At 60.5% G+C, this 134,603-nt stretch overlaps 15 protein-coding genes, 10 non-coding genes and 1 pseudogene across 25 annotated transcripts in view; 7 read left to right on the forward strand and 19 right to left on the reverse strand.

The window, feature by feature from the left end:
* The window catches only part of TRIM28 (tripartite motif containing 28), a 13,984-nt gene extending 1,206 nt beyond the window's left edge, over positions 1 to 12,778 (reverse strand). The window contains exons 1-13 of the mRNA XM_088539064.1: positions 12,574 to 12,778; positions 10,899 to 11,002; positions 10,272 to 10,404; positions 10,061 to 10,196; positions 8,403 to 8,519; positions 8,207 to 8,321; positions 7,974 to 8,120; positions 5,502 to 5,616; positions 5,345 to 5,418; positions 5,028 to 5,250; positions 4,743 to 4,782; positions 2,755 to 2,956; positions 1,044 to 1,261 (exon numbers count right to left, since the gene is read on the reverse strand). Coding sequence (XP_088395190.1) covers positions 1,044 to 1,261; positions 2,755 to 2,956; positions 4,743 to 4,782; positions 5,028 to 5,250; positions 5,345 to 5,418; positions 5,502 to 5,616; positions 7,974 to 8,120; positions 8,207 to 8,321; positions 8,403 to 8,519; positions 10,061 to 10,196; positions 10,272 to 10,404; positions 10,899 to 11,002; positions 12,574 to 12,778 — 1,829 coding nt within the window. The remainder of the gene's footprint in view (positions 1 to 1,043; positions 1,262 to 2,754; positions 2,957 to 4,742; positions 4,783 to 5,027; positions 5,251 to 5,344; positions 5,419 to 5,501; positions 5,617 to 7,973; positions 8,121 to 8,206; positions 8,322 to 8,402; positions 8,520 to 10,060; positions 10,197 to 10,271; positions 10,405 to 10,898; positions 11,003 to 12,573) is intronic.
* Positions 12,779 to 15,665: 2,887 nt separating this feature from the next.
* Positions 15,666 to 20,333, reverse strand: ZBTB45 (zinc finger and BTB domain containing 45). The gene is made up of 2 exons (XM_088539065.1): positions 19,335 to 20,333; positions 15,666 to 16,078 (listed from the first exon to the last, which is right to left on the reverse strand). Exons 1-2 carry the CDS (start codon positions 20,320 to 20,322, stop codon positions 15,666 to 15,668), a joined length of 1,401 nt encoding a protein of 466 aa, XP_088395191.1. The 5' UTR covers positions 20,323 to 20,333.
* Positions 20,334 to 24,330: 3,997 nt separating this feature from the next.
* Positions 24,331 to 28,423, forward strand: THAP7 (THAP domain containing 7). Its single transcript, XM_088539083.1, has 5 exons — positions 24,331 to 24,378; positions 25,186 to 25,265; positions 26,734 to 26,889; positions 27,680 to 27,820; positions 27,910 to 28,423. Exons 2-5 carry the CDS (start codon positions 25,186 to 25,188, stop codon positions 28,421 to 28,423), a joined length of 891 nt encoding a protein of 296 aa, XP_088395209.1. The 5' UTR covers positions 24,331 to 24,378.
* Positions 28,424 to 29,351: 928 nt separating this feature from the next.
* On the reverse strand, positions 29,352 to 41,130 carry SLC27A5 (solute carrier family 27 member 5). Its single transcript, XM_088539079.1, has 10 exons — positions 40,641 to 41,130; positions 35,573 to 35,782; positions 34,604 to 34,762; positions 33,083 to 33,207; positions 32,807 to 33,001; positions 32,144 to 32,234; positions 31,834 to 32,032; positions 31,540 to 31,637; positions 30,561 to 30,691; positions 29,352 to 29,533 (listed from the first exon to the last, which is right to left on the reverse strand). Exons 1-10 carry the CDS (start codon positions 41,128 to 41,130, stop codon positions 29,357 to 29,359), a joined length of 1,875 nt encoding a protein of 624 aa, XP_088395205.1. The 3' UTR covers positions 29,352 to 29,356.
* A 4,687-nt stretch (positions 41,131 to 45,817) lies between these two features.
* LOC104577736 (platelet glycoprotein VI) lies at positions 45,818 to 49,748 on the reverse strand. The gene is made up of 6 exons (XM_088539066.1): positions 49,664 to 49,748; positions 48,862 to 49,137; positions 48,223 to 48,561; positions 47,911 to 48,024; positions 46,705 to 46,742; positions 45,818 to 45,946 (listed from the first exon to the last, which is right to left on the reverse strand). Exons 1-6 carry the CDS (start codon positions 49,746 to 49,748, stop codon positions 45,818 to 45,820), a joined length of 981 nt encoding a protein of 326 aa, XP_088395192.1.
* Positions 49,749 to 51,961: 2,213 nt separating this feature from the next.
* On the reverse strand, positions 51,962 to 57,898 carry LOC148590397 (leukocyte immunoglobulin-like receptor subfamily A member 3). The gene is made up of 7 exons (XM_088539068.1): positions 57,814 to 57,898; positions 57,006 to 57,281; positions 56,428 to 56,754; positions 56,009 to 56,104; positions 52,972 to 53,247; positions 52,394 to 52,720; positions 51,962 to 52,071 (listed from the first exon to the last, which is right to left on the reverse strand). Exons 1-7 carry the CDS (start codon positions 57,896 to 57,898, stop codon positions 51,962 to 51,964), a joined length of 1,497 nt encoding a protein of 498 aa, XP_088395194.1.
* Positions 57,899 to 60,031: 2,133 nt separating this feature from the next.
* Positions 60,032 to 65,195, reverse strand: LOC148590398 (leukocyte immunoglobulin-like receptor subfamily A member 6). The gene is made up of 6 exons (XM_088539069.1): positions 65,042 to 65,195; positions 64,474 to 64,800; positions 64,055 to 64,150; positions 61,042 to 61,317; positions 60,464 to 60,790; positions 60,032 to 60,141 (listed from the first exon to the last, which is right to left on the reverse strand). Exons 1-6 carry the CDS (start codon positions 65,178 to 65,180, stop codon positions 60,032 to 60,034), a joined length of 1,275 nt encoding a protein of 424 aa, XP_088395195.1. The 5' UTR covers positions 65,181 to 65,195.
* A 3,052-nt stretch (positions 65,196 to 68,247) lies between these two features.
* On the reverse strand, positions 68,248 to 74,136 carry LOC148590399 (leukocyte immunoglobulin-like receptor subfamily A member 3). The gene is made up of 7 exons (XM_088539070.1): positions 74,052 to 74,136; positions 73,249 to 73,524; positions 72,671 to 72,997; positions 72,280 to 72,375; positions 69,309 to 69,584; positions 68,681 to 69,007; positions 68,248 to 68,357 (listed from the first exon to the last, which is right to left on the reverse strand). Exons 1-7 carry the CDS (start codon positions 74,134 to 74,136, stop codon positions 68,248 to 68,250), a joined length of 1,497 nt encoding a protein of 498 aa, XP_088395196.1.
* A 2,150-nt stretch (positions 74,137 to 76,286) lies between these two features.
* LOC104577747 (leukocyte immunoglobulin-like receptor subfamily A member 2) lies at positions 76,287 to 78,224 on the reverse strand. The gene is made up of 5 exons (XM_088539071.1): positions 78,194 to 78,224; positions 77,996 to 78,031; positions 77,415 to 77,693; positions 76,693 to 77,025; positions 76,287 to 76,396 (listed from the first exon to the last, which is right to left on the reverse strand). The coding sequence occupies exons 1-5, from the start codon at positions 78,222 to 78,224 to the stop codon at positions 76,287 to 76,289; spliced, it is 789 nt and encodes a 262-aa protein (XP_088395197.1).
* Positions 78,225 to 83,240: 5,016 nt separating this feature from the next.
* Positions 83,241 to 87,665, reverse strand: LOC148590400 (immunoglobulin superfamily member 1-like). Its single transcript, XM_088539072.1, has 6 exons — positions 87,635 to 87,665; positions 86,873 to 87,148; positions 85,234 to 85,566; positions 84,462 to 84,740; positions 83,793 to 84,079; positions 83,241 to 83,252 (listed from the first exon to the last, which is right to left on the reverse strand). The coding sequence occupies exons 1-6, from the start codon at positions 87,663 to 87,665 to the stop codon at positions 83,241 to 83,243; spliced, it is 1,218 nt and encodes a 405-aa protein (XP_088395198.1).
* Positions 87,666 to 92,190: 4,525 nt separating this feature from the next.
* TRNAQ-CUG (transfer RNA glutamine (anticodon CUG)) lies at positions 92,191 to 92,262 on the reverse strand. Its single transcript has one exon. It is a non-coding gene; the product is annotated as a tRNA-Gln (tRNA).
* A 151-nt stretch (positions 92,263 to 92,413) lies between these two features.
* On the reverse strand, positions 92,414 to 92,486 carry TRNAK-UUU (transfer RNA lysine (anticodon UUU)). Its single transcript has one exon. It is a non-coding gene; the product is annotated as a tRNA-Lys (tRNA).
* A 996-nt stretch (positions 92,487 to 93,482) lies between these two features.
* On the forward strand, positions 93,483 to 93,872 carry LOC148590403 (histone H2A type 2-B). The gene has a single exon (XM_088539078.1). The coding sequence runs from the start codon at positions 93,483 to 93,485 to the stop codon at positions 93,870 to 93,872; it is 390 nt and encodes a 129-aa protein (XP_088395204.1).
* A 1,675-nt stretch (positions 93,873 to 95,547) lies between these two features.
* On the forward strand, positions 95,548 to 95,937 carry LOC148590404 (histone H2A type 2-C-like). The gene has a single exon (XM_088539076.1). It carries the CDS (start codon positions 95,548 to 95,550, stop codon positions 95,935 to 95,937), a length of 390 nt encoding a protein of 129 aa, XP_088395202.1.
* A 414-nt stretch (positions 95,938 to 96,351) lies between these two features.
* TRNAG-GCC (transfer RNA glycine (anticodon GCC)) lies at positions 96,352 to 96,422 on the forward strand. Its single transcript has one exon. It is a non-coding gene; the product is annotated as a tRNA-Gly (tRNA).
* A 236-nt stretch (positions 96,423 to 96,658) lies between these two features.
* On the reverse strand, positions 96,659 to 96,732 carry TRNAN-GUU (transfer RNA asparagine (anticodon GUU)). Its single transcript has one exon. It is a non-coding gene; the product is annotated as a tRNA-Asn (tRNA).
* Positions 96,733 to 97,038: 306 nt separating this feature from the next.
* TRNAS-GCU (transfer RNA serine (anticodon GCU)) lies at positions 97,039 to 97,120 on the reverse strand. Its single transcript has one exon. It is a non-coding gene; the product is annotated as a tRNA-Ser (tRNA).
* Positions 97,121 to 97,218: 98 nt separating this feature from the next.
* Positions 97,219 to 97,290, forward strand: TRNAA-CGC (transfer RNA alanine (anticodon CGC)). The gene has a single exon. It is a non-coding gene; the product is annotated as a tRNA-Ala (tRNA).
* Positions 97,291 to 97,681: 391 nt separating this feature from the next.
* On the forward strand, positions 97,682 to 97,753 carry TRNAM-CAU (transfer RNA methionine (anticodon CAU)). The gene has a single exon. It is a non-coding gene; the product is annotated as a tRNA-Met (tRNA).
* Positions 97,754 to 98,109: 356 nt separating this feature from the next.
* Positions 98,110 to 98,181, reverse strand: TRNAD-GUC (transfer RNA aspartic acid (anticodon GUC)). Its single transcript has one exon. It is a non-coding gene; the product is annotated as a tRNA-Asp (tRNA).
* Positions 98,182 to 98,382: 201 nt separating this feature from the next.
* On the forward strand, positions 98,383 to 98,456 carry TRNAT-AGU (transfer RNA threonine (anticodon AGU)). Its single transcript has one exon. It is a non-coding gene; the product is annotated as a tRNA-Thr (tRNA).
* Positions 98,457 to 98,726: 270 nt separating this feature from the next.
* Positions 98,727 to 98,798, reverse strand: TRNAE-CUC (transfer RNA glutamic acid (anticodon CUC)). Its single transcript has one exon. It is a non-coding gene; the product is annotated as a tRNA-Glu (tRNA).
* Positions 98,799 to 99,360: 562 nt separating this feature from the next.
* Positions 99,361 to 99,750, reverse strand: LOC148590413 (histone H2A type 2-C-like). The gene has a single exon (XM_088539077.1). The coding sequence runs from the start codon at positions 99,748 to 99,750 to the stop codon at positions 99,361 to 99,363; it is 390 nt and encodes a 129-aa protein (XP_088395203.1).
* Positions 99,751 to 101,260: 1,510 nt separating this feature from the next.
* On the reverse strand, positions 101,261 to 104,671 carry JOSD2 (Josephin domain containing 2). Its single transcript, XM_088539073.1, has 4 exons — positions 104,532 to 104,671; positions 104,322 to 104,447; positions 104,048 to 104,242; positions 101,261 to 101,396 (listed from the first exon to the last, which is right to left on the reverse strand). Exons 1-4 carry the CDS (start codon positions 104,669 to 104,671, stop codon positions 101,297 to 101,299), a joined length of 561 nt encoding a protein of 186 aa, XP_088395199.1. The 3' UTR covers positions 101,261 to 101,296.
* A 1,145-nt stretch (positions 104,672 to 105,816) lies between these two features.
* LOC148590415 (aspartate dehydrogenase domain-containing protein-like) lies at positions 105,817 to 114,893 on the reverse strand. The gene is made up of 7 exons (XM_088539080.1): positions 114,808 to 114,893; positions 113,734 to 113,875; positions 111,378 to 111,462; positions 109,598 to 109,747; positions 108,416 to 108,648; positions 106,718 to 106,869; positions 105,817 to 105,945 (listed from the first exon to the last, which is right to left on the reverse strand). The coding sequence occupies exons 1-7, from the start codon at positions 114,860 to 114,862 to the stop codon at positions 105,908 to 105,910; spliced, it is 855 nt and encodes a 284-aa protein (XP_088395206.1). The 5' UTR covers positions 114,863 to 114,893; the 3' UTR covers positions 105,817 to 105,907.
* A 4,343-nt stretch (positions 114,894 to 119,236) lies between these two features.
* Positions 119,237 to 121,222, reverse strand: LOC148590416 (leucine-rich repeat-containing protein 4B pseudogene; annotated as a pseudogene).
* Positions 121,223 to 134,603: the final 13,381 nt, after the last annotated feature.

Raw genomic sequence — 134,603 nt, forward strand, 5'->3', positions numbered from 1 at the left:
CCTGGGGCATCTGGGAGCACAGGGTAGATCCCTGTGTGGATGAGGCATGCCAGGCTCCTATGGATTTGGGATCAACAGGGGGATGCTAACATAGAAAAGGACCATAAAATTCCAGAGAAATCTCTGCTAGGAATCAGAGAAAGGAAATCCCCAGATCCCGGGAAAAGGGAGAATATCCAGGGGAGCCAGTGGCACCCAAGCACCTCCCTAAAAAGCCACCAGATCCCAGGGGAGAGAAGCAGATGGGGGTGGGAAAGATAAATCTTGGGAAAAATTGGGAAAAAAAATATTTAGGGGTCCAGGGATCAGCAGGGAATCTGGTGGCACCAGTGAATTCCATAAAGGATCATGAGGGCTCATAGGAACTTTGTTCTCTTCCTGGTACAAGGAAACTAGGAGCATCAATAGGAGGGGATATCCCAAAATCCAGTGGCTGCAGGAGATCCCTGGAGATCCAGGGAGCAGCAGATGCCAGGGAATCCCAGGCGAGGGAATCCCAGGCGAGGGAATCCCAGGCGAGGGAATCCCAGGCGAGGGAATCCCAGGCGAGGGAATCCCAGGCGAGGGAATCCCAGGCGAGGGAATCCCAGGCGAGGGAATCCCAGGCGAGGGAATCCCAGGCGAGGGAATCCCAGGCGAGGGAATCCCAGGCGAGGGAATCCCAGGCGAGGGAATCCCAGGCGAGGGAATCCCAGGCGAGGGAATCCCAGGCGAGGGAATCCCAGGCGAGGGAATCCCAGGCGAGGGAATCCCAGGCGAGGGAATCCCAGGCGAGGGAATCCCAGGCGAGGGAATCCCAGGCGAGGGAATCCCAGGCGAGGGAATCCCAGGCGAGGGAATCCCAGGCGAGGGAATCCCAGGCGAGGGAATCCCAGGCGAGGGAATCCCAGGCGAGGAACAGGGGATCCTGGAGCTCTAGCAGGGACCATGCCTAAGCACAGGGACCCTCAGATCCCAGCGGGATGGGACAACCTGAAGGCCGGGGGACACAAATGTCACTGTCCCCTGTTCCGGGAGGGATGTGATCCCGGGATCAGACCTACCTGGGGACCTCCTGCAGGGCGGGGAGGTGACAGTCGAGGTGGTAGCAGTGCTCGCAGCGGTAGCACATGACCACGGCGCCGGCGCGGCGACACACGCGGCAACAGGCGGCCGCCAAGGACCCCGGCGCGGCAACAGGCGGCACCCCGGGGTGCTCGGCCACCGGGCCCGGCGGTTTGGTGTCCTGGGCGTCTCCGATGGGAGCCTCCTGCTCCTCCTCCTGCGGGACGGATGGACGGGACGGGTGACGGACAGACAGGAGACACCGGGGGACGGACAGGAGACGCTGGGGACAGACGGACGGGAGACAGGGGTGATGCTGGGGGATGACGACGGACGGACACTGGGGGACACCGGGGGACGGACAGGGGACGCCGGGGGACACGGAGGGGGGACATGGACCACGGATGCCGGGGGACATGGACCGGGGATGGACGGGTGACGGACAGGCGACAGGGACGGGTGACGCCAGGGGATGGATGGGCGACACTGGGGGACGGACGGGTGACACGGATGGGTGACGCCAGGGGACGGACGGGCGACACCGGGGGACCAGGGTGGGGGACGGACGGGTGACACGGACAGGTGATGCCGGGGGGGGATGGACGGGTGATGCCAGGGGACCAGGGTAGGGGACGGATGGGTGACACGACGGGTGACACTGGGGCAGTGGGGGACACGGACGGGTGACGCCGGGGCGGGGGAAACAGGTGACGCACAGGTGACACGGACAGGTGAGGCCAGGGGACAGACAGGCGACACCAGGGGTGACGGACAGGTGATGCCAGGGGACCAGGGTAGGAGACGGATGGGTGACACAGACAGGTGACACAGATGGGTGACGCTGGGGGACACGGATGGGTGACACTGGGGCGGGGGGGGGAAACCGGTGATGCACAGGTGACACGGACAGGTGATGCCAGAGGACAGATGGGCAACACCAGGGGACCAGGGCGGGGGACGGACAGGTGACACGGACAGGTGATGCCAGGGGACCAGGGTAGGGGATGGATGGGTGACACAGATGGGTGACGCCAGGGCGGTGGGGGACACGGACGGGTGACATCGGGGCAGGGGGGAGGGGAATGGGTGACGCACGGGTGACATGGACAGGTGACGCCAGAGGACAGATGGGCAACACCAGGGGACCAGGGTGGGGGACGGACGGGTGACACGGACAGGTGATGCCAGGGAACCAGGGTAGGGGATGGATGGGTGACACAGACAGGTGACACAGATGGGTGACGCTGGGGCGGTGGGAGACACGGATGGGTGACACTGAGGCGGGGGGGGGGGGGGGGGAACGGGTGACACGGACAGGTGATGCCAGGGGACAGACGGGCGACACTGGGGGACGGACGGGTGACACGGACAGGTGATGCCAGGGAACCAGGGGAGGGGACGGATGGGCAACACAGACGGGTGACGCCGGGGCGGGGGAAACAGGTGACACACAGGTGACACGGACAGGTGATGCCAGGGGACAGATGGGCAACACCAGGGGACCAGGGCGGGGGACGGACGGGTGACACAGACAGGTGACGCCAGGGGACGGACGGGTGACACGGACAGGTGACGCCAGGGGACCAGGGTAGGGGACGGACGGGTGACACCGACAGGTGACGCCAGGGGACGGATGGGTGACACAGACGGGTGACGACACACGGACGGGTGACGCATGGGTGACACACGGGTGACGCCGGGGGGACTTGCCTTGACAACGGCGGGGCCCGCGGGTCCCTGCTGCGCCCCCCTCTCGATGACGATGAGGTTGAAGTCCTCGGCCGACGTCCCCGGGAAGACGCGGAACACGGGGGGCTGCGCCGCCCCGGACAGGTCCAGGTCCAGGCGCTCCAGGCTCACCCGGGGCACCTTGCGGAGCAGGACGGTGGCGCGGCCCTCGAGGGGACGGCTCCTGGGGACAGCGAGGGGACATCAGGGTGCACCCCCCACACACACCTCCCTGGCTGCAGCCCCTTGGGATTCGGGGGTGCGAGAAGCCCCCCTGGGAACAGGGTGGCACCAACAGGCCTTGAGGCACCAGGAGCTCTTGGCTGAGGGGGCAAATTGGGGAGCTGGCAGCGCCGGTCCCTTGGGGACAGAGGGGACAGAGAGGGCCCCAGCGTAGGGGACAGGATGACAAGGAACAGCAGAGCCGTGGTATGAGGTGACAAGGGACAAGAGGGTCGCCCAACAAAAGGGGGCAAGGGACAAGAGGGTCCCCCAACACAAGGGGGGCAAGGGACAGGAGGGTCCCCAACACAAGGGGGGCAAGGGACAGGAGGGTCCCCCAACACAATGGGGGCAAGGGACAGGAGGGTCCCCCAACACAAGGGGACAAGGGACAAGAGGGTCCCCAACACAAGGGGCGCAAGGGACAAGAGGGTCCCCAACACAAGGGGGGCAAGGGACAAGAGGGTCCCCAACACAAGGGGGGCAAGGGACAAGAGGGTCCCCCAACACAAGGGGGGCAAGGGACAAGAGGGTCCCCCAACACAAGGGGGCAAGGGACAAGAGGGTCCCCAACACAAGGGGGGCAAGGGACAAGAGGGTCCCCCAACACAAGGGGACAAGGGACAAGAGGGTCCCCCAACACAAGGGGGGCAAGGGACAGGAGGGTCCCCCAACACAAGGGGGGCAAGGGACAGGAGGGTCCCCAACACAAGGTGACAAGGGACAGGAGGGTCCCCCAACACAAGGTGACAAGGGACAAGAGGGTCCCCCAACACAAGGGGGCAAGGGACAAGAGGGTCCCCAACACAAGGGGGCAAGGGACAAGAGGGTCCCCCAAGGTGACAAGGGACAGGGGAGACAGAGCTGCAGGAACAGAAGGGTCCCAGCTACCCCTGAGCACAGGGTGACCCAGGTGACAGGCGAATGCCAGGTACCGGGTGACACGGGAGTCCCAGTCACCCTTAGGCATGTGGTGACAACAGACAGGGTGACAAGAGACAGGCGGGTCCCTGGGCACAGGGTGACAAGGGCCAGGAGGGTCCTGGCTACTCCTGGGCAGAAGGTGACAAGGGACTGGAAAGCCCTGGACAGGGGGTGACAGGAGGGTCCCAGGTCCCCCCCCACCATCGTCATTACCGTTTAATGAGTGGGTCCTTAATGACCTCCTCCTCCTCCTGGGGGGGGCTAAGCCGCTTCCTCCTGAATAACGAGTTCATGAGGGGACCTTTGAGGACCCCCAGTGACAGGGACACGGCTGGTCCTGTCCCCTCATGCTCTGGGCCTTGGTACGAGGTGACAAGGGACAGGGGAGTGTGTGGGATAGGGTGGCAAGGGATATGGGGGGGACCTGACCGCCCCCGGGCACAGGGTGACAAGGGACAGGGTATAAGGTGACAAGAGAGTCCTAAGTGCCCTCTAGGGTAAGGGACATGGGAGCCCTTGGTAGGCAGTGACAAGGGGCAGAGTGTCCCCAGGTCACCCAGGAGGTGACAAGGGGTACAGGGGGGGCTGGAGGGGGGTCCCACAACACCCAGAGCACAAGTGGGGTGGGGGGGAAAAGCCTTGGGAAGAAGGTGGCAAGTGACAGGAAAGGCCGAGTGACCTTGGTGACAAGGGAAAGGAGGGGGACACAGGTACAGGCAGCTGGATAAGGGCAGGGGGGAGCCATCCACCTCCCCATCCCAAAGGTAGGGGGTGACAAGAGGCGTGGGTGGCACGGGGGGGTGACAAGGGACACCGCTACTCACCTCTTGGCTACAGTCACAGTCGGTTCAGGGGGGCCGTGAGCTGCAGAGAAAAAAGTACAAAATGCCAAAAAAGGGGGCCAAATGCCCCAAAAAGGGGTGCCCAGTGCCCCAAAAAGGGCGCCCAGTGCCCCAAAAAGGGCGCCCAGTGCCCCAAAAAAGGGGGTGCCAAAAGCCCCCAAAAAGGGGGTGCCAAAAGCCCCCAAAAAGGGGCACCCAATCCCAAAAAAGGCACCAAATTTGTCAGGCGTCTTCCTCCCCATCCTCCTCCTCCCGCTGGTCACTCACCCGTCTCGGCGCCGGCAGCCGCGTCCCGGGGGACCTCGGCCGGCTCTGGGGGGAGACGCGTGGGGACAAGGAGGGGACAGTCGGCGCCCTCGGTGCTCCGGGCCAGCGGGGGGGTCCCCGTCCTGGGGACGGCGCCCTGGGGGGTGGCCGGTCCCCTGGGGGGCTGCAGGAGGGGACCGGGGGCGTATTGTCCTTTGCTGACCACAGTGGCTTGCAAGGGAGCCTGGATGGGTAGAGGTGGCTCCGTTATCACAGGGTGGGGGGCACCCATGGGTGCCAGCACCCCCGTCTGTCCCCTCGCCAGCACCCCAAGGTACCTGGGAGGCTCCTTCAACGGGGCTGAGGCCGCAGGTTGGCGGTTGGGGACAGCCCCACTCCGAGACGATGGTCCCTGCGAGGAAGAGGAGGGTGTCGGCGGAGCCGCCGGCTCCCAGGGCGAAGGCGGGTGTCCCCAGGGTGTCCCCGCGGGCTCACCGAAGCTCTCGGCGCTCTTGGTCCAGGCGTGGAGGTCCCACTGGAACTTCATGTCGCCCTGCGGCTCCACGGGGTCCACGATGGCCTTGAGGGCCCGGTGGAGCTGGAAGTAGATCTGGGGGGCGCAGGGGACAGAGCGGTGGTGTCACCGAGGTGCCCGGCATGGGGACATCAAGGGGACATGTGACAACAGCCTAGGGGTGTTAGACTGTGGGGACACCTCGAAGCAGCACCCTGGGGACACCCAGCGTGTCCTGGGGACATCAAGGGGACATAGCGGCACCCTGGGGACACCCATGGTGTCCTGGGGTCATCAAGGGGACATAGCGGCACCCTGGGGACACCCACCGTATCCCAGGGACCCCAAGGGGACAGAGCAGCGTCCTGGGGACACCCACCATGCCCTGGGGACCCCGAGGGGACAGAGCGGCCTCATGGGGACACCCACCGTGTCCTGGGGACCTCGAGGGGACAGAGCAGCACCCTGGGGACACCCACCGTGTCCTGGGGACCCCGAGGGGACATAGCGGCACCCTGGGGACACCCATCATGTCCCAGGGACCCCAAGGGGACAGAGCAGCATCCTGGGGACACCCACCGTGTCCTGGGAACCCCGAGGGGATAGAGCGGCCTCCAGGGGACACCCACCGTGCCCTGGGGACCTCAAGGGGACAGAGCAGCACCCTGGGGACACTCACTGTGTCCTGGGGACCTCAAGGGGACAGAGTGGCCTCCTGGGGACACTCACTGTGTCCCGGGGATCCCGAGGGGACAGAGCAGCCTCCTGGGGACACCCACTGTGTCCCGGGGTCATAAAGGGGACATAGCTGCACCCTGGGGACACCCACTGTGTCCTGGGGCCCCGGAGGGGACAGAGTGGCCTCCTGGGGACACCCACCGCGTCCCAGGGACCTCAAGGGGACATAGCGGCACCCTGGGGACACCCTCTGTGTCCCAGGGACCCCGAGGGGACAGAGTGGCCTCATGGGGACATCCCCTGTGTCCCGGGGACCCCAAGGGGACAGAGCAGCCTCCTGGGGACACCCATGGTGTCCTGGGGTCATCAAGGGGACATAGCTGCACCCTGGGGACACGCATCATGTCCCAGGGACCCCGAGGGGACAGAGCAGCCTCCTGGGGGCACCCACCATATCCTGGGGACCTCAAGGGGACAGAGCGGCCTCCTGGGGACACCCATGGTGTCCTGGGGACCCCGAGGGGACAGAGCGGCCTCAGGGGGCACCCACCGTGTCCTGGGGACCCCGAGGGGACAGAGCGGCCTCCTGGGGACACCCACCGTGTTCTGGGGACCTCAAGGGGACATAGCGGCACTCTGGGGACATCCCCTGTGTCCTCGGGACCCCAAGGGGACAGAGCAGCCTCAGGGGGCACCCACCGTGTCCTGGGGACCTCGAGGGGACAGCAGCACCCTGGGGACACCCATGGTGTCCTGGGGACCCCGAGGGGACAGAGCTGCCTCCTGGGGAGGCCCATGGTGTCCTGAGGTCCTCAAGGGGACATAGTGGCACCCTGGGGACACCCACCGTGTCCTGGGGACTTCGAGGGGACATAGCGGCACTCTGGGGACATCCCCTGTGTCCTGGGGACCCCAAGGGGACAGAGCAGCCTCAGGGGACACCCACCGTGTCCTGGGGACCCCGAGGGGACAGAGCAGCCTCCTGGGGAGGCCCATGGTGTCCTGGGGACCTCAAGGGGACATAGCAGCACCCTGGGGACACCCACTGTGTCCTGGGGACCCCGAGGGGACAGAGCAGCCTCCTGGGGACACCCACCGTGCCCTGGGGACCCTGAGGGACCCCACAGCAGTGTCCTCAGGGAGCTTGTCACAGCATAGGCAGAGGAAGGGGACAAAAGGCAGCACCTCGGGGCACCCGTCAAACCGCAGGGACCCCGATGGGACCCAGGGGTGGCATCTGCCACCACCCAGGGGACCCGCTGCACCATCCCAAGGGCACCCATGGGTGTGGGAACTCCAAAGGGACCCGCTGCAGCACCCCCGGAACGCGGAGCGGGAGCCTGGGGACCCATAAGTGCCACCTTGCAGCACCTTGGGGACATGGGCGGGATAGGAGGGGACACAGGGGCATCCCCGGGATGCCAAGAGGGGGGATCTTGACACTGCCAAGGGCAGCCGGTAGCTCCGGGCACCCCTCACACCGCAGAAACAGGCGAGGAAGAGCAGGGGGTGACAGCCAACACCCCACAGAGACCCCTCACAAGCCAAATGTGGGTGACCTGGGGTCCAGCCACCCCCACAGGTGACCATCCCGTGTCCCCACTCGATGACAGGTTTCTCCAAGCTGGGATTTTTAGGGCAAACGTGGGCACAGACAGCCCTGGAGAGCAGAGCGAACAAGGGGGAACCGGGTGGCCCCACGAGGCGCCCCGGGAGGGGGTCCCTGTCCCCAAAAAGGGTGTGACGAGGCGGGTGACGTCCCCTCGGGGACTCACCAGCTTCTTGGAGAGCAGCAGCGCGGTGCTGTTGTCGCTCTCGAGGGCCCAGGAGGCGAAGCGGAGCACGTGCTCCTGGTGCCGCTGCAGCTTGGTCATGGCCCAGTGCTGCCGCTCCAGCTTCTCCTGCTGTCCCTCCGTCACCTTCTGCGGGAAGGGGACGAGCGGGTGACGGGGGGGGGGGGGACGGAGCGGGACGCGGTGGCTACCACCGCCGCGGGTGACGGCCTCACCTGGGCGTCGCTCACCAACACCTTGCCGCGCTTGTTGAGCTCCTTCATGATCTGCAGGATGGCCATCTTGATGTCCACCTGTACCCGCTTCTGCACGTCCGTCACCTGGCGGATGCTGCCGGCCGGGATGAGCCCCGGGATGAGCCGGGAGCTTCCTGGCGGCGCGGAGACCCCCCTGCATTCCCGGGATACGTACGAGCTGCGCACTTCCTTGGTGGAACGCTGTAGGCTGGCGTGTTTGTCACCCAGGCGCTTCACCAGCGACGCCAACACCTTGCGCTGGGTCCTCACCGCGTCCTCCAGGAACTGGTACCTGCGGCGGGGGGCGGGAAACGGGGTTGGGGACAGGCCCCAAAGGGACAACGCGGCCTCTTCGGCACCGATCCATGTGTCCCCCCAGGAAAAACGGCCCTTGGGGGGTCTGGGAACAGCCCGACGACAACCCAGTTCCCTTGGGGTGTTCTGGGAACAGCCCGGCGACAACCCAATCCCCTCGGGGGTCTTGGGAACAGCCCGGCGACAACCCAATCCCCTCGGGGGTCTTGGGAACAGACCGGCAACAACCCAATTCCCTCGGGGTGTCCTGGGAACAGCCCGGCGACAACCCAATCCCCTCGGGGTGTCCTGGGAACAGCCCGGCGACAACCCAATCCCCTCGGGGGTCCTGGGAACAGCCCGGGGACAACCCAATCCCCTCGGGGGTCTTGGGAACAGCCTGGGGACAACCCAATCCCCTCGGGGGTCCTGGGAACAGCCTGACAGCAACCCAATTCCCTTGTCGGGCTGTTCCCAGGACCCCCAACAACCCAGTTCCCTTGGGGGAACTTAACTCTAGTTAAGTTAACCTGATGCTTAGCCAACCTTTGCCATATAGTTAAGCCCCCCAAAACCCATTAAAGCCATCAAAAAAACCACCTATAAAACGCCATTAAAATAAAACCAAACTGGTTAAAAACCTGGGAAAATTAGTCAGCTGGTCAAGCTAAGAAAACCCACAAATCACCTATTAAATATTGATTTAACTTAAATCCGCTATCTAGCTTAATTAAGTTTCACGTATACTAAAACTATATACTATTTTTTTACTATATATACACACACACTACTTTATATACTACATATATACTATTTTTAAGGTCTGCTTAATCAAATGGCTTGAAAACCATATGATTAACTAATCACTTCACTAACTAGATAACACAAACTTCACTTAATAAGTAAAAGTGACCATAATTAATAAGTTAAATTACCTATCAAAACAAATATCAAATTAAGCAAAAAACTAAACAGATAGCTACACTAACCAGGCAGTATTTTAATGTAAAATGATTTAACAGATAAAATTTTATGCTTATCTTCTAAAATAACTAATTGGCTTGAAAACTAATCAGATTACTTAGCCATTAACAGTCAAGTTAATCTGATTATTTAATGAACTGGTAAACGACTGGTTAGATTTTTAATGGATAACTCATTGGAATCAAGCAGATAGAAGACTAAATTCCAATGTAATAAACTGGTAACCAACTGGTTAAATTTTTAATGGATAACTCAAGCAGATTGAAAACTCAATTCCAATGTATTTTTAGTGGCTGATTAGTTATCCAATTTCTTAGCTCTTCCTTAAAAACCAGTTTATAAACTGGTTAAAACCAATTTATTCAGAATCAATTAAAAGCATTTTAATGATAAATTAGGGAATGGGTGAGAATTAAGGTTTAATTGATGAGTGTGATCAGTTATTGGATGTGAGATGAAGAGAGGGAGTTTGGTAACGGAATGATTTGGGTGGGAAAAGTGATGTCAGCCGCGCTTAATTGCGGTGTTAATTGGCAAGGGGGTGTCCCCACTCACTGGTGGTCCTTGTGGGCGCTGAGCTGGCAGTCGCGGCACGTGAGGGTGTCACACGTGTCACAGAAGAGCACGAGGGGCTCCTGCTTGTGCACGGCGCAGTGCAGGGCGCGCTCGGCCTCCTTCACCCGGGAGCCGCCTGTGTGGGGAGGAAACCGTCACCGCGGCGTCACCCGGAGCCGCGCGGGCGTCACCCGGCGCCGCGGGGACCGACCGGTGGCTCGCACGGTGTGGTCCTTGGTGTACTTGACGCGCGCGTGGGCCTCCACGCACGTCTCGCACAGCGGCTCCGAACACTCCACGCAGTAGCTCGTGGCCGGCGCGTTGTCCTCGCAGCTGGTGCAGCACTAGGGGACAAAGCCCCGGCGGGTGACAAGCGCCCGGGGACAACAACACCCCTCCCCAAATCCCCACCTCCCTGGCATCTCCTAGTGAGGCTGTGCCCTCAATCCCACCTCTCCCCAGCAAGTCAGAGCTCGTTTTAACCTTTTTAATTACATCAGCCACATTATGTCCCATTTCCCCCCCATCGCCCCCATTTTCCCCCCCCATCGCCCCCATTTTCCCCCCCCCATCGCCCCCATTTTCCCCCCCCCATCGCCCCCATTTTCCCCCCTATTTTAATCGCTTTTTTTTTTTAGCTGTTAGCACAAGCACAAAACAGCTCCAGTTTTGCTCAGCTGCCCCAAAACACACCCAGAAAAGGGGTATAATTGACCCTAGGCCCACTGCAATAAACCCAAGAAGAAATACAACGCAATTATTCCTAATTAGATCATTTGGGCTCCTGCGACATTAAAAGCAACTCGTTAGCGTCTCATTAATGAGCGCGGGGTCTCACCTGGCTCGAACTGCGGTTGTCATCGGTCCCGTTGTCCCTTAAGAAATAGTTTTCCACGATGTCCTTCAAGTAACACTGATGTTTGCAGATGGGACAGTCGATCACTGAGGGGAGAGAAACGGCCTCAAAACGCTGCATTTTGCCCCAATTGCCACATTTTGCCCCTGTGGATTCCCCTGATGACGGTTCCTCGTTCCCTCTTCGCCCTCCAAACCTTCCTGGGCTCCAATATCCAAACCAGGGTGGGATAAAGAGGCTCCGAGAAGCCCCAGCTTCTCCCATCATTTTTTTTCCGGCCCATCCCATGGAGGGGGAGAAGGAAGAGCCCGGAGCGGATGGGAACGCCTCAAAAAACGGGATGCCCCTCACTCCAAACCCAAACTCCTAATGGGAAAACGTGGTCCGGGTGCCGTCGCGCCAGGAGATCCGGATATTGTCCACCTTGGAGGGGAGAAGGTTCCGGCTCCTATCCGAGCCCATTTGGACCAGGTCCCTTAAGGCCACATCTAAAGGCCCAGCACATTCCCGGGATGCCAAGGATGGGATTTTGGGGGTGCTCCTTGGATAACAGCCAGGCAGCGCAGTCTGCCCTTCCTTCTCCTCCTCCTCCTCGCTGGTGACAAAGCCACCAGCGACGGTTGAGATGCCATCTGCCCCAGGTGGCAGCGAGAGGAAGCCGAAGCTTTTGATCTCTCCGGAAATTTCTCCGCCCGGGAGGCGCCGGGGACACAAAGGAATGGGGGGCTCCAATCCCCCATAGGGAGGACCGCGATGAGCAAGGCCAAGCGCTACCGCGGCGGGGACAATTCCGGGCTGGAATGGGTCCGGGTGTCCGGGTGCAGCACGGAGGGTCGGGAGGATCCCAAGGATCCCACCGGACATCGCGGCACATTCCGGGACACGGCGCGGATCGAGGGGAGAGGCTGGGGGCACCCAGGAGCTCTAGGGCATCACGAGCAGCTTCCGCTTCCCCCCACCCCAAAAAAACATTAGGGCGGCCCCTAGACCCCCTTATTATAGGGAACCCCCCCATGTCCCCCTTACTATGGGGCTACCCCCTCATCCCCCTTATTTTAATGCCCCCCAACCCCCTTACTATAGGGCTGCCCCCCCGACCCTCTTATTTTAATGTCCCCCAACCCCTTATTTTAAGGCCCCCCCGGATCCCCTTATTTTAATGCCCCCCCAGATCCCCTTAGTATAGGGCTGTCCCCAGACTCCTTATTTTAACAGCCCCCCAACCCCCTTACTATAGGGCGGCCCCCAGGCCCCCTTAGAACAGGGCTGCACCCCCAGACCCCTTATTTTAATGCCCCCCCGACCCCCTTAGTATAGGGCTGCCCCCAGACCCCTTATTTTAATGCCCCCCCGACCCCCTTAGTAGAGGGCTGCCCCCAGACCCCTTATTTTAATGCCCCCCCGACCCCTTAGTATAGGGCTGCCCCCAGACCCCTTATTTTAATGCCCCCCCGACCCCTTTAGTACAGGGCTGCCCCCCGACCCCCTTAGTACAGGGCTGCCCCCAGACCCCTTATTTTAAGGCCCCCCGACCCCCTTAGAACAAGGCTGCGCCCCCAGACCCCTTATTTTAACGCCCCCCGACCCCTTTAGTACTCGGCCACCCCCTGGAACCCCCTCAATACCGAGGACGCGGTGACTCCCCCCCCGGCCTCACCTGGCCCCTCCTTGGCGACGGCGGGGCCGGCCCGCAGGCAGGGCCGGCACACGGAGTGCAGGCAGGGCAGGAGCCGCGGCTCCCGCTCGGCCCGCAGCCGCTCCCGGCACGCGCCGCAGCGCTCCAGGAGGTCCAGGGCGTCCCCGCGGGCCTCGACGGGGCCACCGGGGCCGCCCGCATCGCCCGCGACCGCCGGGCCCGACATGGCAGCGCGACCCCCGCCTCAGCACCGGAGCGCCTCGCCGCGGGGGGTGGGGACTGCGCGCGCAGCGGGCGGTGCAGCCAATCAGCGCCCGCGGAGCGCCCGCGGGGGCGGGGACAGCGCGTGAGTGACGGGGCTCTGCAGCAATAGGAAGCGGCGTTGGCGGGGAGGGGAGGGAGCGCCCCTGGGGGCGGGGACAGCGCGTGAGTGACGGGGCTCTGCAGCAATAGGAAGCGGCGTTGGCGGGGAGGGGAGGGAGCGCCCCTGGGGGCGGGGACAGCGCGTGAGTGACGGGGCTCTGCAGCAATAGGAAGCGGCGTTGGCGGGGAGGGGAGGGAGCGCCCCTGGGGGCGGGGACAGCGCGTGAGTGACGGGGCTCTGCAGCAATAGGAAGCGGGCGTGGGCGGGGAGAGGGGAGGGGAGGGAGCGCTCCTACGTGACGGCGGGTAAGGCGGGGCTAAAAGGAGACGGACCAATCAGCTGGCTGACCGGCGACGCAACAGCCAATAGGCGCCTGGAATTGGCTGATTGACAGGGGGAGGCTCCCGGTTGGTCCATGGAGCTTCCCTCCCCATTCCTGCTTTGTGGAATCCCTCCCCATTCCCAGTTGGGAAGCGCCTCCCCCCCTGCCGGCTCCCCGTTTGTCCATGGAGCTTCCCTCCCCATTCCTGCTTTGCGGAATCCCTCCCCATTCCCATTATTTTTCAGGTTCCCCATCCAGCAATCCCCAGGTGGTGACACCCTTGTGAGTGTCCCCAGGGTGGGGACATGGCTCCTTGGTGTCCCCAGGGTGGTGACACCCCCACGGATGTCCCCTCTTTGGTGTCCCTGTGGTGGTGACACCCCCATGAGTGTCCCAGGACAAGGACGTCCCTCCTTGGTGTCCCCCAGCGTGGGGACATCCCCCCTCAGTGTCCCCAGGGTGGTGACACCCCCTGTTGTGTCCCTAGGGTGGTGACACCCCCATGGGTGTCCTGGGACAAAGATGTCCCTCCTTGGTGTCCCCCAGTGTGGGGACATCCCCCCTCAGTGTCCCCAGGGGGTGGTGACAGCCCCTGTTGTGTCCCCAGGGTGGTGACACCCCCATGGGTGTCCTGGGACAAAGATGTCCCTCCTTGGTGTCCCCCAGTGTGGGGACATCCCCCCTCAGTGTCCCCAGGGTGGTGACACCCCCTGTTGTGTCCCCAGGGTGGTGACACCCCCATGGGTGTCCCCAGGATGACGCATCCCTCCTTGGTGTCCCCCAGGGTGGGGACATCCCTGCTCGGTGTCCCCACGATCCAAACATCCTCCTGTTGTGTCCCCAGGAGGTGACACCCTTGTGAGTGTCCCCAGGGTGGGGACATGGCTCCTTGGTGTCCCCAGGGTGGGGACATGGCTCCTTGGTGTCCCCAGGGTGGGGACAGCCCCTGTTGTGTCCCCAGAGGGTGGTGACAGCCCCTGTTGTGTCCCCAGGGTGGTGACACCCCCATGGGTGTCCTGGGACAAAGATGTCCCTCCTTGGTGTCCCCCAGTGTGGGGACATCCCCCCTCAGTGTCCCCAGGGAGGTGACACCCCCATGGGTGTCCCAGGACAAGGACGTCCCTCCTTGGTGTCCCCCAGGGTGGGGACATCCCCCCTCACTGTCCCGGCACCCACACGGGCCAGTGGAGGTGACACCGGGGACAACCGCGGCCACAAACACTCGGGGAGCGGCTGTGACATCGGTGACGGCCACCACGGCCCTTTATGGGACACAGGGACGCGGTTGGGGCCCATCTGTGGCCATCGCTGGCCACAGGTGACATTGGGGACCGGGAGGTGACATTGGGGACCGCTCCGTGGAGTGGCCAAGGGCCACCGGGATGTGACTTGGATCATGGGAAGACACCGATGAGAAGGTCCGGGAGGCTCCGAGGCCACCGCAGCGGTGGCCACGTGTCCGCGGTCCCCACGTTGAAGCCCGGTTCCTCCAAGTGACATTGAGGGTGCCAAGACGGAGCCACCAAGGCCGCCAAGTCCCCTTGGCTGCCACCCCTGGCAGGTGCCACCAACGGTGACGGTGGCAGCTGGTGGTTGTGACACCCCGAGAGCAGCTCCCTGGTGCTGATTCCATGGACGGACACGACACCGGGGGCTGCTCCACGATGTCACCGAGGGCCACCGTGACACTTGTCCCCATCGTTGGCTCTGGTGGCCACCAAGGTCCTTTCCGTGATGGCCATGGGGACTATTTCAGGGACATGTTTTGAGGAGAAAAGAGCAAGTCCCGACAAAACCAACCGTTTCCTTCCACGTCCACCTTGGTTTGTCACACGCGGGTGGCACCAACAGTGTCCCTGGTCCTTCCTGGTGCCCTTGGGGACTATTTTAGGGACATGTTTTGAGGAGAAAAGAGCAGATCCCAACAAAATGAACCGTTTCCTTCCATGTCCAGGTAGGTTTGTCACATGTGGGTGACACCAACACTGTCCCTGGTCCTTCCTGGTGCCGTGGGGACTATTTTAGGGACATGTTTTGAGGAGAAAAGAGCGAGTCCCAACAAAATGAACCGTTTCCTTCATGTCCACCTTGGTTTGTCACAGGCGGGTGGCACCAACACTGTCCCTGGTCCTTCCTGGTGCCCTTGGGGACTATTTTAGGGACATGTTTTGAGGAGAAAAGAGCGAGTTCCGACAAAACCAACCGTTTCCTTCCGTGTCCATGGGTGACACCAACACCGTCCCTGGTCCTTCCTGGTGCCATGGGGACTATTTTAAGGACACATTTTGAGGAGAAAAGAGCGAGTCCCGACAAAACCAACCGTTTCCTTCTGTGTCCGCCTTGGTTTGTCACATGTGGGTGGCACCAACACTGTCCCTGGTCCTTCCCGGTGTCCTTGGGGCCACTTTTGTCGCTATCCAGGTGCCCTCAAGCCGGCCCGTCCCCGTCCCCCTGCCAGGGCACCAAGGCCCCTTCGGGCGCCGGCGGCTCCGGCTGCCACCCCTCCGCGGGCGCCACCACCGCGGGCGCCACCACCGCGGGTGTCGCCACCACCGCGGCGGGTGTCACCGCGGGTGTCACCGGCGGCGGGGGGTGGCTGGCGGCCGCGTGGCGCTCCAGCAGCGTGCGGTGGGAGAAGCCCTTGGCGCAGAGGCGGCACTGGAAGCGCTCGGCGCGGTGCGTGCGCATGTGCACGTTGAGGGAGCTCTTCTGCGTGAAGCGCTTGCCGCACACGCCGCACTGGAACGCCCGCACGCCCGTGTGCGTCACCATGTGCTTCAGCAGGTAGTCGCGCAGCGAGAAGGAGCGCCAGCACACGGAGCACTGGTGGGGCTTCTCGCCTGCGGGGGACAGCGCTGCCACCGCCGCTCCCAGCGCCGCCGCCCGGACGCGTTTGCCCTTCCCATCCCCGTCCCCGTCTCCATTTCCCTCCCTATCCCCATCCCTGTCTCCGTTTTCCATCCCCATCCCTGTTCCTGTCTCCATTTCCCTCTCTATCCCCATCCCCATCTCCATTTTCCCTCCCTATCCCCATCCCTGTCTCCTTTTCCCCTCCCCATCCCTGTCCCTGTCTCCGTTTCCCCTCCCCATCCCCATTTCCCCTCCTCGTCCTTGTCCCCATCTCCGTTTCCCCTCTCTATCCCTGTCCCTGTCCCCATTTCCCCTCCTCATCCCCATCCCTGTCTCTGTTTCCCCTCTCTATCCCTGCCCCTGTCTCCGTTTTCCCTTCTCCATCCTTGTCCCTGTCCCCATTTCAGCCCCCATCCCCATCCCCATTTCCCCTCCCTATCCCCATCCCTGTCTCCCCTTCCCCTCCTCATCCCTGTCCCTGTCCCCATTTCCCCTCCATATCCCCGTCCCTGTCTCCACTTCCCCTCCCTATCCCCCTCCCTTTCCCCATTTCCCCTCCCTATCCCCATCCCTGTCTCCGTTTTCCCTCCCTATCCCCATCCCTGTCTCCATTTCCCCTCCCTATCCCTGTCCCTGTCCCCATTTCCCCTCCATATCCCTGTCCCTGTCCCCATTTCTCCTCCCCGTCCCCATTTCCCCTCCTCATCCCCATCCCTGTCTCTTTCCCCTCTCTATCCCTGCCCCTGTCTCCGTTTCCCCTCCCTATCCCCATCCCTGTCTCCATTTCCCTCCCCATCCCCGTCCCCATTTCCCTCCTCATCCCCATCCCTGTCTCCATTTCCCTCCCCATCCCTGTCCCTGTCCCCATTTCCCCTCCCTTTCCCCATTTCCCCTCCCTATCCGCATCCCCATCTCCGTTTTCCCTCTCTATCCCCATCCCCATCTCCGTTTTCCCTCCCTATCCCTGTCCCTGTCTCCATTTCCCCTCCCTATCGCTGTCCCTTTCCCCATTTCCCCTCCTCATCCCCGTCCCCGTCTCCGTTTCCCTCCCCATCCCTGTCCCTGTCTCCATTTCCACCCCCTATCCCCATCCCCATCTCCATTTTCCCTCCTTATCCCCATCCCTGTCTCCATTTCCCTCCCCATCCCCGTCCCTGTCCCCATTTCCCCTCCTCATCCCCATCCCTGTCTCTGTTTCCCCTCTCTATCCCTGCCCCTGTCTCCGTTTTCCCTTCTCCATCCTTGTCCCTGTCCCCATTTCAGCCCCCATCCCCATCCCCATCCCCATTTCCCCTCCCTATCCCCCTCCCTTTCCCCATTTCCCCTCCCTATCCCCATCCCTGTCTCCGTTTTCCCTCCCTATCCCCATCCCTGTCCCCATTTTCCCTCCATATCCCTGTCCCCATTTCCCCTCCCTATCCCCATCCCCGTCTCCATTTCCCCTCCCTATCCCCATCCCTGCCTCCATTTCCCCTCCCCATCCCCATTTTCCCTCCCTATCCCCATCCCTGCCTCCATTTCCCCTCCATATCCCTGTCCCCGTCTTCATTTCCCCCCCTCGTCCCTGTCCCTGTCCCCATATCCCCTCTCCAGCCCTGTCCCTATTCCCCTTTCCCCTCCCTTTTCCCATATCCCCATCCCTCTTTCCCCTCCCCAGCCCCATTTCCCTTCCCCATCCCTGTCCCCGTCCCCATTTCCCCTCCTCATCCCTATTCCTGTCCCCATTTCCCCTCCTCATCCCTGTCCCCGTCCCCATTTCCCCTCCTCATCCCTATTCCTGTCCCCATTTCCCCTCCTCATCCCTGTTTCCATTTCCCCTCCCTTTCCCCATTTCCCCATCCCTGTTTCCCCTCCCCATCCTCATTTCCCCTTCCATCCCTGTCCCCGTTTCCTCTCCCTGTCCCCATTTCCCTTCCCCATCCCTGTTTCCAATCCCTGTCCCCATCCCTCTTTCCCACCCCCATCCCCATTCCCATTTTTCCCCTCCGCATCCGCGTTGCCCCCTCCGTCCTTGTCCCCATCTCTGTCCCGGTCCCCGTCCCCATCGTGGATGTCCCCATTTGTCCCTACATCCCCATTTCCCTAAGATGTCCCCCCACACCCCAATGGTGTCCCCATTGCGCCCCCACTCACCGGAGTGGGCGCTCCCACTCACGGGAGTGCATGAACACGTGCCACATTCCCGCCCCATCCCTATTTCCCCCCACATCCCCCGGCTCCACATCCACGTCCCCACGGCCCCATTCCCCTGTCCCCACACCCCAATGGTGTCCCCTCCCCGGAGTGGGCGCTCCCACTCACCGGAGTGCATGAACACGTACCACGTTCCTCCCCCATCCCTATTTCCCCCCACATCCCCCGGCTCCACATCCACGTCCCCACGGCCCCATTCCCCTGTCCCCACACCCCAATGGTGTCCCCTCCCCGGAGTGGGCGCTCCCACTCACCGGAGTGGGTGCTCCCACTCACCAGAGTGCATGAACACGTGCCACATTCCCGCCCCATCCCTATTTCCCCCCACATCCCCAGGCTCCACATCCACGTCCCCATGGCCCCATTCCCTTGTCCCCACACTCCAATGGTGTCCCCTCCCCGGAGTGGGCGCCCCCACTCACCTGAGTGCATGAACACGTGCCACATTCCCGCCCCATCCCTATTTCCCCCCACATCCCCAGGCTCCACATCCACGTCCCCATGGCCCCATTCCCTTGTCCCCACACTCCAATGGTGTCCCCATTGCGCCCCCACTCACCGGAGTGGGCGCCCCTACTCACCGGAGTGGATGAACATGTGCACCTTCCTGCCCCATCCCTATTTCCCCCCACATCCCCATGGCCCCATTCCCCCTCATCCCTGTGCCAACACCCCCCAGCGTCCCCTCCCCGGAGTGGGCACCCTCACTCACCGGAGTGGGCACCCCCACTCACCAGAGTGGATGAACATGTGCACCTTCCTGCCCCATCCCTATTTCCCCCCACATCCCCAGGCTCCATATCCACATCCCCATGGTCCCATTCCCCTGCATCCCTGTCCCCACACCCCAATGGTGTCCCCATTGCGCCCCCACTCACCGGAGTGGGCGCCCCTACTCACCAGAGTGGATGAACATGTGCACCTTCCTGCCCCATCCCTATTTCCCCCCACATCCCCATGGCCCCATTCCCCCTCATCCTTGTGCCAACACCCCCCAGCGTCCCCTCCCCGGAGTGGGCGCCCCCACTCCCCGGAGTGGCCGCCCGCACTCACCGGAGTGGATGAACATGTGCTTGGTGTAGTTCTTGCGGGAGCTGAACGTCTTCTGGCAGTGCCCGCACTGGTAGGAGGGTTCGGGGCAGCGCGACGGACCGGGCCGGGGCGCTGCCGGCGCCGGTACCGGTACCGTGGGGGGCACCGGGGGGCTCAGCCCCACGTCGGCCTCGTAGAACGGCGGCGCCGGCGGCACCGGCGGCGCCGGGGGGAAGGCGAAGGCGTCGCCGGGTCCCTTGGATGCCCCGAAGGCGAAAGCCCTTCCCGGCGGCGCCTCCATGCTGCAATCGGGCCCGAATTTGGCGCCGTCCTCGGCGGGCGGCCAAGGGGGCAGGAAGGTCTCGGCGAAGCCCTCGGGCGCCCCGAAGAACTGGGGGGGCTCCTCGGCGGCGAAGGGCGCCGGGGCGAAGCCTTCGTCGGCGCCGCCGCCCTCCTCCTCCTCCTTGACGGGCAGCTGGAGCCGCAGCGGCTGCCGCTGCTTGCGGCTGTGGCAACCGTGCGCCGCCTCGAAGCGGCCCTCGGCCAGCAGGTCCCGGAGCTTGTAGCGCCCGTCGGGCTCCTTGGGGGGCTCCTTGGGGGGCTCGGGGGGCCGGGCGACGGCGAGCGCCTTGGGCCCGCGGCTCTGCGAGATGATCTGGGTGCACTCGTCGATGACCGTCTTGATCTGGAGGATGGAGGCGGCCGTGAGGATCTGCAGCGCCTCGGACTGCGCCACGACGAGGCAGCCGCTGTACATGAACTCGACGAGCTGGCGCACGGCGCCGCTCGGCACCACGGGCGGCACCTCGATGGCCGAGTGGCCCAGGAGGAGCTTGTCGTGGAAGAAGGGGCTGCCGGCGGCCAGCACGCAGCGGTGGGCGCGCAGGGTGGCCTCGCGGATGCGCACGGTCACGTCGCAGAAGTGGCCGCCCAGGCGCTGCCCGTTGAGCGTCTCCAGCAGCGACTTGCTGAAGTTCTGCAGGTGGATGTAGTGCACGGCCTCGGCCATGGCGGGGGACGGCGGCGAGGGGACGCGGCGGTCAACGGGGGCGCCACATGTGGAGGCGCTGGGCAACGGGGACGGCAACGAGCGGGGACGTCAACGAGCGGGAACGTCAACGAGTGGAGACGTCAACTAGCGCAGACGTTGGTCAATGGGGACGTCAATGAGCGGGGACGTCGGTGAGTGGAGATGTCAACTAGTGAAGGTCTTGGTCAACGGGGACGTCAATGAGCGGGGACGTCAACGACCGCAGACGTTGGTCAACAGGGACGTCAACGAGTAGAGATGTTGTTGAGTGGAGACGTCAACTAGCGCAGACGTTGGTCAATGGGGACGTCAATGAGCGGGGACGTCGGTGAGTGGAGATGTCAACTAGTGGAGGTCTTGGTCAACGGGGACATCAATGAGCGGGGACGTCAACGAGCGCAGACGTTGGTCAACGGGGACGTCAACGAGTAGAGATGTTGTTGAGTGGAGACGTCAACCAGCGCAGACGTTGGTCAACGGGGACGTCAACGAGCAGGGACGTCAACGAGCGCAGACATTGGTCAACGGGGACGTCAACGAGTAGAGACGTCAAAGAGTAGGGATGTCGGTGAGTGGAGACGTCAACTAGTGGAGATGTTGGTCAACGAGGACGTCAATGAGTAGAGATGTCAATGAGCAGGGACGTCGGTGAGTGGAGACGTTGGTCAACGGGGACGTCAACAAGTAGGGACGTCAACAAGTAGGGACGTCGGTGAGTGGAAACGTCAACCAGCAAAGATGTTGGTCAACGGGGGCGCCACATGTGGAGGTGTTGGTCAACGGGGACGGCAACGAGCCGGGACGTCAACGAGAAGGGATGTCGGTGAGCGGAGACGTCAACTAGCGGAGATGTTGGTCAACGGGGACGTCAACAAGCGGGGACGTCAACGAGCGGGAACGTCAATGAGTGGGGACGTCAACTAGCGCAGACGTTGGGCAACGGGGATGTCAACGAGTGGGGACATCAACGAGTGGGGACGTTGGTGAACGGAGATGTCAACGGATGCAGATGTTGGTCAACGGGGACGTCAATGGGTAGGGACGTCAACGAGTAGGGATGTCGGTGAGTGGAGACGTCAACTAGCGGAGATGTTGGTCAACGAGGACGTCAATGAGTAGAGATGTCAACGAGCGGGGACGTCGGTGAGTGGAGACGTCAACGAGCGGAGACGTTGGTCAACGGGGACGTCAACAAGCCGGGACGTCAACGAGAAGGGATGTCGGTGAGTGGAGACGTCAACTAGCGGAGATGTTGGTCAACGAGGACGTCAATGAGTAGAGATGTCAACGAGCGGGGACGTCGGTGAGTGGAGACGTCAATGAGCAGAGACGTTGGTCAACAGGGACATCAGCGAGTAGGGACGTCTATGAGTGGGGACGTCGGTGATTGGAGACATCAACTAGCAGAGACGTTGGTCAACGGGGATGTCAACAAGTAGGGATGTCAACAAGTAGGGACGTCGGTGAGTGGAGACGTCAACCAGCAAAGATGTTGTTCAATGGGGGCGCCACATGTGGAGGCGTTGGGCAACGGGGACGTCAACGGGTAGGGACGTCAAAGAGTAGGGATGTCGGTGAGTGGAGATGTCAACTAGCAAAGACTTTGGTCAATAGGGATGTCAATGAGTAGGGACATCCGCGAATAGAGACGGTGGTGAGTGGAGACGTCAACTAGTGGAGACGTTGGTCAACAGGGGTGCCACACGTGGAGACGTTGGTCAACGGGGACGTCAATGAGCAGGGACGTCGATGAACAGGGATATCAGTGAGTGGAGACGTCAACTAGCGGAGACGTTGGTCAACAAGGACGTCAATGAGCGGGGACGTCGGTGAACAGGGACGTCGGTGAGTGGAGACGTCAACTAGCGGAGATGTTGGTCAACGGGGACATCAACAAGTAGGGACGTCAACGAGTGCGGACGTCGGTGAGTGGAGATGTCAACCAGCAGAGATGTTGGTCAACGGGGGCGCCACATGTGGAGACGTTGGTCAACGGGGACGTCACTGAGAAGGGACGTCAGTGAACAGGGACGTAGGTGAGCGGAGACGTCGACTAGCAGAGACGTTGGTCAACAGGGACGTCAACGAGCGGGGACGTCGGTGAACAGGGATATGAGGGAGTGGAGACGTCAACTAGTGGAGGTCTTGGTCAACGGGGACGTCAACGAGTAGGGACATCGGCGAATAGGGACGTCGGTGAGCGGAGACGTCGACTAGTGGAGACGTTGGTCAACAGGGGCGCCACACGTGGAGACGTTGGTCAACGAGGACGTCAATGAGCAGGGACGTCGGTGAACAGGGACGTCGGTGAGTGGAGAGATCAACTAGCGGAGATGTTGGTCAACGGGGACATCAACAAGTAGGGACGTCAACGAGTGGGGACGTCGGTGAGTGGAGACGTCAACCAGCAGAGATGTTGGTCAACGAGGACGTCACTGAGAAGGGACGTCAATGAGCAGGGACGTCAGTGAACAGGGACGTCGGTGAGTGGAGACGTCGACTATCGGAGACGTTGGTCAACGGGGACGTCAATGAGGAGGGACATCGGCGAATAGGGACGTCGGTGAGCGGAGACGTCGACTAGCGGAGACGTTGGTCAACGGGGACGTCAACGAGCGGGGACATCAGTGAACAAGGATGTCACTGAGCGGAGACGTCGACTAGCGGAGACGTTGGTCAACGGGGACGTCAATGAGGAGGGACATCGGCGAATAGGGACGTCGGTGAGTGGAGACGTCGACTAGCGGAGACGTTGGTCAACGGGGACGTCACCGAGGTCTGGGGACACCTGGTGGGAACAACAGGACAAGGGGGGGGTCTCAGATGATGTCGCTGGGGGGACGGGGACATTGTGGGACATCGCTGTGGCCTGGGGACCCTTCTGGGGTTGAGGGAGGCCCTACGGCTCTGGGGACACTTTAGGGGGGAACAACAGGGTCTGGGGGTGACACTGGGGACGTCGCTGAGGGCTGGGGACACCCACGGGACATCGCGGGGGTCCGGGGACATCACGGGGGTCTGGGGACACCCTGGGTGACGTCACCGGGGACCTGGGGACATCCCCAGGGCCCGGGGACACAATTGGGGACATCGGGGGGACGTCGCCGGGGCGGGGGGAGGGGCAGGGCCGCACTCACCTCCCGCTCCCGCCGGAACCGCCGCCGGTAGCCCGGGCCACCCGGAAGCACCTCGAGGGAGCGCTTCCGGCCGGGGGCGGGAACCGCCGCGTCACTTCCGGGAGGTGACGGCAGCCATAGAGGAGCCTCCTAAGGTGTAGAGGGGGCCGGGGCGGAAGTGAGCTGGGATCATAGAGAGGAAGGACGGGGCCTCCAGAGAGGCGCCTGGAGGCGGGTCACCGGAAGGGGTGGGAGTGTCCGGGTGATGACGTCTCAGGCCCCACCCACAGCTTCCAAGGAGCCCCTGCCAGCACTTCCTGTGACGTCACGCGTGGAGCTGTGACGTCACATCTGCCGCACCCCGTCCCCTTCCCACAATGCTGCCCCCCCCCCGGTCTCATCTCTATGACATCATCGCTGCCTCGCTGACGTCACGGCTAGCCCTGTGATGTCACAGCTGCCCATGTGACGTCACTGCAGTCGCCACCACCAGGGAGGGGTCGGGGGGGGCTCTCTGGGGGGGGCTCCACGCCCCCTCACTCCCAATTGGGCCACGGGGCTGTCACTCACCAGCACAAACCCCGCCCCCAAAACCCTGGGAGGGGGGTCTGGAAACACCCCCCCTGGGGGGGCCTTGAAACACCCCGATACTCCCGGGGGGGGGGCTTGAAACTCCCCCCCACAGCCCTTCCCAATAGCCCCGGGCGGGGGGAGCCTTGAAACACCCCTTCCTGCGGGCGGGGGGGCGAGGCTAAAGGGGGCGGAGCGCCAGGCTCCTCGCCAATGAGAGCGCCGCATGCAAATGAGGAGGAGGAGGCGGGGAGGTGGAGGGGTGGGAATAGGGAGGAGTCTCGCGGCGTCTCGCGAGAGCGGCGGGCGGGGGGAGGCCGCGCTGCGGCGGCGGGATGGGAGCGCCGAGGTGAGACCGGGACCGGGCCGGGGGGAACCGGAACCGGGACCGGAACCGGGACCGGAACGGAGCCGGGGGAGGGGGGGGGGAAAGATCCTAGCTCCGCCCCTTCCGCCCCCCATAGCAACCGCGCTGACCCCCCGCCCGTAGCAACCGCCCCCTCACGTTCAAGATGCGCCTTCCCCCGTGACGTCATCATATCACCCCCCCCGTGGGTGGGGGGGGGCCGGGGGTGTTTGGGACCCCTGGGGGGCAGCGTCGCCTTTCGGGGCGTCTGGGGCAGCCCGGGGTGGGGGGCGACCCCGGCGAAGCCCCCTGGGGGCATCTGGGGAGGCTCCTGGGGGGGGTTGGGGGCATTTTGGGGACCTGGGGGGCTGGGGGGCACCTCGGGCTCTTGGGGGGGCCCTGAGGGTGGGAGGGGGGCACACGGGCCCTACAAGTGGATTCCGGGGGGCTTCTGTGGCAGCAGAGGGGGGGATTTGGGGTTCTGGGGGGCACTTGGGGTGTGGGACGTCCCTGAGGGTGACATTTGGGTCGGGGGTTTGGGGACGGGTCTGGAGCGCTCTGGGGGGGTTGTAGGACCCTGTTTTTTAGGGCTACACGCGTCTTGGGGGGTATTTGTGTATAAGGGGCACAAAGCAGGGGTTTGGGGAGGGAGGAAGGGGGTGTTAGAGAGGCTGGGGGGGGGTCTGGTTGTGCATGGGGGGTACCTGGGGGGCTGTGCTGCTAGGTAGGGGGTAGCCCCGCGTGTGCGACTGTAGCTGACGGTGCCATGGGCCTTTTCTCACCCCGTTTTGCCCCTGTCCCGCTCTGCAGATGCCCCGTCACTGCTCTGCTGCCGGCTGCTGCACCCGCGACACCCGGGAGACCCGCAACAGAGGCATCTCCTTCCACCGGTGGGTGCCCCGGCGTGAGCGGCCTCGGCTCCGTGCGTCTGCCCCCGGCCGCGGCTTTAGGAACCGTTCTGGACCCCCTTTCGGGAATGCTCTGGCCCAGGTGTCCCCCCTCCTCTGAATGCTCTGGCCCAGATGTCCCCCCTCCCAACAAATGGTCTGGATCAAGTGTCCCCCCCTCCATGAATGGTCTGGCCCAAGTGTCCCCCCCTCCATGAATGGTCTGGCCCAGGTGTCCCCCCTCCATGAATGATCTGGCCCAGGTGCCCCCCCACATGAATGGTCTGGCGCAAGTGTCCCTTTCTAATGAATGGTCTGGTCCAGGTGTCCCCCCTCCCAACAAATGGTCTGGCCCAAGTGTCCCCCCTCCCAACAAATGGTCTGGCCCAGGTGCCCCCCTCCCCCATGAATGGTCTGGCCCAGGTGTCCCCCTCCCCCATGAATGGTTTGGCTCAAGTGTCCCCCCCCCCATGAATGATCTGGCCCAGGTGCCCCCCCACATGAATGGTCTGGCCCAAGTGTCCCTTCCTAATGAATGGTCTGGCCCAGGTGTCCCCCCTACATGAATGGTCTGGCCCAGATGTCCCCCCTCCCAACAAATGGTCTGGCCCAAATGCCACCCCCCATGAATGGTCTGGCCCAAGTGTCCCCCCCTCCATGAATGATCTGGCCCAGGTGCCCCCCCCCATGAATGGTCTGGCCCAAGTGCCCCCCCCCCCCGTAAATGGTCTGGCCCAAGTGTCCCCTCTCCCAACAAATGGTCTGGCCCAGATGCCCCCACCCCCCTAGATGAATGGTCTGGCCCAAGTGTCCCCCACCATGAATGGTCTGGCCTAAGTGTCCCCTCCTAATGAATGGTTTGGCCCAAGTGCCCCCCCCCCCCATGAATGGTCTGGCCCAGGTGTCCCACCTCCATGAATGGTCTGGCCCAAATGTCCCCCCCCACTCCCCAAAATGGTCTGGCCCAGGTGTCACTGTCCCTCAGCCCCTCTTTGTGAATGGACTGGCCTGAGGGTCAGGCCTCCCCCCGCCTCCATGAATGGTCTATCCCAGGTATCCCCCCTGCTCCCATAAATGGTCCATCCCAGATACAATTCCCTTTGGGAAATGTCTTGGCTCGAGTGGGAGCCCCCCCTTTCTTTACCAATGGTCTGGCCTGGGTGTCCCCCCCACTTCAGAAATGGTTTCATCCCTTCTCTTTATTAATGGTGGTGTCCCCCCCCCATTCTTTATCAGCAATGGCGCAGCCCAGGCCTAACCCCCCCCAATTTGGCAGTGGTTTGGCCCAGTCCCCCCCCTATATCCTCATGGTACCGCCCACCCCCCTCCCTTCCCCACTGCTCCCCGGACTCTTCCATCTGCCAGAGAGGGGGGTGGGATTTTGGGAAGGGAATCAGCGGAATATTCTGGGGGCGGGGCTCACGGGACTCCTCCCCCTGTCCTGGAGCCGATCCGTGTGTGTGAATTCCAGGCTTCCCAAGAAGGACAACCCGCGCCGGGCCATGTGGCTGGAGAACAGCCGGCGGCGGGACCCCAGCGGGCAGGGCCGCTGGGACCCGGCCTCCAAATACATCTACTTCTGCTCCAAGCACTTCGAGAAGAGCTGCTTCGAGATAGTCGGCTTCAGGTAGCTAACGAGGCGCTTAACGAGCTGCCTAATGAGTTGCCTAATGAGGCGCTCCATGGCCTGTCCCCTCCCGGCCATTGCAATGGGCTGGCCCCATCTCCCCCCCCCGGCTATAGCAAGTGGTTCGGTCCAATTAAGGCTGCCCCCGTCATTAAGGATGGATCAATCCAGGCGTTTGGGGTGATCCTTGTTCATTAATCCAGCCCCATGGAGGATTTAATTCCCCCCACGCCGGTGGGAATTCAATCTACGTCTCCCTGCCTCAGTTTCCCTTTCCGTGGGACTTTCCTGGGAATGTCGCAGGGCCTTCCCGCTGCCCCTGGGCTTTGGGGCTAAATCCCGGAATCTTGGGCTGTGCTTGGGAGCTCCTCGGTGTGGGGTCATCCGAAGAGTTTTTGGGGACTCCCTGGGATTTGGGGTGCCCCAGGGACCATACAAGGTCCAGTCCCCAGTGCTACCCTAAAGCCCCTGGGTCTTTAAGATCCTTCAGGGCTTGGGGACACCCTGGGGACCTCATTGACTTTGGGGTCCCCGTGTGTTTTGGGGCGCTTGTGGCTTTTGGGGACTCTTCGTCCTCCCCACAGGGCTTTGGGGACACCCCGGGAGCCCCACAAGCCTTGGGGCTCCCTTGGGAACCTGCTCCCACCCCAGCCAGGGACTTTGCAGGTTTCGGGTCCCCCCTGTGCTGCTTTCCAGGACTTTGGGGCACCCTGTGACCCCCCCAGACTTCTGTGGTCCCTCTGTTGTGGCCTCTGTCCCCCCACTCGTGTCCCCTGTCCCCCCATTGCAGCGGCTACCACCGCCTCAAGGAAGGAGCCGTTCCCACCGTCTTCGATTCAGCCTCCCCCAAGCCTCCCCGGACCCCCAAAACGAAGCCCCCTGCGCCCCCCAGCGACCCCCCCAAGCCCCTCCGGGCCAGCAGGAGGTGGAGGTGAGTGGCCCCGGGCGCCAACGGGCCGGGCGAGGGCCACGAGGACCAGCCCTGGCCCCGCTAACGCGGCCTCCGCTTCCCTAACCCAGGCGGGACCCGGCGGCCTCCTCCCCTCCGGAGCCTCCCTTTTCCACGGACGTCTCCTGCTTCCCGCGGGAAGGGGACGATCCCGCCGCCCCCGCCGGCGACCACGGCGGCGTCCCGGCCCTCCCGGGCCCCTCGGGCGCCCGCGGGCCGCTCCCGGACGGCCTCCCGGCGGCCTCCGAAGAGGAGGCCGCGGCCACGGCGGAGGCCGAAGCGCGGCCGGCCTCCCCGTCGCTCTACATGCTGCGCCTGCCGCCGCCGGCGGGCGCCTACATCCAGAACGAGCACAGCTACCAGGTGGGCAGCGCGCTGCTCTGGAAGCGGCGCGCCGAGGCCGCCCTCGACGCGCTCGACAAGGCGCAGCGGCAGCTGCAGGCCTGCAAGCGCCGCGAGCAGCGGCTGCGGCTGCGCGTGGGCGAGCTGCAGCGCGAGCGCCGCGCGCCGCCCGCCGAGCCCCGGCGCCCGCCCAAGGAGCCGCTCCAGCTCCTCGGGCTGCAGATGCTCCACGACCGCGAGTGAGTCGGGTTCCTCTATTTTTCCCTCCCTTTTCCGCCTCCTCTCCCTCCTCCGTGGAGGCTTGTAAATAAAAATGGTCTTTTCTACGGAAAGCGGCGTTGCCTGGAGAGGAGGGAAGGGGCTGGTGTCCCGGTCGAACCGCTTCTCCTCACTGATAGGATCACAAAACCCTTAAGGTTGGAAGGAACCTTTAGAAACCATCTAATCCAACCCCGCTGCGCGCGTGGGGTCACCTAGAGCATTGCATCCGGGTTTGGAAGATCTCCAGAAAAGGAATAATCTCTGGAGATCTGCAAATCAGAGAAGGATCGGGCAGGGAACTGTGTTGGGAAGAGGGAAAAAGTGGTTGTTTTCTGAAAAAATGGTTGGGATGGGGTTGGGATGGGAGCCTGAGGCTGTTGCGTCTTTGCGACGTCGGTCAACGCGGGAGCTCCGAGTGTGTCCCCCTTCCCGCAGAGGGATCCCGGCTCGTCCGGCGGATCCCAAAGCAATCCCGGCCTCCCAAAGCAATCCCAATACGCTCTGGTGTCGGGGTATCCCATTTGAGCCCTTTTTGGGGCCTTGCGGGTGGCCACGGTGCAGGAACCGGCTTTATTTCCGAGTCGTCGGAGAGGATTCGGGATGCGATTTGCCCGGACGGCGACGCAAAGCGGCAGCTTCATCCCCATCTTCCGCTGGATACTCCGGCCTCGTGACAGGAGCTGCAAGGGGACCTGATTAACAGCAATTACCAAGAGTTTTAATTTCCTCAGCTGCGTTGGAAAAGGTGAGAGCCATCCCGGCGTCCTCCTCGCCCAACGGCTTCATCAACTCCCCATGGGTAGCGCTTCGTTAGGAAAAAACCTCTTTGATTAACATCGGATAGACCCGCTGGTGGCGGTTCCCCACCCCGCCAAGGCCGGGCATGGGACCCGCTCCGTGTCTCCCTCCCTTTCCCTACAGTTTGAGCTTCATCTCCAGGATGTCCGCGTAGACCGCGGGACTCAAGGGCACGTAGGTCTTCTTCGTCTCGTCCAGGAAGAAGAGCGGCTCCTTGATGACGTTGGGGTCGAACCCCTCTTTGATGAGGTTGCTTTTGCGCTGCTTGAAGGTCCCGGTGATCTCCAGGGCTTCCTGTGAGGAACCGACAGTGTCATCGGCACGTGGTGATCAACACCGTTATCGGCGTCGATCCACTGACACCATTACTGATACAGCGGGATTCGCACTGTGATCGTCATGGATACAGGTGATCAACAGCGTTATCAGCACCGTTATTATCGTGAGTTGGTCAACTGACACCCTTACTGATACAACGGGATTCACACTGTGATCGTCATGGATATTGGTGATGAACACTGTTATCAGCGTTGGTCGACTGACGCCGTTATTGATACAGTGGGATTCACACTGTGATTGTCATGGATATTGGTGATCAACACCGTTATTGACACTGTTATTATCACAAGTTGGTTGACTGACACCACTATTGATACAAAGGGATTCGCACTGTGATAGTCATGGATATTGGCGATCAACACCGTTATTGGCGCTGTTATTATGATGAGTTGTGGAACTGACACTGTTATTGATACAACGGAATTCACGCTGTGATCGTCATGGATATTGATGATCACCACCATTATTGGCGCTGTTATTACCATCAGTTGGTCGACTGACCGTTATTGATACAGCGGGATTCGCGCTGTGATCGTCATGGATATTGGTGATCAACACCATTATTGGCACTGTTTTTACCATGAGTTGATCAACCAACTGATGCCGTTATTGATACAACGGGATTTGTGCTGTGATTGTCATGGATAATGCTGATCAACACCGTTATTGGCGCTGTTATTATGGCGAGTTGTTTGACCATTATTGATACAGCAGGATTCGCGCTGTGATTGTCGTGGATATTGGTGATCAACACCGTTATTCGCGCTGTTATTACCATGAACTGGTCATCTGACATCGTTATTGACACAGCAAGATTCACGCTGTGATTGTCATGGATATTGGGCATCAACACCGTTATCAACACCGTGATGGATGCTGTTATTGGCATGGTAGGACCATCATCATCCTCAGGGCCGCCGGCATTATTGATAAGGGGAGTTGTGGAATAAATGGCATAAAACCGCGTGCCGATGGCGCTCACCTGGATGCGCACGAAGAGGGGGACGGCGTAGCTGGGCAGGGACTCCTTGGCCTGCGCGTAGAAGCTCTCGCCCTCGAAGCTCATCCCGGCCCTGAGGCACACGGCCGCCATGCCGCACCTGCCCTCGCACCCTGCGAATCCCGGAATCCTTGAGGTTGGAAGGGACCTCTGGGGATCATCTAGTCCAACCCCCCTGCTCCAGCAGAGACACCTGGAGCACGTGGCATCTGGTGGCAACCAGAAGGAGACTCCACAATCCAGAATCATGGAATGGTGGAGGTTGGAAGGGACCTCTAGGGATCATCTAGTCCAACCCCCCTGCTCCAGCAGAGACACCTGGAGCACGTGGCACCTGGTGGCAACCAGAAGGAGACTCCACAATCCAGAATCATGGAATCATGGAGGTTGGAAGGGACCTCTAGGGATCATCTAGTCCAACCCCTTGTTCCAGCAGGGACACCTGGAGCATGTGGCACCTGGTGGCATCCAGGTGGGTGTTGAAGATCTCCGCAGAAGGAGACTCCACAACCCAGAATCATGGAATGGTTGAGGTTGGAAGGGACCTCTAGGGATCATCTAGTCCAACCCCTCTGCTCCAGCAGGGACACCCGGAGCACGTGGCACCTGGTGGCATCCAGGTGGGTGTTGAAGATCTCTGCAGAAGGAGACTCCACAACCCAGAATCATGGAATGGTTGAGGTTGGAAGGGACCTCTAGGGATCATCTAGTCCAACCCCTCTGCTCCAGCAGGGACACCCGGAGCACGTGGCACCCGATGGCATCCGAATGGATCTTGAAGATCTCTGGAGAAGGAGACTCCACAACCTCTCTGGTCAGCCTGTTCAGGGCTCTGTCACCCTCACAGTGTATGTCCAGAACAACCCTGAATTTTGGGTGACCAAGTCCCATTTTCACCTTTTTGGTTGCCACGTAGCCGGATGGTCATTTAGAGCACCCGATTTCTCACCCGGGTCCTTACCCGGCACAGACACCCCGTAGACGTTGATCTCCTGGATGAAGCTCACCGGCGCTAGCATGTCCTCCACCTCCGTCGTGGCCACGTTCTCACCTTTCCACCTAGGAAGAGAAGGCGAGAGACCGTGAGAAGGGATTTGGGGGTGGAAAATCCCATTCTCGCTCTTTTGCCACTGCTTCTGTCCCTCTCTGGCTCATCAGGGTGCTTGGATCTGCTTCATGGACACATCCACTTTTGCCTTTCTCATCACCAGCGCCGCTGGCCAAGCCAGAAATGCAAAAATGGGGAAAAAGTTACCGGAAAGTGTCTCCAACCCGGTCCTGGAAATAAAGGAAATTTTCATGGTCCATCACGAGGAGGTCGCCGCTATTGAAGAAGGCGTCGCCTTTCTCAAGGACGTTCCTCAGGATCTTCCTCTTGGTCTTCTCGGGATCTCCGGCGTAGCCGTGGAAAGGAGTATTCCTGGTGATTTTGATGACCAAGAGCCCGGCCTCACCTTTGGGAAGGGAAAGGAAGGTTACGGGCCATGCGGGAACGCCGTTGGCTCCCGGGAATGTCGCCTCCGGGCCCCGGCTGGTGCTCGGAGATGCCGCTCGGCCCTTCTTACCGCGGCGGACGGGGATGCAGAACCCTTGCTCGTTGCGGACGGGTTCGTCCCGCTCCACGTTGTACCGGATCAGCTCAAAGGCAGAGAATTTCTGGGCAGCAGAGAAGGAGGAGAAACGTGGCATAAAGAAGAGCAAGGTCTCTGAAAGCTCCAGGCCACCAAAGAATGATTTGGAATGGGGTCCCTTGTCACCCATGAAGCCTGAGGATTGTCCTCTGCAGTCACCAAGCTTCAAATATCCTGGGTGGAAGTTTCCTTCCTCCAACTCCTTTCCCTCCAAGCTGATTAGCCCTTTATATCCAAATTAATCGATTGTATTCAAGAGTTGGGCTGTGCTCATCGCCGGTGTTTTTCAAAGTGACAACCCGCGGTGGAGGACCGAGACCCGCAACGGTGACAGGTTGTGGGAAGAGGGTGGAGAAACGCGACCACGTCGTTTTGTGGGTGGTTGTTGGAGCTGGATGGGGGTGACATGACAGGGACAACCCAAAAATGGCCTCGTAGGAGCCATGGAGTCAACACCGGTTGGACAGCGTTGGCCACCCCAACAGAGGGGACTCCTTGAGGACAGGCCACCTTGATGTAGGCCATATGGGGGCCTCTTGTTTCAACTTGACCTTATGGCCATCATCGGTTGCCCCAAGGAGAACCCCCTTTGCTCACCTTGAGGAACGCGTTCGCCCTCCCCACGGCGCCGATCTTGCCCGTGTAGTTGATGAAGCCGGCGTTGCCCTCGGTGGCCCCGTAGAACTCCCGGATGGTGACGGGCCCGAAGCGCTGCAGGAACTTCCTCCACACCTCCGCCCTCATGCCGTTGCCTATCGCCATGCGCACGCTGTGGTCCCGCTCGCCGGGGCGCTGCGGGGGACCGCAGCGATGGGTTGTTGTCCCCTCCAACAGGATGGGTCATTTCCCCGCCGTCCCCTCAATGGTTGTTACCTCGGGGGTGTTGCAGATGTAGCGCATGAGCTCGCCCACGTACTGGATGACGGTGACGTTGTAGCGGCGACAGTCGTCCCAGAAGTGCGAGGCGGAGAACTTGGCCCGCAGCACGCAGGTGGCTCCTGGGGGGACACGGCAGGGTGACGGGCACCATCCAGCCATCCCCTCCCTCCCTGTGATCCTGAATCCGTGTTGGAGCTCCCCATCTTCAACCAAAATGAGCTTTATCCATCCATCCCCCTGCCTGTCTCCACAGCTCCCACTTTTTCTCTCTTTCTTTCCCTTCTTTCTTCTTCCATACAGACACGTTTTTCCATAAACATCCATCCAACTCCCCCAAGATTGATCCATCCATCCCCACCCATCAGCACCCTTCATCTTCACTCCTTTTTGTTCTCCGTCCTTTATGCTTGTCCCCATCCATCTCCATAAACATCCATCCATCCAGCATGATGTCTGTCCATCACCTATATTCTTCTCTCCTTTTCTCAGATCCTTCCTCCCCAATCTTCAAACATTTCTCCATCCATCCATCCATCCATCCATCCATCCATCCATCCATCCATCTCCACACTTACCATCTGTCACTGTAGATAGCTCTCATTTTCTCTCCCTTTCTTCCTCCATACTCACATTTTTGTCATCTATCTCCTTCTCCTTGGTTTCTATCAGCAAACATCCTTCTATCTCCGCCCTTCTATCCTTCTCCAACCTTCTGTATATCTCTATGCTTCTATCTCCAACCTTCTGTCTATCTCTATGCTTCTATCTCTAACCTTCTATCTCTAACCTTCTATCTCCATCCTTCTATCCAACCTTCTTTCTATCTCCATCCTTCTATCTATCTCCAACCTTCTGTCTATCTCCAACCTTCTATCTCCATCCTTCTATCTCCATCCTTCTATCTATCTCCATCCTTCTATCTCCATCCTTCTTTCTATCTCCAACCTTCTATTTCCATCCTTCTATTTCCATCCTTCTATCTCCATCCTTCTATCTATCTCCATCCTTCTATCTCCATCCTTCTATCTATCTCCATCCTTCTATCTCCATCCTTCTATCTATCTCCATCCTTCTATCTATCTCCATCCTTCTATCTATCTCCATCCTTCTATCTATCTCCATCCTTCTATCTCCATCCTTCTATCTCCATCCTTCTATCTATCTCCATCCTTCTATCTATCTCCATCCTTCTATCTCCAACCTTCTATCTCCAACCTTCCTTCTATCTCCATCCTTCTATCTCCATCCTTCTATCTCCATCCTTCTATCTATCTCCATCCTTCTATCTATCTCCATCCTTCTATCTCCATCCTTCTATCTATCTCCATCCTTCTATCTATCTCCACCCTTCTATCTCCACACTTCTATCTATCTCCATCCTTCTATCTCCATCTTTCTATCTCCAGCCTCACCTTTTCTCTCCTTCTCTCCTCCCTTCCCACCCATTCCTCCTTCTACCCATCCTTGGGTGCCCTCCTTGTGCCGATGGGTCCCTCGGGACCATGTGCCACGTACCGACCTCCAGACACCCTCCCAGCCCGACGAGCAGCGCGGCCGAGTGGTAGAGCGGCAGGGCCGTGTACAGGACGTCGCTGGCCCGTAAGCCGCACAGCCGGCCCATGTTGGCCACCATCATCAGCTTCTTCTCAGTTATCACTGCAGCTTTGGGCAACCCTGTGGCCAAAAAGAAAGAACATCAGGAGAAGGACAAGGTGGGAAAACCCTCATTGGAGGTTGGATGTGAGGGTGGAATCCTTTCCCAGTGGGAGTTCCATGTGAGGGGTTAGGATGCGGTAGGTTGTGACCCTTGGAGGTCTTCAGACCTTCTGGAGATCGTGCCATGAGAAACCTGGTCCAAATGGACCTGCATTGGTCAGGGATGGACCTCCTTTGGTCAAGGTTGTATCAAGGAGGTCCCATCTCTGCTTGTCCCAATGGGGCAGGTGATAGATGGTGGATCTCTGTTCTTGGAGGTCCTCAAATGGTGTTGGAAAAAATCTCATGAAGAACCTGGTCCAAATGGTCCAGCTTGGGATAGAACCAGGGAGAGACCCAGGGATTCTCCATCCTTGGTGATATCCAACCCTCACATGGGCATGGCCAGGAGGAACTTGGTCCGGATGGGCCTGCAATGATCAGGGTTGGATCTGGAAGCTCCCAGGGGCCCCTTCCTCCCCGTCCTCATGGAGGCAGAGCTGGGAAGACACCCGTGGGGGTGGTGGAGACCCTTCTAGGAGGACCTCAAGCCTCATGTGGATGTGGATAGGAGGAACCTGACCTTGTGATGGTCATGATGCTGAGAGTCCACAAGGCCCTTCCAACCTCCCCAACCCTTCTAGGCTGATCCACAAAGAGGGCTCCCCCTCCACCAGGAGACCCCCCACAACCCCCAAACTTGAGGGGTTCCAGGAGGAACCGTCTTGTCCTCAAGCTGAGGAAGGGGGTGGTCATGGTTGGGACCACCTGGAGCTCCTGGGCTCCCACCTGTGGTCCCGGAGGTGAAGATGTAGATGGCCTTGGAGTTGGGCGTGATGTCCGCGCGGTGCCGGGCCGGCAGCGGCTCGTCCGAGGCCTCCTCCATGCTGGGTCCCAGGGCCTCGACGCCCGGCGTGGGCGACGCGGCGCTCAGGTAGAAGACGCGGACCCCGTCCTGCTGCAGCGTGGGCAGCACCTCCTCCACCACGGCCTGGAGATCTGCAGCGGGAGGATGTCCCGGATGGGCGTCCCGGAGCCGGGGGACGCCCCATGGGCGCCCCAAGAAGCCCAAACGGGTGCCCCGACCAGGTGGGAACCCCGATGGATGTCCACATGGGTGCCCTGAGGACCTCCAATGTGGGCTCTGAGCAGAGGAGCACCCCAAGCGACCCAGGAGGATCCCAAACGGGTGCCTTGACCAGGTGGGAACCCCGATGGATGTCCACATGGGTGCCCCGAGGACCTCAAATGTGGGCTCTGAGCAAAGGAGCACCCCAAGCGATCCAGGAGGATCCCAAACGGGTGCCTCGACCAGATGGGAACCCCGATGGATGTCCACATGGGTGCCCCGAGGACCTCCAATGTGGGCTCTGAGCAGAGGAGCACCTCAAGCGATCCAGGAGGATCCCAAACGGGTTCCTCAACCAGGTGGGAACCCCGATGGATGTCCACATGGGTGCCCTGAGGACCTCCAATGTGGGCTCTGAGCAAAGGAGCACCCCAAGCAATCCAGGAGGATCCCAAACGGGTGCCTTGACCAGATGGGAACCCCTATGGATGTCCACATGGGTTCCCCGAGGACTCCAAGTGGATGTCCCCATCCCTGGCACCCCAGGGCTCCCATGTGGGTGCCCCGAGGACCTCCAATGTGGGCTCTGGGCAGAGGAGCACCCCAAGCAATCCAGGAGGATCCCAAATGGGTCCCTGGACCAGATGGGAACCCCGATGGATGTCCACATGGGTGCCCTGGGGACTCCAAGTGGATGTCCCCATCAGTGGTACCCTAGAACGTCCAATGTGGGCTCTGAGCAGAGGAGCACCCCAAGCGATCCATGAGGATCCCAAATGGGTCCCTCAACCAGATGGGAACCCCTATGGATGTCCACATGGGTTCCCTGAGGACTCCAAGTGGATGTCCCCATCCCTGGCACCCCAGGGCTCCCATGTGGTTGCCCCGAGGACCTCCAATGTGGGCTCTGAGCAGAGGAGCATCCCAAGCGATCCAGGAGGATCCCAAACGGGTGCCTCGACCAGGTGGGAACCCCACTGGACGTCCACATGGGTGCCCAAGTGGATGTCCCCACAGTGGCACCCGAGGGCTCCCTTGTGGGTGCCCTGAGGACCTCAGATGTGGGCTCTGAGCAGAGGAGCACCCCAAGCGATCCAGGAGGATCCCAAATGGGCCCTGGTGTGGGTGCTCCAGGGATCCCAAATGGGTCCCTGGACCAGATGGGAACCCCTATGGATGTCTACATGGGTGCCCAAGTGGATGTCCCCATCAGTGGCACCCCAGGACCTCCAATGTGGGTGCCCCGAGGACCTCCAATGTGGACTCTGAGCAGAGGAGCACCCAAGCGATCCAGGAGGATCCCAAATGGGCCCCGGTGTGGGTGCTCCGGGGATCCCAAATGGGTCCCTGGACCAGATGGGAACCCCTATGGATGTCCACATGGGTTCCCCGAGGACTCCAAGTGGATGTCCCCATCCCTGGCACCCCAGGGCTCCCATATGGGTGCCCTGAGGACCTCCAATGTGGGCTCTGAGCAGAGGAGCACCCCAAGCGATCCAGGAGGATCCCAAATGGGTCCCGGTGTGGGTGCTCCGGGGATCCCAAATGGGTCCCTGGACCAGATGGGAACCCCGATGGATGTCCATATGGGTGCCCCAAGGACTCCAAGTGGATGTCCCCATCAGTGGCGGCTCCTGTGTGGGTGCCTGGATGAGACAGACACCCCAGGGACCCCACACGGGTGCCCCAAGCAGCTTTGGGGACCCCCAAGCGGGCGCTCCCATCACATGGGCATCCCCGAGGGTCACCTCGCCCCAAATGGGCACATTCTGCCCCCAAAACGCCTCCCCGCGGCGGTGATGCAAGAGCAGGGACCTTTCACCGTGCACAGGGCTGGGACCGCTGGCGATCATTAACCACGGCCTTGGGGAGACGCTAATTGGAGCTTCGGGTCGTTACAGCGGGTGCAGGAGTCCGCGCGGGTGCAAGGGGCTGTGTGGGTGCATGGGAACCTCTGTGCAAACGCTTGCACGTGTGCAAATGCACGTGTGAGCAGTGACACCGGCACATGCAGGGACGCAGACGCATGCAAAGACAGGGAAAAGCAGCTGTGCACGTGCACAGGTGCGGAGACAGCTGCAAAAACACCAGAAAACGGGCAAACGAATGCACGGACCCTAACAGGGTGGGAAATGCACGCAGAGACACGGAGATGGTTGCGGATGCTGGTGCAAATGCTGGCAGGAGTGGAAGTGCAACAGCAACATGCGTGCAAATGCGTGCAAACATCAGCACAGCACCTGGCATGCGTGCAAATGGGTGCCAGGGCATGGGCACACATGCAAACATCATGTGACACGTGTGCAAATGCATGCCAGGCTGTGCAAGGGCAGCAACGCGTGTGCAAGCACATGCATGGCACCCCATGCAAGACTGGCGTGCAAGGCAAACGCCAACCCGTGCAAATGCTTGCAGCATGCGATGCGCGTGCAAGGCACCCTGTGCAAGGCAAACACCAACCCGTGCAAACGCGTGCAGCACCGCGACGCGTGTGCAAGCACATGCATGGCACCCTGTGCAAGGCAAACGCCAACCTGTGCAAACGCTCACAACGTGCTTGCAAGCACATGCATGGCACCTGTGCACGCCTGGCGTGCAAGGCAAATGCCAACCCGTGCAAAAACTTGCAGCATGCAACGCGCATGCAAGAACATGCATGGCACCCCGTGCAAGCCTGGCGTGCAGGCAAACGCCAACCCGTGCAAACGCTCGTGGCGCCGCGACATGCGTGCAAGCACATGCATGGCACCCTGTGCAAGCCTGGCGTGCAGGCAAATGCCAATCCGTGCAAATGCAGCACCGCGACGCACGTGCAAGCACATGCATGGCACCCTGTGCAATGCAAAGGCCAACCCGTGCAAATGCTTGCGCACACGCATGGCACCCCGTGCAAGCCTGGCGTGCAAGGCAAACGCCAACCCGGCCAAATGCTTGCAGCATGCGACGCACGTGCAAGGCACCCCGTGCAAGCCTGGTGTGCAAGGCAAACGCCAACCTGTGCAAATGCTTGCAGCATGCGACGCACATGCAAGGGCATGCATGGCCCCCCGTGCAAGCCTGGCGTGCAAGGCAAACACCAACCCGTGCAAATGCTTGCAGCATGCGTCACACATGCAAGCACATGCATGGCACCCCGTGCAATGCAAATGCCAACCCATGCAAACGCTTGCGATTTGCGTGCAAGCACATGCATGGCACCCCATGCAATGCAAATGCAAACCCGTGCAAATGCTTGCAGCGTGCGACATGCATGCAAGCACATGCATGGCACCCCGTGCAAGCCTGGCGTGCAAGGCAAATGCCAACCCGTGCAAATGCTCACGTCATGCATGCAAGCACATGCATGGCACCCCGTGCAAGCCTGGCATGCAGGCAAACGCCAACCCGTGCAAACGCTCGCGATGCACGTGCAAGCACATGCATGGCATCCCGTGCAATGCAACCCATGCAAATGCTTGCAGCATGCAACGTGTGTGCAAGCACATGTATGGCACCCCGTGCAAGCCTGGCGTGCAGGCAAATGCCAACCTGTGCAAACACTTGCAGCGCTGTGACGTGCGTGCAAGCACATGCATGGCACCCCATGCAAGCCTGGCGTGCAAGGCAAACGCCAACCTGTGCAAATGCTTGCAGCATGCGACATGCATGCAAGCACATGCATGGCACCCCGTGCAATGCAAACACCAACCCGTGCAAACGCAGCACCGCGACATGTGTGCAAGCACATGCATGGCACCCCGTGCAAGCCTGGTGTGCAGGCAAACGCCAACCCGTGCAAACGCTCGTGACGCCGCAAGGAGCTTGCAAGCACATGCATGGCACCCCATGCAAGCCTGGCATGCAGGCAAATGCCAACCCGTGCAAACGCTCGCGATGCACGTGCAAGCACATGCATGGCACCCCGTGCAAGCCTGGCATGCAAGGCAAATGCCAACCCGTGCAAATGCTCGCGTCATGCATGCAAGCACATGCATGGCACCCCATGCAAGCCTGGCGTGCAAGGCAAATGCCAACCCGTGCAAACGCTTACAGCATGCAACACGCATGCAAGCACATGCATGGCACCCCGTGCAAGCCTGGCGTGCAAGGCAAATGCCAACCCGTGCAAATGCTCGCGTCATGCGTGCAAGCACATGCATGGCACCCCATGCAAGCCTGGCGTGCAAGGCGAACGCCAACCCGTGCAAACGCTTGCAGCATGCAACACGCATGCAAGCACATGCATGGCACCCCATGCAAGCCTGGTGTGCAGGCAAACGCCAACCCGTGCAAACGCTCATGGCGCCGCGACGCGTGTGCAAGGCACCCCATGCAAGCCTGGCGTGCAAGGCAAATGCCAACCTGTGCAAATGCTTGCAGCATCCAACGCACATGCAGGAACATGCATGGCACCCCATGCAAGGCAAATGCCAACCCGTGCAAATGCTCGCGTCATGCGTGCAAGCACATGCATGGCACCCCGTGCAAGCCTGGCGTGCAAGGCGAACGCCAACCCGTGCAAACGCTTGCAGCATGCAACACGCATGCAAGCACATGCATGGCACCCCATGCAAGCCTGGTGTGCAGGCAAACGCCAACCCGTGCAAACGCTTGCAGCATGCAACATGCATGCAAGCACACGCATGGCACCCCGTGCAAGCCTGGCATGCAGGCAAATGCCAACCCGTGCAAACGCTCGCGACGTGCGTGCAAGCACATGCATGGCACCCCGTGCATGCCTGGAGTGCAGGCAAACGCCAACCCGTGCAAACGCTTGCAGCGCACGCAGGGTGGCACCGCGGCACTCACCGGGACTCGAGAGCATCACGGTGGCCTCGGCGGTGGCGAGCGCGTGCCGCAGCGCCCGGCCCCGCGCGTTGCTGTTGACGCAGGCCGTGGCGCAGCCCAGCTTGGCGAGCGCCAGCCAGGCCCACACGAAGCCGGGGCAGTTGGGCAGGAAGACGGCGACGCTCTGGCCGCGCCGCAGCCCCGCGCGCCGGGCGAGCGCGCGGGCGGCGCGCGCGCTGCGCCGCTCCACGTCCCCGTAGGTGTAAAGCTCCTCGCCGAACCGCAGCAGCGGCCGCTGCGGCTGCCGCCGCGCGTGCGCTTGGAACACGTCGAGGAGGGTGACGGGCGGCCGCCGCGCCAGGCGCCGCTCGCACCGCGACGCCACCCACGCCGTGTAGGCGAAGGCCACCAGGTCCACCCACGCGTAGTAGGGGGCCCTTCGGGCCACCAGCCCCGGCAAGAGCAGCAGCAGCAGGAGCCCCGCGACCACCGTGACGGCCACCAGCAGCATGGCGAGGGCTGGCCCGGCCGCGCCGCGGAGCCAAGGTCGCCGCGCGCCGCGCACCTTGCCCGGGCTCCGCGCCCGCCCCCCTCTCCACCCCGGGTCACGCCGTCACCTCCGGCACTTTTGCGCAACAAGTTTTCGATTTCTTTTTTTTTTTTTCTTTACCAGGTGACAATCCACGACCTGAGGGTGTGCAGAGCTCCCTGCACATACTCGGATTTGGGGAGTTTGGAGTTGGTTTCGTTTCTTTATTTCTTACCTTTTTTTCCCTCTTCCCCTTGTCCCTGCAAAGCAGGGTGCAAAATGCTGCAGCATTTGGGGCCCTTCAGTCCCTGGACCTCGGTCTGGTTGTCCCATGGGCAGCCTGGTTGTCCCATGGACAGCCTGGTTGTCCCATGGGCTGCATGATTGTCCCATGGGTTGCATGGTTGTCCCATGGGCTGCCTGGTTGTCCCATGGACTGCATGGTTGTCCCATGGGCTGCATTGTTGTCCCATGGGCAGCCTGGTTGTCCCATGGGCAACCTGGTTGTCCCATGGGCTGCCTGGTTGTCCCTCCTTCTCTGTGTTTCCTCTGCTTGTGCTTTCTGGCCATCCATCTGTTGATCCATCTGTAGATTAACGTTGTCCTTCCATCCTTCTTGGGTCTGTCTGCGTTTCTGTCCATCCGTTTTGTTGCAATTCTCTTTCTGTCCATCCAGTTTATTTATCTAGCTGTCCGTCTGTCCTCTGTCCAGCTGGCTCCATAGCTTCCCGGCCTTTCAGGAGGTTCTCCACCCGGGAATCCATGCACACATCCATCCACCACCCCCTTGTCCATCCTTCCATCCATCCATCCGTTTATAAATACTCACACCCACCCACCCCTCATCCGTTGACCCGTCCTTCTGTCCATCCATCTCTACACCCACTCGTCTATTCACCCATTTGTTTCTACATACACCTACCCATCCATCCATCCATCCGTTTGCCCCAGGACCTGTCCATCTGTCTGTCCACCAACCCATCAACCAACCATCCTTATATACATCCCTCCAACCACCCATCCATCTGTCCTCCCATCCATCCTCCCCAACCCCGTCTATCTATCCATCCACCTGACCACCCAACCACCTTTCTATCCATCCATCCATCCTTCTGTTGTCGCTCTCCATGTCTTCATATCCATCTACCCCTTTGGTAGGTTAGGAGGTCTTCCTGGTTGCCCATCTGTCCTTCAAAAGCTTTGGGGTTTTGGTCAGGACCAGATGGAGGCATCTCCATTAGGAGACTGCTCATTCAGACACCCCAACAGGGCCATATAGGCAACACACCAAGGCCTGGGTCTCTTACAAGATGAGGAGAACATCTCCATCCAACCCCTATGGCTCAGTCCAACTGTCTGTGTCAACATCCAACCCCCAATGTCTCATTCCAACTCTCTGTGTCACCATCCAACCATGTCTCCACCCAATCCCTCATGTCTCCATCCAGTCCTCCATGCCTCCATCCAGTCTTCCACGTCTCCATCCAATCCTCCATGTCTCCATCCAACCCTCCATGTCTCCATCCAACCCTCCATGTCTCCATCCTGTCCTCCATGTCTCCACCCAATTCTCCATGTCTCCATCCAATCCTCCACGTCTCCATCCAATCCTCCACGTCTCCATCCAACCCTCCATGTCTCCATCCAATCCTCCATGGCTCCATCCAACCCTCCATGGCTCCATCCAATCATCCATGTCTCCATCCAACCCTCCATGGCTCCATCCAACCCCCTATATCTTCTCTCAATCCTCAACGCCTCCATCCAACCCTCTTGTCTCCATTCAACCCTCAAAGTCTCTGTCCAATCCCCAGATTCTCCACCCAGCCCCAATTTCTCATCCAACCCCCAACTTCTCATCCAACCCCCAACTTCTCATCCAACCCCAACTTCTCATCCAACCCCCAACTTCTCCATCCAACCCCCAACTTCTCATCCTCCAACCCCCAACATCTCCATCCAACCCCCAACTTCTCATCGAACCCCCAACTTCTCATCCAACCCCCAACTTCTCCATCCAACCCCCAACATCTCCACCCAACCCACGTCATCTCCATCCTTCCTCCTTTCCACGTGAAAAGGGGGAAACGGTTCCTCCTTGTCTTCGCTTTCTGGCAGCTCCCAACAGAAACTGCCATCTGCAAAATCTGCTTTCGTTTTCCCTCCACTTTATTTGAAATCCTGCCTCATTTTTGCCCCTTTTGAGGAGAAAACCCACTTAACCCCAACCCGAGACCACCAGAATCTGCACCCGCTCCCCTCCATCCCCACCCTCATTAGTCACTGCTAAAGAAACAAACTGTTTTGATGGATTTATGTCCCCGCTTGGGGTGTGTGTGATCTGGCAAGTGTCGTCTTGCCTGGATAATTAGCCGCTGTGCTAATTAAATACACGGTGCGGAGCAGAGCTTCACCTTTCCCTCCGATTCTCTGCCCTGGTTGCACCATAAAACAGTCATCGGGTCCCGGGGTGTTTTGGTGCCAGGAAAAGCAGCCCGGGGTGGAGGTTGGAGGGTTTCGCAACACCCGTTTGCACGTGGTCCTACCGGCTCCGGAAGGATGCGGTGGGGAAAGGACAACGTGGAGCGGGGATGTCACCCTATGAGGGGACAGGGGACAGGGTGAGGTGGCTCCATCCATCCCCATGGCCAAAATCCGACCCAGTTTAGCCCCCGTTTTTGGGAGCCCGTTTTTGCACCGGGGCTGGTTATGGATCTGCTGGGGAAGGTCGAGTGGCCAAAACACCCCAAGGATCCCGAATCCCAGAAAACTTCATCCTCTAAGGGTAGGAAAAAAACCTCTGGAAATGGAAAAATTCCATTTTTCAATTCTGGAAGAAAGAGGAAAAATGTCTGGAAAGGGCAATTCTCACCCAAAGGCAGCACAAAACCCTCCAGAAACAGCAACGGCCACCAAAAAGGAAGACAAATCCCTCCAGAGAAGCCAACCCTCCCCAAAAGGCAGTGTTAAAAATCTCAGCAAAGGGAAATTCGCCCCAAAAGGCAGGGGGAAAACACTCCTAAAATGGCTATTTCTTCCCCAAAAAGGCGGAGAAAACCGTCCCGCAAGCCAGTTGTCCCACAAGAGCGATGGTTGGTGTTGTTCTGCTTTTAGCAAGTGACCGATCGGAATTAATCTCACCCCAACGCTTCCTCTGCAGCTGTGGCTGCCTCGTTTGTGGTGGCCAAATGCTCATTTTTTAAAAAAAAACCTCCTTTTTTTCCTAGTTAGCTGTTGATCTGACGATGGTTCAGGGTTGTTTTGCACCTCTCTTTGCAATTGGTGGGAGAGGGATCAGGAAGAGCTGTTGGTTTGGGGGTACGTGAGGGTGTTGCACATGCAGGGAACATGGGTGGACATGCAGGGCACACGCGTGTGCAACATGCAGGGGCTGGCACGTGCACAATGCACATGCAATGAGGTGGGCACATGTGGGACACACATGCAGGACGTGGGCACACGCATTGAGGCATGAGCGTGGTGCATGCAATGCAATGCACGCACGTGTGAGCACACACATGCAGGACGTGGGCACACGCATGCAGGACATGGGCACACGCATTGAGGCATGAGCGTGGTGCATGCATTGCAACGCATGCACGTGTGAGCACACGCATGCAGGATGTGGGCACACGCATGCAGGACATGGGTACACGCATTGAGGCATGAGCGTGGTGCATGCATTGCAACGCATGCACGTGTGAGCACACGCATGCAGGATGTGGGCACACGCATGCAGGACATGGGCACATGCACTGAGGCATGAGCGTGGTGCATGCAATGCAACGCATGCACGTGTGAGCACATGCGACACGTGTGTAGGGCAGTGCACACGCATGGTCTGTGTTGAGGCATGTGTGATGCATGCAATGCAATGCATGCACGTGTGAGCATATGCAACACGCGTGTAGGGCAGCGCACACGCATGGTCTATGTTGAGGCATGAGTGTGGTGCATGCAATGCAACGCATGCACGTGTGAGCACATGCAACACGCGTGTAGGGCAGTGCACACACATGGTCTGTGTTGAGGCATGAGTGCGGTGCATGCAATGCAACGCATGCACGTGTAAGCACATGCAACACGCGTGTAGGGCAGTGCACACTCATGGTCTCTGTTGAGGCATGAGCGTGATGCATGCAATGCAACGCACGCACGTGTGAGCACATGCAACACGTGTGTAGGGCAGCGCACACGCATGGTCTGTGTTGAGGCATGAGCGTGGTGCATGCAATGCAACGCACGCACGTGTGAGCACATGCAACACGCGTGTAGGGCAGTGCACACGCATGGTCTGTGTTGAGGCATGAGTGTGATGCATGCAATGCAACGCATGCACGTGTGAGCACATGCAACACACGTGTAGGGCAGTGCACACGCACGCTGCATGCCCTATACGGGGTGCATGTGTGTTGTGGGGTGCACCAAGCGTGCCAGATGCACACGTGCAATGCTGTGCATGGAAAAACGCATGTGCAACCGGGTGCACACGCGGGATGGCATCGCACACACGGAGCCGGTCCTGGGGTTGCTTTGGGAATCTGGGGGTGAATCCCGGAGCTCCGGGGGGTTCTGCTCATCCCGGGGATCCCTCCTGCACCCCAAGAACGAGCCTGGGCTCCCACGTGGGGTTGGACCTTTATTGGCGTGGGTTGGGGGTCCCCGGGGGTCATCGCGGCTCCCGGCCGCCCACCTCGGCGTAGAGGACAGAAGGGGCAGCGGTGACGGGGACCCTGGGGACACCGGGTGCCATTGGCTGTAGCTCCGCGTACATCAGGCCCTCGGTGTCCTCCTGGGGCTGTAGGACACGTGGGGACACATAGGGACACGCGTCGGTGTCCGTGGACGTCCCGGAGACAGCAATGTGTGGGGGGTCCCCCACAACCTTCATTTGGGGGTTACCATGGAATGGGTATGGGGGTCCCCATGTGTTGGGTATGGGGGTCCCCATGGGTTGGGTTGGGGTCCTTGTGGTTAGGGTCTGCAGTAGGGCTTGGGGGAGTTCCTCAGCAGTCTTGGGGGGTCCAATGGGACTTGGGGGGACCAATGGGGCTTGGGGGACCCTGTGGGTCTGGGGTTGGTGGGGACATGGGGTGGAGAGGAGCTCTATGGGGCTGGGGGGTCCCCATGAGTTCTAGGAGGCTTCATAGGGCTGGGGCTCCCCAAGGGAAGATATGTGGGTGCCATGGGCTGGGTTTGGGGGTCCCTATGGGGCCCGTGAGGGGCTGGGGCTCCCCAAGGGAAGATATGTGGGTGCCAGGGGCTGGGTTTGGGGGTCCCTATAGGGTCCGTGAGGGGCTGGGGCTCCCCAAGGAAGATATGTGGGTGCCAGGGGCTGGGTTTGGGGGTCCCTATGGGGCCCGTGAGGGGCTGGGGCTCCCCAAGGGAAGATATGTGAGTTCTTTGGGCTGGGTTTGGGGGTCCCTATGGGGCCTGTGAGGGGCTGGGGCTCCCCAAGGGAAGATATGTGAGTTCTTTGGGCTGGGTTTGGGGGTCCCTATGGGGCCCGTGAGGGGCAGGTTGGGCTTTGGGGACCCCCCCAGCCCAGACACTCACCGGGGGCTGCAGTGGCCTGAGGTCCTCAGGGGAGGCACCTGCAGCAGAGGGGAGGCCAATGGGTCTCCAGGGGAGGCCAATGGGTCTCGAAGGGAGGCCAATGGGTCTCGAGGGGAGGCCAATGGGTCTTGAGGGGTATCAGGAGGTGCCCGGGGTCATTTTGGGGCTAGGAGCATTTCAGGGGTTCTTGGGGGGCTTCCCCATGTCCTGGGGGGGGTTTCCAATGACTGCTTGGGGTCTTGGGTGTTCTGGGGGGGCTTCTTGGAGATCTTGGGGGGCTTCCCAGGTTTGGGGGGATTTGGAGGCTCAAAGGGGGGTTTTTAAAGGACTCGGGGGGATGCCCAAGGTTGGGGGGCGCTGGGGGCTATTGCGGGGGGCAGCCGTGGGGACGTTGGGTTGGGGGGTAGTTGATACTCACCCACCCTGTCCTGGGGGAGCAGCTCCGCAGAGGGGACCCTGGGCAAACAGGGGAGAGAACCGGGGTGTCCGGGGCTCCCTCCCCAACCAACATCCCGGCCCTTTCCCCACTTCCTTCCATGGCTGTAAATGGAATCGGCCCCCCACAACTGACCCCACATCTGCAGGACCCCAAGCACCCACCGTCCTGGCGTGGGGTCCCTCTCCTACCTTCCGGGTGCCGCGGTGGGACCTTTTCCTGCACAAATACGGAAAGCAACGTGATTGGGACATGGGAATGGGACAGCAGGGGACACCCCCCGGCCCTGGGGACAGCTCGGTCACAGCAGGGACCCCCCTGGGATTTGAGGAACACCCTATGGTCAATGGGGAGACTCCTGCTTCCAAGGGACACCCAGGAAACCCCAGGACATTGGGGACAAGAATGGAGCCAACAAGGTCCCCCAGATATTGACAATCCTTGACCCCAAGGACAGTGGGGACCCTGGTGGCTCTGGGAGGGACACAGTCAGATATGTGAACCCTGGGGGTGTAGGTGACGCTTGGGGACATATAGGGGACTCTGGGGGACTGAGGTGGCTCTGGGAGGGTCTAAAAGGGACCCCAGGGATGTAGGTCATGCTTGGACCTCATCAGACCTATTGGGGACTCTGAGGGACACAGATGGCTCTGGAAGAGACATGGAGGTCTGGAGAGGAACAGGGGACAGATGGAGATGACCCGAGGGGACATGGGTGCCCCATGTGGTCCCTAGGGACATTTTGACCCCATCCCACCCAGGGCTCTCACCGTTCTGCCTCCTGCAACAACAGGCGACCCCGAGGAAGACGAGGCCGAGGCCGATGATGAGGGCGGCAACGCAGCCCACCACCACGGGCAAGGTCCAGGTGGGCTCCTGGGTGCCTATGGGTGCCATAGGGTGCTCAGCCCGGACGCCTGGGCCCTCCGCAGGGCCCCTGCCCCCACTCAGCGCCACTCAGTGTCCTCGGCCGCTTCCTCCGCAGAAGGGGACAGGAAGCGGTGACAGAGGCTGGGGCTGGCGCTATGGGTCACGGGGGAGGATGGGGCACCCTGAGACGGGATTTGGGGTGCGGGACCTACCCGGTGGCACTGACTGAGTGGGGAGGGAAGAAGGGGCCAGGCCGGACCCCTCAGATGCCACCTCCAGTGTCACCTCAGCCCTGGGGTGCGAGGAGATGAAGGGGTTCTCTCGGGGACGGTAGGAGCACCCATAGGTGCCTGCGTTGTCCTCGGTCACCCTCGGGAGGATGAAGGTGGCCGTGTGTCCCCTGTTTAGTCGCTGGCGCTGAATGGCACTCCCATCCTTGTGCAGGATGAAGGTGGACCCATGTGAGGACCGACACGAGATGGTGACGTCGGTGCCCGGCTCCACGCGTCCCTTGGGACTCAGGGACATGGTAGGTGGGGTGTAGGCGGGATCTGTTCAGCAGAAGGACAGACAGTGGGACACGGCCCTGTGGGGACACCCCCAAGGACACCCGGTGTCCCCTGTAGACCCCAACACCCTGCCCAGACCCCAACACCTTGCCCAGACCCCAACACCCTGCCCAAACCCCTGGGGACACCACAGAGAGCACAAGGGGACTCCCTTCCTGTACGGGTGTTCCATGGGGACCTCCCTACCACCCCTACCACCCAGGAACACCCCAACTCCGCCTGTATCCCATTGGAGAACCACCACACACCCCCATCCTTCCCAAGGATCAGCCAGGCCCTCACCCAGCACCACCAGATCCACGGGGTCGCTCAGTTCCGAGAACCAGGATGATGCCGGGATCTCGTATCGGCACTTGTATTTCCCGGCAGAATTCCATGTCGCATTCACGTAGAACTCGGCTGTGTCCTTCACCCCATCCATGTGCTGTGGGGTTGCCCCATGTTCCTCCTTGTACAATGAGACCCGGACATCCGAGCGGGGCACGCGGCACCGCATCGTGACCGTGTCCCCCAGGGCCACCTCCTCGCTGGGGTGCAGTGACAGGGACGGTGGGGACGCTGGGCAGGGAGACAGCAGTGAGCCGGGCACCGGCCCCGAGGTCCTGGTGACACCTGGGACCGAGAAACCCCCTTCCCTGGCTGTGCCCGCACTGTCACCCGTGTCCCCCTGCCTTGTCCCCACCGTCCTATTCGCAGCCCTCATTCCTGTCCCCTTCCCTGTCCTCTCTGCAGCCCCTGTCCCCACTCCGCATCCATCCCTGGTTCCTCACCCAAACCTGGCCCTGGACCCACATTGTCCCCAAAACCCCCGTGTGGCCCCGTTGCCCCCCATGGCCTTGTCACCGTCTCCAACTCACCTCCCCGCACTTCGCTTGTCACCGCCAGCCACCAACCTGTGGGGGACATGGGTCTCATTGGGGGCTGCTGATGGGATGGGCGGTCTCATCCCACCACGGGCCACCCTGGGGTGTCCCTGCCGTGAGCACAAGGGACAAGGGGGCTCCATCCCCAAGCCTGGGACAGGGGGTGACTGTCACTGTCCCCTCCCCATTGCAGGACGTTGCCATCGTCCCCCGTCACTCACCCAGGAGCAGCAGAACGTGGGCTGTCACCATGGGGGCCGTGGAGCCGGGTCCTGCCGTGGGGTTGGGGACAGCAGCGCTGGCCATGGCGCGGGGAGCGCCACGGTGGCCCTGGCGTCCCCCACACCAGACAGGAGGTGACAGAAAGGAAGTGGCCGCAGAGTCGGTTTCGGTTCCCCATGGGGTCAGGATGAGGTGACGTCACCCCAGGAAGACACCGATTGTCCCCGAGAGGGACACATAGAGAGGATGGCCCATGGGTCCCTGCAGGTCACACATGGAGAATCAAGGACTGTCCCCAAGGCATTGTCCCTTGGGTGCGGGTCACACGCTGTCCCTGCAGTCTCGTGTCATGTCACATGTGTCACCTCCAGGGGTGATGCTCACAGCCTGTCACCTCTGGGATGTGGCACTTGGTCCGTGTTGGTGTCACTCGTGGGGTGGAACAAAGGGTCCCCCATGGGCACACACAATGGTTGGACATTGCAAACCATCGGTCGCAGCAGATTGTCCCCAGCAGACACCAAAAAGTGTCACACATGAGGCACCTCACACAGTTCCCAAGGGACATGTGGCATGCCACACGGTCCCCAAGAGAGTAACACTCAGACGGCATCACCCGAAAGGCCATAAACCACCAGCCCTGATGGGGTGTCACACACGGTCCCAATACAACGTCACACATGGGATGTGCCAGGGCTGTCACATGTGGGGCATCTCACGTGGTCTGCAAGGAAGTGACATCCATGGGGTGTCGCATATGGTCCCCAAGGGAGTGTCCCCGGCACGTGGCCCATGAGGATGCATCACACATGGGTCTCGTGGAGGAGTGACATGTGGGGTGTCACCCATGGGAGAGTCATTGGGACCTCAACATAGGGCTCATTGGGAGCTGCTGCTGTGAGGGGTCCCATGTGAGACATGTCCCACTGTCCCCAAGAGGGGTCACATGTGGGAGTTGTCCCCTATGGGAACACATATAGGACACACAGTCTCCCAACAGGATTGATGGGTTGTCTCCCTTGAGGTCACCAAGGCTTTGGACACTGTGTCCCATAACATCTTCATTGGCACGATGAGGACTTGGCCATTGGAGAAGAGGACGGTGAGGAGGATGGAGAACTGGACGTATGGCCGAGCTCTAAGGGTTGTGATTGGCCACAGAGGGTCCAACTGGAAGCCTGGAGCTAGCGAAGTCCTCCAGGGATGAGCACACACTCCGGTCCTGGTGGACCATAGACTTACCATGAGCCAACAGTGGAGCCTGGTGGCCAAGAAAGCCAATGGCATCTTGGGCTGCATTAGGAAGAGCGTTGCCCAAAGGTCCAAGATCCAAGTTGCCCAAAGATCCTCCAATGAGCCCTGATGAGGCCACATCTGGAGTCCTCCACCCAGTTCTGGACCCCCAGGACCAGAGGGACATGGAGCTGCTGCAGAGTCCAGTGTGGGGCTCCATAGATGATGAGGGGACCTCAATGGAGATGTCAACTGAACAGGGTCAGACCCTTCTCAGCAGTTGGCAGTGATGGGAGAAGCGGTAACGGACACGAATCTCAACACAGAAAATTACACTTGAATTTAAGGAAAATCATCTTGATTGTGTGGGTGACCGAGCATGGCATCCGGTGATGTCGTCACACACAGTGTTCAACACAAAGTCACTCGTGGGATGTCACACGTCAGCCTGAAAGGACTGTCACCCGTGGAGCATCTCGCATGGTCTGCAAGGTCCCAATACATGGGGAGCTCATGCATGGTCCAAAAGGTGTTGTCACCCAAGCATAGGACATGAGGATGCCTCACACGCGGTTCCCAGAGAGGTGTCACACGTAGGGTGTCACCCCAAGTGCCCCATGGGATGGACAAGGGTTGAGGAGAAGGACAATAAGACCCCAGACCTATCCCAGGTTGGCCTGGTCCTGGGGGGCTCTGTTTGGTGGTCCTGGTGTGGGCAGAAGGTGTGTGGGGTGGGGATGGACGCAGATGACCAAGGGGACGTCTTGGTGCAGGTTTTGGGGCCACCAAGGCAGATTGTGGGGCCAGCAAAGCAGGTTGTGGGGCCACCAAGGCAGGTTGTGGGGCCACCAAAGCAGGTTGTGGGGCAGCAAGGTGGGTTATGGGGCCAGCAAAGCGGGTTGTGGGGCAACAAAGCAGGTTGTGGGGCCACCAAGGCAGATTGTGAGGCCACCAAGGCAGGTTGTGGGGCCACCAAGGCTTGTTGTGGGGCCAGCAAAGCAGGTTGTGGGGCCAACAAGTGGTTCTTGGTTGAGGAAAGCCCTCCTAGAGGATCATAGGGGGGTCTAGGTCCCCCCACGGCGATGAGTTTGCAGGGCCTCAGCTCCTACCAGCAGCAGCAGCAGCAGCACCGCTGCGCCCAGCGCCAGGCGCACCGCGTTGCCCAGGGTGAAATCTGGGGGGCAGAGAGGAGGGTCCATAGGTCCACGGTGCCCCCTGCCCCACAAGTGCTTCCTGCTGCCCCCCGATGCGTCCCCATGTCCCCAAATTCCCCCATCTCCCCAAATTCCCCCATGCTCCCCATATTCCCTGGATACTCACCCGCATCCCGCTACCCTCTCCCCAATGACCACCAAATGCCCCCATTGCCCCCCGTTTTCAGCCACCTCAGGGGTCCGTGGGGTCTCATGCGTCTCCCAGCCCATCATTTCCCCCACTCCCTCCCATCCCATCAAATTCCCCCAGGAAAAATCCCTGCTGGTCCCTAGTGGGGCTACCTGGGGATGATGGTGGTGGGGAGGGTGTCCCGAACCCCCCAGGTGCCACCTCCAGTGTCACCTCAGCCCTGGGGTGCGAGGAGATGAAGGGGTTCTCTCGGGGATGGTAGGAGCACCCATAGGTGCCAGCGTTGTCCTCGGTCACCCTCGGGAGGATGAAGGTGGCCGTGTCCCCCCTGTTCAGTCGCTGGAGCTGAATGGCCCTCCCATCCTTGTGCAGGATGAAGGTGGCCCCGTTTGGTGACCGACACGAGATGGTGACATCCGTGCCCGGCTCCACACGTCCCTCGGGACTCAGGGACATGGTAGGTGGGCGGTAGGTGGGATCTGTTCAGCAGAAGGACAGACAGTGGGACATGGCCCTGTGGGGACACCCCCTGTCCCATGTAGACCCCAACACCCTGCCCAGACCCATGGGGACACCACAGAGAGCACAAGGGGACTCCCTTCCTGTAGGGGATCTCCCAGATGGTCCATGGGGACCTCCCTACCACCCAGGAACACCCCAACTCTGTCTGTATCCCAGTGAAGAACCACCACACACCCCCATCCTGCCCGAGGATCAGCCAGGCCCTCACCCAGCACCACCAGATCCACGGGGTCGCTCAATTCCGAGAACCAGGATGATGCCGGGATGTCATATCGGCACGTGTATCTCCCAGCGGAATTCCGTGTCACATTAATGGAGAACTCGGCTGTGTCCTTCACCTCATCCGTGTGCCATGGGAGTGCCCCATGTTCCTCCTTGTACAATGAGACCCGGACATCCGAGCGGGGCACGCGGCACCGCAGCGTGACCGTGTCCCCCAGGGCCACCTCCTCGCTGGGGTGCAGTGACAGGGACGGTGGGGACGCTGGGCAGGGAGACAGCAGTGAGCCGGGCACCGGCCCCGAGGTCCTGGTGACACCTCGGACCGAGAAACCCCCTTCCCTGGCTGTGCCCGCACTGTCACCCGTGTCCCCCTACCTTGTCCCCACCGTCCTATTCGCAGCCCTCATTTCTGTCCCCTTCCCTGTCCTCTCTGCAGCCCCTGTCCCCACTCCGTGTCCGTCCCTGGTTCCTCACCCAAACCTGGTCCTGGACCCACATTGTCCCCACAACCGGCACCTCCATGTGGCCCCGTTACCCCCCATGGCGTTGTCACCGTCCCCAACTCACCTCCCCGCACTTCGCTTGTCACCGCCAGCCACCAACCTGTGGGGGACATGGGTCTCATTGGGGGCTGCTGATGGGATGGGGGGTCTCATCCCACCACGGGCCACCCTGGGGTGTCCTTGCCGTGAGCACAAGGGACAAGGGGGCTCCATCCCCAAGCCTGGGACAGGGGGTGACTGTCACTGTCCCCTCCCCATTGCAGGACGTTGCCATCATCCCCCGTCACTCACCCAGGAGCAGCAGAACGTGGGCTGTCACCATGGGGGCCGTGGAGCCGGGTCCTGCCGTGGGGTTGGGGACAGCAGCGCTGGCCATGGCGCGGGGAGCGCCACGGTGGCCCTGGCGTCCCCCACACCAGACAGGAGGTGACAGAAAGGAAGTGGCCACAGAGTCGGTTTCGGTTCCCCATGGGGTCAGGATGAGGTGACGTCACCCCAGGAAGACACCGATTGTCCCCGAGAGGGACACATAGAGAGGATGGCCCATGGGTCCCTGCAGGTCACACATGGAGAATCAAGGACTGTCCCCAAGGCATTGTCCCTTGGGTGCGGGTCACACGCTGTCCCTGCAGTCTCGTGTCATGTCACATGTGTCACCTCCAGGGGTGATGCTCACAGCGTGTCACCTCTGGGATGTGGCACTTGGTCCGCGTTGGTGTCACTCGTGGGGTGGAACAAACGGTCCCCCATGGGCACACACAATGGTTGGACATTGCAAACCATCGGTCGCAGCAGATTGTCCCCAGCAGACACCAAAAAGTGTCACACATGAGGCACCTCACACAGTTCCCAAGGGACATGTGGCATGCCACACGGTCCCCAAGAGAGTGACACTCAGATGGCATCACCCAAAAGGCCATAAACCACCATCCCTGATGGGGTGTCACACACGGTCCCAATACAATGTCACACATGGGATGTGCCAGGGTTGTCACATGTGGGGCCTCTCACATGGTCTGTAAGGAAGTGACATCCATGGGGTGTCACATATGGTCCCCAAGGGAGCGTCCCCGACACGTGGCCCATGAGGATGCATCACACATGGGTCTCATGGAGGAGTGACATGTGGGGTGTCACCCATGGGATGGAGTCATTGGGACCTCAACATAGGGCTCATTGGGAGCTGCTGCTGTGAGGGGTCCCATGTGAGACATGTCCCACCGTCCCCAAGAGGGGTCACATGTGGGAGTTGTCCCCTATGGGAACACATATAGGACACACAGTCTCCCAACAGAATTGATGGGTTGTCTCCCTTGAGGTCACCAAGGCTTTGGACACTGTGTCCCATAACATCTTCATTGGCAAGATGAGGACTTGTGCGTTGAAGAGGACGGTGAGGAGGATGGAGACCTGGACGTATGGCCGAGCTCTAAGGCTTGTGATTGGCCACAGAGGGTCCAGCTGGAGGCCTGGAGCTAGCGAGGTCCTCCAGGGATGAGCACACACTCCGGTCCTGGTGGACCATAGACTTACCATGAGCCAACAGTGGAGCCTGGTGGCCAAGAAGGCCAATGGCATCTCGGGCTGCATTAGAAAGAGCGTTGCCCAAAGGTCCAAGATCCAAGTTGCCCAAAGATCCTCCAATGAGCCCTGATGAGGCCACATCTGGAGTCCTCCACCCAGTTCTGGACCCCCAGGACCAGAGGGTCATGGAGCTGCTGCAGAGTCCAGTGTGGGGCTCCATAGATGATGAGGGGACCTCAATGGAGATGTCAACTGAACAGGGTCAGACCCTTCTCAGCAGTTGGCAGTGATGGGAGAAGCAGTAACGGACACGAATCTCAACACAGAAAATTACACTTGAATTTAAGGAAAATCATCTTGATTGTGGGGGTGACCGAGCATGGCATGAGGTGATGTTGTCACACACCGTGTTCAACACAAAGTCACTCGTGGGATGTCACACGTCAGCCTGAAAGGACTGTCACCCGTGGAGCATCTCACATGGTCTGCAAGGTCCCAATACATGGGGAGCTCATGCATGGTCCAAAAGGTGTTGTCACCCGAGCATGGGACATGAGGACCCCTCACATGTGGTTCCCAGAGAGGTGTCACACGTGGGGTGTCACCCCAAGTGCTCCATGGGATGGACAAGGGTTGAGGAGAAGGACAATAAGACCCCAACCCTATCCCATGGTTGGCCTGGTCCTGGGGGGCTCTGTTTGGTGGTCCTGGTGTGGGAAGAAGGTGTGTGGGGTGGGGATGGACGCAGATGACCAAGGGGACGTTTTGGTGCAGGTTTTGGGGCCACCAAGGCAGATTGTGGGGCCAGCAAAGCAGGTTGTGGGGCCACCAAAGCAGGTTGTGGGGCCACCAAGGCAGGTTGTGGGGCCACCAAAGCAGGTTGTGCAGCAGCAAGGCAGGTTATGGGGCCAACAAAGCAGGTTGTGGGTCCAGCAAGTGGTTCTGGGTTGAGGAAAGCCCTCCTAGAGGATCATAGGGGGGTCTAGGTCCCCCCACGGCGATGAGCTTGCAGGGCCTCAGCTCCTACCAGCAGCAGCAGCAGCAGCACCGCTGCGCCCAGCGCCAGGCGCACCGCGTTGCCCAGGGTGAAATCTGGGGGGCAGAGAGGAGGGTCCATAGGTCCACGGTGCCCCCTGCCCCACAAGTGCTTCCTGCTGCCCCCCGATGCATCCCCATCTCCCCAAATTCCCCCATCTCCCCAAATTCCCCCACGCTCCCCATATTCCCCGGATACTCACCGGCATCCCGCTACCCCCTTCCCCAATGAGCACCAAATGCCCCCATTGCCCCCTCTTTTCAGCCACCTCAGGGGTCCGTGGGGTCTCATGCGTCTCCCAGCCCATCATTTCCCCCACTCCCTCCCATCCCATCAAATTCCCCCAGGAAAAATCCCTGCTGGTCCCTAGTGGGGCTACCTGGGGATGATGGTGGTGGGGAGGGTGTCCCGAACCCCCCAGGTGCCACCTCCAGTGTCACCTCCGCCCTGGGGTGCGAGGAGATGAAGGGGTTGTCTTGGGGACGGTAGGAGCACCCATAGGTGCCAGCGTTGTCCTCGGTCACCCTCGGGAGGATGAAGGTGGCCGTGTCCCCCCTGTTCAGTCGCTGGAGCTGAATGGCCCTCCCATCCTTGTGCAGGAGGAAGGTGACCCCATATGAGGACCGACACGAGATGGTGACGTCGGTGCCCGGCTCCACGCGTCCCTTGGGACTCAGGGACATGGTAGGTGGGGAGAGGGTGGGATCTGTTCAGCAGAAGGACAGACAGTGGGACACGGCCCTGTGGGGACACCCCCTGTCCCATGTAGACCCCAACACCCTGCCCAGACCCATGGGGACACCACAGAGAGCACAAGGGGACTCCCTTCCTGTAGGGGATCTCCCAAATGGTCCATGGGGACCTCCCTACCACCCAGGAACACCCCAACTCCGCCTGTATCCCATTGGAGAACCACCACACACCCCCATCCTGCCCGAGGATAAGCCAGGCCCTCACCCAGCACCACCAGATCCACGGGGTCGCTCAATTCCGAGAACCAGGGTGATGCCAGGATCTCGTATCGGCACGTGTATCTCCCAGCGGAATTCCGTGTCACATTCACGGAGAACTCGGCTGTGTCCTTCACCTCATCCATGTGCCATGGGGGTGCCCCATGTCCCTCCTTGTACAATAAGACCCGGACATCCGAGCGGGGCACGCGGCACCGCAGCGTGACGGTGTCCCCCAGGGCCACCTCCTCGCTGGGGTGCAGTGACAGGGACGGTGGGGACGCTGGGCAGGGAGACAGCAGTGAGCCGGGCACCGGCCCCGAGGTCCTGGTGACACCTGGGACCGAGAAACCCCTTTCCCTGGCTGTGCCCGCACTGTCACCCGTGTCCCCCTGCCTTGTCCCCACCGTCCTATTCGCAGCCCTCATTCCTGTCCCCTTCCCTGTCCTCTCTGCAGCCCCTGTCCCCACTCCGTGTCCATCCCTGGTTCCTCACCCAAACCTGGTCCTGGACCCACATTGTCCCCACAACCGGCACCTCCATGTGACCCCGTTACCCCCCATGGCGTTGTCACCGTCCCCAACTCACCTCCCCGCACTTCGCTTGTCACCGCCAGCCACCAACCTGTGGGGGACATGGGTCTCATTGGGGGCTGCTGATGGGATGGGGGGTCTCATCCCACCACGGGCCACCCTGGGGTGTCCCTGCCGTGAGCACAAGGGACAGGGGGGCTCCATCCCCAACCCTGGGACAGGGGGTGACTGTCACTGTCCCCTCCCCATTGCAGGACGTTGCCATCATCCCCCGTCACTCACCCAGGAGCAGCAGAACGTGGGCTGTCACCATGGGGGCCGTGGAGCCGGGTCCTGCCGTGGGGTTGGGGACAGCAGCGCTGGCCATGGCGCGGGGAGCGCCACGGTGGCCCTGGCGTCCCCCACACCAGACAGGAGGTGACAGAAAGGAAGTGGCCGCAGAGTCGGTTTCGGTTCCCCATGGGGTCAGGATGAGGTGACGTCACCCCAGGAAGACACCAATTGTCCCCGAGAGGGACACATAGAGAGGATGGCCCATGGGTCCCTGCAGGTCACACATGGAGAATCAAGGACTGTCCCCAAGGCATTGTCCCTTGGGTGCGGGTCACACGCTGTCCCTGCAGTCTCGTGTCATGTCACATGTGTCACCTCCAGGGGTGATGCTCACAGCATGTCACCTCTGGGATGTGGCACTTGGTCCGCGTTGGTGTCACTCGTGGGGTGGAACAAACGGTCCCCCATGGGCACACACAATGGTTGGACATTGCAAACCATCGGTCGCAGCAGATTGTTACCAGCAGACACCGAAAAGTGTCACACGTGAGGCACCTCACACAGTTCCCAAGGGACATGTGGCATGCCACACGGTCCCCAAGAGAGTAACACTCAGATGGCATCACCCAAAAGGCCATAAACCACGAGCCCTGATGAGGTGTTACACACGGTCCCAATACAACGTCACACATGGGATGTGCCAGGGCTGTCACATGTGGGGCATCTCACGTGGTCTGCAAGGAAGTGACATCCATGGGGTGTCACATATGGTCCCCAAGGGAGCGTCCCCGGCACGTGGCCCATGAGGATGCATCACACATGGGTCTCGTGGAGGAGTGACATGTGGGGTGTCACCCATGGGATGGAGTCATTGGGACCTCAACACAGGGCTCATTGGGAGCTGCTGCTGTGAGGGGTCCCATGTGAGACATGTCCCACTGTCCCCAAGAGGGGTCACATGTGGGAGATGTCCCCTATGGGAACACATATAGGACACACAGTCTCCCAACAGGATTGATGGGTTGTCTCCCTTGAGGTCACCAAGGCTTTGGACACCGTGTCCCATAACATCTTCATTGGCACGATGAGGACTTGGGCATTGGAGAAGAGGACGGTGAGGAGGATGGAGAACTGGACGTATGGCCGAGCTCTAAGGGTTGTGATTGGCCACAGAGGGTCCAACTGGAAGCCTGGAGCTAGCGAAGTCCTCCAGGGATGAGCACACACTCCGGTCCTGGTGGACCATAGACTTACCATGAGCCAACAGTGGAGCCTGGTGGCCAAGAAGGCCAATGGCATCTTGGGCTGCATTAGAAAGAGCGTTGCCCAAAGGTCCAAGATCCAAGTTGCCCAAAGATCCTCCAATGAGCCCTGATGAGGCCACATTTGGAGTTCTACACTCAGTTCTGGACCCCCAGGACCAGAGGGACATGGAGCTGCTGCAGAGTCCAGTGTGGGGCTCCATAGATGATGAGGGGACGTCAATGGAGATGTCAACTGAACAGGGTCAGACCCTTCTCAGCAGTTGGCAGTGATGGGAGAAGCAGTAACGGACATGAATCTCAACACAGAAAATTACACTTGAATTTAAGGAAAATCATCTTTATTGTGGGGGTGACCGAGCATGGCATCCGGTGATGTCGTCACACACAGTGTTCAACACAAAGTCACTCGTGGGATGTCACACGTCAGCCTGAAAGGACTGTCACCCGTGGAGCATCTCGCATGGTCTGCAAGGTCCCAATACATGGGGAGCTCATGCATGGTCCAAAAGACGTTGTCACCCGAGCATAGGACATGAGGACGCCTCACACGCGGTTCCCAGAGAGGTGTCACACGTGGGGTGTCACCCCAAGTGCCCCATGGGATGGACAAGGGTTGAGGAGAAGGACAATAAGACCCCAGACCTATCCCAGGTTGGCCTGGTCCTGGGGGGCTCTGTTTGGTGGTCCTGGTGCGGGAAGAAGGTGTGTGGGGTGGGGATGGACGCAGATGACCAAGGGGACGTTTTGGTGGAGGTTGTGGGGGGCAGCAAAGCAGGTTGTGGGGCAACAAAGCAGGTTGTGGGGCCACCAAGGCAGATTGTGAGGCCACTAAGGCAGGTTGTGAGGCCACCAAGGCAGGTTGTGGGGCCACCAAAGCGGGTTGTGGGGCCAGCAAAGCAGGTTATGGGTCCAGCAAGTGGTTCTTGGTTGAGGAAAGCCCTCCTAGAGGATCATAGGGGGGTCTACGTCCCCCCACGGCGATGAGCTTGCAGGGCCTCAGCTCCTACCAGCAGCAGCAGCAGCAGCACCGCTGCGCCCAGCGCCAGGCGCACCGCGTTGCCCAGGGTGAAATCTGGGGGGCAGAGAGGAGGGTCCATAGGTCCACGGTGCCCCCTGCCCCACAAGTGCTTCCTGCTGCCCCCCGATGTGTCCCCATGTCCCCAATTCCCCCATCTCCCCAAATTCCCCCATGCTCCCCATATTCCCTGGATACTCACCCGCATCCCGCTACCCCCTTCCCCAATGAGCACCAAATGCCCCCATTGCCCCCTATTTTCAGCCACCTCAGGGGTCCGTGGGGTCTCATGCGTCTCCCAGCCCATCATTTCCCCCACTCCCTCCCATCCCATCAAATTCCCCCGGGAAAAATCCCTGCTGGTCCCTAGTGGGGCTACCTGGGGATGATGGTGGTGGGGAGGGTCCCCCGAACGCCCCAGGTGCCACCTCCAGTGTCACCTCCGCCCTGGGATGCGAGGAGATGAAGCGGTTCTCTTGGGGATGGTAGGAGCACCCATAAGTGCCAGCGTTGTCCTCGGTCACCCTCAGGAGGATGAAGGTGGCCATGTCCCCCCTGTTCAGTCGCTGGAGCTGAATGGCCCTCCCATCCTTGTGCAGGATGAAGGTGGCCCCGTTTGGTGACCGACACGAGATGGTGACATCGGTGCCCGGCTCCACGCGTCCCTCAGGACTCAGGGACATGGTAGGTGGGCGGTAGGTGGGATCTGATCAGCAGAAGGACAGAAAGTGGGACACGGCCCTGTGGGGACACCCCGTGTCCCATGTAGACCCCAACACCTTGCCCAGACCCATGGGGACACCACAGAGAGCACAAGGGGACTCCCTTCCTGTAGGGGGTCTCCCAGATTGTCCATGTGGACCTCCCTACCACCCAGGAACACCCCAACTCCGCCTGTATCCCATTGGAGAACCACCACACATCCCCATCCTTCCCAAGGATCAGCCAGGCCCTCACCCAGCACCACCAGATCCACGGGGTCGCTCAATTCCGAGAACCAGGATGATGCCGGGATGTCATATCGGCACGTGTATCTCCCAGCGGAATTCCGTGTCACATTCACGGAGAACTCGGTTGTGTCCTTCACCTCATCCGTGTGCCATGGGGTTTCCCCATCTCCCTCCTTGTAAAAGGAGACCCGGACATCCGAGCGGGGCACGCGGCACCGCATCGTGACCGTGTCCCCCAGGGCCACCTCCTCGCTGGGGTGCAGTGACAGGGACGGTGGGGACGCTGGGCAGGGAGACAGCAGTGAGCCGGGCACCGGCCCCGAGGTCCTGGTGACACCTGGGACCGAGAAACCCCTTTCCCTGGCTGTGCCCGCGCTGTCACCCGTGTCCCCCTGCCTTGTCCCCACCGTCCTATTCGCAGCCCTCATTCCTGTCCCCTTCCCTGTCCTCTCTGCAGCCCCTGTCCCCACTCCGCATCCATCCCTGGTTCCTCACCCAAACCTGGTCCTGGACCCACATTGTCCCCACAACCCCCGCGTGGCCCCGTTACCCCCCATGGCGTTGTCACTGTCCCCAACTCACCTCCCCGCACTTCGCTTGTCACCACCAGCCACCAGCCTGTGGGGGACATGGGTCTCATTGGGGGCTGCTGATGGGATGGGGGGTCTCATCCCACCACGGGCCACCCTGGGGTGTCCCTGCCGTGAGCACAAGGGACAAGGGGGCTCCATCCCCAAGCCTGGGACAGGGGGTGACTGTCACTGTCCCCTCCCCATTGCAGGACGTTGCCATCATCCCCCGTCACTCACCCAGGAGCAGCAGAACGTGGGCTGTCACCATGGGGGCCGTGGAGCCGGGTCCTGCCGTGGGGTTGGGGACAGCAGCGCTGGCCATGGCGCGGGGAGCGCCACGGTGGCCCTGGCGTCCCCCACACCAGACAGGAGGTGACAGAAAGGAAGTGGCCGCAGAGTCGGTTTCGGTTCCCCATGGGGTCAGGATGAGGTGACGTCACCCCAGGAAGACACCGGTTGTCCCCGAGAGGGACACATAGAGAGGATGGCCCATGGGTCCCTGCAGGTCACACATGGAGAATCAAGGACTGTCCCCAAGGCATTGTCCCTTGGGTGCGGGTCACACGCTGTCCCTGCAGTCTCGAGTCATGTCACATGTGTCACCTCCAGGGGTGATGCTCACAGCGTGTCACCTCTGGGATGTGGCACTTGGTCCGCGTTGGTGTCACTCGTGGGGTGGAACAAAGGGTCCCCCATGGGCACACACAATGGTTGGACATTGCAAACCATCGGTCGCAGCAGATTGTCACCAGCAGACACCAAAAAGTGTCACAGATGAGGCACCTCACACAGTTCCCAAGGGACGTGTGGCATGCCACACGGTCCCCAAGAGAGTAACACTCAGACGGCATCACCCGAAAGGCCATAAACCACCAGCCCTGATGGGGTGTCACACACGATCCCAATACAACGTCACACATGGGGTGTGCCAGGGTTGTCACATGTGGGGCATCTCACGTGGTCTGCAAGGAAGTGACATCCATGGGGTGTCACATATGGTCCCCAAGGGAGCGTCCCCGGCACGTGGCCCATGAGGGTGCATCACACATGGGTCTCATGGAGGAGTGACATGTGGGGTGTCACCCATGGGATGGAGTCATTGGGACCTCAACACAGGGCTCATTGGGAGCTGCTGCTGTGAGGGGTCCCATGTGAGACATGTCCCACTGTCCCCAAGAGGGGTCACATGTGGGAGTTGTCCCCTATGGGAGCACATATAGGACACACAGTCTCCCAACAGGATTGATGGGTTGTCTCCCTTGAGGTCACCAAGGCTCTGGACACTGTGTCCCATAACATCTTCATTGGCACGATGAGGACTTGGGCATTGGAGAAGAGGACGGTGAGGACGATGGAGAACTGGACGTATGGCCGAGCTCTAAGGGTTGTGATTGGCCACAGAGGGTCCAGCTGGAGGCCTGGAGCTAGCGAGGTCCTCCAGGGATGAGCACACACTCCGGTCCTGGTGGACCATAGACTTACCATGAGCCAACAGTGGAGCCTGGTGGCCAAGAAGGCCAATGGCATCTTGGGCTGCATTAGAAAGAGCGTTGCCCAAAGGTCCAAGATCCAAGTTGCCCAAAGATCCTCCAATGAGCCCTGATGAGGCCACATCTGGAGTCCTCCACCCAGTTCTGGACCCCCAGGACCAGAGGGTCATGGAGCTGCTGCAGAGTCCAGTGTGGGGCTCCAAAGATGATGAGGGGACCTCAATGGAGATGTCAACTGAACAGGGTCAGACCCTTCTCAGCAGTTGGCAGTGATGGGAGAAGCGGTAACGGACACGAATCTCAACACAGAAAATTACACTTGAATTTAAGGAAAATCATCTTGATTGTGGGGGTGACTGAGCATGGCATGAGGTGATGTTGTCACACACAGTGTTCAACACAAAGTCACTCGTGGGATGTCACACGTCAGCCTGAAAGGACTGTCACCCGTGGAGCATCTCGCATGGTCTGCAAGGTCCCAATACGCGGGGAGCTTATGCATGGTCCAAAAGACGTTGTCACCCGAGCATAGGACATGAGGACGCCTCACACGCGGTTCCCAGAGAGGTGTCACACGTGGGGTGTCACCCCAAGTGCTCCATGGGATGGACAAGGGTTGAGAAGAAGGACAATAAGACCCCAGACCTATCCCAGGTTGGCCTGGTCCTGGGGGGCTCTGTTTGGTGGTCCTGGTGTGGGAAGAAGGTGTGTGGGGTGGGGATGGGCGCAGATGACCAAGGGGACGTTTTGGTGCAGGTTTTGGGGCCACCAAAGCAGGTTGTGGGGCCAGCAAAGCAGGTTGTGGGGCCACCAAGGCAGGTTGTGGGGCCACCAAAGCAGGTTATGGGGCCACCAAGGCAGGTTGTGGGGCCAGCAAAGCAGGTTATGGGTCCAGCAAGTGGTTCTTGGTTGAGGAAAGCCCTCCTAGACGATCATAGGGGGGTCTACGTCCCCCCACGGCGATGAGCTTGCAGGGCCTCAGCTCCTACCAGCAGCAGCAGCAGCAGCACCGCTGCGCCCAGCGCCAGGCGCACCGCGTTGCCCAGGGTGAAATCTGGGGGGCAGAGAGGAGGGTCCATAGGTCCACGGTGCCCCCTGCCCCACAAGTGCTTCCTGCTGCCCCCCGATGCATCCCCATCTCCCCAAATTCCCCCATCTCCCCAAATTCCCCCACGCTCCCCATATTCCCCGGATACTCACCGGCATCCCGCTACCCCCTTCCCCAATGAGCACCAAATGCCCCCATTGCCCCCTCTTTTCAGCCACCTCAGGGGTCCGTGGGGTCTCATGCGTCTCCCAGCCCATCATTTCCCCCACTCCCTCCCATCCCATCAAATTCCCCCAGGAAAAATCCCTGCTGGTCCCTAGTGGGGCTACCTGGGGATGATGGTGGTGGGGAGGGTGTCCCGAACCCCCCAGGTGCCACCTCCAGTGTCACCTCCGCCCTGGGGTGCGAGGAGATGAAGGGGTTGTCTTGGGGACGGTAGGAGCACCCATAGGTGCCAGCGTTGTCCTCGGTCACCCTCGGGAGGATGAAGGTGGCCGTGTCCCCCCTGTTCAGTCGCTGGAGCTGAATGGCCCTCCCATCCTTGTGCAGGATGAAGGTGGCCCCGTTTGGTGACCGACACGAGATGGTGACGTCGGTGCCCGGCTCCACGCGTCCCTCAGGACTCAGGGACATGGTAGGTGGGGAGAGGGTGGGATCTGTTCAGCAGAAGGACAGACAGTGGGACACGGCCCTGTGGGGACACCCCCTGTCCCATGTAGACCCCAACACCCTGCCCAGACCCATGGGGACACCACAGAGAGCACAAGGGGACTCCCTTCCTGTACGGGTGTTCCATGGGGACCTCCCTACCACCCAGGAACACCCCAACTCCGTCTGTATCCCACTGGAGAACCACCACACACCCCCATCCTTCCCAAGGATCAGCCAGGCCCTCACCCAGCACCACCAGATCCACGGGGTCGCTCAGTTCCGAGTACCAGGTTGATGCCGGGATCTCGTATCGGCACCTGTATCTCCCAGCGGAATTCCGTGTCACATTAATGGAGAACTCGGCTGTGTCCTTCACCCCATCCATGTGCTGTGGGGTTGCCCCATGTTCCTCCTTGTACAATGAGACCCGGACATCCGAGCGGGGCACGTGGCACCGCATCGTGACGGTGTCCCCCAGGGCCACCTCCTCGCTGGGGTGCAGTGACAGGGACGGTGGGGACGCTGGGCAGGGAGACAGCAGTGAGCTGGGCACCGGCCCCGAGGTCCTGGTGACACCTGGGACCGAGAAACCCCCTTCCCTGGCTGTGCCCGCACTGTCACCCGTGTCCCCCTGCCTTGTCCCCACCGTCCTATTCGCAGCCCTCATTCCTGTCCCCTTCCCTGTCCTCTCTGCAGCCCCTGTCCCCACTCCGTGTCCATCCCTGGTTCCTCACCCAAACCTGGTCCTGGACCCACATTGTCCCCACAACCGGCACCTCCATGTGGCCCCGTTACCCCCCATGGCGTTGTCACCGTCCCCAACTCACCTCCCCGCACTTCGCTTGTCACCGTCAGCCACCAACCTGTGGGGGACATGGGTCTCATTGGGGGCTGCTGATGGGATGGGGGGTCTCATCCCACCACGGGCCACCCTGGGGTGTCCCTGCCGTGAGCACAAGGGACAAGGGGGCTCCATCCCCAAGCCTGGGACAGGGGGTCACTGTCACTGTCCCCTCCCCATTGCAGGACGTTGCCATCATCCCCCGTCACTCACCCAGGAGCAGCAGAACGTGGGCTGTCACCATGGGGGCCGTGGAGCCGGGTCCTGCCGTGGGGTTGGGGACAGCAGCGCTGGCCATGGCACGGGGAGCGCCACGGTGGCCCTGGCGTCCCCCACACCAGACAGGAGGTGACAGAAAGGAAGTGGCCACAGAGTCGGTTTCGGTTCCCCATGGGGTCAGGATGAGGTGACGTCACCCCAGGAAGACACCGGTTGTCCCCGAGAGGGACACATAGAGAGGATGGCCCATGGGTCCCTGCAGGTCACACATGGAGAATCAAGGACTGTCCCCAAGGCATTGTCCCTTGGGTGCGGGTCACACGCTGTCACTGCAGTCTCGTGTCATGTCACGTGTCACCTCCAGGGGTGATGCTCACAGCCTGTCACCTCTGGGATGTGGCACTTGGTCCACATTGGTGTCACTCGTGGGGTGGAACAAACGGTCCCCCATGGGCACACACAATGGTTGGACACTGCAAACCATCGGTCGCAGCAGATTGTTACCAGCAGACACCGAAAAGTGTCACACATGAGGCACCTCACACAGTTCCCAATGGACATGTGGCATGCCACACGGTCCCCAAGAGAGTAACACTCAGATGGCATCACCCGAAAGGCCATAAACCACCAGCCCTGATGGGGTGTCACACACGGTCCCAATACAACGTCACACATGGCGTGTGCCAGGGTTGTCACGTGTGGGGCCTCTCACATGGTCTGTAAGGAAGTGACATCCATGGGGTGTCACATATGGTCCCCAAGGGAGTGTCCCCGGCACGTGGCCCATGAGGATGCATCACACATGGGTCTCGTGGAGGAGTGACATGTGGGGTGTCACCCATGGGATGGAGTCATTGGGACCTCAACATAGGGCTCATTGGGAGCTGCTGCTGTGAGAAGTCCCATGTGAGACATGTCCCACTGTCCCCAAGAGGGGTCACATGTGGGAGTTGTCCCCTATGGGAGCACATATAGGACACACAGTCTCCGAACAGGATTGATGGATTCTCTCCCTTGAGGTCACCAAGGCTTTGGACACTGTGTCCCATAACATCTTCATTGGCACGATGAGGACTTGTGCATTGAAGAGGACGGTGAGGAGGATGGAGACCTGGACGTATGGCCGAGCTCTAAGGGTTGTGATTGGCCACAGAGGGTCCAGCTGGAGGCCTGGAGCTAGCGAGGTCCTCCAGGGATGAGCACAGGCTCCGGTCCTGGTGGACCATAGACTTACCATGAGCCAACAGTGGAGCCTGGTGGCCAAGAAGGCCAATGGCATCTTGGGCTGCATTAGAAAGAGCGTTGCCCAAAGGTCCAAGATCCAAGTTGCCCAAAGATCCTCCAATGAGCCCTGATGAGGCCACATTTGGAGTCCTCCACCCAGTTCTGGACCCCCAGGACCAGAGGGACATGGAGCTGCTGCAGAGTCCAGTGTGGGGCTCCAAAGATGATGAGGGGACCTCAATGGAGATGTCAACTGAACAGGGTCAGACCCTTCTCAGCAGTTGGCAGTGATGGGAGAAGCAGTAACGGACATGAATCTCAACACAGAAATTTTCACTTGAATTTAAGGAAAATCATCTTGATTGTGGGGGTGACCGAGCATGGCATGAGGTGATGTCGTCACACACCGTGTTCAACACAAAGTCACTCGTGGGATGTCACACGTCAGCCTGAAAGGACTGTCACCCGTGGAGCATCTCGCATGGTCTGCAAGGTCCCAATACATGGGGAGCTCATGCATGGTCCAAAAGACGTTGTCACCCAAGCATAGGACATGAGGACGCCTCACATGTGGTTCCCAGAGAGGTGTCACACGTGGGGTGTCACCCCAAGTGCCCCATGGGATGGACAAGGCTTGAGGAGAAGGACAATAAGACCCCAGACCTATCCCAGGTTGGCCTGGTCCTGGGGGGCTCTGTTTGGTGGTCCTGGTGCGGGAAGAAGGTGTGTGGGGTGGGGATGGACGCAGATGACCAAGGGGACGTTTTGGTGCAGGTTTTGGGGCCACCAAGGCAGATTGTGGGGCCAGCAAAGCAGGTTGTGGGGCCACCAAAGCAGGTTGTGGGGCCAGCAAGGCAGATTGTGAGGCCACCAAGGCAGGTTGTGGGGCCACCAAAGCATGTTGTGGGGCTAGCAAAGCAGGTTGTGGGCCACCAAGGCAGATTGTGAGGCCACCAAGGCAGCTTGTGGGGCAGCAAGGCATGTTGTGGGGCAGCAAGGCAGGCTGTGGGGCAGCAAAGCAGATTGTGAGGCCACCAAGGCAGGTTGTGGGGCCACCAAGGCAGGTTGTGGGGCCATCTAGGTGGGTTTTGGGGCCAGCAAAGCAGGTTATGGGTCCAGCAAGCGGTTCTTGGTTGAGGAAAGCCCTCCTAGAGGATCATAGGGCGGTCTAGGTCCCCCCACGGCGATGAGCTTGCAGGGCCTCAGCTCCTACCAGCAGCAGCAGCAGCAGCACCGCTGCGCCCAGCGCCAGGCGCACCGCGTTGCCCAGGGTGAAATCTGGGGGGCAGAGAGGAGGGTCCATAGGTCCACGGTGCCCTCTGCCCCACCGGTGCTTCCAGCTGCCCCCCGATGCGTCCCCATGTCCCCAAATTCCCCCATCTCCCCAAATTCCCCCATGCTCCCCATATTCCCTGGACACTCACCCGCATCCCACTACCCCCTTCCCCAATGAGCACCAAATGCCCCCATTGCCCCCTGTTTTCAGCCCCGTCGGGGGTCCGTGGGGTCTCATGCGTCTCCCAGCCCATCATTTCCCCCACTCCCTCCCATCCCATCAAATTCCCCCAAGAAAAATCCCTGCTGGTCCCTAGTGGGGCTACCTGGGGATGATGGTGGTGGGGAGGGTGTCCCGAACCCCCCAGGTGCCACCTCCAGTGTCACCTCCACCCTGGGGTGCGAGGAGATGAAGGGGTTCTCTCGGGGACGGTAGGAGCACCCATAGGTGCCAGCGTTGTCCTTGGTCACCGCGGGGAGGATGAAGGTGGCCGTGTGTCCCCTCTTTAGTCGCTGGCGCTGAATGGCGCTCCCATCCTTGTGCAGGATGAAGGTGACCCCATATGAGGACCGACACGAGATGGTGACATCGGTGCCCGGCTCCACGCGTCCCTCAGGACTCAGGGACATGGTAGGTGGGCGGTAGGTGGGATCTGATCAGCAGAAGGACAGACAGTGGGACATGGCCCTGTGGGGACACCCCCAAGGACACCCTGTGTCCCCTGTAGACCCCAGCACCCTGCCCAGACCCCAACACCTTGCCCAGACCCCAACACCCTGCGCAGACCCATGGGGACACCACAGAGAGCACAAGGGGACTCCCTTCCTGTAGGGGATCTCCCAGATTGTCCATGGGGACCTCCCTACCACCCAGGAACACCCCAACTCCGCCTGTATCCCATTGGAGAACCACCACACACCCCCATCCTTCCCAAGGATCAGCCAGGCCCTCACCCAGCACCACCAGATCCACGGGGTCGCTCAATTCCGAGAACCAGGATGATGCCGGGATGTCATATCGGCACCTGTATCTCCCAGCGGAATTCCGTGTCACATTAATGGAGAACTCGGCTGTGTCCTTCACCCCATCCATGTGCTGTGGGGTTGCCCCATGTTCCTCCTTGTACAATGAGACCCGGACATCCGAGCGGGGCACGTGGCACCGCAGCGTGACCGTGTCCCCCAGGGCCACCTCCTCGCTGGGGTGCAGTGACAGGGACGGTGGGGACGCTGGGCAGGGAGACAGCAGTGAGCCGGGCACCGGCCCCGAGGTCCTGGTGACACCTGGGACCGAGAAACCCCTTTCCCTGGCTGTGCCCGCACTGTCACCCGTGTCCCCCTGCCTTGTCCCCACCGTCCTATTCGCAGCCCTCATTCCTGTCCCCTTCCCTGTCCTCTCTGCAGCCCCTGTCCCCACTCCGTGTCCATCCCTGGTTCCTCACCCAAATCTGGTCCTGGACCCACATTGTCCCCACAACCCCCGCGTGGCCCCGTTACCCCCCATGGCGTTGTCACCGTCCCCAACTCACCTCCCCGCACTTCGCTTGTCACCACCAGCCACCAGCCTGTGGGGGACATGGGTCTCATTGGGGGCTGCTGATGGGATGGGGGGGTCTCATCCCACCACGGGCCACCCTGGGGTGTCCCTGCCGTGAGCACAAGGGACAGGGGGGCTCCATCCCCAACCCTGGGACAGGGGGTGACTGTCACTGTCCCCTCCCCATTGCAGGACGTTGCCATCATCCCCCGTCACTCACCCAGGAGCAGCAGAACGTGGGCTGTCACCATGGGGGCCGTGGAGCCGGGTCCTGCCGTGGGGTTGGGGACAGCAGCGCTGGCCATGGCGCGGGGAGCGCCACGGTGGCCCTGGCGTCCCCCACACCAGACAGGAGGTGACAGAAAGGAAGTGGCCACAGAGTCGGTTTCGGTTCCCCATGGGGTCAGGATGAGGTGACGTCACCCCAGGAAGACACCGATTGTCCCCGAGAGGGACACATAGAGAGGATGGCCCATGGGTCCCTGCAGGTCACACATGGAGAATCAAGGACTGTCCCCAAGGCATTGTCCCTTGGGTGCGGGTCACACGCTGTCCCTGCAGTCTCATGTCACGTCACATGTGTCACCTCCAGGGGTGATGCTCACAGCGTGTCACCTCTGGGATGTGGCACTTGGTCCGCGTTGGTGTCACTCGTGGGGTGGAACAAACGGTCCCCCATGGGCACACACAATGGTTGGACATTGCAAACCACCGGTCGCAGCAGATTGTCCCCAGCAGACACCAAAAAGTGTCACACGTGAGGCACCTCACACGGTTCCCAAGGGACATGTGGCATGCCACACGGTCCCCAAGAGAGTAACACTCAGACGGCATCACCCGAAAGGCCATAAACCACCAGCCCTGATGGGGTGTCACACACGGTCCCAATACAACGTCACACATGGGGTGTGCCAGGGTTGTCACATGTGGAGCATCTCACACGGTCTGTAAGGAAGTGACATCCATGGGGTGTCACATATGGTCCCCAAGGGAGCGTCCCCGGCACGTGGCCCATGAGGCTGCATCACACATGGGTCTCGTGGAGGAGTGACATGTGGGGTGTCACCCATGGGATGGAGTCATTGGAACCTCAACATAGGGCTCATTGGGAGCTGCTGCTGTGAGAAGTCCCATGTGAGACATGTCCCACTGTCCCCAAGAGGGGTCACATGTGGGAGTTGTCCCCTATGGGAGCACATATAGGACACACAGTCTCCCAACAGGATTGATGGGTTGTCTCCCTTGAGGTCACCAAGGCTTTGGACACTGTGTCCCATAACATCTTCATTGGCACGATGAGGACTTGGGCATTGGAGAAGAGGACGGTGAGGAGGATGGAGACCTGGACGTATGGCCGAGCTCTAAGGGTTGTGATTGGCCACAGAGGGTCCAGCTGGAAGCCTGGAGCTAGCGAGGTCCTCCAGGGATGAGCACACACTCCGGTCCTGGTGGACCAGAGACTTACCATGAGCCAACAGTGGAGCCTGGTGGCCAAGAAGGCCAATGGCATCTTGGGCTGCATTAGAAAGAGCGTTGCCCAAAGGTCCAAGATCCAAGTTGCCCAAAGATCCTCCAATGAGCCCTGATGAGGCCACATCTGGAGTCCTCCACACAGTTCTGGACCCCCAGGACCAGGGGGACATGGAGCTGCTGCAGAGTCCAGTGTGGGGCTCCATAGATGATGAGGGGACCTCAATGGAGATGTCAACTGAACGGGGTCAGACCCTTCTCAGCAGTTGGCAGTGATGGGAGAAGCGGTAACGGACACGAATCTCAACACAGAAAATTACACTTGAATTTAAGGAAAATCATCTTGATTGTGGGGGTGACCGAGCATGGCATGAGGTGATGTTGTCACAAACCGTGTTCAACACAAAGTCACTCGTGGGATGTCACACGTCAGCCTGAAAGGACTGTCACCCGTGGAGCATCTCGCATGGTCTGCAAGGTCCCAATACTCGGGGAGCTCATGCATGGTCCAAAAGACGTTGTCACCCGAGCATAGGACATGAGGACGCCTCACATGCGGTTCCCAGAGAGGTGTCACACGTGGGGTGTCACCCCAAGTGCCCCATGGGATGGACAAGGCTTGAGGAGAAGGACAATAAGACCCCAGACCTATCCCAGGTTGGGCTGGTCCTGGGGGGCTCTGTTTGGTGGTCCTGGTGCGGGAAGAAGGTGTGTGGGGTGGGGATGGACGCAGATGACCAAGGGGACGTTTTGGTGCAGGTTTTGGGGCCACCAAAGCAGGTTGTGGGGCAGCAAGGTGGGTTATGGGGCCAGCAAAGCGGGTTGTGGGGCCAGCAAAGCAGGTTGTGGGGCCAGCAAGTGGTTCTTGGTTGAGGAAAGCCCTCCTAGAGGATCATAGGGGGGTCTAGGTCCCCCCACGGCGATGAGCTTGCAGGGCCTCAGCTCCTACCAGCAGCAGCAGCAGCAGCACCGCTGCGCCCAGCGCCAGGCGCACTGCGTTGCCCAGGGTGAAATCTGGGGGGCAAAGAGGAGGGTCCATAGGTCCACGGTGCCCCCTGCCCCATCGGTGCTTCCTGCTGCCCCCCGATGCGTCCCCATGTCCCCAAATTCCCCCATCTCCCCAAATTCCCCCATGCTCCCCATATTCCCTGGATACTCATCCGCATCCCGCTACCCCCCTACCCAATGAGCACCAAATGCCCCCATTGCCCCCTGTTTTCAGCCACCTCGGGGGTCCGTGGGGTCTCATGCGTCTCCCAGCCCATCAAATTCCCCCAGGAAAATCCCTGCTGGTCCCTAGTGGGGCTACCTGGGGATGATGGTGGTGGGGAGGGTGTCCCGAACCCCCCAGGTGCCACCTCCAGTGTCACCTCCGCCCTGGGGTGCGAGGAGATGAAGGGGTTCTCTCGGGGATGGTAGGAGCACCCATAGGTGCCAGCATTGTCCTCGGTCACCCTCAGGAGGATGAAGGTGGCCGTGTCCCCCCTGTTCAGTCGCTGGAGCTGAATGGCCCTCCCATCCTTGTGCAGGATGAAGGTGGCCCCGTTTGGTGACCGACACGAGATGGTGACGTCGGTGCCCGGCTCCACGCGTCCCTCAGGACTCAGGAACATGGTAGGTGGGCGGTAGGTGGGATCTGATCAGCAGAAGGACAGACAGTGGGACACGGCCCTGTGGGGACACCCTCTGTCCCATGTAGACCCCAACACCTTGCCCAGACCCATGGGGACACCACAGAGAGCACAAGGGGACTCCCTTCCTGTAGGGGATCTCCCAGATGGTCCATGGGGACCTCCCTACCACCCAGGAACACCCCAACTCCGCCTGTATCCCAATGGAGAACCACCACACACCCCCATCCTGCCCGAGGATCAGCCAGGCCCTCACCCAGCACCACCAGATCCACGGGGTCGCTCAATTCCGAGAACCAGGATGATGCCGGGATGTCGTATCGGCACGTGTATCTCCCAGCGGAATTCCGTGTCACATTAATGGAGAACTCGGCTGTGTCCTTCACCCCATCCATGTGCTGTGGGGTTGCCCCATGTTCCTCCTTGTACAATGAGACCCGGACATCCGAGCGGGGCACGCGGCACCGCATCGTGACCGTGTCCCCCAGGGCCACCTCCTCGCTGGGGTGCAGTGACAGGGACGGTGGGGACGCTGGGCAGGGAGACAGCAGTGAGCCGGGCACCGACCCCGAGGTCCTGGTGACACCTGGGACCGAGAAACCCCTTTCCCTGGCTGTGCCCGCGCTGTCACCCGTGTCCCCCTGCCTTGTCCCCACCGTCCTATTCGCAGCCCTCATTCCTGTCCCCTTCCCTGTCCTCTCTGCAGCCCCTGTCCCCACTCCGTGTCCATCCCTGGTTCCTCACCCAAACCTGGTCCTGGACCCACATTGTCCCCAAAACCCCCGCGTGGCCCCGTTGCCCCCCATGGCCTTGTCACCATCCCCAACTCACCTCCCCGCACTTCGCTTGTCACCGCCAGCCACCAACCTGTGGGGGACATGGGTCTCATTGGGGGCTGCTGATGGGATGGGGGGTCTCATCCCACCACGGGCCACCCTGGGGTGTCCCTGCCGTGAGCACAAGGGACAGGGGGGGCTCCATCCCCAAGCCTGGGACAGGGGGGCACTGTCACTGTCCCCTCCCCATTGCAGGACGTTGCCATCATCCCCCGTCACTCACCCAGGAGCAGCAGAACGTGGGCTGTCACCATGGGGGCCGTGGAGCCGGGTGCTGCCGTGGGGTTGGGGACAGCAGCGCTGGCCATGGCGCGGGGAGCGCCACGGTGGCCCTGGCGTCCCCCACACCAGACAGGAGGTGACAGAAAGGAAGTGGCCGCAGAGTCGGTTTCGGTTCCCCATGGGGTCAGGATGAGGTGACGTCACCCCAGGAAGACACCGATTGTCCCCGAGAGGGACACATAGAGAGGATGGCCCATGGGTCCCTGCAGGTCACACATGGAGAATCAAGGACTGTCCCCAAGGCATTGTCCCTTGGGTGCGGGTCACACGCTGTCCCTGCAGTCTCGTGTCATGTCACATGTGTCACCTCCAGGGGTGATGCTCACAGCGTGTCACCTCTGGGATGTGGCACTTGGTCCGCGTTGGTGTCACTCGTGGGGTGGAACAAAGGGTCCCCCATGGGCACACACAATGGTTGGACATTGCAAACCATCGGTCGCAGCAGATTGTCACCAGAAGACACCAAAAAGTGTCACACATGAGGCACCTCACACAGTTCCCAAGGGACATGTGGCATGCCACACGGTCCCCAAGAGAGTGACACTCAGATGGCATCACCCAAAAGGCCATAAACCACCATCCCCGATGGGGTGTCACACACGGTCCCAATACGTCACACATGGGGTGTGCCAGGGTTGTCACATGTGGGGCATCTCACGTGGTCTGCAAGGAAGTGACATCCATGGGGTGTCACATATGGTCCCCAAGGGAGTGTCCCCGACACGTGGCCCATGAGGATGCATCACACATGGGTCTCATGGAGGAGTGACATGTGGGGTGTCACCCATGGGATGGAGTCATTGCGACCTCAACATAGGGCTCATTGGGAGCTGCTGCTGTGAGAAGTCCCATGTGAGACATGTCCCACTGTCCCCAAGAGGGGTCACATGTGGGAGTTGTCCCCTATGGGAACACATATAGGACACACAGTCTCCCCACAGGATTGATGGATTCTCTCCCTTGAGGTCACCAAGGCTTTGGACACTGTGTCCCATAACATCTTCATTGGCACGATGAGGACTTGGGCATTGGAGAAGAGGACGGTGAGGAGGATGGAGAACTGGACATATGGCCGAGCTCTAAGGGTTGTGATTGGCCACAGAGGGTCCAGCTGGAGGCCTGGAGCTAGCGGGGTCCTCCAGGGATGAGCACACACTCCGGTCCTGGTGGACCATAGACTTACCATGAGCCAACAGTGGAGCCTGGTGGCCAAGAAGGCCAATGGCATCTTGGGCTGCATTAGAAAGAGCGTTGCCCAAAGGTCCAAGATCCAAGTTGCCCAAAGATCCTCCAATGAGCCCTGATGAGGCCACATCTGGAGTCCTCCACCCAGTTCTGGACCCCCAGGACCAGAGGGTCATGGAGCTGCTGCAGAGTCCAGTGTGGGGCTCCATAGATGATGAGGGGACCTCAATGGAGATGTCAACTGAACGGGGTCAGACCCTTCTCAGCAGTTGGCAGTGATGGGAGAAGCAGTAATGGACACGAATCTCAACACAGAAAATTACACTTGAATTTAAGGAAAATCATCTTGATTGTGTGGGTGACCGAGCACGGCATCCGGTGATGTCGTCACACACCGTGTTCAACACAAAGTCACTCGTGGGATGTCACACGTCAGCCTGAAAGGACTGTCACCCGTGGAGCATCTCGCATGGTCTGCAAGGTCCCAATACATGGGGAGCTCATGCATGGTCCAAAAGATGTTGTCACCCGAGCGTGGGACATGAGGACGCCTCACACGCGGTTCCCAGAGAGGTGTCACACGTGGGGTGTCACCCCAAGTGCCCCATGGGATGGACAAGGGTTGAGGAGAAGGACAATAAGACCCCAGACCTATCCCAGGTTGGCCTGGTCCTGGGGGGCTCTGTTTGGTGGTCCTGGTGTGGGCAGAAGGTGTGTGGGGTGGGGATGGACGCAGATGACCAAGGGGACGTTTTGGTGCAGGTTGTGGGGCCACCAAGGCAGGTTGTCGGGCAACAAAGCAGGTTGTGGGGCCACCAAAGCAGGTTGTGGGGCCACCAAGGCAGGTTGTGGGGCCACCAAAGCAGGTTGTGAGGCCACCAAGGCAGGTTGTGGGGCCACCAAGGCATGTTGTGGGGCCAGCAAAGCAGGTTGTGGGGCCAGCAAGTGGTTCTTGGTTGAGGAAAGCCCTCCTAGAGGATCATAGGGGGGTCTACGTCCCCCCACGGCGATGAGCTTGCAGGGCCTCAGCTCCTACCAGCAGCAGCAGCAGCAGCACCGCTGCGCCCAGCGCCAGGCGCACCGCGTTGCCCAGGGTGAAATCTGGGGGGCAGAGAGGAGGGTCCATAGGTCCACGGTGCCCCCTGCCCCACAAGTGCTTCCTGCTGCCCCCCGATGCATCCCCATGTCCCCAAATTCCCCCATCTCCCCAAATTCCCCCACGCTCCCCATATTCCCTGGATACTCACCCACATCCCGCTACCCCCCTACCCAATGAGCACCAAATGCCCCCATTGCCCCCTGTTTTCAGCCACCTCGGGGGTCCGTGGGGTCTCATGCGTCTCCCAGCCCATCAAATTCCCCCAGGAAAAATCCCTGCTGGTCCCTAGTGGGGCTACCTGGGGATGATGGTGGTGGGGAGGGTGTCCCGAACCCCTCAGGTGCCACCTCCAGTGTCACCTCCGCCCTGGGACACGAGGAGATGAAGGGGCGCCTTCGGGGACGGTAGGAGCACCCATAGGTGCCAGCGTCAGCCTGGGTCACCCTGGGGATGGTGAAGGTGGCCGTGTCACCCCCGCCAAGACGCTGGTGCTGGATGGGGACCGAGCCGTTCGCCTTGTGCAGGAGGAAGGTGGCCCCGTGCGTGGACTGGCACCGGATGGTGACATTGGTCCCTGTCCCCACGCATGTGCTGGGGGTCAGGGACATCGTGGGAGGCGGGTAGGTGGGATCTGTTCGGCAAAAGGACAAATGGTGGGACATGGGGACAACCTGGGAACATCTCCTGTCCCATTGGGAGGCCCATGTCAACACTTGGACATCTCCAGATCCATGGGGACACCATTCCCATTGAGATCCCTTCCTGGAGGGGAATCCTCAGAATTTCAGGAAACCCTTTGTCCCCTCACAGGGGGACCCCACTGCTCCATGGGGACACCCACTAAACCACGTGGTGACCCCCAGCACCCACTAAACCATGTGGTGACCCCCAGCACCCACCACCCTGTGTCCACCCCAGGGGTGTCCTCTGACCCCTCGCTTCCCCTGGGCACCCCAAACCCCTGGGAAATGACCCTGTCCCATGGAGGGGACCCCCAAATGGGGCTCGGGAGACCCTCACCCAGCACCACCAGATCCACGTGGTTGCTCAACGCCGAGTACCGGGACAACGCCGGGATCTCGTATCCGCACCGGTATCTCCCAGCAAATCCCTGCGTTGTCACTCGCAAGGGGACCTCGGCCGTCCCTTCCTCCTCCTCCTGCTGCCATTGGTACTTCCCGTCTCCCTCCTTGAAGATCACAACCCAGACCCCCGCTCGGGGCACGCGGCACCGCAGGGTGACCGTGTCCCCAAGGGCCACCTCTGGGCTGGGGTGCAGTGACAAAAAGGGTCTGGGCACTGGGGTAGGGGGACGGGGGTGAGTTGTGCCACCGGCCCCATGGCCTTGGTGACAGCCCCTTGCCCCCTAACCCTATGGATGTACCCACATGTCCCCCCGTCTTGTCCCCACCCCCTTCCTGTCCCTGTCCCCCTCCTCTGGCCACCCTGAAGCCCCTGTCCCCACTCGTGTCCCTGCACCCCATTAGCTCGGCTTGGCCCCGTGTCCCTCTGCTCATATCCCTGGTCCCCCAAACCTGTCCCCTGGCCCCTTGTCACCCATGGCCCCTGTCACCCCCCTGCTGTCCCCATCCCCAACTCACTTTCCTGCACCCCACTTGGCGTCACCAGCCACCAGCCTGGAGGGGAAAACGGGCTCATCGGGGGCTGCCCCAAGACTGGGGCGCGTTGTCCCCACGAAGGCCACCAACACCCTTGGTCAGAGTGTCCCCCGCAGAGCGGGGTGTCCTTGTCACTCCCCAGTGCTGGGGGGGGTCCCCGTCATTCCCCTTGTCACTCACCGAGGACCATCAGAACGGAGGCTGCCACCATGGAGGGTCTTGCTGTGGGGCCGGGGTTATGGAGAGCCAGGGCACCACCAAGTGTCCCCAACACCAGGCAGAAGGTGACAGAGCAGCAGGGGAAGTGGCACGGATGTGGTTACGGTTCCCCTTTTGGTAACGGTGACCTCATGGCACACCAGGGAGGCACCCGATGTCCCCCAGGGGGGTGGCACATGATGGTGGCCCAATGGAGTGGTCACATATGGAGAGTCACTTGGGGAGAGCCTGTCCCCAAGTGTGTATGCGGGGTTGCTTAAAGCACATTTGGAATTAAAGGTCACAAGGGATGACAAGGACAACCAGAAGGGCTTCAAATCCATCTGCAGCAAGAGGAAGAGGAGGGAAAAAAAATGTGTCCCTGCTTCTGGCTAGGGTTGGTGACAAAGGACACGGAAAAGGCAGTTACTGACGGGCACCTTCGCTTGGGTCTTTATTAAGGCCAGGCCTCAAGCTCCTTTTCTTAAAAAAAAAAACAAAACCCTTTTTATTTCCTAATTAATCATTAGCCTGATGATGGTTCTGGGTTATTTTCTGCCTCAATTTGTACGGGGGAGTTGCGGGTACAGGGAGAGGACAGGGGTGTGCAGGGTACACGCGTGTTCACACGGGACACGTGGGTGCGTGTGCACATGCAATGGGGTGGCCGCATGTTGCACACGCATGATCTGTGTCACGGCATGAGCATGCACACGCAAATGCACACGTGGGGACATGCAGTGGTGTGCAAGGTGCACACGCGTGTACAGCGGTGCACGTGCACATAGCATGGTGCATGCGCACGTACAGCTGTGCATGCAAACATACAGCGGTGCACAATGGTGCACGCGCACGTACAATGATGCACGCGCATGTACAGCGGTGCACGCACATGTACAGCGGTGCACACGCACATACAGTGATGCACAGTGCATGCACACACACGTACAGCGGTGCACGCACACGTACAGCGGTGCATGCGCATATAGAGTGATGCATGCACACGCATGTACACCGATGCACGTGCACGTACAATGATGCACGCGCATGTACAGCGATGCACACGCATGTACAGCGGTGCACACGCACATACAGTGATGCACACTGCATGCACACATTCAGTGGTGCATGCACACGTACAGTGGTGCACGCACATGTACAGCGATGCACGCGCACGTACAGCGGTGCACACGCAGTGCAGCGATGCACGCGCACGTACACCGATGCACGCGCATGTACAATGATGCATGCACATGTACAGCGATGCATATGTACGTACAGCGGTGCACGCCCACATATAGCAGTGCACACGCACGTATAGTGATGCACAGGGAATGCACACATAGCGCGGTGCACACACACGTACAGCGGTGCACGCACATATAGAGTGATGCATGCACACATAGAGTGATGCACACGCACGTACAGTGGTTCACAGTGCATGCACACATACAGCGGTGCACGCACACGTACAGTGGTGCACGCACATGTACAGTGATGCATGCACACGTACAGCAGTGCACAGGCACGTACAGCAGTGCACAGGCACGTACAGCGGTGCACACACATGTACAGCGATTCATGCACACATACAGCGGTGCACGCGCACATGGACACACGCACATGGTTCACTATGAGCGTGCGGTGCATCCGTGTTGCGGCGAGCGTGCAGAAAGCACATCTAATGCACACGCGTGTTGGTGTGCATGTGTGGAAAATGCACACGCAGGGGGCCACAAGGCGCACATACAATGTCATACGTGGGGCACACATACAGGTGCACACGTGGGTGTTAAGGGGGCTGATGAGTTTTTGAGGGTCCTGGGTGTCATTTAGTGATGCTGGGGCTGGATCAAGGAGCTGTGCAAGGTCTTGAGGGACTTTGCACTCTTTGGGGGTCTCTCCTATGGCCCAAAACCCCATGTCCTGGGTGTTAAGGGGCCTGATGAGTTTTTGAGGGTCCTGGGTGTCTTTTAGTGAAGCTGGGGTTGGATCAAGGAGCTGTGCAAGGTCTTGAGGGGCTTTGCACTCTCTGGGGTCTCTCCTATACCCCAAACCCCCATGTCCTGGGTGTTAAGGGGGGCTGGTGAGTTTTTGAGGGTCCTGGGTGTCATTTAGTGACTCTGGGGTTGGATCAAGGAGCTGTGCAAGGTCTTGAGGGGCTTTGCACTCCCTGGGGTCTCTCCTATGCCCCAAAACCCCATGTCCTGGGTGCTGGTGAGTTTTTGAGGGTCCTGGGTGTCATTTAGTGATGCTGGGGTTGGATCAAGGGTCTGGTGAGTTTTTGAAGGTCCTGGGTGTCATTTAGTGACACTGGGGTTGGGTCAAGGAGCTGTGCAAGGTCTTGAGGGGCTTTGCACTCCCTGAGGTGTCTTCTATCTCCAAGAACAAGTGGTGGCTCCTCATGTGGGGCTAGAACTTTATTAATCCGGGGGGCAGCTGGGACAGGGCGTTCCGAGGGGGTCAGCGTGGCCCTTGGTGGACCACCTCGGCGTAGAGGATGCAGGAGGTGGGAGCAGGGGGGACCCTCGGGGCTCTGGGTGCTGTTGGCTGCAGCTCCGTGTACATCAGGCCATCGGTGTCCTCCTGGGTACATGTGGGGACACACATCAGCACCTGCCTCATCGCTTCAGAGGTCCAGAGGGCAAGTATGGAGGAGATGGGGCCCCTTGGGTGGGTTTGGGGGTTCCCTAGGGCCTCAGTCCGAGGATTGCCATGGGATGGGTATTGTGTTCCCCATGGCTTGGGTCCCCATGAGGTGGAGTGGAGCTGAGATGGCTTTGAGAGTCCCTATGAGTTCTAGGAGGCTTTATGGATTGGGTGTTCCTCATGGGAAGGTATCAGGGTGCCATGGGATGGTCATTGAAGTCCCTATAGGACTTGGAAGGGGGTAGATAGAGGCTTGGGAGACCCAATGGGTCTGGAGATGGTGCGGACACAGATTGGGTATGAGGTCCCCATGAGGTGGAGTGGAGCTGAGATGGCTTTGAGAGTCCCTATGAGTTCTAGGAGGCTTTATGGATTGGGTGTTCCTCATGGGAAGGTATCAGGGTGCCATGGGTTGGTCATTGAAGTCCCTACAGGGCCTGGAAGGGGGTAGATAGAGGCTTGGGAGATCCAATGGGTCTGGAGATGGTGCGGACACAGATTGGGTATGAGGTCCCCACGAGGTGGAGTGGAGCTGTGATGGCTTTGAGAGTCCCTGTGAGTCCTAGGAGGTTTTATGGATTGGGTGTTCCTCATGGGAAGGTATTAGGGTGCCATGGGATGGTCATTGAGGTCTCTATGGGGCTTGGAAGGGGGTAGATCGAGGCTTGGGAGATCCAATGGGTCTGGAGATGGTGTGGACACAGATTGGGTATGAGGTCCCCATGAGGTGGAGTGGAGCTGTGATGGCTTTGAGAGTCCCTGTGAGTCCTAGGAGGCTTTATGGATTGGATGTTCCTCATGGGAAGGTATTAGGGTGCCATGGGATGGTCATTGAGATCTCTATGGGGCTTGGAAGGGTGTAGATAGAGGCTTGGGAGTCCCCAGGTGCAGGTTGGGCTTTGAGGAGCCCTCAAGAAGCCCCAGACCAGATACTCACCATGGGCTGCAGTGACCTGAGGTCAGGCGGAGAGGAACCTATGGCAGAGAGGGATTGGGTATTGCCAGAGTCATGTCAGGAATGGAGATGTTTCAGGGCATCTTGAGGAGCTCTCTGGAGGTCTCAGGGATTTCTCGGGGGGCTTCCGAGGGTTGTGGGGATTCAGAGGCTGCTCATGGTCATAGCAGGTCTCAGGACCTTCTTAGGTTGGGGATGCCCAATGTGGGGGCGGTCGGGCCCTGATTGGGACCATGGAGGGACATTGTAAGTGGGGTCATGGGGACCCTGTGGTTGATACTCACCCACCCTGTCCTGGGAGAGCAGCTCAGAAGAAACCCTGTGGAGACAAGAGCTGAGAGAACCTGGGTGTCCAGGGCTCCCTTCCCCTGCAACCTGTCCCCATCCGCCCTTCCCGCACCCCAATTTGGGGACCCTAGGAGCCCCCCACTCTCTCAATCCACCCCAAAGAGGCCAGACCCCCAACCCGCAATGGGAACCCAGGTGTCTTTGGTGCTGGGGGGGCCCCTTTCCTACCTCCTCGGTGCCGTGGTGGAACCTTTTCCTGTGCAACCAACGTGGATGTTGGGGTGCGAGGGAATGGGGCAGTGGAGACACCCTCCTCCTAGGGACAATGGGGACACCACAATGGGGACACCTCAGAGACAGCTCCCCGGATATTAGGGACCCCCTGGGGACAGCAGGGACCCACCAGTGTTTGAGGAACGCCTTAAGGTCAGTGGGGAGAACCCTCCTTCCAGGGCTTCCCAGGGACAGCTGGGACTCCCCAGGACATTGGGGACAAGCATGGGGACAGCAGGATAATGAGATGTCCCCATCCCTGAGAATAGTGGGAGACCAGAAAATCCCATTCCCTCAACTACAGCTGGGGGTCTATAGGGGAACCAGGTGGCTCTTGGAAGGTCATGGTCATGTAGGTGACTCCTTGGCATGTAGGTGATGGACACTTAGGGACTCAGGGGACCTATAGGGTACAGAGTGGGTATGGGAGGGATATTGGGGTCTGAAGGGGAACCCAGGGATGTAGATGATGCTTGGGGACATGAGCTGTCCCTATAGCGCTAAGGAGGTGGCTCTGGGCAGGACAGGGTGTCTATTGGGAACCCAGGAATGTAGGTGACATTTGTGAGTCAGGGGATCCTAGAGGGGACTCTGGGGGACAGAAGGAGCTCCTGGAGGGCCATGGGGGTCTGAAGGGGGACACAGTGATGCAAACGATGCTTGGGTACATAGGGGCTCTATAGGAGACCTGGGGGTCAGAGGTGGTTCTGGGAAGGACGTGGGGAATCCTGGCAAGGCAGGTGAAACTTGTGGCCTCAGGGGACCTCTAAGGGACTCTGGAGGACACAGATGGTTCTGGGAGAGACGCGGAGGGCTGCAAGGAAGCCCAGAGATGCAGGTGACACTTGGGTCATATTGGGGAAATCAGAGCTGGCTCTAGGAGGGACATAAAGGTCCAAAGGAGAACCCAGAGGCACATGTGACAACTGGGGACATGGGTCATCTCTAAGGGACCCAGGGGGTCACAGTTGACTCTGGGAGGGCTCTAGGGGATGCAAGTGAATCTTGAGGGCATGTTCTTACACCTGGGGATCCCATGGGGATTCCTAGAGAATTCCAAGGTTCTCACCACGCTGCCTCCTGCGGCACCAGGCATAGGTGAGGAAGATGAGGGTGATGATGAGGGCAGCTGCGCAGCCTCCCACCACGGGCAAGATCCAACCAGGCTCTTCCTTGGTGCCTACAACTGCCACAAGGTGCTCAGCCCATCCGTGCCACCCACATAGATGGGTCCTCAACAGGGTGCTCTGCCCCCCGCCTCATGTCACCCTTGGGTGCCCTTGGCCACTTCCTCCCCGAAGGGGACAGAAAACCATGACAATGGCCAGGGCTCATCAAGGGATGGACCTCCTGGCACACGGACAGAGGACATTTGGGATGGGAAGGGGGTTTGGTCCTACCTGGTGGTGGCCTCACAGGTGCCACCTCCAGCGTCACTTCGGCCCTGGGGTGCGAGGAGATGAAAGGGTTTTCTTGGGGACGGTAGGAGCACCCATAGGTGCCCGTGTCAGCTTGGGTCACCCCGTGGAGGGTGAAGGTGACCGTGTTCCCCGTGACGATGCGCTGGATGGGGTCCGAAGTGCCGGCCTTGTACAGGACGAAGGTGGCCCCGTGCGGGGACCGGCAGCAGATGGTGACGTTGGTGCCCGTCTCCACGTGTCCCCTTGGGCTCAGTGACAATGTAGGCGGGGGGAAGCTGGCGTCTGCTCGGCGGGAGAGACAAGGGGACACGGCCACTTGGGGTCACTGTAGGGCTGTTCTGGGTCAAAAACGGGACACTCGGGGTATCCACAAGGGCATCCCCAGGCCCATGGGAAACCGGGGACACTGCCACCCCCAGAAGAATCCCATTGGGATGCCCTTCCCACAAGGGACTCTCCAGAATTCTGGGAAAACTTCTGTGTCCCCCCCAGATCACAGAGGGACCCAAGGCACTTGGGGACACCCATGGAAACCCCCTAACCATGCTGTGACCCCCCAGAACCCATGGCCATCCAGGTCATCCACTGCCCCTTGGGGAACCAAAACCCCCCAACGTCACCCCTCTCCCATGAGGGGGACAACCCAGTTCCACTTGGGGCTCACCCAGCACCACCAGCTCCACGGGGTCACTCCAATCGGTGGCCCAAGTTGGTGCCAGAATCTCGTATCGGCACCGATATCTCCCACCAATTTCATTCGTTGACGCTTGCACCGAGACCTCGGTCGTGTCCCGCACCCCATCCTGCAGCCATCGGTAATTCCCATCTCCCTCCTTGTAGACGATGACCCGGACACCCTTCCGGGGCACGTGGCACCGGAAGGTGACATTGTCCCCTAGTGCCACCTCCTCACTGGGGTGCAGTGATAGGGAGGGTCGGGGTGCTGGGGAAGGAGACAGCGGTCCTTAATGACATGTTTGCACCCATCAGCATGTCCCTGTCCCCATGCTCATGACATCCCCATGTCCTCCTACCCTGGAGCTGTCTGTCCTTGTCCCCCCTTCTCCTCCTGTGACCGTCCTCATGTCCCCGCTCTCTAGACCCCATCCCTGTTCTCACCAACCCCTAATGGCCCCCATTAGCCCCCGTGCTCCCCAAATATTATCCCCCCATAGCCCAAACACCACCCCGTCCTCCTGCCCATACCCACACACAACCCATAGCCCCTGTCCCTCCTTCTCCTTCTGTGACTGTCCTCATGTCCCCACTCTCTAGACCCCATCCCTGTTCTCACCAACCCCTAATGGCCCCCATTAGCCCCCTGTGCTCCCCAAATATCATCCCCCCATAGCCCAAACACCACCCCATCCTCCTGCCCATACCCATAGCCCCTGTCCCTCCAGCTATGGAGGTTCCTCCAGGAACCTCAGTTCTACCTGGTTGTTGTGACACAGGATGGTCCATGCTGGGTCCCCCTTCTTCCAGCTCCAGGGTTACCTCGCTCCGGGGGTGCGAGGAGACGAACGGGTTCCCTCGGGGATGGTAGGAGCACCCATAGGTGCCTACATCAGACTGGGTCACCCCATAGAGGGTGAAGGTGGCCGTGTTGCCCCTGCCGAGGGGCTGGCGCTGGATGGGGGCTGAGATGCCAGCCTTGTGCAGGAGGAAGGTGGCAGCAAACGTGGACCGGCACGAGACGGTGACGTCGGTGCCCGGCTTCACGCGTCCCCCGGGGCTCAGGGACATCACGGGCGGGGGAAAGTTGGGATCTGGTCAACAGAAGAACAGGCGGTGGGACGTGACCCTGAGGGGACACCCCTATAAAGACCCCAGGAACGCTCCCAGGACCACAAAGCACCCATGGGAACCCCTTTATCCCCTGCAACTGCTCAAGAGAAGATGCTGGGACCCCTCCAAGGACATTCCCAGGCCCATGGGGACCCTCTCAGAACCACAGGGACACCATGAGGACTCCTTTCCTCTAAGGAAATCTATAGACTTCTCGGAATTCCTTTGTCCCCCTCAGCTCACCAGGATACACCAGGTACCTGCTGCTCCATGGGGACACCCAAGGCACCCATAGAGTGGGGCTCCATGGGGACACCCAAGGCACCCATAGAGTGGGGCTCCATGGGGACACCCAAGGCACCCTTAACTCATAGAGTGGGGCTTCATGGGGACACCCAAGGCACCCATAGAGTGGAGCTCCATGGGGACACCCAAGGCACCCTTAACTCATAGAGTGGGGCTCCATGGGGATACCCAAGGCACCCATAGAGTGGGGCTCCATGGGGACACCCAAGGCACCCTTAACCCATAGAGTGGGGCTCCATGCGGACACCCAAGGCACCCATAGAGTGGGGCTCCATGGGGACACTCAAGGCACCCATAGAGTGGGGCTTCATGGGGACACCCAAGGCACCCTTAACCCATAGAGTGGGGCTCCATGCGGACACCCAAGGCACCCAAAGAGTGGGGCTCCATGGGGACACCCAAGGCACCCTTAACCCATAGAGTGGGGCTCCATGGGGACACCCAAGACACCCATACAGTGGGGCTCCATGGGGACACCCAAGGCACCCTTAACCCATAGAGTGGGGCTCCATGGGGACACCCAAGGCACCCTTAACCCATACAGTGGGGCTCCATGGGGACACCCAAGGCACCCATAGAGTGGAGCTCCATGGGGACACCTAAGGCACCCTTAACCCATAGAGTGGGGCTCCATGGAGGCACCCATTGAGTGGGGCTCTATGGGGACACCCAAGGTACCCATAGAGTGGAGCTCCATGGGGACACCCAAGACACCCTTAACCCATAGAGTGGGGCTCCATGGGGACACCCAAGTCACCCATAGAGTGGGGCTTCATGGGGACACCCAAGGCACCCTTAACCCATAGAATGGGGCTGCATGGGGACACCCTTGGCACCCGTAGAGTGACCCCCAGCACCCCAAAGCCCCTTGGCCTCCCTAAGGGTACCCGCTGACTCCCGGCGTCTCCTGAGCATCCCTAACCCCCAGATCCCTCTTCATGGGGGACCCCAGCACCACCCTGGTCTCAGGCTGGGACTCACCCAGCACCACCAGCTCCACGGGGTTGCTGACACGTAAAAACCGGGATAACGCTGTCATGTTGTACTGGCACCGGTATCTCCCGGCAAAGTCCCGTGTCACCACATTCACGGAGACCTCGGCTGTGTCCTCCACCCTGTCCCACTGCCATTTGGGCTCCCTATCTTCCTCGTAAATGGAGACTGGGACATTGGGATGGGGCACACGACACCGCAGGGTGACCGTGTCCCCCAGGGTCACCTCCCGGCTGGGATGCAGCGACAGGAAGGGTCGGGGCACTGGGACAAGGAAAGAGCAGCGAGCTGGCCACCGGCCCCATAGTGTTGGTGCCACCTCGGAGTCTCTCATCCGCCAACCCTTGTCCTCTGGTTGTCCCCATGGTGCCACCGGTGTCCCCATGTACCCCTCGCCTTGTCCCCTAACTCCTACTCGTAGCCCTTCTTCCTGTCCCCATGTTGTGACCACCCTGTCCCCACTCACACTGGTGTCCATGCCCCACATTGGTCCATCCCTGCTCCATTCATGTCCCCGTCACCCTCCCATGCCTGGCCCTGGACTTTGCCCTCCCCTGTCCCCATGGCCCTGTCCCCGTCCCCAACTCACCTCCCTGTGCCCCTCTTGGTGCCACCAGCCACCAGCCTGCAGGGGACACGGGCCTTGGTGTCTGCAGATGGCCACAGGCCACCAACACCCAGGCACAGGGTGACACAAGGGACCGGGGTCCTTGTCACCCCCTGCAATGCGGGGGTCTCCCCATCACTCACCGAGGCCCAGCAGGACGTGGACGACTGTCATGGAGGAGCTGTGTCCTATGGTGCCATCCAGGACGGTGACACCGGAGGGGACACGGGGAGCCAGCACAGCTCTGCCCAGATGCCCCTCGCACCAGGCGAGAGGTGACAAATCGGCGGGGGAAGCGGCCACAGAAGTAGCTGCGGTTCCGCTTGGGGACAGGGTGACGTGATGTCACCCCGGGGAGGAGGCACATGAGGGGTGGCCCGCTGTCCCCACGGGGACACGCATGGAGGACCACGGAGTGGCCCACAGGTCAAGTCCCCTCTTGGGTGGGGGCCACCAGCTGTCCCCAAGGGGCTGGCATGACATGGGGCCATATGCCCAAGTTTGACCCCGCACAGATGTCACCGGTGGCACTGGATTCTCCGCATGTCACCTCTGGAATGTCCTTGGGGACAAACATTGTTGGACCATCGCATGCCATTGGTCCCAAGCAAAGTGTCACTAGGAGATGCTGCTCAGTGTCACGTGTGGGACATCTTATGGGATCCCTATAGGTTGGGTCACTTGTAGAATTCCAGATTTGGGTCTCAATGGAGGTCCCAAAGACACAACAAGGAGCTTCTGAACCTGGAACTGGCTAATAGAGCTCGTTGGAGCAATGAAGGTTGGGGACAACCTTGGTTGCAGTGAGGATGAGGTGGTGGAGGGCAGAATCCTATGAGGAGGAAGCACAGAGGTGAGCGGGATCATAACCTTGGACGTGAAGCTCAGATCTCTTTGGGGATCAACCTGGATTAATCCTACGGGTCCTAGAAGGAAGACAGGTCCAAGAGAACCAATGCCAATATCACGTTCTCCAATGCGGATGTTCTCTCCATGTGGATATTCTCATCAATGTGGATGAGCAAAGAGCTCCGGAGGAAAACCCATGTCCCACCGGTCTTCCAAAAGGACAAGGAGGAAGAGCCAGGTGACAACAAGGCCAGCGGGCATCATTCCCAAAAAGGACGGAGACACAACCCAGAGACACTCCCCAAAAGGCAGCATGAAAAAAACTCTCAGAAAGGGCAAATTTACCCCAAAAGACAGGGGAAAAACTTTCCCCAAATGACAATTCCATCCCCAAAGCACCAAATAAAGCTGGCTAAAATAGCCCCTTCTCCCCACAGCGCGATGAGCGATGGTTTGTGTTATTTTGGTTTTTAGCAAGCCTTGAGTCGCTTCCTGTGAGGTGGTGGCAGGTTCATTTGTGGTGGCCAAATGCTCATTTACTTCTTGTTTTGTTTTTCTTTTTTTTTCTTTTTTTTTTCCGAATTAACCATCGGAATCGAATTAACACATAACAGTGTGTGTGCGGTGCATGCATGCATGGAGAGCATGCACAATGTGTGTGTTGTGCATGCATGCATGGAGAGCATGCACAGTGTGTGTGTGGTGCATGCATGCATGGAGAGTGTGCATGATGTGTGTGTGGTGCATGCATGGAGAGCATGCACAATGTGTGTGGGGTGCATGCATGCATGGAGAGCGTGCACAATGTGTGTGTGGTGCATGCATGCAGTGCGTGCATGATGTGTGTGCGGTGCATGCATGCAGAGCATGCACAATGTGTGTGGGTGCATGCATGGAGAGGGTGCACAATGTGTGTGTGGTGCATGCATGCAGTGCGTGCACGATGTGTGTGTGGTGCATGCATGCAGAGCGTGCACGATGTGTGTGGGGTGCATGCATGCATGGAGAGCGTGCACAATGTGTGTGTGGTGCATGCATGGAGAGCATGCATGATGTGTGTGGGGTGCATGCATGCATGGAGAGCGTGCACAATGTGTGTGGGGTGCATGCATGGAGAGCATGCATGATGTGTGTGGGGTGCATGCATGCATGGAGAGCGTGCACAATGTGTGTGTGGTGCATGCATGGAGAGCGTGCACAATGTGTGTGCAATGCATGCATGGAGAGCATGCATGATGTGTGTGTGCTGCATGCATGCATGGAGAGCGTGCACAATGTGTGTGCGGTGCATGCATGCATGGAGAGCATGCACAATGTGTGTGCGGTGCATGCATGCATGGAGAGCATGCACAGTGTGTGTGGGGTGCATGCATGGAGAGCGTGCACGATGTGTGTGGGGTGCATGCATGCATGGAGAGCATGCACAGTGTGTGCGGTGCATGCATGGAGAGAGTGCACGATGTGTGTGTGTGGTGCATGCATGCAGAGCATGCACGATGTGTGTGTGGTGCATGCATGCAGAGGGTGCACAATGTGTGTGCGGTGCATGCATGGAGAGCGTGCACAATGTGTGTGCGGTGCATGCATACATGGAGAGCGTGCACAGTGCGTGTGCAGTGCATGCATGCATGGAGAGTGTGCATAATGTGTGTGAGGTGCATGCATGGAGAGCATGCACAATGTGTGTGCGATGCATGCATGCAGAGCATGCACGATGTGTGTGTGGTGCATGCATGGAGAGAGTGCACGGTGTGTGGGGGGTTCATGCATGCAGAGCATGCACAATGTGTGTGTTGTGCATGCACGCATGGAGAGCGTGCACAATGTGTGTGCGGTGCATGCATGCATGGAGAGAGTGCACGATGTTTGTGCAGTGCATGCATGGAGAGTGTGCATGATGTGTGTGCAGTGCATGCATGCACAGTGTGTGCGCGGTGCATGCATGGAGAGCATGCACAACGTGAGTGCAGTGCATGCATGGAGAGCGTGCACAATGTGTGTGGGGTGCATGCATGCATGCAGAGCATGCACAAGGCATGCATGATGCACCCTTGTGAAGGTGGCCTGCACGCATGCACAACACGTCATGGGGACACAGCAGTGTCCTATACAGTGCCAGCATGTGGGGCAGTGCATGCACGGGAACACGCATGCACAAGCAATGCAGGTCTGCACCGCAGCTCCTGCATTGCACACAGCAATTGCAGCTCCACATACAACAGCCCCTCACTGCAAAGGGGGGAAACACCCTCCCAAAACAGCGATACCGTCCTCAAAAAGCAAAATAAACCCCCTAAAAAAGCCCTTTCCCCCCAGTGCAAGGGACAACATTTTGTGCAGTTTTGGTTTTACGAAGCCATCGATCACTTCCTGAGAGGCGGCATCCGCTTTGTTTGCGGTGGCCCAATGCTCATTTACTCCATTTATTTTTTCTCACCTTTTTTTTCTTATTTTTTTCCATCAGCCTGATGATTTCTCACTTTTTGATTTTTTTTCCATCATTCTGTTGATGGTTTCAGTGTTATTTACACTTTTCTTTGCACTGGGTGTTCCCAGGGGTCTCAGTTACTTTATATGGGACTATTGGGGACTTTTTGTTGGGCTTTGTGGCCTTTTTTAACGGGGGATCTACTTGGAAAAGTAAAATTAGCAGAACCAATAAGAGCGGAATTAAAGCCAAAGCTGATAAGATGAAGAAAATATGCTACAAATTTGGAACATCTCATTGGACTAGGACCTATAATTAATAAACTTCCACAATATAGACGATTGCAAGAGCAAAGTCACTTTTGAATGGGAAAGCTGCAGAGAGGAACACAAATAATCAGGGTAATGGGTAATTTGAAAAACAAATATATATATAAAGAAAAAAGGAAGCAAGGAAAAAAAGAGACGACATCCACCGTTTTCCACTCTCCTGCCCATCCACTCACTCCATCCATGACTATTCCTCATATCCTCATCATGGATGAGTTGTTCCATCAGTTTTCCAGGGATTGAAGCCAACTATCCCTTAGTTTTCTGTCCCTTCCTCCTTGAACTTTTGGAAAACCCATATAACGTTGGTTTTCCTCCAGTTCTTGGGCACTTTTCCTGTTCTCCATGATGGTCCAAGGTGATGGAGAGTCACCCATCACTCACCAAGGAGCAGCAGGACACGGGATGCCACCTTGGGGACCATGGGGCAGGTCCTGGCGTTGGTTGGGGACAGCAGCACTGGAGGGGACACCCATGGATGTCCCCAGATGTCCCCCACACCAGCTGGGAGAGAAGTGACCACAGAGGCACTTTCGGTCCCCCATGGGATCAGGGTGACGTGACGTCACCCCACAGAGCCACCGACTGTCCCCAAGGGGGGGTGACACAATGGAGAGGGGTGACCCACAGCCCCCAAGGTTGGTGGGGGAGGAACAACAGAGGACATCCTGGCCCAGCCACCTCCGAGTGACACCTCTGGTCCCCAAGCTGGTGGCCCACAAGGCGGGGAGGTGGTGGCATTCACAGCCCATCATACATGTCCCCAAGCATTAGGACACCAGGGTGGCACCCTTGGAGTGTCCAGCAACGTCCCTGGCTTTCAGGGTGTTTCTTACCACCAAGTTCCTTGAGGTCCATCGCTGTCCTAACTGCAATCAAAAGCAGCACGATTCCACCCAGCGAGGAATTCTCACTGTTTTCTTCTTGATTTATTTCAACACAGAAGGACTCTAAGCAAAGACTTAAAAAAAAAAAAGACTTTTTTTAAGAAAAAACAAAGGGCTGGTAAAGCAACAGAGCGCAGGGGGATCCCTTTGCACCTCCCGGTGAGAACAGAAAAATCAGAACTAGGAAAAAAAGCCCGAAAATGAGAAGGTCCCACCGAGATTTGAACTCGGATCGCTGGATTCAGAGTCCAGAGTGCTAACCATTACACCATGGGACCGGCCCGCGCTGGCAGCGCCGCCGGGCCCCACAGGTGCCGCGGGGGTTCAAAATTCCCACAAAAGCGCAGCTAAAGCGCAGCCCGCGGAGCCCCGGAGGGAAACGGAGAGGGGGAAGCGGCGGCTCCGCGCTGAAAAATCAAAAAGCGAAGGCGCCCGAACAGGGACTTGAACCCTGGACCCTCAGATTAAAAGTCTGATGCTCTGCCGACTGAGCTATCCGGGCTCTTGATTGTGCTAACCCAGCGCCGCTTCATGGAGCTTCCCGAATTTTGGGCAGGATTTTGGCACCGCGGGGTTGGCAGTGGCGCTGGAGCAAGGGAAAAGTGCTGGGGCTGCTATGGCCGGCCAGGCACGGCAGGAGGAGGCCGGCGCCGTAAAAGTAGCTAAGGCAAACTTTAGGGCTAAAAAAAAAATTAAATTGGGGGCATTATCGGGAAATAGAGGAACGTTAAATGGTGACTGGAGACCAAAGGAAGGCTGAGATTAAAGACACCCCCTCCCGCGGGACGGCCGTGGGCGGAGCTCACGGTAAGGGCGGACCTGAGGGAGAACTGCAGCCCCCCCGGGACACCCGGCGGCGCGGCCGTGGGCGGAGCTCCCCCCTCGACCCGGTAAGGCCGGACCGGAGGGAGAACTGCAGCCCCTGGCGCGGTTTCCACCGGCCCCTCTCGCTTCCTCCCTCGCGGAAACGCTGCCCCGCGTGGCCAAATCGGCGCCCCCGCGAGCTCGGGGCTAGCGCGGCCACCACGATTAGAACCTAAATAAAATTAAGCGATGGGAACTCCTTAAAGCGCTCCCCGCGTGGAAGGATAGGGCGGTAGCTGGCACGTAGTCTCATAGAAATTTCTCTTTTCTTAAAAAAAAAAAATGATTTCGATTATGCACAAATCTCTCATACACAAAGAGAGGAAGTTACCGAGCACGTGGCCGCCGTTCTGCGGTCCGGCCACGATGACCCACGCGCGGTTGCAGCCCACCCCGCTCCGAGGCGGCAGCGGCTTCGCCGCTTGACCACGAACCGGCCCATACCCCGCGCGGAAACGAGGCGGCTCCAAATCGCGCGCCGCTATTGGCCAGGAGGAAGGACTCAGTGCTCTTCTATTGGTTCGCTTGCGGAGCGGCGAGATAGCCAATGAGAACGCGCGGTTTCAATCCCTCGCAGGGTATAAAAGGCAGGTCCCGGCGCGCGCTGCGTTTTTGTTTCTGCTCCTGTTGAGATATGTCGGGCCGCGGGAAGCAGGGAGGCAAAGCGCGCGCCAAGGCCAAGTCGCGCTCGTCGCGCGCCGGCCTCCAGTTCCCCGTGGGCCGCGTGCACCGGCTGCTGCGCAAGGGCAACTACGCGGAGCGCGTGGGCGCCGGCGCGCCCGTGTACCTGGCCGCGGTCATGGAATACCTGACGGCCGAGATCCTGGAGCTGGCGGGCAACGCGGCGCGCGACAACAAGAAGACGCGCATCATCCCGCGCCACCTGCAACTCGCCGTCCGCAACGACGAGGAGCTCAACAAGCTGCTTGGGGGTGTCACCATTGCGCAGGGTGGGGTGCTGCCCAACATCCAGGCCGTGCTGCTGCCCAAGAAGACCGAGAGCCACAAGCCCAAGGGCAAGTGAGAGTTCCCTGGAGACCAATTAGCTTCATATACGGGCCCTAAGGTCTTTTTTTTCCTCCTATTTTAAACCCAAAGGCTCTTTTAAGAGCCACCTACTGCTTCAGGAAAAGAGCTGGAAGTTCCTTTCAATTGTACAACAACTTGATTCTAAGCTTGAAATCCAGAAGTGTGCTTCAATTTAAGTTATAAATTGTGATGATAATAGTTATGCGGAAGCTCAGAGTTTTGCTAACCCCTGTACACTCCTGCTTTGCTGCATTGCACACAACCACTGCATCTGATGCAGATGAGAACCTCCCATCGCCGCTGAGATCCCTAAAAAGACTGCCAGAATAACCTCCAATACAAATTAAATAAAACCTGCTGATAGCTGCTTTAAACACAGGTAGTGATACATCAAATCCTGCAAGACTATGCTAAGGAAGGAGTCCAGAGGCAGCAAAACAGCAGATAAGATATCCACATATCCAACCAAAAACCTTTAAAAACATTTAAATATTCCTCCAATAAGCACAGAAATCCCATTTCTTCAAAAAGCTGCCCCCATATTGCTCCTTCCTCGCCTGGAGCCTCCCCTTGCACAAGGATATGTCACTCAGTGCTGGAAACATCAGGGCTAAGCCCCTAGCCAGAAAAAATATAATCATTGCTGCTTTCCTAGACAGGTTAACAGCCATCCCTAAAAGCCAAGGAAGGATTTTCTGGAATTAAAACCCTGCAGAAAAGCAAATCCTCTCTGCTTCCTAAGGTATCTTTCTAGAAGCAGCTTCCAAGAGCCATATCAGCAGGAGATTAATAGCAGAGATATGAATGAGGACAAGGTGCAAGTTGCATGAAACATGAACCTGAAAAGTATCTTCTATTCCCTTAACGCTACAAAAACTCCTTTCATTTCTGTAAGAGGCAATGAATAATTTTAAGAATGGCTATAAATGCAGCATGCTACTGACATGCAGAATGAATCAGAAGTTATAGCTTATAGAGCAATCACAGTAACTTTTGAAAAACGTAATAAATATCATCTTTCTATAAGATAGAGTGTAAGAGTTTGCAGCTCTGTTAGGAAGTGGGCGGCTCGGATCCAGTGCGCTTGGCCAGCTCACCAAGCAGCCCTCGAGGCACTCAAAGATGTTCTGCATAAAGGAGATCACTAATGCCTGTGACCTTGTAAAAAAAGCCAGTTTTGGGGTGCACCTGCTTCAGCACTTTGTAAAGGCAGATGGAGAAGCTCCCCTTTATGGATGTGTTGTCACTTCTTGTCGCCCTTCTGCATCGTGGCCAGTGCCTTCTAGGTGCCCCTTTTGGGCACGGGCGCTGCCGTGGTCGCCCCGGGCATCCTCGCCCACCACCGCGTGGAACAGACTGATGGGCGCGCCCGGTGGGCGCCCTTTATATGGCCGTGATGCAAATGAGGCTCCGCAGCGCGCGCGCCCATTGGCCCGCAGCGCACGGGGGGCGCGGCCCATGCAAACCAGCGGCTCCAAAGCGCCGCCGCTCATTGGCCGCCGCGGCGCCCTCTCTCCCGGCCAATCGGTGGGCGCCTTCTCTCCCGACCAATCGGCGGGCGCCTCCTCTCCCGGCCAATCGGCGGGCGCCGTTTGCATCCCCGCGCGCGCATAAAAGCGGCGCGGGCGGCCCCGGGCTGCGCTGGCTCGTGCCGGGCTCGCGTCGCTGCCATGTCGGGCCGCGGGAAGCAGGGAGGCAAAGCGCGCGCCAAGGCCAAGTCGCGCTCATCCCGCGCCGGCCTCCAGTTCCCCGTGGGCCGCGTGCACCGGCTGCTGCGCAAGGGCAACTACGCGGAGCGCGTGGGCGCCGGCGCGCCCGTGTACCTGGCGGCCGTGCTCGAGTACCTGACGGCCGAGATCCTGGAGCTGGCGGGCAACGCGGCGCGCGACAACAAGAAGACGCGCATCATCCCGCGCCACCTGCAGCTCGCCATCCGCAACGACGAGGAGCTCAACAAGCTGCTGGGCAAGGTCACCATCGCGCAGGGCGGCGTGCTGCCCAACATCCAGGCCGTGCTGCTGCCCAAGAAGACCGAGAGCCACAAGCCCAAGGGCAAGTGAGGGCGCCGCGGCCGCCCCTCGCTCGCTCGCTCTCGCCGCTTCCACCAAAGGCTCTTTTCAGAGCCGCCCACGTGTTCGCGAGAGAGCTGCGGTCCTGCCGGAGCGGCGCGACCCGGCGCGGGGAAGGGGCTCGGCGGGGCCGGGGGAGGCAGCGGCGGGGCCGGGGCCGGGGCCGGCGGCTCCGGCGGGGCGGGAGGAGCCGAGCGGGGCGCCCCGCGCTTCCTTCCCGCGGCTGCAGCGACCAATGAGCGCCGAGCGCGCGAAATTCCAGGCTTTCCCGCGCGGCTCGCTCCGCCCACTCCCCTGAGCGCGCGAACTCGCTCCTCGCGTCCTTCCCGCGCATGCGCAGCGCGGACGGGGCAGGCGGCGGGAAGCGGCTCTTACTCCCACTCCCACGCGGGTTTTTCAGCAGGAGCATTGGTGGTTCAGTGGTAGAATTCTCGCCTGCCACGCGGGAGGCCCGGGTTCGATTCCCGGCCAATGCAACGCCTTCTTTTATTTTCCTCTTTCTCCCCTTTCTTTTTTGAGAATAAAACCCTGCGTTCTCTCCCCTTATTGCCGCCCACGACCCTCATCCCGTTCCCTTCCACGCGAAGATCCACCCGGGCTCCTTGCACCCTCACCCCCTGGCAGCAGCGAACTGATGATTTCACTTTGCTTCGAGCAGAAAAATAAACGAATTTTTCAGGAGGGGAAATAATAATAATAAAAACTTCCTTGGCGTCCCTGGGTGGGCTCGAACCACCAACCTTTCGGTTAACAGCCGAACGCGCTAACCGATTGCGCCACAGAGACCCGCGCCCGTGTTTTCCCGGCCCCGCTATTTCCACCCCGCATCCCGGCGGGAGGTTCCGCGGGGACATCGGGGGGACCCGCCACCTCCAGGTCCCCAAGGGGCCTCTGCGGAGCTGAGCGCGACCCTCAAAACTTGCGTGTTCAACCCGTCTCCCTGGTCCCTTTTCTCCCGCAGCACTTTTGGACGCGCCCCAAGGGGTGGATATCCCGTTTTCCCAAGCGATCTCCAAATCCCCCCGGGCTGCAGCAAAGGAGAGAACGGGAGGAGAAAAGGGTGGGAGCGGGATGCAAAAGCCACACCGCTCCCGACGAGGATGGGATTCGAACCCACGCGTGCAGAGCACAATGGATTAGCAGTCCATCGCCTTAACCACTCGGCCACCTCGTCCGCCGGCTGCGGGGCCCCGCGGCGGCTCCATGGGGCGCTCCGGAACCGGGACCGGCACCGGGGCGGCCAAGGGCAGCGGCGGGGCCGGTTCGGACGCAGGGGATGTAGCTCAGCGGTAGAGCGCATGCTTCGCATGTATGAGGCCCCGGGTTCAATCCCCGGCATCTCCAGCGGTGGCGCGGAGCCCCCGCGGCTTTTTGGGGACCGGAGGAACCCCGCGAGCAGCCCAGAATCTCCCGTGGGGCCCCTGCGCCCTCGGCTTGAAGTGGCTGCTGGCCCTGCTGCTCCCTCTTGTTTTCCTTTTTCTTCCTTTTTCTCCTCCTTCCCCTTCTTCTCTTCTCCCTCTCCTTTCTTTTCCTGCTTATTCGTCTTTCTCCTTCCTCACCCGCGTTCCAGCGTTTGCTTTCACCCTCCATCTGGGCGAGGGAAAACGCGGGGCCGCGTCCCGAAACACCCCCGAGTCACGGCACTGGTAACGACCCATGAATACAAGAAATTCCGCGGCCGGCCACTGTTTCATCCCATTTAAAGATAAAAAAGCAAACATGTTTTTCAGCCAGCAGCAGAGTGGCGCAGCGGAAGCGTGCTGGGCCCATAACCCAGAGGTCGATGGATCGAAACCATCCTCTGCTAGCTCCGATTTTTCTTACATTCCTGCGTTTTCTACCATTCCCGCGCGGCCCCCGAGGCTGCAGCGCGAGGGGCACTCAAAATTTGGCGCCAAAAAGAGGCTTAGACCCTCGCGAGGGGAGCGGGCGCTCATTGGCTGGGAGGAGGTGGTGGGCGGGGCGCCGGGGGCTGCTACAGTCCCCTCCCAGGTCCGCCTGTCCCCCAAAGCGCCGCCGGGCGGCTGAAGCGCGTGGCCCTTTCGGTTCTTTTCGGTATCGGGGTACCCAAGGGGTCCGGTTCTGTGGCGGCTTCATTCCCGGAGCCCCTCGCGCTTTTTTGCCCCTGATCGAGGGGAAAAAAGGCAAAAAAAAAAATGTAGCCTCCCCGTCGGGGAATCGAACCCCGGTCTCCCGCGTGACAGGCGGGGATACTCACCACTATACTAACGAGGAAGGAGCCGAGAAAGCCTCCCGGCCCGGCCGTGCTCTGCCCACCGCGACCACCGGGACGTAATTCCAGGATGGGAAAAACGGGACAAAACGGGGCAAAACGGGGCTCGGCTCCGCGCGGCGCCTGCGGGAAACGGACCGGGCGCGGGACGCGTTGGGGCCGCCCTCGGAGATGGAGGAAAATGGCCGATTGCATTTACAAGCGGCGCCGTGGCTTAGTTGGTTAAAGCGCCTGTCTAGTAAACAGGAGATCCTGGGTTCGAATCCCAGCGGTGCCTGTCTATTATTCCTGGTGGCCGGGGTGTGTTTTTTTTTCCGTTTTCTCCCCCACCTCGTTTGTTTTTTTAAGCTCCTGAATTGCTACTGCCGAGGGAGGCAGCAGGTTCTCCGGGCGAAGGAAGATGCAGCTCCGGGTACCCTCCCTAGGAGAGATCCCTCCTGCTGCGGGCGCCGTGCGAGCGAGAACGAGAAGGCGGCAGAGAGGGGAAAACTGAACAGAAAATTAAAAAGGGGAAAAGAGAGAAGAAGAACAAACGAAAAAAATACACTTCCCTGACCGGGAATCGAACCCGGGCCGCGGCGGTGAGAGCGCCGAATCCTAACCACTAGACCACCAGGGAGTGATGAAAGCACCCTCCCATTCAGGGCAGAAAAAGCACTTTTTACACCCAAAAAGAGTCGTACCAAGTTAGCCCCGACGCGGTACCAGCAGCGGCAGCTCCCCGCCCGCAGAGCGGCTCCTCGGCGCCGTCTTCCAAGAGCTGCTCCCGCTGCAGCGGCCGCGGAGCCCCGCGCACCGGGAGCCAGAGCCGTTTCCCGGCCCCGTCCGCGCCGCGCATGCGCGAGAGGGACGCGAGGAGCGAGTTCGCGCGCTCAGGGGAGTGGGCGGAGCGAGCCGCGCGGGAACGCCTGGAATTTCGCGCGCTCGGCGCTCATTGGTCGCCGCAGCCGCGGGAAGGAAGCGCGGGGCGCCCCGCTCGGCTCCTCCCGCCCCGCCGGAGCCGCCGGCCCCGGCCCCGCCGCTGCCTCCCCCGGCCCCGCCGAGCCCCTTCCCCGCGCCGGGTCGCGCCGCTCCGGCAGGACCGCAGCTCTCTCGCGAACACGTGGGCGGCTCTGAAAAGAGCCTTTGGTGGAAGCGGCGAGAGCGAGCGAGCGAGCGAGCGAGGGGCGGCCGCGGCGCCCTCACTTGCCCTTGGGCTTGTGGCTCTCGGTCTTCTTGGGCAGCAGCACGGCCTGGATGTTGGGCAGCACGCCGCCCTGCGCGATGGTGACCTTGCCCAGCAGCTTGTTGAGCTCCTCGTCGTTGCGGATGGCGAGCTGCAGGTGGCGCGGGATGATGCGCGTCTTCTTGTTGTCGCGCGCCGCGTTGCCCGCCAGCTCCAGGATCTCGGCCGTCAGGTACTCGAGCACGGCCGCCAGGTACACGGGCGCGCCGGCGCCCACGCGCTCCGCGTAGTTGCCCTTGCGCAGCAGCCGGTGCACGCGGCCCACGGGGAACTGGAGGCCGGCGCGGGATGAGCGCGACTTGGCCTTGGCGCGCGCTTTGCCTCCCTGCTTCCCGCGGCCCGACATGGCAGCGATGCGAGCCCGGCACGAGCCAGCACAGCCCGGCGCCGCCCGCGCCGCTTTTATGCGCGCGCGGGGATGCAAACGGCGCCCGCCGATTGGCCGGGAGAGGAGGCGCCCGCCGATTGGCCGGGAGAGGAGGCGCCCGCCAATTGGCCGGGAGAGGAGGCGCCCGCCGATTGGCCGGGAGAGGAGGCGCCCGCCGATTGGCCGGGAGAGGAGGCGCCCGCCGATTGGCCGGGAGAGGAGGCGCCGCGGCGGCCAATGAGCGGCGGCGCTTTGGAGCCGCTGGTTTGCATGGGCCGCGCCCCCCGAGCGCTGCGGGCCAATGGGCGCGCGCGCTGCGGAGCCTCATTTGCATCGCGGCGATATAAAGGGCGCCCACCGCGCGCGCCCCCGACTCTGTTCCGCGCAGCGGCGGGCGAGAGCTGAAACTGCCCCCACAAACACGCTGCGAAGTCACTTCCCTTCAGCCTCCTTAGTGACATAAAATCCCCAGATTTTGGTCTTTTGAAATATATTTCCTCTTTCCAATATATGCCGCAAACAGCTTAATTAAGTGGTTTATTCCTGGGGTTTCTCCCTCTGGAAATGCTGCAGTTGGGAAGCCCCCAGCACCAGTTTTGCTGTGGGGGGCAGTGAAGGCAGCTCTGCTTGGGGGGACAGAACTGGGATTAGTTGCCCCCCCCCCAAAAAAACTTGCCCTGAGTTTGGGATAGTTTCATTCCCCCCTCCAGAAGCAGCAATGGGAAAAGCAGTGGAAGAGCCATCAAGCTGGAAATGAAGCTCTAATCGCAACCATAATTTAATCACGTTGTGATTAACAGTTGGCATTAATTGGGTTTAGTGCTGTTAAGGTGCCTGGCCTGGGCATCCCAGAGCTCAGGGGGGGGAGGGGGATTCCAGCACCGGAGCTGTCCGGAAACAACAGGCGGAGGTGCCGGAGATGCTGCCCTTGGCACGGAAAAGAGAGGGGTAACAAACGTGCACAAGCGGCGAGTGTGACACGTGGGCACCGCGCGGTGCGGAAGCTGCACGACTGTGAGTGGGGCCGGGTGTGCGCAAGCAGCGGGTGACACCCAGCGGGTGACACACACTCGTCGTGCACAGTGTGAGAGAGCAGCGCGGGGTACAACCCACAGGCAGCACAACCGACAGCGCTACAGGCGGTACCTAACACGAGCGACCGCCGCGTGGGTACAACCCACAACCCGTTACACCGTATTAAAACACCCGGACACCGTCTGCAGCCCCAGGGAAACACAGCGGGAGGGGAACAGCAAAACGGGGTGAAAACGAGTGAAATAAGGGCACAGGGAGACGGGTGAAAACGGCTCCTGGGCCAGCCGGGCTTCCCGCACCAGCGAGGACGTCACCCGGCCGGATTCACAGCATCCCGTTTATCCCTACCGGAAAAAACGGCGGCGGTGACGGGATAGCGGCTGTTTTGGGGCCGATTTCTCCTCGTTCGGAGCAGCGCCAAGGTCGGGCTCAGGAAGAGCCGCCCGAGCCTCCCATTCCCATCTTTGGTTGGATTCGAATCCCCAGGGAGTCACTCCGGGTTCAACCAGGCGCCGGTTTCTTCCACGGCCTTGGGCACGACGAGGAAAACCTCGCAGAGGCCTTGGGAGAGGAAATCGCGGAGGAAGCTCCTGCGAGGTCGGAGAATCACGGAATCGTTACAGGTGGAAAAGACCCTCGGGATCATCGAGTCCAACCACAAACCCCTCCATGCCATCCCATTAAACCACATCCCCAAGAGCCTCATCTGTAGGTTCCGTGGACACTACCAGGGATGGTGACTTCCCTGGACAGCCTGTTCCAAGGCCTCACTCCTTTTTCCATGTAGAATTTCTCCTAATATCCAACCTGATCCTCAACTTGAGGCCTCATCTGCAGGTTCCTTGGACACTACCAGGGATGGTGACTTCCCTGGACAGCCCGTTCCAAGGCCTCACTCCTTTTTCCATGTGGAATTTCTCCTAATATCCAACCTGATCCTCAACTTGAGGCCTCATCTGCAGGTTCCTTGGACACTATCGGGGGTGGTGACTTCCCTGGGCAGCCTGTTCCAAGGCCTCACTCCTTTTTCCATGTGGAATTTCTCCTAATATCCAACCTGATCCTCCCCTGGCTCAACTTGAGGCCTCATCTGCAGGTTCCTTGGACACTACCAGGGATGGTGACTTCCCTGGACAGCCTGTTCCAAGGCCTCGCTCCTCTTTCCATGTGGAATTTCTCCTAATATCCAACCTGATCCTCAACTTGAGGCCTCATCTGCAGGTTCCTTGGACACTATTGGGGATGGTGACTTCCCTGGACAGCCTGTTCCAAGGCCTCGCTCCTCTTTCCATGTGGAATTTCTCCTAAAATCCAACCTGATCCTCAACTTGAGGCCTCATCTGCAGCTTCCTTGGACACTATCGGGGATGGTGACTTCCCTGGGCAGCCTGTTCCAAGGTCTCGCTCCTCTTTCCATGTGGAATTTCTCCTAATATCCAACCTGATCCTCCCCTGGCTCAACTTGAGGCCTCATCTGCAGGTTCCTTGGACACTATCAGGGATGGTGACTTCCCTGGACAGCCTGTTCCAAGGCCTCGTTCCTCTTTCCATGTGGAATTTCTCCTAATATCCAACCTGATCCTCAACTTGAGGCCTCATCTGCAGGTTCCTTGGACACTACCAGGGATGGTGACTTCCCTGGACAGCCCGTTCCAAGGCCTCACTCCTCTTTCCATGTGGAATTTCTCCTAATATCCAACCTGATCCTCAACTTGAGGCCTCATCTGCAGGTTCCTTGGACACTACCAGGGATGGTGACTTCCCTGGGCAGCCTGTTCCAAGGCCTCACTCCTTTTTCCATGTGGAATTTCTCCTAATATCCAACCTGATCCTCCCCTGGTTCAATTTGAGGCCTCATCTGCAGCTTCCTTGGACACTACCAGGGATGGTGACTTCCCTGGACAGCCCGTTCCAAGGCCTCACTCCTCTTTCCATGTGGAATTTCTCCTAATATCCAACCTGATCCTCAACTTGAGGCCTCATCTGCAGGTTCCTTGGACACTATTGGGGATGGTGACTTCCCTGGGCAGCCTGTTCCAAGGCCTCGCTCCTCTTTCCATGTGGAATTTCTCCTAATATCCAACCTGATCCTCAACTTGAGGCCTCATCTGCAGGTTCCTTGGACACTACCAGGGATGGTGACTTCCCTGGACAGCCCGTTCCAAGGCCTCGCTCCTCTTTCCATGTGGAATTTCTCCTAATATCCAACCTGATCCTCAACTTGAGGCCTCATCTGCAGGTTCCTTGGACACTACCAGGGATGGTGACTTTCCTGGGCAGCCTGTTCCAAGGCCTCACTCCTCTTTCCATGTGGAATTTCTCCTAATATCCAACCTAATCCTCAACTTGAGGCCTCATCTGCAGGTTCCTTGGACACTACCAGGGATGGTGACTTCCCTGGGCAGCCCGTTCCAAGGCCTCACTCCTTTTTCCATGTAGAATTTCTCCTAATATCCAACCTCATCCTCAACTTGAGGCCTCATCTGCAGGTTCCTTGGACACTATCGGGGATGGTGACTTCCCTGGGCAGCCTGTTCCAAGGCCTCACTCCTCTTTCCATGTGGAATTTCTCCTAAAATCCAACCTGATCCTCAACTTGAGGCCTCATCTGCAGGTTCCTTGGACACTACCAGGGATGGTGACTTCCCTGGACAGCCTGTTCCAAGGCCTCGCTCCTCTTTCCATGTGGAATTTCTCCTAATATCCAACCTGATCCTCCCCTGGCTCAACTTGAGGCCTCATCTGCAGGTTCGCCAAGGCCTCACTCCTCTTTCCATGTAGAATTTCTCCTAATATCCAACCTGATCCTCAACTTGAGGCCTCATCTGCAGGTTCCTTGGACACTATTGGGGATGGTGACTTCCCTGGGCAGCCTGTTCCAAGGCCTCACTCCTCTTTCCATGTGGAATTTCTCCTAATATCCAACCTGATCCTCAACTTGAGGCCTCATCTGCAGGTTCCTTGGACACTATTGGGGATGGTGACTTCCCTGGACAGCCTGTTCCAAGGCCTCGCTCCTCTTTCCATGTGGAATTTCTCCTAATATCCAACCTGATCCTCAACTTGAGGCCGCTTCCTCTTGTGCCACCCGCAGTTATCCCGGACACCCCCATCTCATCCTCCTTTCCAGGGAGTTGCAGGGAGCAACAAGGTCCCCCCAGAGCCTCCTTTTCTCTTTGCTCCCAGTTGCAGGGAGCGATAAGGTCCCCCCAGAGCCTCCTTTTTTCCTCTTTGCTCCCACCTGAGCTCGTCCTCGCCGCCGATGGGCGCCGGAGCCTTGAGCTTGGAATCCAGGTTGTAGTAGGTGCCGCGGAGCTGCCGCACGGCCAGCCAGTGCTTGCGGCGCACGGGCAGCGACACGAAGCCCAGCGAGACATTGGAGGGCACGTTGAGGATGAAACCCACGATCTGCCCCAGCGCCAGCTGCTCCAGTGGCCTGGGGGGGTATTAAAGAGACATCCGGGTTAATTTTACCCCGCTGTGGGGCATAAAGAGGCGCCGCGTCCCGGCCTCACCGGCGTTTGTCCCACCACACGGCCGCCAGCTCCAGGCTCTGCAGCGCGGCCATGATCACGTTGACGTCGTAGTTGCCCGTGCCCAGGACGCTGCGGTGGGGGTTCAAGCGAGCGTCGGGCGCCAGGCTGGGAAAAAAGAACGGGATTAGCGGAAAAGGGTGGGAATAAGGGGAAAAAAAAAAGGCAGGAAAGGGGACAAGGCGCCGGTACCGTTTACAGATGTCGTCGGCCGCCTCCTGGGTGAAGCAGGGCCGCTGCAGGACGTTGTTGAGCGCGTGCACGGCGCAGAGCTCCAGGCGCTGCCGCTCGTGGTAGAGGCCCGGCGGGGCCTCCGGGCCGGGATCCGACATGACGGGACCTCCCGTTGCCTGTAGAGGGGGGGAGAACCGGCGTGAGACCCCCCCTTAAATTACTGCACCCCCCAGTGCCCATTTTCACCCCTCCTGGGCCTTTTAAAATACCCTCTGCACCCCTGGACCCTCTCTGGGATCCCCGGGTACCCCCAAACAGCCGCTCACGCCAATAGGACACCCCGAGACACCCAACACACACCCCCAAGCCTTCCAGAGCCCCCACAACCCCCCTAGACACCCCAAGAACCCCCTGCGACACCCCCTAACAACCTCACATGCACTCGGATGCCCTAACAACAGCTCACCCCCCTCCCCAAACACCCCCAGGACACCCCCAGACCCCTCATGCAACCCCCAAAACACCCCACAGACCCCTAAGCACCCCCTTAACCCCTCGCAGAGCCCCCCAAACACCCCCAGGACACACCCAGACCCCTCAAGCAACCCCCAAAACACCCTATAGACCCCTAAGCAGCCCCTTAACCCCTCGCAGAGCCCCCCAAAGCCCCCCAAGACACCCCCAGACCCCTCATGCAACCCCCAAAACACCCCATAGACCCCCAAGCACCCTCCTAACCCCTCACAAAGCCCCCCAGACACCCCCAGGACACATCCAGACCCCTCATGCAACCCCCAAAACACCCCATAGACCCCTAAACACCCCCTTAACCTCTCACAAAGCCCCCCCAAACACCCCCAGACCTCTGAACACTCCCTTGAAGCCTCCAGGCCCTGCCTGGAGCTCCCTAGTTCCTCTGGACACGCTCAAACAGCCTCAGGGCAACCCCAGTCCCGCCGGACACCCCCAGGGCCCTCCCGGGACCCCCGGACACACACACTGACCCCCCGGGCCTTGCTGCGGCCCTCACGCACCCCCACGGCCTCTCCGGACCCCCCAACCGCCTCTCAGAGCCCCTCGGCCCGGTCCGATTCGGCCCGGCTGCTCCGCGGCCGGCGGCGGCCTCATCGCCCGCGGCCGCCGGGACTACAACTCCCGGCGTGCCCCGCGGCTCCCGCCGGCCGCGGCGGCTGCGGCTCCCGGCGTGCCCCGCGCCGCGGCGCCCTCCCCGGGGACTACAGTACCCGGCGTGCCCCGCGGCGTCGCCATGGTGACGCGAGCCGGCCGCGCTGTCGCCCGCAGTTTTAATGTCCCCCGGTCCCCGGCGCGACACGCGCGGTGGCCCCGGCCCTGTCCGTGTCCGTGTCCTCGTCTCCGTCTCCGGCGGGGCGGCGTCAGCAGAGCCGGACGCAGCCGCCATGTCCGCGGCAGGCTTGGGGGAGGGAGACAAGATGGCGGCTGAGGGGACATGGGGGGACATGGAGGGACAGGGGAGACGGGGGGACGTGGTGGGACATGGAGGCACAGGGGAGACATGGGGAGACAGGGGGACGTGGAGGGACATGGGGGACACTGGGGACATGGAGGGACACGGGAGAAATGAGAGGATGGGGCGACATGAAGGGATATGTGGGGACATGAGGGGACAGGGTGACACTGGAGGGACTGGGGGACATGGAGGGATGTGGAGGACATGGGGGACGTTGGGGACGTGAGGACATGGGTATGGGGGGGACATGGAGGAACATCAGGGACGTGGAGGGACATAGGGGACATGGAGGGACACGGGAGAAATGAGAGGATGGGGCGACATGAAGGGATATGTGGGGACATGAGGGGACAGGGTGACACTGGAGGGACTGGGGGACATGGAGGGATGTGGAGGAGGTGGAGGGATGTGGAGGACATGGGGGACATCGGGGACATGAGGACATGGGCTTGGGAGGGATATGGAGGAACATGGGGGACATGGAGGGACATGGGAGACACTGGGGGACATGGAGGGACACAGGAGAAATGAGAGGATGGGGCGACATGGAGGGACTGGGGGACATGGAGGGATGTGGAGGACATGGAGGACGTCGGGGACATGAGGACATGGGGATGGGGGGACATGGAGGAACACTGGGGATGTGGAGGGACATCAGGGACACTGGGGGACATGGAGGGACACTGGGGACATTGGGGACAGGGCGGGCGCTCACCCTGGAGGCTGCTCCAGAAGGCGTCGCGGGTGGCCGTGCCGGTGACAGCGCCGGGTGTCGCGGGGTTGCGGCGGACGCTGGTGACACGCAGAGCCCGGCCCTGGTCCCCAACACCCGTCACCTCGACCTCCACCACGTGCCAGTCGGGGACACTGCGGGGACAGGGGGACATGGAGGACATCCGTGTCCCCAGGGCCATGGGGTGGCTCCGCTCGTTGGTGACTTGGAGGACTTGGTCCTCCTCCGTGTGCCGGTGGGGACACAGGGTGACATTGGGACACCACGGGGGACGTGGCGCTCTGAGTGCTGTGGGTGCCACCAATGCGGGAGCGTCCCCAACACCCGTCACCTCCTCCATGTGCCAAGGGGACACTGGAGGGACATGGGGTGACACAGAGGGACACGGAGTGACACTGCAGGGACATGGGGTGACACAGAGGGACACAGAGTGCTCTGGCACTGGGCATTGGGTGTCACCAATGCGGGAGTGTCCCCAACACCCGTCACCTCCTCCATGTGCTGAGGGGACACTGGAGGGACATGGGGTGACACAGAGGGACATGGAGTGACACAGGGGGACACAGAGCGCTGTGGCACTGTGCATCGGGTGTCACCAATGCGGGAGCGTCCCCAACACCCGTCACCTCCTCCATGTGCCAAGGGGACACTGGAGGGGCGTAGGGTGACACTGGAGGGACACGGGGTGACACTGGAGGGACATGGGGTGACACAGGGGGACACAGAGCACTGTGGCACTGTGCATCGGGTGCCACCAATGCGGGAGCGTCCCCAACACCCATCACCTCCTCCATGTGCCAGGGGGACCCTGGAGGGACGTGGGTTGACACTGGAGGGACCTGGGGTGACACAGAGGGACACGGTGGGACTTGGAGGTGGGACACCAAGGCCACATTGTCACAGTGCTGCGGTGACAAAGAGCGCTCAGCCCCAATCCTTGGTGCTCATCACCTCCTCCATGTGCCAAGGGGGACCCTGGAGGGACGTGGGTTGACACTGGAGGGACCTGGGGTGACACAGAGGGACACGGAGTGACACTGGAGGGACGTGGGGTGACACAGAGGGACACGGTGGGACTTGGAGGTGGGACACCAAGGCCACATTGTCACAGTGCTGCGGTGACAAAGAGCGCTCAGCCCCAATCCTTGGTGCTCATCACCTCCTCCATGTGCCAAGGGGACACTGGAGGGACATGGGGTGACACTGGAGGGACGTGGAGGTGGGACCCCAAGGCCACATTGTCACAGGTGACAAGGAGCGCTCGGCCCCGCTCCTCAATGCCCGTCACCTCCTCCATGTGCCAAGGGGACACTGGAGGGACATGGGTGACACAGAGGGACACGGAGTGACACTGGAGGGACGTGGGGTGACACAGAGGGACACAGAGTGACACTGTGGCACTGGGCATTGGGTGCCACCAATGCGGGAGCGTCCTCAACACCCGTCACCTCCTCCATGTGCTGAGGGGACACTGGAGGGACATGGGGTGACACTGGAGGGATGGGGGGTGACACTGGAGGGATGTGGGGTGACACTGGAGGGACACGGTGGGACACCAAGGCCACATTGTCACAGGGCTGCGGTGACAAGGAGCGCTCGGCCCCACTCCTCGGTGCCCGTCACCCTCTCCGCGTTCCATGCAGGTGACAGCAGGGGGGGTGACACGGGGTTGTCACCCACCTGGGGTCGGCCACCAGGCGGGCCCGGACGCCATCGAAGCCCAGGCTGGTGGCGGCCACACAGGCGGCGGCCATGGAGTTGACATTGTTGGGGGCCAGGGCGCACAGGGGACGCACGGGTCCCTCGTAGAGGACACCGGGTCCCCCGGAGGCCACCAGCGCCGCCAGCCGCTCCCGCAGGGTCCCCTCCAGGCGGAAGCTCTGCGGCGCCTTCGTCATCGTCACCGTCAGCGCCTGGCACCCGCGGCCGCGTTGTCACCCGCGGCCGCGTTGTCACCCGAGCGCTCGCGGTCACCAAGCGTCACCGTCCCGGTGCCATCGCCCGAGGGGACGGGGGTGCCAACCCCGTGCTGGTGCCACCGCCCGTGCAGGCACCGTTGCCCAATGGGACACAGTCACCAGGCCGGTGCTGTCACCACCCCAATGACATTGCCGTGGTGTCCCCAAGGCCACGCTCTCCCCAGCCCGCGGTGTCCCCAAGGCCATGGTGTCCCCAGCCCCATCATGTCCCCAAGGCCATGCTGTCCCCACCCCGCGGTGTCCCACGCTGTCCCCAGGGCTCATGGCCAGCGTCCCCGCACGGTCCATGCGCTCAATGTCCCTGTGGCGTCCCCAGCCCCACGCTGTCCCCAAGGCCACGCTGTCCCCAGCCCCACACTGTCCCCAAGGCCACGTTTTCCCCAGCCCCACGCTGTCCCCAAGGCCCATGGTGTCCCCAAGGCCACGGTGTCCCCAGCCCCACGCTGTCCCCAGCGCTCACGACCAGTGTCCCCGTGCTGTCCATGCACTCAATGTCCTTGTGGCCCTGTGATGTCCCCAGCCCCTGCTGTCCCCAGCCCCACAGTGTCCCCAAGGCCACGCTGTCCCCAAGGCCACGCTGTCCCCACCCCGCGGTGTCCCACGCTGTCCCCAGGGCTCACGGCCAGCGTCCCCGCGCGGTCCGTGCACTCAATGTCCTCACAGCCCTGTGGTGTCCCCAGCCCCACGCTGTCCCCAAGGCCACGCTGTCCCCAGCCCCACACTGTCCCCAAGGCCACGTTTTCCCCAGCCCCACGCTGTCCCCAAGGCCACGCTGTCCCCAGCCCCACACTGTCCCCAAGGCCACGTTTTCCCCAGCCCCACAGTGTCCCCAAGGCCACGCTGTCCCCACCCCGCGGTGTCCCGCGCTGTCCCCAGGGCTCACGGCCAGCGTCCCCGCGCGGTCCATGCGCTCGATGTCCTCGTGTCCCCACAGGGCGCCGTGGGGCACGTAGAGCGTGTGGCCCCCGCGCGCCGCCGCCGCCCGCAGCCGCCGCTCCGTGTCCCCGTCCGCCAGCGCCGTGGGGGACCCCAGCTGGGGACAGGGGGGTGAGGGCCATGTCCCCACGGTCCCCTCCGCTGTGCCCGCCATCCCCGTGTCCCCAGCGTCCCCTCCGCTGTGCCCGCCATCCCCATGTCCCCAACGTCCCCACCTCCATGCCCGCCATCCCTGTGTCCCCACATCCTATCCCTGCTGTCCCCAGGATCCCCTCTGCTGTGCCTAGCATCCCCGTGTCCCCAGCGTCCTGTCCCTGCTGTCCCCAGTGTCCCCTCTGCTCTGCCTGGCATCCCCATGTCCCCAGTGTCCTGTCCCTGCTGTCTCTGCTGCCCCCAATGTCCCCTCCTGCTGTGCCCGGCATCCCTGTGTCCCCAACATCCCGTCCCTGTTGTCCCCAGGGTCCCCTCTGCTGTGCCCAGAATCCCCGTGTCCCCAATGTCCTGTCCTTGCTGTCCCCAGGGTCCCCTCCACTGTGCCTGGCATCCCCCTGTCCCCACCGTCCTGCCCCCGGTGTCCCCAATGTCCCCTCCACCATACCCGGCATCTCCATGTCCCCAACGTCCTGTCCTTGTTGCCCCCAGTGTCCCCTCCTGCTGTGCCTGGCATCCCTGTGTCCCCACATCCTGTCCCTGCTGTCCCCAGGGTCCCCTCCTGCTGTGCCCGCCATCCCTGTGTCCCCACATACTGTCCGTGCTGTCCCCAGGGTCCCCTCTGCTGTATTCGGAATCCCCGTGTCCCTGCTGTCCCCAGGGTCCCCTCCTGCTGTACCCGCCATCCCCGTGTCCCTGCTGTCCCCAGGGTCCCCTCTGCTGTGCCCGGCATCCCCATGTCCCCAGTGTCCTGTCTCTGCTGTCCCCAATGTCCCCTCCGCTCTAGCCAGCATCCCCATGTCCCCAGCACCCTGTCCCTGCTGTCCCCAGGGTCCCCTCCTGCTGTGCCCAGCATCCCCATGTCCCCAGTGTCCCCTCCCTGCTGTCCCCAGGGTCCCTTCTTCTCTGTCCGGCATCTCCATGTCCCCAGTGTCCTCTTTGCTGTCCCCAGGGTCCCCTCTGCTGTGCATGGCATCCCCATGTCCGCAACATCCTGTCCTTGCTGTCCCCAATGTCCCCTCCACTCTACCCAGCATCCCCGTGTCCCCAGCGTCCTGTCCCTGCTGTCCCCAGGGTCCCCTCCTGCTGTGCCCGGCATCCCCATGTCCCCAGTGTCCCCTCCCTGCTGTCCCCAATGTCCCCTCCTGCTGTGCCCAGCATCTCCATGTCCCCAGTGTCCCCTCCCTGCTGTCCCCAGTGTCCCCACACAGTCTCCTGTCCTCGGTGTCCCATCCCTAATACCCCTAGTGTCCCCAGTGTCCTGGCCCCAATGTCCCCATCATCCCCACATTCTTGGTGTCCCATCCCCAATGGCCCTACTGTCCCCAATGTCCCCTGTGTCCCCGCCACACCGTTTCTGTTGTCCCCAAGCTCCCTGCGTCCCAGTCCCAATGTCCCCAGTGTCTCCAACATCCTCTGTCCCAGCCCTGCTGTCCCCATCGTCCCCCTCGTGGCCCCAGTGTCCCCACATCTCTCGTGTCTCCCATCACTGTCCCCAACCTGCCTGTTGTCCCCACTTCCATCCCGTCCCCTCCTCCGTCCTCACTGTCCCCACCGCGTTGTCCCCGTGTCCCCACCATGAAGTCAGCGTGGGCCAGGATGTCCTCGCCGTGCTCCTGGGCCACGCACGGGTGGGCCACCTCCACCACCAGGTCCACGGGCCTTGGGGACACGAGGGGACATGGGGGGACATGGATGGACCAGGGGGGACATGGGGAGGTGACGTGGGGGTGACACAGTGGGGACATGGGGGGAACATGGGGGGACATGGATGGACCGGGGGGAGGACATGGGGAGGTGACATGGGGGTGACACAGAGCTCCTGGGGGGGGCGGGGGTGACACGGTGGGGACATGGGGGGACATGGAGGGACATGGGGGGACCGGGGGGGACATGGGGAGGTGACGTGGGGGTGACATGGGGAGGTGACACAGAGCTCCTGGGGGGGGTGACACAGTGGGGACATGGGGGGACATGGATGGACCCAGGGGGGAGGACATGGGGAGGTGAGGATGGGGTGACATGGGGGTGACACAGTGGGGACATGGGGAGGTGACGTGGGGGTGACATGGGGGTGACACAGAGCTCCCTGGGGGGAGGGGGGGGGGTGACACAGGGGGGACATGGGGGGACATGGATGGACTGGGGGGGAGGACATGGGGAGGTGACGTGGGGGTGACACGGAACTCCTGGCGGGGGGGGTGTGACACGGTGGGGACATGGGGGGGGGACATGGATGGACCGGGGGGGAGGACATGGGGAGGTGAGGATGGGGTGACATGGGGGTGACACAGTGGGGACATGGGGAGGTGACAGGGGGGTGACAGGGGGGTGACACAGAGCTCCCTGGGGGGGGGGGTGACACAGGGGGGACATGGGGGGACGTGGGGGGGACATGGGGGGGACATGGATGGACCGAAAGAGGAGGACATGGGGAGGTGACGTGGGGGTGACACAGTGGGGACATGGGGGGACATGGATGGACTGGGGGGAGGACATGGGGAGGTGACACGATGGGGACATGGGGGGACATGGACGGACCGGGGGGGAGGACATGGGGAGGTGACGTGGGGGTGACACAGAGCTCCTGGGGGTGACACAGAGCGGACATGGGGGGCTTGGGGGTGACACAGTGGGGACATGGAGGTCCTGGGGGGGTGACATGGGGGTGCAGGGGGTGACAGTGTTGGGGGTCACAGGGGACTCACATATGGGGCAGGAAGTGACCTGGGAGGGTGACTTATGGGGGGGGACAGGGTGGAGGTGGCAATGGGGCTGGGGGTTGTGGAAGGGGACAGAGGTGGCAGGAGGAAGGTGACAGGGGTGGTAGGGGGTGACTCACGTATGGGGAAGGGGGTGACAGGGAGGTGACAGTGAGTGCCAAGGGGTGACTCACGTGTGGGGCAGCAGCCAGAGGTGGAGCAGAGGGTGACAGGGAGGTGACAGTGAGTGACATGGAGTGACAGTGGATGACAGGGGGTGACTCACATTTGGGGCAGCAGGTGGAGGTGGAGCAGGGGGTGACAGGGAGGTGACAGTGAGTGACATGGGGTGACACGGGCTGACTCACGTGGGGGGCAGCAGGCGGAGGTGGAGCAGGAGGTGACAGTGGGTGACACAGGGTGACAGGGAGGTGACAGTGGGTGACAGGGAGGTGACTCGTGTGGGGCAGCAGGTGGAGGTGGGGCAGGAGGTGACAGGGAGGTCACAGTGGGTGACAGGGAGGTGACGGGGTGACAGGGAGGTGACTGTGGGTGACACGGGGTGACAGTGGGTGGCAGAGGGTGACTCACGTGTGGGGCAGCAGGCGCAGGTGGAGCAGGGGGGGTGACAGGGAGGTGACAGTGGGTGACACAGGATGACAGGGAGGTGACGTGGGGTGACACAGGGTGACAGGGAGGTGAGAGGGGGTGACATGGGGTGACACGGGGTGACAGGGAGGTGACTCACATGCAGGGCAGCAGGTGGAGGTGGAGCAAGGGGTGACAGGGATGTGACAGTGGGTGACACGGGGTGACATGGGGTGACAGTGGGTGGCACGGGGTGACTCACGTGTGGGGCAGCAGGCGCAGGTGGAACAGGAGGTGACAGTGGGTGACACAGGGTGACAGGGAGGTGACAGTGAGTGACACCGAGGTGACAGGGGGTGACACAGGGTGACTCACGTGTGGGGCAGCAGGCGCAGCTGGAGCAGGGGGGGTGACAGGGAGGTGACAGTGGGTGACACGGGATGACAGGGAGGTGACAGTGGGTGACACGGGGGTGACACACGTGTGGGGCAGCAGGCGCAGGTGGGGCAGGAGGTGACAGGGAGGTGACGTGGGGTGACACAGGGTGACAGGGAGGTGACACGGGGTGACAGGGAGGTAGGTGACAGGGAGGTGACAGGGGGTGACAGGGAGGTGACAGGGAGGTGACAGGGAGGTGACTCACGTGTGGGGCAGCAGGCCCAGGTGCGGCAGGCGCAGCGGGGGTGGCAGTGTCCCCAGGCGGGTGACATCGCGGGCCCACACGAAGGCCAGCGCCAGCCCCACGCGGGGACCCTCGTCCAGCAGCCGCCTGGCCAGGAACTGCCCTGCGGGGACACCCGGGGACGGGGGTGACCCACGAGGGACCCCCCGGGGCAACAACCGGCACCCTGGGGCAACAACCACCTCCCGTGGGGCAACAACCACCCTGGGGCAACAACCGGCACCCCGGGACAACAACCGGCACCCTGGGGCAACAACCACCTCCCGTGGGGCAACAACCACCTCCCGTGGGGCAACAACCACCCCCCTGGGACCTCCCTGGGGCAACAACCTAACCAAGTTCCCCCTGGTCTCACTGCCCCCCCCCCAATCCCCAACTACCACCCCCGCAATTGCTCCCCCAAGAGTCAACACCCTCCAAATGCCCCCCAGGCTTCCAAATACCCCCCCGAACTCCCAGATAGCCCCCCCAGACCCCAATTATGCCCCCCCAGACCCTAATTATGCCCCCCCGACCTCCATTACACCCCACAGGCCCCAATTACCCCCCACAAGCCCCAATTATGCCCCCCAGACCCTAATTTTGCCCCCCTGACCTCCATTACACCCCACAGGCCCCAATTACCCCCCACAGGCCTCAATTACCCCCCCCAGACCCCAATTACCCCCCCCAGCCCCTAATTTTGCTCCCCCCCGACCTCCATTACCCCCCCACAGGTCCCAATTACCCCCCACAGGCCTCAATTACCCCCCCAGACCCTAATTACGCCCCCCAGCCCCCAATTACACCCCCCAGACCCTAATTATGCACCCCCAGACCCTAATTATGCCCCCCCGACCTCCATTACACCCCACAGGCCTCAATTACCCCCCACAGGCCCCAATTACCCCCCCAGACCCCAATTACCCCCACAGACCCCTGTTACCCCCCCCCAGACCCCTGTTACCCCCCCCCAGGCCCCTGTTACCCCCCTCCCCAACCCTATTTACCCCATAGCCCCCCCCAGGCCTCCCGGTAGCCCCCGGCCCGGCCTACCCAGCTGCCCGTAGCCCAGGATCCCGACGCGACGGCACCGCGGGGCTTCCGTCATGGCTGGGTCAGAGGTCAGGGGTCACCGAGTGCCCCCCGCCCCCAAACTGCCCCGGGTGACCCTAAAAATTGCCCCCCCCCCGGGAAAAAAATAATGTCCCCCCCTCACCTGTCCCCACTCGGTTCCACTGACCCCAGCAGCGACCTTTGGTCCCGGCAGGTTAATGGTCAACCCGGACGCCTGGGCCCTCCCGGTTCGGTTGCGTGGGGGGGAACCGGACGCCTGGGCCCCTCCCGGGGGGGTGGGGAAGGGGCTGCGGGCGCCATCATGGCGCCGGGGCGCCGTCGCCATGGCGACGGCTCCGCGGCCCCGCCGCCATGGCGACGGCTCCGCGGCCCCGCCCCCGTCGTCGCCATGGCGATTGTGGCCCCGCCCCCTTCCCCGCCGTCGCCGCGGCGACGGCTCCTTGGCCCCGCCCCCTCCCCTCCGTTGCCATGGCGGCGCTCCCCCCCTCCCCGCACCGCCGGCAGTGTTGCCATGGCGACGGCGCGGCGCTGCTCCCCCGCCCCGCGCCGTTGCCGTGGCAACCGGCCCGTCTCCATGGCGACGAGCATCCGCAGCGGCACCCCCCCCCCCCCCCCACACCACCGTTTTCCCACCCCCTCCTCAACCCGCTCGGACGCCTGGGCCCCTGGATGCTCCAACACGCACGATGGCTCCACCGGTGACATCCACATCCGTGACACATCCGTGTCCCCTGTCACAAAGCGGTGACACCCCCGCATGACAAATCCACGGGAGGCATGCAGAGCGGTGGGGGGGGCTGCACAAGGCCCCCCCCCCCAGTGCCACGCGTGTCCCTGCGCAGAGACGCCCCCGGCGGCGGTTGGAAACACCGTGATGGATTTTATTAAAATAGGAAAGTCGGCCGCGGCGAATTAAAAAATCCCCCCCGGGCGCGGGGAGCCCCCACCCCCCCCACCGTGTCACCTCCCCTCCCCCATGTCCCCTTCCACCCCCCCCCCGACCCCCCCACGCAGGGAGGTGCTGTTGGGGGGGGGGGTGCGAGGGGGCCGTGGGTTTTTTTTTTGTTTTGTCGGGTTTTGTTGGTTTTGGGGCGCCCCCCCCCAGCGGGGGAGGGGCTGGGATGGCGGGGGAGGGGCAGCGGGGGGGGCCGCAAGCAAGCGAGAGCGGGGGCGGGGAGGGAAGGGGGGGGCGCACGGGGGGAGGCGGCTCCCGAGGTCCTTGAAAGGGGCCCTTGCACAAGGCCGTTGCACGAGGCCCTTGCACGAGGACGTTGCACGAGGACGTTGCACGAAGCCCCACGTTGCACGAGACCGATGCACGAGGCCTCATGTTGCACGAGACCCCCCCACGTTGCGCGAGGCCGTTGCACAAGACCCCAGCGTTGCACGAGGCCGTTGCACGAGACCGATGCACGAGGCCCCACGTTGCACGAGGCCCCACGTTGCACGAGGCCCCACGTTGCACGAGGCCGTTGCACGAGGCCCTGTGTTGCACGAGGCTCCGTGTTGCACGAAACCGCCGTCGCTCCAAGCTGCTGCCACCCGTGTGCAAGCGTCGCACGGGGGCTGTTGCACCAGGCCGCGTGTTGCACGTGGCGGGGGGGGGGTTGCACAAGGGTTCGCACGAGGCCTGCGGCTGCCCCCCCCCCAAATCTGTGTCCTTTGCACGTCCTTTTCGGAGGCGCTCGTGAAGGCGGCACCGGAGCACGAGGTTGCACGAGGTCGCGTGTTGCACGAGGCCACGTGTTGCACGAGGCCGCGTGTTGCACGAGGGCCGAGAGCCCCGGGGGGCCGCTATTGCACGACACCGTGTGTTGCACGAGGCCCCGCGTCACGCAGGGCCGTGCATTGCACGAGGCCGTGTGTCGCACGGGGCCGCGAGTTGCAGAAGGCCGCGTGTGACACACACTCGTGCATTGCACGAGGCTGTGCATTGCCCAAGGCGGTGCACGGCCTGGAGCCGCATTTGCACAAGGCCGTGCAGTGCACGAGGCCCTACGTTGCATGTAGTTGTGCACTGCATGAGGCATTGCATGTGGTCTCTGTTGCAAAACGCTGTGCATTGCACAAGGAAGCCTTTGCACAACTGACAGCATTGCACAACACTGTGCAATGCACAGGGCCGCCATTGCAACACACTGTGCATTGCACAGAGTTGCTGCTGCTGCACACCTCAGTGCACTGCAGCTGCTCACTATTGCACAGTGCTGTGCTTTGCACAGAGCTGCTGTCATACAGCACGGGACATTGCACCAGACTATGGCACAACCGTGTGCACTGCGCAGTGCCAGCCTTGCACAACGCCGTGCATTGCACAATACCGCTCTTGTGCAATGCCATGCGTCACACAAGGCTGCCTTTGCACAAGGCCGTGCATCACACACTGTAATGGCACAACTTGATGTATGGCACATTGCACAACTCAATGCATTGCACAAGGCTGCTGTTTCGCAGCTCTGTGCATTGCCCCAAGCCACCCTGCACTGCAGGGGGATTCCACTGCACGGTGCCTGCAATACCCAAGGCCATCATTTGACACCGCTGTGCATTGCACAAGGCTGCCATTGCACAACGCCATGCATTGCATGAGGCTGCCGATGCACAACGCCATGCATTGCACAAGGATGCCAAAACCCAACTGCAGGCATCGTGCAGAGCTGCCATTGCACAACACAGCATATTGCACAAAAATGCTGCTGAACAGTGCCGTGCACTGCACAAAGCTGCCATTGCAAAGGCCACTGTTGCACAATGCATTGCATTGCACAATGCAGCCATCACTCAAGTGAATACACCGCACAAGGCAGTTGTTGCACAATGCCATGCATTGCACAAGGCTGCCATCGTTCAATTGCATGGATTGCATGGGGCTGCATTGCACAAAGCCGTGGGCATTGCACAACGCTGCTGTTGCACAGCACTGTGCATTGCACAAGGCTTTTGTTGCACAATGCCATTTATTGCACAAGGCTTCTGTTGCAAGACACCGTGCATTGCACAAGGCCTCCGTTGCACAATGCCACGCACTGCACAAGGCTGCCTTTGCACAACGCAATGTATTGCACAAGATTTCTGTTATAAAATGCCTTGCACTGAACAAAGCCTCTGTTGAACAACTCCATGCATCACACAAGGATACCATTGCATAATGCCGTGCCTTGCACAAGGCTGTCATTGCAAGACATTGTGCATTGCACAAGCCCTCCATTGCACAACATCGTGCATTGCACAAGGCTGTTGTTGCACAACCCCATGCATCACACAAGGCCGCTGGTGAATTGCACAAGGCCTCCGTTGCACAATGCTGTGCATTGCACGAGGGTGCCATTGCACAACTCACAAGGCCGTCGTTACACAACACTGTGCAATGCACGGGGCCACCCTGGCACAACGCCGTGCACGGCACAACAGTGCCCTTGCACAACTCCGTGCATCGCACAAGGCTGCTTGTGCATTGCACAAGGCCCCCGTTGCACGATGCCATGCATTGCACAAGGCTGCCCTTGCACAACGCCGTGCATCGCACAATGCTGCTTGTGCATTGCACAAGGCCCCCGTTGCACGACGCCGTGCATCGCACAAGGCTGCCCTTGCACAACTCCGTGCATCGCACAAGGCCGCTTGTGCATTGCACAAGGCCCCGTTGCACAACTCCGTGCATCACACAAGGCCGCTCGTGCATTGCACAAGGCCCCCGTTGCACGACGCCGTGCATCGCACAAGGCTGCCCTTGCACAACTCTGTGCATCGCACAAGGCCTCTCGTGCATTGCACAAGGCCCCCGTTGCACGACGCCGTGCATTGCACAAGGCTGCCCTTGCACAACTCCGTGCATCGCACAAGGCTGCTTGTGCATTGCACAAGGTCCCCGTTGCACGACGCCGTGCATCGCACGAGGCTGCCCTTGCACAACTCCGTGCATCACACAAGGCCGCTCGTGTATTGCACAAGGCCCCCGTTGCATGACGCCGTGCATCGCACAAGGCTGCCCTTGCACAACTCCATGCATCGCACAAGGCTGCTTGTGCATTGCACAAGATCCTCATTGCACGACGCTGTGCATCGCACAAGGCTGCTTGTGAATTGCACAAGGCCCCCGTTGCACAACGCCGTGCATCGCACAAGGCTGCTTGTGCATTGCACAAGGCCCTCGTTGCACAACGCCGTGCATCGCACGAGGCCGCCCTTGCACAACTCCGTGCATCGCACAAGGCCGCCGCCGCACAACCCCTCGCCCCCCACCCCAAATCACCCCCCTCCACCTCCACCCCACGGCGCATCCCCCCCCACCCCAAAACCCCCGCCGCAGGACCCCCCCCAAACCAGGGCTGCAGAATCCGTGCCATGGGGGGGGGGTGCACGGAGGGCTAGGGGGGTCGCAACCCCCTTTCCCCCCACCCCAGCCCCCTTAAATCTGCGTCTCCTGCACGTTCTCCTTGGAGGCGCTCTTGAAGAGCAGCGGTTCGTGCACCGAGTTGAGCAGCGGGTTCTTGGCGCAGCCCAGGGCGCCGCCGCTGTTGCCGTAATGGGCGGCGAAGGCCGCGTAGCGGTCGAGGTGGTCGCGCTCCAGCGCCGGCAGCGCCAGCCGGTTGTCGCCGCCGCTGCCGGCGCCCACGGCGCCCGCCACGGCGGTGGCGCCGGCGGCGCCCAGCTCGTCCTCCACGTTGATGATCTCCACGGCGCGCGCGGGGCCGTGGTGCTTGTGGCGCTGGTGCTGCTTGCGCAGCTTGTAGAAGGCCACCAGCATGACGGCGGCCATGAAGGTGATGGCCACGAAGCAGCCGATGATGATCTTGGTGGTCTTCAGCACGTCGTCCAGGTCCTTGAGACCCCCCTCGGCCGCCGCCGCCGCCGTGATGGGCACCGTGAAGGCCTTGGCGGTGGCCCGCGTGGCCGGGGGCACCGTGGAGCCGCCCGGCGCCCAAGCGGCCGTGGCCGTGGGGGCCACCTCGGTCTTGGGCGCCACGTCCTCGGCGCCGCCGGCGCCGTCGGTGGTCTCCACCGTGACGGTGGTGAAATAGGTGTAGCCGGTGGCGGCGGCGGCGGCCGCGGCGGCGGCGGCGGCGTCGGCGGCCGACACGTTGAGCGTGGCCGAGGCGGTGGTGTTGCCGGCGGCGTTGGTCGCCATGCACGTGTACTGGCCCGTGTCCTGCACGGTGACGTTGGTGAAGTTGAGCGTGCCGTCGTGCAGCACCGAGATGCGCACGCGGTACGAGCCGTGCGTCATGAGCGTGCCGTTGGGCGTGAGCCAGTTCACCGACGTCATGGCCGTGCCCGTGCGGCACTTGAGCTCGGCCGCCATCCCCTCGGTGACGTTGAGGTCGGCGGGCGGCTCCACGATGACCGGCGCGTAGCACGTGAAGTGGCTCTGCTCCAGCTCGCCGATGTAGCGGCCGCGCAGCGGCGGCGGCGCGTGGCAGCGCGCGCAGCACGTCGTGTTGCTGGGCACCGTCTCCTTGAGCCACCAGCTCAGCCAGAGCACGTCGCAGTCGCAGCGCCACGGGTTGTGGTTGAGGTGCACGCGCTCCAGCCGCGGCAGCGGCGTGAACAGGTCGTGCGGCAGCGACGCCAGGTTGTTGTGCGCCAGGTTGAGCTCCTCGAGCGCCTTGAGGTCGTCGAAGGCGTTGCGCTCGATGGCCCCCACGTGCGCGTGCATGAGCCACAGCTTGCGCAGGCTGCCGAGGCCCTGGAAGGAGCCCGGGCGGATGAGGTCCAAGCGGTTGCCCGAGAGCTCGAGCTCCTCCAAGCGCACGAGCGCCGTGAGGTTGGGGATGTCCTTGAGGTTGCACATGCCCAGGTTCAGGTAGCGCAGGTTCACCAGGCCCTCGAAGGCGGCCTCCGAGATGTACTCGAGGCGCTTGAGCTCGCCCAGGTCGAGGCGCCGCAGCGAGGGCACGCGGTTGAACGCGTACGACGGGATGCTCTCGATGGGGTTGTTGCGCAGCCAGAGCTCGCGCAGCTTGGACAGGTACTCGAAGGCCTGCGTGGGCACCGTGGTGAGGCGGTTGTCGAAGAGCTCCAGCGTGTTGAGGTTGGGCAGCCCGTTGAAGGCGCCCACCTCCACCTTGCGCACCAGGTTCTTGCTGAGCTGCAGGATCTCCAGGTGCCGCAGGTGCTTGAAGGTGTCCGTGCGGATCACCTGGATGTGGTTCTCCTGCAGGTTGAGGTACCGCGTGTTCACCGAGATGCTGGCGGGCACCTCGAGGAGCTCGCGGCGCGTGCAGACCACGCGGCTCGCTTGGTTGCTGCAGGAACAGGCGGCCGGGCAGGTGGGCGCAGGCGCCGGACCCCCCCGCGCCGCCTCGGGCCGCTGCAGCAGCAGCAGCAGCAGCAAAAGCAGCGGCGGCAGCAGCGGCGGCGCGGGCGCCGGCGGCGTCATCCTAACCATGGCCATGGCCAAGGGGCATCCTCCGGCCTCAGGGGCCCGGGCGCTGCGGGATAGAGAGCGCAGAGTTAGTGCGGGGGTGCAAAAAGAAGGGGGGGTGCAGGGGGCTGCAGGGACGAGGCGGTGCGTGGTGCACGGTTAGTGCAATGCGCGTGTGCAAAGCCAACGCGATGCACTTGGCATGAGCAGCACAATGCATTGTGCGGGAGCAGTGCAATGCGCTTTGCACCGCCAATGCAATGCACTGTGCATGATTAACACAATGCACACGGTTAATGCAATGCACTTTGCATGACCAGTGCAATGCACTGTGCATGATTGATGCAATGCACATAGTTAATGCAATACCCATGGTTAATGCAATGCACTTTGCATGACCAGTGCAATGCACTGTGCATGATTAATGCAATGCACATGGTTTATGAAATGCACTTTGCACAGCCAATGCAACGCACTGTGCATGATTAATGCAAGGCACTTTGCATGACCAGTGCAATGCACTGTGCATGATTAACGCAATGCACACGGTTAATGCAATGCACTTTGCATGACCAGTGCAATGCACTGTGCATGATTAATGCAATGCACATAGTTAATGCAATGCCCATGGTTAATGCAATGCACTTTGCATGACCAGTGCAATGCACTGTGCATGATTAAGGCAATGCACATGGTTAATGCAATGCACTTTGCACAGCCAATGCAATGCACCGTGCGTGATTAATGCAAGGCACTTTGCATGACCAGTGCAATGCATTGTGCATGATTAATGCAATGCACATGGTTTATGTAATGCACTTCGCAGAGCCAATGCAATGCATTGTGCACAGTTAATGCAATGCACATGGTTAAAGCAATGCCCATGGTTAATGCAATGCACTTTGCATAACCAGTGCAATGAACTGTGCATGGTTAATGCAATGCAGTGCACATGGTTAATGCAATGCCCATGGTTAATGCAATGCACTTTGCAGAACCAGTGCAATGCACTGTGCGTGTTTAACACAATGAACATAGCTAGTTTACTATTCTATGCACAGTGAGTGCAACACATTTTGCACAAGGGCAATGCACTGTGCATGGCTAGTGCAATGCACTGTGCATGATTAATGCAATGCACATGCAGAGCCCCAGGAATGCCCCATGGACCATGCAGGAAGCTCTCAGTTTGCAAAATGCACAGCCAAGGAAACGTGCATGACACGTGGCCATCACGGAGCATCGTGCACAGTGCACCGGGCAAGGTCCCCTGGCAGCATCATGCACCATAAAACCACGTCCAGCTGCAAGAAAACACGGTGCAAGGCCCTGTCAGTGCACCATGTACACCCCAACAGCGTGCAAGATTGGTGCAACAATAAAATGAATCAATGTGCAAGGCCACGTTGCACTGCATGAGCCCAAACCGGTGCATTTTGCACACCCACCTTGGTGCTCCGTGCACGCTCATAAAGTTGCAAAGCGCAAGCACATCCGTCTGCACCACGCACACACGAAACGGTGCAAGGAGCAAGGCCACGGGTGTGCAAAGTGCAACGCCACATCCGCACCGTGCAAGCCCAAATTGGCGCGATTTGCACACACGCCCTCATTGCACCGCCTGCACCCTGCTCCTACCCGCACCCCCAAACCTGCAGCAATTCCCCCACCAATGCAACCCCCCAAGAGCCCCCGTGCCCCACAGCGCAGCACCCATGGGTGCTCAGTTGTCCATCCCCTTCCAGGCCTTGGGATCCCCCCCGGAATCGGCGTCGCGGCTCCGCTAAGCGGCTTTGGCAGCGACGCTGTCAATCCAATTGAGAGCGGCTTAAGCCGGGCGCTTTAATGGGATCCCGCGGAGCCGGCGGGCGAACGCGGCCCGGGGTCGGGGACAAGGGGCACCCACGGGTGCCACCAACGCGCTCCATGCCGGGCACGTGCGTCCCTGCACCCACAGGTCCGTGCAAACCCCGTCCTGCACCCATGTGTGTGTGCACGGCCGTGCAAAAAGGCCTGTGCACCCAGGGGAGGTCCGTGTGCATGCAGCACCTTGCACACTTACGGTCACGTGCATGTATGCACGCATTTGTGCATGGACCTGAGTGTGCATATCCCCTTGCATGCACGCCTTGCACGCCTGCATATGCGTGCAAATCCCTGACCAGATCTGTTTGCATCGACATCCCAACACACGTGCACGGGCCCAAAAAAACCCCGGAGCACATCCCTGTTTGCACACACGTGTGCATCCCCTTCCAGGCAGTTAGTGATGTGCAAACACCCTGCCACACGCATTACTGCACCGATCCCTGTGCAAGAACACCCCTACTCACACACACGCACTTGTGCATGCCCATCCAGGCCTCCCTGGTCACGCGCACCCATGTACACACGCGTGTGCATCCCCATCGGAGCAGGTAGCCACTTGCAGGCTCCTCCCAGGCACACACGTGTGCAAGAACTTATAGATTGAGGGTCTGTGTGTGTGCACACCCTTGCACACATGTGCAACACTTTTCAGGTGCAACCCTGTCCACGTACATCTCTACACACGTGTGCATGCACACAGAAATCCATGTGCATGCTCATCCTTGCACACACATGTGCACATATGCACTAGGGAGTGGGCACATCCAGGCACACTAGTGCACTCGCACACCAGTGCCCACTAATGAGCACACACGCTTGTGCACATCCCTGCAGGAAAACACCCCACACACGTACATTTCTGTGCAAGCTCTCCCATGCACACACATGTGCTCACACACATCTCCTGGCACACGCGTGTGCCTATAATTCCAAACACATCGTGCAAACGCAGCCACACACGGGTGTGTAAAACCATGCAACAGATATCTATGCATCTGCCTCACTGTACAGCTTTGCACACGTGTGCACAAGCCTCCCTATTAAATCCATGTTCACATCTTTTCCCACAAGCTCTTGTGCACAAATCTCCTTGCACACACTTGTGCAACTGACCCAAAGAATATTCCTGTGTGAGCATATCCCTGCACACTTTTATGCATACACACCTCCCTGCACACCTGTGTGCTTGCACAACCAGAGATACATCCACGTGCATGTGCAGCCTTGCACGGATGTCTGCATACACACACACGTGTACATACAGGCTCCCTGAAGACATCATTGCACGCGTGTGCCTGAACTTGCACACACGTGTGCTAAAGCACCCAACAAGCACAAGCCAGCAGATATTTTGCACGCATCAATGTGTGTACACAGACACAAGCAGTTGTGCACACACAAAAATACCTGTGCAGGCACATTCCTGCACACGCGTGTGCATGCACACGCCATGAAAATTCCTGTGCAAGCAAGTACATGCTCAGATTTTTGCACACACATGTGCCTGCACATGAAAAATGAGCAATGGCCATGCTCATATTTGCACACATGTGTGCACATCCATCCAACCAATATCCTTGTGCATGCACGAAGATACACGCATTCCTGCACATATTGTGCACAAATACCCCACAGCTGCATTTGTGCATGCACATCAGTGCACACATCCCTGCACAATCATGTGCAAACACATGCAACAAAAATCCCGGTGCTTGCACATCTATGCACAACAGCACACACTTATTTCACTGCCGTGTGCGTGCACCCCTGTGCTTACACATCCATGTACAAGCACGTGCACGCTCATCCATTTTTCTGCTTGCACATCCATGCAATTCTTTTGCACACACATTCCTTCACACGTATGTGCATGCACAACCAACAAATACGCACGTGCATGCACATGTTGTTGCACATACCCATCCAAAAGGCCTCCCTAGGCATACACATTTGTGCAAACATCTCTGCACACGTGTGCAAATTTCTGCACATCCCTTATTGCACACATGCCTAAACATCTCTGTGCACCCTTGCGTGCTCCTGCACACACGTGCATCTGCAAAAACTGGCAGCCATGTGCATGCACCTTTTTTGCACGCCCCCCCAGATGCCCCTTGCACCTGCACCTCCTTGCACACACATCCCTGCACATGCACATGTGCTTGCAACACCAGACAGCCACGTGCCTGCACAGTCTTGCACACCCATCCAGAGGCCCTTTGCACCTGCACATCCTTGCACACACATCCCTGCACACACACATGTGCGTGCAAAACCCGCCACGTGCATGCACACTCTTGCACAATCCACATGCCCCTTGCACCTGCATGTCCTTGCACACACATCCCTGCACACACACACATTTGCACACACACATGTGCTTGCAAAAACCAGCCACGTGCATGCACACTCTTGCACACACATCCGCATGCCCCTTGTACCTGCACCTCCTTGCACACACATGTGCTTGCAAAACCAGCCACATGCATGCACACTCTTGCACAATCCACATGCCCCTTGCACCTGCACCTCCTTGCACACACATTCTTTCAGGCACATGTGCCTGCAAAGCCAGCCCTGTGCATGCACACACTCGCACACACATCCGCGTGCCCCTTGCACCTGCACCTCCTTGCACACACATGTGCTTGCAAAACCAGCCCTGTGCATGCACACTCTTGCACACACATCTGCGTGCCCCTTGCACCTGCACCTCCTTGCACACACACCCCTGCACACGCACATGTGCCTGTAACACCAGACAGCCACATGCCTGCACACTCTTGCACACACATCCAGATGCCCCTTGCAACTCCTTGCACACACATGTGCTTGCAAACCCAGCCCTGTGCATGCACATTCTTGCACACACATCCGAGTGCCCCTTGCACCTGCACCTCCTTGCACACACATGTGCTTGCAAAACCAGCCACGTGCATGCACACTCTTGTACAAACATCCAGATGCCCCTTGCAACTGCACCTCCTTGCACACACATTCTTTCACACACATGTGCTTGCAAAACCAGCCCTGTGCATGCACACACAACCGCGTGCCCTTTGCACCTGCACCTCCTTGCACACACATGTGCTTGCAAAACCAGCCCTGTGCATTCACACCCGGCACCGCCTTGCACCCCCCCCGCACACACACTCTTGCACACGCGTGTGCCCGCACACCCCCCCCCACCATGCACGCACCGCCCCCCCACGCGTGCCCGCACATCCCCACGCGCTACCCCCCCCCCGGGGGGGGCCTCCCCATCCACCCCCCCCTTAACGCCCAGGCCCAACCGCGCTGCCCACGGCCCCCCCCGCACCCATGGGTGCCCCACGCGGCCTCCCTCACCCTGCGGCCTCCGCCCCGCCGGGGGGGGGGGGGCCCGGCGAGGAGGCCCCCCCTTTCCCGCGCCGGCCTCGCTCTCCGCCGCGCCCGGCCTCGCCGCCAGCGCGCAGCAGCCTTCCCCCTCCTCCTCCTCCTCCTCCTCCTCCTTCCTGCGCCCCCCCGCTTCCCGCAGCCCTCCTTCCTGCACCCCGCCTTGCAGCCTTCCGCCCCGCGCGCCCCCCCGGCCTCCGCTCCGCGCCCCCTTCCTGCGGCCCTCCCGCTCGCGGACCCGGCTTTTCCATCCTTTTTATTGCATCCCTTTCTCTGCATCCCTTTTTTTGCATTCCTTTTTTTGCATCTCCTTTTTTTGCATCCCTTTTTTTGCATCCCTTTTTTGCATCCCTTCTTTTTTTTGCATTCCTTTTTTTTTGCATCCTTTTTTTTGCATCCCTTTTTTGCATCCCTTCTTTTTTTGCATTCCTTTTTTTTTGCATCCCTTTTTTGCATCCATTTTTTGCATCCCTTTTTTGCATTCCTTTTTTTTTGCATCCCTTTTTTGCATTCTTTTTTTGCATCCCTTTTTTTGCATCCCTTTTTTGCATTCCTTTTTTTGTATCCTTTTTTTGCATCCCTCTTTTTGCATCCCTTTTTTTTGCATCCCTTTTTTTGCATCCCTTTTTTTGCATCTCTTTTTTTGCATCCTTTTTTTGCATTCCTCTTTTTGCATCCCTCTTTTTGCATCCTTTTTTTTGCATCCTTTTTTTTTTGCATCCCTTTTTTTTGCATCCCTTTTTTTGCATCCCCCTTTTTTTGGATCCCTTTTTTTGGATCCCTTTTTTGCATCCTCCCTTTTTTTTGCATCCCTTTCTGCACTCATTTTTTTTGCATCCCCTTTTTCTGCACTCCTTTTTTTGCATCCCTTTTTTGCATCCCTTTTTTGCATCCCTTTTATTGCATCTTTTATTTCTGCATCCTTTTTTGTACTTTTTTTTTGCATCCCTCTTTTGCGCCCTTTTTAATCTCCTTTCTGCATCTTTATTTTTTGCATCCCTTTTTTGCACCTTTTATTTGCACCCTTTTATTACATCCCTTTTTTGCATCCCCTTCTTGTATCTTTCCCTTTTTGCATCCTTTTTCTTGCATGTCTCTTTAAGCATCTCTCCTTTTTTATACCTCTTTTCTTGCATCCCCATTTCTTCTTGCAATTTTTACTGCTCGCCTTCCTGTACACCCCGCTTTTTGCACCCCTCCTTTTGCACCCCTTTTTGCCTCCCTCCTTTTTGCACTCTATATTACACCTGCCCTTCCTGCCCCTCCTTTTGCAACCATTCTCTTTGCAGACCTGTTCTTTTCTCCCCCTTTTCTGCATCCATCCAGCACCCCTTTTTGCTTCCCTCCTTTTTGCATTCCCCATTTTTACGTCCTTTGTTTCTACCCCACTCCTTGCACCCTCTTTTCTTTTGCACCCTCCTCCCTGCAGCCCCGCTTTTTGCCGTACTTCCCTTTTGCAGCCTTGCTTTTTGCATTCCTTTTTTTCCAGCCTCCAACCCCGCTCCACGCACCCTTTTCCAGCACCCGCTTCATTTGCACTGCACTTGCTGCACTCCTCCTGCCGCCTCTCCTCCCTACAACCTCCCCAATCTAAACCCCTTCTCCCTGCACCCCTTTTTGCATCCATCCTCCCCACACCTTCATCTTCCATCCCTCCTTCCTGCACCTTTATAGCACCCTCCTTTTTGCACCCTCTCTACACTCCTTTTTGCACCCTCTTTGCACTCTTCCTTGCAGCACCCCCGTTCTTGCCCCCTTCCCTGCAACCCCCTTCTTTGCATCCCTCCCTCCTGCACTCCCGGGTGCCCAAAGGCCCCGGGGGACCCTTCCCGTCGCCCCCATCCTCCTCCTCCTCGCCGAGGCCTCATTAGTCTTTCCAGGCACACAGCGGTGCAGCCCCCGCCGCCCCCCCCTCGGGCCCGGCGGCCCCCGCGGCACCGGGAGGCCAGCCCAGCTGGGCCAGGGAGTTGCACCGTGTCCCCCCCGGCATTGCACAAAGTGCCCCGGGGTGCAATGAGCCCCCCCGGCATTGCACGGAGCCCCCCGGCATTGCACAAAGTGCCTCGGGGTGCAATTAGCCCCCCTGGCATTGCACGGAGCCCCCCGGCATTGCACAAAGCACCTCGGGGTGCAATGAGCACCCCCGGCATTGCACGGAGCCCCCCCGGCATTGCACAAAACGTCCTGGGGTGCAATGAGCCCCCCCGGCATTGCACGGAGCCCTCCCGGCATTGCACAAAGCACCTCGGGGTGCAATGAGCCCCCCCGGCATTGCACAGAGTCCCCTGGCATTGCACAAAACGTCCTGGGGTGCAATGAGTGCCCCTGGCATTGGACAGAGGCCCCCGGCATTGCACAAAGTGCCCCGGGGTGCAACGAGCCCCCCCGGCATTGCACGGAGCCCCCCGGCATTGCACAAAACGTCCTGGGGTGCAATGAGTGCCCCCGGCATTGCACAGAGCCCCCTGGCATTGCACAAAGAGCCCCGGGGTGCAATGAGCCCCCCCCCGGCATTGCACGGAGCCCCCCGGCATTGCACAAAGTGCCCCGGGGTGCAATGAGCCCCCCCGGCATTGCACAGAGCCCCCCCGGCATTGCACAAAGTGCCCCGGGGTGCAATGAGCCCCCCCGGCATTGCACGGAGCCCCCCCGGCATTGCACAAAACGTCCTGGGGTGCAATGAGCCCCCCCAGCATTGTACGGAGCGCCCCGGCATTGCACAAAGAGCCCCGGGGTGCAATGAGCCCCCCCGGCATTGCACGGAGCCCCCCCGGCATTGCACAAAGTGCCCCGGGGTGCAATGAGCCCCCCCGGCATTGCACGGAGCCCCCCGGCATTGCACAAAGTGCCCCGGGGTGCAATGAGCCCCCCCGGCATTGCACGGAGCCCCCCCCCGGCATTGCACAAAGTGCCCCGGGGTGCAATGAGCCCCCCCGGCATTGCACAGAGCTCCCCGGCATTGCACAAAACGTCCTGGGGTGCAATGAGCCCCCCCGGCATTGCACGGAGCCCCCCCGGCATTGCACAAAGCACCTCGGGGTGCAATGAGCCCCCCCGGCATTGCACACAGTCCCCTGGCATTGCACAAAACGTCCTGGGGTGCAATGAGCCCCCCCGGCATTGCACGGAGCCCCCCGGCATTGCACAAAGTGCCCCGGGGTGCAATGAGCCCCCCTGGCATTGCACGGAGCCCCCTGGCATTGCACAAAGTGCCCCGGGGTGCAATGAGCCCCCCCGGCATTGCACGGAGCCCCCCCGGCATTGCATAAAGCACCTCGGGGTGCAATGAGCCCCCCGGCATTGCACACAGTCCCCTGGCATTGCACAAAAACGTCCTGGGGTGCAATGAGTGCCCCCAGCATTGCACAGAGCCCCCCGGCATTGCACAAAGTGCGCCAGGGTGCAATGAGCCCCCCCCGGCATTGCACGGAGCGCCCCGGCATTGCACAAAGCACCTCGGGGTGCAATGAGCCCCCCGGCATTGCACACAGTCCCCTGGCATTGCACAAAACGTCCTGGGGTGCAATGAGTGCCCCCAGCATTGCACAGAGCCCCCCAGCATTGCACAAAGAGCCCCGGGGTGCAGTTAGCCCCCCCGGCATTGCACGGAGCCCGCCGGCATTGCACAAAACGTCCTGGGGTGCAATGAGCCCCCCCGGCATTGCACGGAGCGCCCCGGCATTGCACAAAGCACCTCGGGGTGCAATGAGCCCCCCTGGCATTGCACACAGTCCCCTGGCATTGCACAAAACGTCCTGGGGTGCAATGAGTGCCCCCGGCATTGCACAGAGCCCCCTGGTATTGCACAAAGTGCCCCGGGGTGCAATTACCCCCCGCGGCATTGCACGGAGCCCCCCGGCATTGCACAAAGTGCCCCGGGGTGCAATGAGCCCCCCCCGGCATTGCACAGAGTCCCCTGGCATTGCACAAAACGTCCTGGGGTGCAATGAGTGCCCCTGGCATTGGACAGAGGCCCCCGGCATTGCACAAAGTGCCCCGGGGTGCAATGAGCCCCCCCGGCATTGCACGGAGCGCCCTGGCATTGCACAAAGTGCGCCAGGGTGCAATGAGCCCCCCCGGCATTGCACGGAGCCCCCCGGCATTGCACAAAGTGCGCCAGGGTGCAATGAGCCCCCTCGGCATTGCACGGAGCCCCCCGGCATTGCACAAAGCACCTCGGGGTGCAATGAGCCCCCCGGCATTGCACACAGTCCCCTGGCATTGCACAAAACGTCCTGGGGTGCAATGAGTGCCCCCAGCATTGCACTGAGCCCCCCGGCATTGCACAAAGTGCCCCGGGGTGCAACGAGCCCCCCCAGCATTGCACGGAGCCCCCCGGCATTGCACAAAGCCCCTTGGGGTGCAATGAGCCCCCCGGCATTGCACGGAGCCCCCCGAGGTGCAACGAGCCCCCCTGGCATTGCACGGAGCCCCCCGGCATTCCACAGAGCCCCCCAGCATTGCACAGAGTGCCCTGGGGTGCAACGAGCCCCCCCAGCATTGCACCAGATACCCCAAGTTGCAATGAGCCCCCCTGCCCCGGCACTGCACAGAGCACCACAGGTTGCAGTGACCCCCCTCTAGCACTGCACAATGTGCCCCAGCGATGCAGTGAGCCCCCCATCACTGCACGGACCCCTAGCACTGCACTGCACTGCACAGACACCGAATAGAACTGCATGGACCCCCCCAGCATTACGAGGACACCTGGGCACTGCACGACGCTGCATGGAGCCCTTTGCACTGCATGGCATTGCACTGGCCCACCGCACTGCATACACTGCAGCTGCAGACCACTGCAACTCGCCCGGTACAGCATGTACCCCCCCAGCACTGCACGGACCCCCCCACACACTGTACAACACCCCAATACTGCACAACACTGCATGGAACCCTGGAATTGCAGTGTGCAGCCTCCAACACTGCACAGCCTCCTCCTTGCACTGCAAATACCCTGCACGGCGCCACGATGCACTGCAAAGTGACAGCCCCGTGCACTGCACACACACCCCATTGCACCCAAACATGGCCCCCAATGCACTGCAAAGTGACAGCCCCGTGCACTGCACACACACCCCATTGCACCCAAACATGGCCCCCAATGCACTGCAAAGTGACAGCCCCGTGCACTGCACGCACACCCCATTGCACCCAAACACAGCCCCCATGCACTGCAAACTGACCGTGCACTGCATGGTCACCACTGCACTGCAAACTAATACAGCCCCGTGCAGTGCACAGCCCCCATTGCACTGCAAAGTGACAGCCCCGTGCACTGCACACACACCCCATTGCACCCAAACACAGCCCCCCATGCACTGCAAACTGACCGTGCACTGCATGGTCACCACTGCACTGCAAACTAATACAGCCCCGTGCAGTGCACAGCCCCCATTGCACTGCAAAGTGACAGCCCCGTGCACTGCACGCACACCCCATTGCACCCAAACACGGCCCCCCATGCACTGCAAAGTGACCGTGCACTGCATGGTCACCACTGCACTGCAAACTAATACAGCCCCGTGCAGTGCACAGCCCCCATTGCACTGCAAAGTGACAGCCCCATGCACTGCACACACATCCCATTGCACTGCAAACTGACAGCCCCCCATGCACTGCATGTCCCCCCTTCATTGCACTGCAAAATTACACAGCCCCATGCACTGCATGGCCCCCACTACACTGCAAACCAGTGCCGGGCTCCCGCAGTGACCCAGTGCCCGGGCAGGCGGGGAGGAAACCAGTTTCTAACCGAGTTAATTAAGCATCAAATTAATTATCCAAGCGCACAGGGCCCGAGGCAGCGGGGAAGCCAGGGGCAAGTAACCCACCCGGCTGCAAAGAGCGCCGTGCGATGCAATCGCAATGTGCGCTGCGAGCGTGCAAGGCCGTGCAGTGCAGTGCTAGTGTGCACTGTGAGCGTGCAAGGCCATGCAGTGCAGTGCTAGTGTGCACTGTGAGTGTGCAAGGCCGTGCAATGCAGCCCCTGTGTGCACTAGGAAAGTGCAAGGCCGTGCATTGCAGGTCCAGGGTGCACAAGGAGTGTGCAAGGCCGTGCAATGCACCCCTGTGTGCACTAGCAGTGTGCAAGGCCATGCATTGCAGGTCTAGGGTGCACGAGGAGTGTGCAAGGCCGTGCAATGCACCCCTGTGTGCACTAGCAGTGTGCAAGGCCATGCATTGCAGGTCCAGGGTGCATGAGGAGTGTGCAAGGCCGTGCAATGCACCCCTGTGTGCACTAGAAGAGTGCAAGGCCATGCATTGGAGGTCCAGGGTGCACAAGGAGTGTGCAAGGCCGTGCAATGCACCCCTGTGTGTACTAGCAGTGTGCAAGGCCATGCAATGTTAGTCCTGTGCAATGGGCACCCCGCCAAAATCCCAGGATCTGGTGCAAGGGACCGTCCTGTCCATAATGGTCTGCGCAAGGGGCACCCTTGTGCAAGGAGCACCCCCAAAAGAGGCAATCCTTGTGCAAGGGGCACCCTGGGGTGCACCCTGCCCCGTGCAAGGGGCTCCCTGATGCAAGGAGCACCCCCAAAAGAGGCAATACTTGTGCAAGGGGCACCCTGGGGTGCAAGGAGCACCCCAAAAGAGGCAATACTTGTGCAAGGGGCATCCTGGGGTGCACCCTGCCCCGTGCAAGGTGCACCCTCGTGCAAGGGGCACCCCAAAAGAGGCAATCCTTGTGCAAGGGGCACCCGACCCCATGCAAGGTGCACCCTTGTGCAAGGAGCACCCCCAAAAGAGGCAATACTTGTGCAAGGGGCACCCTGGGGTGCAAGGAGCACCCCAAAAGAGGCAATATTTGTGCAAGGGGCACCCTGGGGTGCACCCTGCCCCATGCAAGGTGCACGCTCGTGCAAAGGGCACCCCAAAAGAGGCAATCATTGTGCAAGGGGCACCCTGGGGTGCACCCTGCCCCGTGCAAGGGGCTCCTTCGTGCAAGAAGCACCCCCAAAAGAGGCAATCCTTGTGCAAGGGGCACCCTGGGGTGCACCCCACCCTGTGCAAGGTGCACCCTCGTGCAAGGAGCACCCCCAAAAGAGGCAATCCTTGTGCAATGGGCGCCCTGGGGTGCACCCTGCCCCGTGCAAGGGGCTCCCTCGTGCAAGGAGCACCCCCAAAAGAGGCAATACTTGTGCAAGGGGCACCCTGCCCCGTGCAAGGTGCACCCTTGTGCAAGGAGCACCCCCCAAAAGAGGCAATCCTTGTGCAAGGGGCACCCTCGTGCAAGGGGACCCCCAACAGAGGCAATCCTTGTGCAAGGGGCACCTTGGGGTGCACCCTGCCCCGTGCAAGGGACACCCTCGTGCAAGGGACACCCTTGTGCAAGGGGCACCCCCAAAAGAGGCAATCCTTGTGCAAGGGGCACCTTGGGGTGCACCCTGCCCCGTGCAAGGGACACCCTCGTGCAAGGGACACCCTTGTGCAAGGGACACCCTTGTGCAAGGGGCACCCCCAAAAGAGGCAATCATTGTGCAAGGGGCACCCTGGAGTGCACCCTGCCCCGTGCAAGGTGCACCCTCGTGCAAGGGGCAACCCCAAAAGAGGCAATCCTTGTGCAAGGGGCACCCTGGGGTGCAAGGAGCACCCCAAAAGAGGCAATCCTTGTGCAAGGGGCACCCTGGGGTGCACCCTGCCCCGTGCAAGGGGCTCCCTCGTGCAAGGAGCACCCCCAAAAGAGGCAATCCTTGTGCAAGGGGCACCCTGGGGTGCACCCTGCCCCGTGCAAGGTGCACCCTCGTGCAAGGAGCACCCCCAAAAGAGGCAATCCTTGTGCAAGGGGCACCCTGGGGTGCACCCTGCCCTGTGCAAGGTGCACCCTCGTGCAAGGGGCACCCCCAAAAGAGGCAATCCTTGTGCAAGGGGCACCCGACCCCATGCAAGGTGCACCCTTGTGCAAGGAGCACCCCCCAAAAGAGGCAATCCTTGTGCAAGGGGCACCCTCGTGCAAGGGGAACCCCCAACAGAGGCAATCCTTGTGCAAGTGGCACCTTGGGGTGCACCCTGCACCGTGCAAGGGGCACCCTCGTGCAAGGAGCACCCCCAAAAGAGGCAATCCTTGTGCAAGGGGCACCCTCGTGCAAGGGGCACCCCCAAAAGAGGCAATCCTTGTGCAAGGGGCACCCTGGGGTGCACCCCACCCCGTGCAAGGGGCACCCTCATG

Source organism: Tinamus guttatus, unplaced genomic scaffold, assembly GCF_059628265.1.
Source record: "Tinamus guttatus ecotype Peru unplaced genomic scaffold, ASM5962826v1 Tinamus_guttatus_pri_ptg001362l, whole genome shotgun sequence".
Taxonomy (NCBI): Eukaryota; Metazoa; Chordata; class Aves; order Tinamiformes; family Tinamidae; genus Tinamus; species Tinamus guttatus.

Coding starts and splice junctions, on each gene's coding strand:
- ZBTB45 (XM_088539065.1), bottom strand. CDS start 20,322: ATGGCCGAGGCCGTGCACTACATCCACCTGCAGAACTTCAGCAAGTCG. Junction 16,079..19,334: donor GCACATGTTCATCCACTCCG/GTGAGTGCGGGC, acceptor TGTCCCCCGCAG/GCGAGAAGCCCCACCAGTGC.
- THAP7 (XM_088539083.1), top strand. CDS start 25,186: ATGCCCCGTCACTGCTCTGCTGCCGGCTGCTGCACCCGCGACACCCGG. Junction 25,266..26,733: donor AGAGGCATCTCCTTCCACCG/GTGGGTGCCCCG, acceptor TGTGAATTCCAG/GCTTCCCAAGAAGGACAACC. Junction 27,821..27,909: donor CGGGCCAGCAGGAGGTGGAG/GTGAGTGGCCCC, acceptor TCCCTAACCCAG/GCGGGACCCGGCGGCCTCCT.
- SLC27A5 (XM_088539079.1), bottom strand. CDS start 41,130: ATGCTGCTGGTGGCCGTCACGGTGGTCGCGGGGCTCCTGCTGCTGCTG. Junction 35,783..40,640: donor CGTGATGCTCTCGAGTCCCG/GTGAGTGCCGCG, acceptor CTCCCGCTGCAG/ATCTCCAGGCCGTGGTGGAG. Junction 34,763..35,572: donor CTTCACCTCCGGGACCACAG/GTGGGAGCCCAG, acceptor TTTTGGCCACAG/GGTTGCCCAAAGCTGCAGTG.
- LOC104577736 (XM_088539066.1), bottom strand. CDS start 49,748: ATGGCCAGCGCTGCTGTCCCCAACCCCACGGCAGGACCCGGCTCCACG. Junction 49,138..49,663: donor CCACGTTCTGCTGCTCCTGG/GTGAGTGACGGG, acceptor CTCCCTGCCCAG/CGTCCCCACCGTCCCTGTCA. Junction 48,562..48,861: donor CGTGGATCTGGTGGTGCTGG/GTGAGGGCCTGG, acceptor TCTGCTGAACAG/ATCCCGCCTACACCCCACCT.
- LOC148590397 (XM_088539068.1), bottom strand. CDS start 57,898: ATGGCCAGCGCTGCTGTCCCCAACCCCACGGCAGGACCCGGCTCCACG. Junction 57,282..57,813: donor CCACGTTCTGCTGCTCCTGG/GTGAGTGACGGG, acceptor CTCCCTGCCCAG/CGTCCCCACCGTCCCTGTCA. Junction 56,105..56,427: donor CCCACCACCATCATCCCCAG/GTAGCCCCACTA, acceptor TCTGCCCCCCAG/ATTTCACCCTGGGCAACGCG.
- LOC148590398 (XM_088539069.1), bottom strand. CDS start 65,180: ATGGATGGGGTGAAGGACACAGCCGAGTTCTCCATTAATGTGACACGG. Junction 64,801..65,041: donor CGTGGATCTGGTGGTGCTGG/GTGAGGGCCTGG, acceptor TCTGCTGAACAG/ATCCCACCCTCTCCCCACCT. Junction 60,142..60,463: donor CCCACCACCATCATCCCCAG/GTAGCCCCACTA, acceptor TCTGCCCCCCAG/ATTTCACCCTGGGCAACGCG.
- LOC148590399 (XM_088539070.1), bottom strand. CDS start 74,136: ATGGCCAGCGCTGCTGTCCCCAACCCCACGGCAGCACCCGGCTCCACG. Junction 72,376..72,670: donor CCCACCACCATCATCCCCAG/GTAGCCCCACTA, acceptor TTTGCCCCCCAG/ATTTCACCCTGGGCAACGCA. Junction 69,008..69,308: donor CGTGGATCTGGTGGTGCTGG/GTGAGGGCCTGG, acceptor TCTGCTGATCAG/ATCCCACCTACCGCCCACCT.
- LOC104577747 (XM_088539071.1), bottom strand. CDS start 78,224: ATGGTGGCAGCCTCCGTTCTGATGGTCCTCG. Junction 78,032..78,193: donor CTCCGTTCTGATGGTCCTCG/GTGAGTGACAAG, acceptor TTTCCCCTCCAG/GCTGGTGGCTGGTGACGCCA. Junction 77,026..77,414: donor CGTGGATCTGGTGGTGCTGG/GTGAGGGTCTCC, acceptor TTTGCCGAACAG/ATCCCACCTACCCGCCTCCC.
- LOC148590400 (XM_088539072.1), bottom strand. CDS start 87,665: ATGACAGTCGTCCACGTCCTGCTGGGCCTCG. Junction 87,149..87,634: donor CCACGTCCTGCTGGGCCTCG/GTGAGTGATGGG, acceptor TCCTTGTCCCAG/TGCCCCGACCCTTCCTGTCG. Junction 84,741..85,233: donor TCCTGTGTCACAACAACCAG/GTAGAACTGAGG, acceptor CTCCTTCCCCAG/CACCCCGACCCTCCCTATCA.
- LOC148590403 (XM_088539078.1), top strand. CDS start 93,483: ATGTCGGGCCGCGGGAAGCAGGGAGGCAAAGCGCGCGCCAAGGCCAAG.
- LOC148590404 (XM_088539076.1), top strand. CDS start 95,548: ATGTCGGGCCGCGGGAAGCAGGGAGGCAAAGCGCGCGCCAAGGCCAAG.
- LOC148590413 (XM_088539077.1), bottom strand. CDS start 99,750: ATGTCGGGCCGCGGGAAGCAGGGAGGCAAAGCGCGCGCCAAGGCCAAG.
- JOSD2 (XM_088539073.1), bottom strand. CDS start 104,671: ATGTCGGATCCCGGCCCGGAGGCCCCGCCGGGCCTCTACCACGAGCGG. Junction 104,243..104,321: donor GTGTGGTGGGACAAACGCCG/GTGAGGCCGGGA, acceptor ATACCCCCCCAG/GCCACTGGAGCAGCTGGCGC. Junction 101,397..104,047: donor GGCGGCGAGGACGAGCTCAG/GTGGGAGCAAAG, acceptor CCGACCTCGCAG/GAGCTTCCTCCGCGATTTCC.
- LOC148590415 (XM_088539080.1), bottom strand. CDS start 114,862: ATGACGGAAGCCCCGCGGTGCCGTCGCGTCGGGATCCTGGGCTACGGG. Junction 113,876..114,807: donor CCTGGGCTACGGGCAGCTGG/GTAGGCCGGGCC, acceptor GTGTCCCCGCAG/GGCAGTTCCTGGCCAGGCGG. Junction 111,463..113,733: donor CTGGGCCTGCTGCCCCACAC/GTGAGTCACCTC, acceptor CGTGTCCCCAAG/GCCCGTGGACCTGGTGGTGG.